Source organism: Trichomycterus rosablanca, chromosome 4 (genome assembly GCF_030014385.1).
Source record: "Trichomycterus rosablanca isolate fTriRos1 chromosome 4, fTriRos1.hap1, whole genome shotgun sequence".
Classification (NCBI taxonomy): domain Eukaryota; kingdom Metazoa; phylum Chordata; class Actinopteri; order Siluriformes; family Trichomycteridae; genus Trichomycterus; species Trichomycterus rosablanca.
In genome coordinates this window covers 37,005,579-37,115,734 of record NC_085991.1, presented here as the reverse complement: position 1 = coordinate 37,115,734, position 110,156 = coordinate 37,005,579, and the positions used below count along the sequence as shown (strand labels likewise).

The following is a 110,156-nucleotide window of genomic DNA, read 5'->3' as shown; positions in this document are numbered from 1 at the left end:
TTACCATCTCAATGGCAGTGGTACAAACACAGTTGGGAGGATCTGAAGTATCAATACAACAAAGCTTTAGTGGAAGAGATGTATATTACTATTGAAACTGTGTCTGTCTCTAAATGTATTACCAAATTGGCATATATAAAAAAAAAAAACACCCGATCACAACACCCGATTTGATCAAGAAGAACCAGATCACTACACGCCCCCTCCGACACTTGTCTAATCAGCTGCCACTTCTCATTACCCGCTATTGTTGGGTTCTCACACAGAGCTGTATCTCATACAGAGCCACGCTATGTTACATGTGACCACCCCTCCCCAACCGCCAATTCGGGTACACGCCCAGACAAGCAGCAGTGAGGAGAGACCCTGCCCAACCTCTCCTTCCTCAAACACGGCCAGTTTAGACACTCTGCAGTGATGTGCTGTCATGTCAGATCAGTAATACATGACTATGAAGTATTAGGAAATGTAAATGTGAAAAACAAGGCACAATGGAGACAACAGGATTTAAGAAAACTCAAACCTAATTTTATAGATTACATAAAGATACCAGGATTTAGAGACAAGCCACTTTTTAAAAAAAATCCTAAAATAAAATCAAACAAGTCTTGTGATAGATTTTCAACCCCAATTAATAAATACTCCATTAAACAAGAATTTACTAATATTTTAAATACCCAAACATGAATGTTCCACTATATTGGCATAAATACATCTATGCTAAGTCTATACAAATAACAGATTGTGCATATTGTATAAAATGGTAATGAGACTAAGATTAGACCTCTTGTAATCTCAGAATTTAATGCAAATACATAAAAGCTGAGCAGCATCGCACTTTATGATGTCTCAGGGCCCAATTCGCAAAGTAAACGCATACTGCTTTCTAAGCACTGCTACAAGCGGCATTGCTACAAGTAGCACTGTAGTAGCCGAATGTTTATTTAATTGTCTGTCATGGCAAAGCTGTTTCATTGTAATCTCGCTAAGCCAGAGCTAGTTTTGTGATACAATCATATTTGACACTTTACAGTTGACGAGTATATTGCCACCTAAAGAGCTGATATTTTTTAAAGGTGTGTTTAGTTTAACAGGGCACAGGCCTGAGTTGAGTTTGTTCCTAGCCTAATCCTCACAGTAAAACATTCAGTGGCACTGTGCTTAAGGGTGGCATTAAACTACAGAAAACATCCAAGCTTCCTACAGCATAGTGGTTTTAGAGAAGTGCAGTACATAGAATTGCCACATATACAAAATGAGAGAGCAGGAATTACTTGAAGCCACACCACAGACAGAGCCGGGACTATATATAGAAAGAGGGAAGGGAAGAAGAAGGAATGAAGATACAAACGCATGAAAAATATACATACGTGGACAGAAATGAATTAAGTTTCCATTAAAAGTGCACATCTGATTAAAAAAATATATACATATAATCATAACTGCCATACAGACACATTTATCTCTACACACCCACAATATCAATCATGTTAATGTGTTCACCTGCTTCAAAATCTGCAACATTGTTGTCCTGTGGGCAAAAGGATGAAGGCTTGTTTTATAGGATTGACCATCTGTGCATTATTATGTAAACAAGTACCATTCAGATTAGGCATTCATCTAGCGTTTGAGTTACCAGGTCACAACTACCCATACCGTACTGCTTAGGATACACTGCCACCTGCTGGACAAGTCAGAGCACTACATATACATCTTCCCATGCCCTCGTACTACAGAAATAAATAAGAGTCCTAGTTTTTAAAAGCAAAATGGTCCTGGTCTTTAACACATTCATTCACTCACTTGCTCACTCACTCACGTACTCAATCTACTGTTTCGACAATCTTAGATAATCTAACTGTTTTGGTAACAAACATTGATACTTTGGTTAAAAAAGAAAAAAAAAGATGCAGAATTTCAACCAAAGCACAAAATCTGTTCAAAAAGCAAACCTGAAATTCAGGCTTTGGAATCATAAGTGGAAAATAATTATACACCTTTCAGTAATACTAATCTATCACCATAATACAGCAAGAAAAATGGCAAAAGAAGAAAAACTGACATTAAAAGTAAAGGATTACATAAATCAGATGGGCGTGAGCTCAGACTCTGATGTGACAGGTGTGCTGGAGGACGAGGAGCTGCTGGGCGAGGCAGTGCTGTTGTCCATGCTCCAGCTGTGATTGGGTGAAGGGAAAGGTGGGGTGCTACAGTTAGACGGTGGCCCTGAGCCAGTGTTGTCGTTAGTGGGTGTTTGGCTGCAGAGGGCATCATAGTGCAGACCTTTGCTCTCCAGTTCACCCTGTAGGTAGCAGCAGATTTCTTCAGGTAAGCGCTCGAGCTCAGTGTCACAGTCACGTTCCAAATGTAGCATGTGCTGCAGAAAGAAACGCAGACAGATGTTGACAAAAAGAGCAAACCTAAGAGAAGAAAGACAGGTGTGTAATAATAAAAAGCAATATTGACAAACCAGAGACTGCTCCTCCTCAATTTTCTGAAGGATTTCTCTTTGCTGGGCCTTTAGCATTTCCTGACGCTTGTCCTGTGTTTCCTCCAGCTGCAGAGACATTAATAGAAAGATTGTAAGCTTTACTAGGGAACCTTTTCTCTCGTATACCCCCCCCCCCCCCTCTTTTCTCCCAGTTTCTGGCTGAGGAGTCTTGCACGCATCCCATATGACACAGAGCCATCTCCATCCCTTCCCACACAGAGCCGTATCTCATGCGAAGAGTCCAGTTATGCTACACATGATTGAGATCACATATAGCAACAGCAGCAAGCCGAAACCCTATTAGACCCTTCCTCCACTGCTGGGGATCCTTATTGCTTCTGAGGAGGGTATATCACGTGCGCGGTCCCTCGATTGCATCTTTATCGCCCGTGCCTTGGTGGATTCGCACATGGGTTTCCTCCAGACCCCATCCACTTTATTAGTCAAGTCTTTTTCCACCCAGCAGACTTGATGGCCAATTTTGTCTGCTGCAGGCACTGCCAATTGTGTCCGCTAGACAGCGGGAAGTTCAGAATCTTAGCACTGTTGTGCTAGTGGAATATCCTGCTGCACCACCTGGGTGCATAGACATCCAATTTTGTCTGTCGGACAGCCGACCAGGTTGGTAGCACTGCTGAGATTCGAACTCAAGAGCTCAAACACTCCATAGTGGTGAGTTAGCATCTCAGCCCACTGCACAACCTGAGAGCTTAAGAACTTCTTTAACTAACTCAAAAACACCCTATTTGAAATAACCATTAATTTTAATCTATAACAGGCTACATTTGGTTAAGATTATAGAGTGTGTATTGGAATTTGTGTCAGTTTAAACAAAAGAGCATTATGAAGTAAGGCACTGAAGAACGAAGTGATGTCCTTGCTCTGTAGGGGCTCTGTGGAGGTTACTGGAGTTTGTCCACAACAAACCACATCATTTTGTTCTTTGCTTTAGGTACAGTCATGCTAGAACATAAGCGGTGCTTCCCCAAACTACTGCCATGAAGTTGGAATTATATTACTGACTGTATACACCTTATAACCATTAATAACAGGTTAATGTGAAGAAATTTCATTTCCATAACCGCTTTATCCCGGTCAGGGTTGGAGTGGGTCTGGTTCTACTGGGAACACTGTGTGAAAAGCACAAATACTCTGGGCAGGGCATCAATTTATCGCACGGCTTCGGAAACCTCTTCCCCCACCCACTTCAAGACACAACCAATCATGTTTGTGCAGATGCCTGGCCCACATATCTGCTGTACCACCCAAGCATACATTAATATTTTTAACATTAACATTTTTATTTTTTATTTTAATAACAATGTGAGATGTTACAGGGATGATGGTGAATGTGCCAGTATCATAATTACGGCACAGTTCGCCAATGTTGAGTTTAACATGAAAAGACATTGTTCCTACATTTGGCAATTTGGTTAACCTGCTTTCATTTGTTGCAATTAAAAAATTAAAAGTGTAGCTGTAAAAAAGATTTAGATTGAGATTTGAACAACACTCACCCTGCGAATTAAGTTCACACTGTCTTGGATATGTTTCCTGTTGATCTCCCTGGAGACACACAAAGAAGGGATTCTGGGTTATGCTAGATAACACAATAATTCTTAGACTTCTTTTTTTATGTTTAGGGTAATGGTAGTATAATGGTTAAGGTATAGGACGAATGATCAGGGGTTTATTGGTTCAAGCTCCACTGCCAAGCCACCAGTGTCGGGCTCCTGAGCAAGGTCTGTAACCCTTAATTAGTTGCATTTTATTTTGTCACAATTGTAAGCTGCTTTGGATAAAAGTGCCTGCTAAATGCTGTAAAGTAGATATCTTTTCTTAATAAATTATTTATAGTTACTGTATAAAAACTGACACATTTTGACAATAAAACAGCTGTAACACAACATGCACACGCAGGAAGAAACTGTTATTCAAAGCCTGCACACCAACTACAGGAGGGCCATTATCAAGAAAACAGAAGCCACTATGAACGCAACTCTGTTAACGTTATTTTAGAGAATTTCATATTATTCCAGAATTATTTAGATTTTCTTTTATATATATATATATATATATATATATATATATATATATATATATATATATATATATATATATATATATACAGTATATATATATATATATATATATATATATATATATTCTTGTGCATTTTCTCCCTTCTTTCTCCCTTTCAGCGTGTCCAATTGCCCGATTGCGTCATGCTTCCTCTCCGATCTCCTCTCCGATCCCCGCTCTGATTGAAGAGAACAAAGCTAACCCACGCCCTCTACACTTTGACGAATACAATGCAGATCAGCACTGTGTACGGAGAGACACACCCTGACAGCACTCTTTTCCCATCTCTGTGCAGGCGCCATCAATCAGTCAGCAGAGGTCGTAAATGCATTAGTTATGAGAGAGGACCTATCCGGCTTTTTTAATATCCCACCCCTATCTGAACAACAGGCCAATCGTTGTTCAAGCAGGCAGAGCTGAGACTCGATACGTTCAGCTCTGGTTCCAGCGTGTGTTTTTACCACTGCGCCACCTGAGCGACCATGATTTAGATTTTAGATCTTAAACAGTAAAAATGGAAACTGCCATTTAATACTAATAGGATGTAGCCTTAAAAATCATATTAGGTTCTTTACAAGCTTGTATAAATCAGGGTTTAAATTGAAATAATTTATCATTTTAGAGATGTGACTTCATCTAATAAATATTTATTAACTATTAAAAACATTAAAAATTTACAAGTAAACAGTTAAAGATGGTTCTTTTCTTTTCTCTTTAACAATGAAGCAAAAACATGCATACTTAAAATATTTTCTTGCAATCATTTAGGCTAAATATTATAAAAAAATGCAGGCCTAACATTTACCATAAAATGCTAATGAAAGCATGTAAATGTAAAGAAAGATGTGTAACATGTCATATACATGGGAGTCTGTCAGTCCGACCTAAAGCAGTTCTTGAAGTTCATAGATATACGCATCACAGAAAAAAATCACTCAGGTGGCGCAGCGGTAAAACACTAGCACACTAGAGACAATTCAAACACATCGGTTCGAAACTCAGCTCTGCCATCCGGCTGGGCTGGGTGGCTACATAAACAACGATTGGCTTGTTGTTCATACAGAGTGGGAGCCGGAAGGGACCTCATAACTGATGCAATAACAACCTCTGCTGGCTGATTGATGGCACCTACACTGAGCCGAGGAAGAATGCATTGATCAGGGTGTGGCTCTAAGTACACAAAGCTGATCCGCATATGAACTCGCCTCGCGCAGGTGAAAAGATGCAGTCGGCTACTGCACACGTGTCGAAGGGGGCACGTGTTAGTCTCGCTCTCCTCAATCAGCAGTGGAGATCAGCATCAGTAGAGAGGAAGCGTAATGCAATCGGGTAATTGGATACGGCTAGATTGGGAGAAAAGTTGAGAAAAAATGCAAAAAAAAAAAAAGCCCCTAAATTTAAGGGCTTCCTATTAAGTGTGCACAATGCTAATGCTAAAACTTGTTTAAAAATTTCATTTTCCTTTCACTGACAGGTTGCATGTGAAACACCCTGTACATCCACTTCTCTAGTTATGAACGTATAGAAACGTGCTGTCAGCAGAAAACAGACAACATCTACTCACAGCTCTGTCTTGTCTTTGTCCCCCTTCCTGGCCTCACTGATGCTGTTCTGCCTTTTTCTATCCAGAATCTTGACCAACTCCTTCTTCTCTCTACAGAGCAATAAAGAACGGTTCCCAGTAAAACTTACATAAGTACACACACACACGCAAACATGGTAAAACAGCTTCAGAGTGAGATGCTTACTTTTCACGTATCTCCTTGAGTTTCTTGATTTGGGCTGTCTGGCATTCCTGTGCCACTTCTTTAAGTTTTGGATATAACTGCAATGGATCAGAACACACATAGTCAGTTTGATATTCACCTGCTTATATCAGTATGTGTCTGGGTGATTATGATAGCAGAGATGTTACAGTTTAATTACATGGATCACTTCATATATCCATACCCAAAAAAACTGCTCTTAACAAATTCTGCAAACATTATGCAGTCGACCCGTGACTTATGAATTTAATTGGTTCTGACGGGCTGTTAAGTCATAATGTTCGTTAGTTAAACCTATTTTTCCCATAAGAAATAATGTAAATAGAATTAATACGTGCCAGACCTCCCAAACCCATTACCCAACCTCTCTAATGTCTTAAATGGTCTTTTTTGTTATAAATACAAGTATATTTTCCCATAAATCTTAAATTATAGAATAGACATTCCTGTAATAAACAATAATAAACAACAATACACAGTAGTACTATACAGTACATAAAAACACACATCACATTTCAGTACAGTATGTGTGCTGTACCATACACCATAATAAATTTATTTTTTTAATTTTTTTTTAATTTCCTTCTTTATTTCAGTAGTGTTATATTTTGTAGGTGTAATTGCCCAAAAGAAAGAATACTTTACTAAGCCGACTTCCTTCTTCTTTCTCACTCACTGTCCCCTCTGTCTGATACACAGTGACAGCTACTGGCAGGAGTAATTATACAACACACTAAATAGTGATTTTTTCATTTTCTCGCCACTACGCTTTCTCTGCACCTGCTTTGGGGCCATTTTAATACTGAATTTTACAAAATATAAAGAAAACATATATATATATATATATATATATATACATACAGGGAGAGAGAGAGAGAGAGAGAGAGAGAGAGAGAGCGAGCGAGAGACGGTCGGAGTTAACTTGTGCGTGATGTCATGTGTTTTGCAAATTTCGGTTCATAATCTGAAATTTGTTTGTACATTAAGTTGAAAAAGATCGCTCGTAACCCAAAATGTTTGTATGGTAAACAGTTCGCAAGTCAAGGGTCTACTGTAGGTGTGACAGCAGCGACAGTCAAATTTGAAAGAGCATGTGAGAGAGAGAGAGAGAGAGAGAGAGAGAGAGACAGTGTATGTGTGTTTGGGGTACCTCATTTAGATGAGCAAACTGCTTCTCTCTCTCAAGCTGGTGTTGTCTTATTCGGAGCTCAAGGAGCTCTTGCATTTGCCACTTTTCCAGCTGTACCGTGTGTTCTGGTTCACTGTAACACACACACACACACATACAGAGTAAATGGTAAAATCAACATAATGCACTATAAAAAACGTCTCTTTCCTTTCTCTCGTACTTTTTCTTCATGCTGAGTCGGAGTTTTTTCTCCACCTGACTCCTGCGTCTTTGGTTGTCAGAGTTCAGCTGATTACACCTCGTCTTCTGCTCCTTACTGAGGGCCCACACCTAAAACACACACACACACACCACATTGTGGTTACATTTGTGGCACTGCAATGACTCAATAAAGTATTATATATACAACCCCTGGCAAAAATTATGGAATCACCACTCTTGGAAGATGTTCTTTCAATTGTTTAATTTTGTAGAAAAAAAAAAAATCACAGACATGCCACAAAACTATCATTTCTCAAACTGTCAACCCTCTGGCATTAAGAAACAATAAAAAAAGAAACAAATATAATAGTTGTGGTCAGTCACAATTGCTTTTTTTTTAGATCAAGTAGAGGAAAAAAATATGGAATCACTCAAATCTGAGGAAAAAATTATGGAATCATTAGAAAACACTGCACCATTATTACTTTGTTGCACCACCTCTGGCTTTTATAATGGTTTAAACTCTCTGAGGCATGGAGTTAACTAATGACAAACAGTATTCTTCATCAATCTGCCTTCAACTGTCTCTTGCTGTTGCCAGATCAGCTTTGCAGGTTGGAACCTTGTCATTGACCATTTTCTTCAATTTCCACCAGAGATTTTCAAATGGATTGAGATCCGGACTCTTTGCAGGCCATGCCATTGACATTATATGTTTTCTTGAAGGAAAGTTTTCACGTCCTTTGCCCTATGGCAAGATGCATTATCATCTTGAAAAATGAAGTCATCATCACCAAACATCCTTTCAACTGATGGAATAAGAAAAGCGTCCAAAATTTCAATGTGGACTTTGGCATTTATTGAAGACCATCTCCCCTGTGCCTTTACCCGACATGCAGGCCCATATCATCAACAACTGTGGAAATTAACATGTTTTCTTTAGGCAGTTATCTTCATAAATTTCATTGGACAGACACCAAACAAAAGTTCCAGCATCATCACCTTGCCCAATGCAGATTCGCGATTCATCACTGAAGATCACTTTTATCCAGTCACCCACAGTCCACGATTGCTTTTCTTTAGCCTACTTTAACCTTGTTCTTTTCTTTTTAGGTGTTAATGATGGCTTTTGTTTGGCTTTTCTGTATGTAAATCCCATTTCTTTTAGGTTATTTCTTACAGTTCAGTCACAGACATTGACTCCACTTTCCGGCCACTTGTTTCTCATTTGTTTTGTTGTGCATTTTCTGTTTTCAAGACATTGGTTTAAGTTTTCTATCTTGATGCTTTGATGTCTTACTTGGTCTACCAGTATGCTTCCCTTTTACAACCTTCCCATTTTGTTTGTACTTGGTCCAGATTTTAAACACAGCTTACTGGGAACAACCAACATCTTTTGCGACATTCCACAATGATCTATCTTCTTGAAGGAGTTTTATAATCCTCTCATTTGTTTCAACTGACATATCTTGTGTTGGAACCATGATTCATGACAATCTGCTTTGTGCAACAGCTCTCCGAGGTGTAAGCACTCTTTTTAAACTGAAGAATAATTAGCAAATCTAATCTGCTGCAGATGTTTTGTTTTTAAACTGCAACTACAGAGTGATTCCATAATTTTTTCCTCAGATTTGAGTGATTCCATATTTTTTTCCTCTACTTGATCTAAAAAAAGCAATTGTGACTGACCACAACTATTATATTTGTTTCTTTTTTTTATTGTTTCTTAATGCCAGAAGGTTGACATTTTGAAAAATGATAGTTTTGTGGCATGTCTGTGATTTATTTTTTTTGTACAAAATTAAACAATTGACAGAACATCTTCCAAGAGTGGTGATTCCATAATTTTTGCCAGGGGTTGTATTATACAGTATATATTCAATATAGTATCTATCTGTCTGTCTGTCCAGCTACCTACCTACCTACCTACTGGTCTGTCGGTCTGTCTTTCCAGTTACGTACCTACCTGTCTGTCTGTCCAGCTACCTACCTACCGTTCTGTCGGTCTGTCCAACTACCTACCTGTCTGTCTGTCTGTCTGTCTATCAATCATACATGACCTAAAACCCTACTTATCAAGCTGCAATTTGATACTTTAAAAGCCCTAGTACCTGGCGGAACACTGTTTTGCCTTGATAACCTGTAATATATAACATCTTAACAAGTAAGTGCTACATGCTTCTGACACCTCTCTTGTGGAATATTCACCCATTCCTCTCATCTAAAAGCTTTCCGATCATTAAGGTTTGATGGCTTTTTGCCACAACTGCTTTTCTTTAAATTCCACCAAATATTTTCTTTGGGATTTAAATCTGGAGAATGAAAAGGCCACTTTAGGTTATTCCAGGACTGATTCCTTAACCCAGCTTTGATTGACTTTGATTGAAGTTCAATTATCAAAATTAAATGGAAATATTATACATATGCATTTAAATGTAAATTCTAACCATTATAAGTAATTCTAATTGGAAGGCTTTTTTGAAGGAATTTAACAGCCTGTGTTTGTAGATGTTTGGATGTGCTTGTACCTTTTTCAGGTGCTTCTTGCGGAGCTCCTTCAGTTCTTTGCACTGTTTCTTTAACAACTTCTCATAGGACTTGTGCTGCTTGAGCTCCTCTATGGACTGGGGCTCTATCACTATTAGACACATTAATGTTGTATATATTAATGCAAAATCCAACCAGGCTTAGTGTTGCGAGTTGACTTTGGATGATGAAGATGAGAATGACGATGAGTGCAATGCCCTACCTGTTAGTATATTGAGGACCAGGTCTTCTTTCTGGGCTAAAATATTGCACACAATGACAAGCAGGTGAGACACATGGGACGACATATCAGACATGCACACACATACATATGCACAGAAGTATAGCATGCCTCATTCAGTGCAAAAGTAACACCGCATGAAGCATTACAAAAATACTGTAACGTTTCTGGAAAAAAAAATCTGTCACACAGCTCCTGTGGGCTACTATTAACACATGATTTCAACACATCTCAGCAGTGAGAGCAGAATGGAGAATTAACTCACAATAATATAAATGAAAATAAAAATCTCATTTTATAGAAGATTTTCTTTAATTATTTACAGGTTTGTGTAAATCAGGCTTTAAATTAATATAATTTATCTCTTTAACCATAAAGCATAAACATGAGTTCTTTAAATATGTTAATGCAAACATGAAAGCATACAGCAGCATCTTTAAAAAATGTAGGCTAAACATTTCCCCAAATGCAAGCCTAACATTTAACATAAAATGTTAATGAAAGCTGATGAGATGTGTAATATGTCACATAAATAGGGTTCTGTCAGTCCAGCCTAAAGCAGTTCCTTAACTTGATAGATATACATAACAGAAAACAAGCTAAACATGAACAGAACTGATTACTGTGTTTAGCTTTAATTAAATGTTAATTTCATAAACAAAAGTTAATTAAAAGTTCTAAGAAGCCACGTTTCTCAGTACAAGGGTGGAAAAACTGTCAGTAATCATCCCACAGATAGAAAGTTCCTGCTTAAAAATACATTTAACCCATAGTGAGTGCACAAACAAATTGAAATTCGACATGCACCTCAGTAATCTGGTCACAGAAAATATCACTCAGTGATCTGAATCCTGAGACAGGTAGTGCTACTCTGGTAAAGCTGTTTACCTGTCAGGAGTACCCTGCCAGAAGAGCCAGACTTGTGGCTCAGTGGTGCAAGGTACAGAACAGTTTAGCATGTGCTTTGAGGTAGGTGGTCTGTTTTTTTCTGCTCAGCATATTAGCATCACTGCTTTTTTTCAATCAGGTAATTTATAATTGAAACTTTTTTAGCCAGTATATGGGCCCAACTTTCGTATGTTCAATTCATGAATCACATACACGTCAGTAATCTAATGATAAAAAAACTCATGATTGAGTAACAATTACAAACTCAAGATTTATGAACAAGATTGTATCAAAGCTGTTAGTTTAACAAAATTATCCAAAGATAAGGTGGTATCATTACTACTTTTCAAATGATCAAGCTTTTAATGAACTAGTCATAAGCCACACTGATAAATGCTGCTCTGTTTCATTTTCCTAATAAACATTCATATATATTTAATGTATTTTGATGTGTTATTCTCGTTGTCTGTTTAAAAGAACAGTTTTGTCGAAGTTATGAACTTTTAATAAATTACTTATCAGTCACTGCTGTGGAAAAAATATATATATTTATATAATCTGGCCATCAAAAGCAGTTGACAGTTGTCAGTTAACAGGTAAAATAAAGGAAAAAGGAGTGAGTCTGCTTTTATCATTGTGTTTCTTTACCTGGTGCAGTTACAACTTCAGCCAAAAGAGGAGGCATTGGAGCAGGCAAAGCAAATGTGTCGACTGTGCTGAAAGAACTGGAGTCTGTTTTCTCTTTATCAAACTGCTGTGCTGGCTGCAAACATACACAACATGAAAAACATTTAAAACAGGATGCTTCTTTTCTCTTTTTCTCCAAATTGTTCCCTCAGATTTTCTCCCCTAATCTAGTCGTATCCAATGACCATGATTGCGTTACGCTCCACCTCTGCTGATACAACCCTCCACTAATAACTGAGGAATTTCCCAACTGACACACGTCCCCTCCGACACATGCTCAGTACCTACTGCATCTTTTCACCTTCATGAGGTGAGTTCATATGCAGATCAGCCTTGTGCACAAAGAGCCACACCCTGATCAGCATTACTCCCCAACTCTACGCAGGCGCCATCAATCAGCCAGCAGAGGTCGTAATTGCACCAGTTATGAGGAACCCTGGTCCGACTTCTCCCACCCAGAACAACAGCCAATCGTTGTTCATGTGGACGCCCAGCCCAGCCGGATGGAAGAGCTGAGATTCAGTACGATGTGTTCGAAATCCCAGCTCTGGTGTGCTAGCGTGTTTTAAACATGAAATAAAAAAGGGGGAGGACTCACAAATAAAGAAAACTTATCCAACAGAATCATAAAATTAAAATCCAAAGAAAATAATTCAATAAAGTGAAATGAAATAAAATAAACAATGCATCTAATCACAAAATCTAAAAATAAAGACTTTATTTTAGGAAACATGATTTTTATGTAATTTCAATACCGGGGTGTAAGAAAGCAAAAGCTTAATTTCAGAAGTTCATTTACCTAAACATGCTGTAAGCTGTAAGCTGTAACTATCCAATAAAGACTTTGTTGCACACATTTTACTGACCTCATTGTCTTCTATTAATGCAGCCAGCTGTGCTTCTCTCTGGTCCAGTACATGCTTAATTGGATTGGTCAGAGCCTCAGCATACTCTAATCGCACACAAACACATGCACATACAAAGGTTAAGGCACAGGTCCAGTCACAGTCAATTAGTAATGGTACAGTAGCTGTTTTTGTTGTTGTGCGCTGTAGTGTGATGATGTTTTGTGAAAACAATGGTCCTATTTATCATATTATATACATTATATTAATTACAGACAAAAAAATGCTAGTTGGAAGCCGCTCAGGTGGCGCAGCGGTAAAGTACGCTAGCGTACCAGAGTTGGGGTTTCGAATACATCGTATTGAATCTCAGCTCTGCCTTCCGACTGGGCGGCAGCATGAACAACGATTGGCTGTTGTTCAGGGTTAGGGGTAAAAAGTCGGATCATAGGTCCTCATAACTGGTGCAACTGCGGCCCCTGCTGGCTGACTGATGGCGCCTGCACAGAGCTGAGGAATAATGCTGATGGGGGTGTGGCCCTCCGTACACAGTGCCCGTCGGTGTATGAACTCGACTCGTGCAGGTGAAAAATGCACTGTCTGTACTGACTGTGCGTACCGGAGGGGGCATATGTCAGTTGAGAGGCGTCCTTAGTCAGCAGTTAGGGGTCGAGTCAGTATAGAGGACACGCTCATGGTAATTGGACATGACTAGATTATGGGAGAAAATTGGGGGAAAAAAGTGGGAAAAATTATAAAAAAAATAAAATGCTAGTTGGTGCTAGTGTACTAGTATCAGTGCAAGTGTTACTATATGTAAAAGGCTAACAACAGACAAAGCTAGAGGTTATTAGCAGAAGTAAAGTATTTTATTTCATTTTATTTTCATCAGCCGCTCTATCCTGGTCAGGGTTGCGGCAGGTCTGGTTCATCCAGAAAGACTTGGCGCAGGGCAGGAACACACTGGACAGAGTGCCAATCTATCACAGGGCTTCGGCCACACCCCCCATACATAGCCAATAATGTCTGTGTAGACATCCTGCTGGTTGATAGCAAGCGGGCAATAGGTGGGCTAGCAGAACAGACCGCTACGCCACCTGATCGCTGCTGGAGGTCCTTGACATATGCACAGGTTAACAGAAGCCTTCTCCAGTACAAGAGAAGCTGCTGACAGTATCTTTACACCAACTAGCGCTCCAAGTCATACATGCCAAGCAGATAACGAGTGGTGCCAATGCAGTGAGAAGACGGCACAGCTAATTCTGTATGTAAAAAACCTGATCAGGCTGGTGGTTCCAGACTCTTCAGACTAGCATATTAGACTGCTGTGTATATTTAAGGTTTCGGAAACACGGCAAGACATCATCTCATAACTGATGTGTGACATTAATCCATATATTATAGTAAGTATTTATAATAAAACTAGCTGAACAGTTGCTTACTACATTTATAAAACGTTTACCAGGTGCTTAGGGAATAAATGAGTAAGTATTGTGCTCTTACCTTGGTGTTCATTAGGAACGTAGTCCTGAACTTCAGTGTATACCAGTAGGGAAGCTAGCAACAATGGCTGATTCAACTCATTTTTAAGGTTAATGTAATGATAGCCTGTAACAAATAAATACACACGAGCTAGGTAAACAGTTCTCATCCCTGTTAAATGATACACAATTAAGCAGGAATCCAGTTCATTTCTGCAGTATAAAGTACCAGCACTCACCAGGACGTAACGCCGACACTGGTAAGATCCGATGGCCTATGAATTTTCCATTATCCTCAGACACAGCTACCCTAAGTGAGGCCAGAGTGGGCAACACTACCTAAAATGAAAATATATACCTGTTTATTACATACATATACAGTCACACCTTTAGTATAATATCCAATATCATGTCTTTATCTGGTCAGTGGGTTCTCTGTAGGTCCCTTTTAATTGATGAATGAGGTAGAAGGTGTGACAAAATGTTCAGAGCAACAGATATGCTACAGTCAGTATTTGTATTACTGTCATATACTGTGATACATATCTTCGCAGGCAGTGGTAGCTCAGTGATTAAGGTACTGGACTAGTAATGAAAGAGTCCCTGGTTCAAGCCCTAGCCTCGCCAGTTGCCACGGTTGGTCTCCTATACAAGGCCCTTAACCCATAATTGTAAGTCTCTTTGGATAAAAGCTAAATGTCATAATTGTAATGTAAATATACAGCCACATTTATATGGTAGGTATAGCTAATACAAAAAAAACAAAACCTCTTTTTAGAATTTGAAAATTCTACTGTTTGATACAATCAGAATCTAAGTAAGTCACACTAAGCAGGCGGATAGTTACCACATTGTCATGCACACCAATTTCACAATTAAGTATTGATAATTAATCAATGAATTAATCAATAAATCAATCCCAACTAAAACATGATATATTATGCAGCCGTCTCGGAAATCTCAGCCAAATAACCCTGACTTGGGGGTTACCTTGCTGAAGATGAAAGGCTCTTCCTCCCACACTGGGTCCATCGAGTTGCTGTTGTTGGAATTTTTGGTCCGGTATTTCCTCTTGGTGTCCGCAGGAAGTCCAAACATGTCCACCTCAACGTACACCCCTACCCTTTTATCAGTCAGAAACTGACCGGACACTATCTGGATGTGTAAAAGAGAAACATCCAAATCAATGTACATGCTTGCTTTTGACTGAGTAGAACTAAAGAATTATTCAACCCACACCGACTTAACATATGTCTCCTACCCTGATCTTGAACGTATTAGCCACAATTCCATCCACTATGTTGTTAGTGAAGGGGTCAAAGTGTTTATCTGTACGTCTCATGAACTCCGGCTTGAGCAGGTAGCCATTGCGGCCGTTATACTCAAACACACCCATGTTGAGCTGCATGGGTAGATCTTTTGAAAAACACACACACAATCATAATATGTTAATACAAAGCTAACTGTCTGAAATAAGATGAAAAACCATGAAATAAGAGAAAAGCATTTTAAAAAACAAAGAAGTACGAAGGATCTTCAAAAAGTTTGCACACTTTCGTTGGAAACGGTGAGGGCGGGAGAAGTAAAAATTGGTCATGTCTGAGAGACTGAGAGAGCTTATAGTTTGGATTTAGCGTCATCTGATTTCCACTTTGTTGAACCACTCAAAGAAACTTTAAGGGGAAGATTTTTATGTGAAGACGATGTGAAAGTGATTCTTTAGTGGTGCATCAGTGGCTATGTGCTTAACCAAAAACAGTTTTTGCTGATGGCATTAAAAAGTTGATACAATGCTGGGAAAATGACTATATAGAAAATGATGTCATTTGATTTAAAAATTCTTAATAAATAGAGTATAAAAAAGTACTGAAACTTTTTGAAGAACACTATTTATTTTAAAGTGTGTATTGAAAGTCACCTAAAAGAAGGCCCTACATTTTCTTTGTTCAGTAATACATTGATTAACATGGTTGTTTAACAAAGGTCATTAGACACCAGACTTGTACATTAGTCTAATTGGTATTTTTGTCTTTTATAGTAGGATCAGGCATTGGGTACAACATTAAAAGTCTAAACTGCCTTTGAATTTATCTATTCACACCTTGACTACTGTAACAGTTACGGTCATCTTGTATGTCTAGGAAGATTTTTATTATTTCCTCCATAATGGCATAATTTCACTGGTTGCCCATAAATTTAGACCTGATTTCAAAGTTATCATATTTATTTAAAAAAAAAATACAAGGAATAGTTCAGTCGAATCTAAGTGGTTAAGGTCCTGGACTAGTCATTAGAATGTCAGTAGTTCAAGCCACAGAGTACAACTGGATTTAATCTATTTATACTAGTCATTTTTAAATCTGATTATGAATCTGCTGCCCGCTTGCATGACAGCCTATTATATCAAGGAGAGTCAGATCACCACATCCCATCTGACACATGTCCAGTCTGAGGCTACTTCTCATCACTTACCAGTATTGAGTTTCAACGGAGAGCATATCGCGTACAAAGAGCCACGCTAAGCACCACACACACCCAGACCAGACGCAGTGATCACATTGCAGTGGAAAAACAGCCTGTCTGACCTTCCCTTTCTCATAGATGGCCAATTGTGTTTTTGTGGTTGCCTGGCCAGGTCGGTGGTTCGAACATTTTGCAGTGGTGTGCTGGCGTGTTAAACCATTGTGCCACCTGACAGCCCAACTGAATTTAATCACATTACACATTACAGAATGACCATAACCTGGCAAATGACTATATGCTGGAGGTTAACAAGATTAAGAGTTTTCTTGCTAGAAAACTTTAGCTTGATTAATGTAAGTTATGAAGCCTGATTCATGCTTATACAAAAGCTAGGAAAATACATTTAAGAAGGACCTACCAAGAGTCTGGAAGTTCAACGCCACCATCTGGCATCCTACGTTCCAGAAGAGCTGAGGCATGTAGTTGCTGGAGTCAACACGTGTGCCTTTGGGATAAATCCGACTCAACTGCTTTTTATTGTATCTGAATACACACTCAGTTCAGGAACACAACATGCAGTCACAGAGATGCACAGACAAACATTCACAAACAACTTTTTATCTGCTGGGCTGCAATGTGCTCCCAGGCTACATGGGGCATTAACTTTGATTGGATCATTTTACAGAAGTGTGTAAGAAACACAAAAAAAAAAAAACACTGATGTACAGCACATCAATTCAGACATAAGTGCACTCATGTGTGAAGGATACTCCACAAATTCAGTAGGTGAGTTCTTCAGTGCGTCCAAGCCTTTGGTTTCCACGAAGGATGACATTTCAAAATACTTGTTCCTCTCTTAGTACATAAAAGAACATTAAATACAGACCCGTTATATTCTGTCATGTAAAAGTATGTAATATGTGGTGAATTCAACTGGAAGATTTAAACTGGACAGAAATGTCTTTAAAGTACATAAACAGAAACACCGCCAGTTAGAGTGAACTGACACTCAATGAGGCACAGGTGACAGTTAAGAGAAACTGACCCAATACTATCCATATTTGGCATGGCACAAGGACATGACTCCATAACCGAGCCACTCATCCAATCTCAACAACAGATGGGCTTGTTACAATAAAAAGTATAAGGGCTGTTTTAGAGAATACATGCAGTATTTTGGTACCAGATATTCAGCTTTAATGTCTCAAATTAGCTGCATCAGACTGTACACGAGCAGAAAGAGGGGTGCGTCCTAAACAGCACTAAATTTAATATAATGTTTACTCAGCAGAACCCTTGATGTTGGTGGATAAGTAATTTAGTACAGTATTTAGTACTTTTTGTTCGTGAGCAGCCTGCTGGAGCGAGTTTAGGAAAACGTTGTGTGCTCATTAACACTACGACATATATTGAGAAACCTAAATAATGTATTGCTTATGTATTTAGAGAAATGAAATAATGCTTTTCCATGACTTCATCCCCAGCAATATACAACAATCACAGAAAAAACATCGATATGATTAACAATGCAGGGTACAGCAAGCTTCATGTAAATCATGCAGTTGCAACACAAGAAGAATTGTCAGGCTATACTTACTGCATGCCAGTTCAAAGGATTTAAATTTGACTGGTTCAATGTAGTTGACCAACGTGGACATTTCTTCTGTCGCATTGACCTCACTGTATGCTGTCCCCTGCAGGTCAACAACAAAAAAATGATGGGGTTTGGGTTTTGAAGAACAGTTTATTTTCCTGCCTAGTAAAGAATGATCATTTTCATTTACGATCAAAGCATGATTAAATTCCTGACTTGTTTTGAATGCTGGTTTAAACTCATTTTAATTAGTTTAGTGAACAGTCTCTTCCAGACTGATAGACCTCACAAAAAGATTGTCCATTTATTCCTGTGAGGTACTGGATAAATGGACCTCCATTAGACATACAACAAATTAAGTGAGCTAATGTTGTGCTCTTAAATTTAAAACCTTATTAAATCTTTATTTATTACTTTTCTAAATTGTTCTTTTTATTTGAGTAAACTGTCTTTTTAGTAAAAGTGTCCAACTGTCCTTTGATTTGACATAACGCACACTGTTTTACAGATCAATAGACAATCTGAGAAAATAACATACCTCATCAGAATTGTGTTTTTTAAGATCCACCATAGGCTCTTCTTCCTCCTCATCCTCACTCTCTCCATCTGGCCGATCTTCATTCACACAACCAAATCAAAATAAACATGGAAAAACTGTATTAAAGAATGGAAAACACTCTTTGCCATACATAAAGGCAATTCTGTGACATTAGTCTAAAACATTTTGCATGTAAACATAGCCAATATATCTTTTTCATGACCAAATAAAAAACATGACAGTGAATATTTTTACATGCAAAGATTTTCTCCAAGCTGATTTAATTCATTCAGATTATATATTACTGAGAAGATTGAGGTGTATATGTACACTCTACTCTGTTTACATGCACGCTACGTGTAATCCGAACCAAAATGATGCTCATGTGTAAAGTACCACTTAGTGTACTTTTTACCATGACAACAAGCATTATGTAAGTCCGGTCAGAGTAAGAGGAGCAGCAGTATTGTTACCTCGGTTTTCAGTTGGTCTGTTTGTTGCTTTAAAATTAAGGCAAACGTAAGAAAATGTTCTAAACATTCATTTATAAAAGAAGGGGCAAGAGGAAAGAGTCATGTCCTGCAACATTCCGAGGCACATGAGCTGGATGCCAGTCCCATTTATGGCATTCAGGAAACGCTTTTATCCAAAGCGACTTACAGCTGTGACTGATTACAATGCAAGCAATTGATGGTTAAGGGTCTTGCTTAGCAGTCCAACAGTGGCAACTGGTGGTGGTGGGGCTTGAACCAGCTACCTTCTCATCACTAGTCCAGTACCTTAGCCACTGCGGTGCCACTGCCCCATGGGCTGGATGAAATAGGTTTTAAAATGCTTTTATATGTTTTAATGTGGATGGAGAGTTAAAGAAGATAAAACATAAAAGCATTTATTTAGCCACCAACCCACCAATAGACCTTCGCTTTTCAACTTCTTTGACCATCCTCTCTGCCAGCTTCTCGCCTCCGTTAGACATAACATGACTGGTTTCCCCTTCAGGTAATGGAACATCTAATGAATATGAAATGGACATTAGACGGACACATGCACACAAAATGAAATCATAAATCATACAAAAATGGTAAATGAAATGTATTTAGACAATGCTGTGTGAAAACATGCCACAATGAAAGAATCATTTATTGAATTTTGTTAAATTGCATAGTAAAAAGTGGTGTGATGCCTTACGTTCAAAATATAAAAAATAACAAATGCAAATTGCAGGATTAATAGATGATCTGTGATGATGTAAGCAAAAAATAAAAGAAAAAATATTAACAAAAAAATACAAGACAATATGCCGCACTAACAACCCCTAATGATGAGTAGTTAATCAGTTCAAAACTACATGCTAAAAATATTAGCTATGCATGCAACTGGGGCTAACATTATCTATCTAGCTATACAGCTTTGAATAAAAATGACCTGCTATATATTTATTTATTTATTTATTAGGATTTTAACATCATGTTTTACACTTTGGTTACATTCATGACAGAAATGGTAGTTACTCAATACACAAAATTCATTAGTTCACAAGTTTTTATCTCAAACACAGTCATGGACAATTTTGTATCTCCAATTCACCTCACTTGCATGTCTTTGGACTGCGGGAAGAAACCAGGACCTTCTTGCTGTGAGGCGACAGTGCTACCCACTGAGTCACCGTGCCTGCTATATGTAATGTTTATAAAATGTATATAAAATGTAGATAAAAATTACAACTATATTATAATTATATTATCCCTTCTCATCTACAATTGCATACACTACTATTTACTGTGTACTGTATTACAATTGTATACAATTTAATGTAGTTGTATTTAATTGTACTACAATATAACTGTATATGGCCATAAAGAGCATTGAGAAAGGTAATGTTACAATACAATTTACAGTGATTTCTGTAGGTAATGAAATCTAAAAACCTGCTTTACCTACTTTACCTACCTTAAACTACTTTAAAACATGCTTATCATCGTTGATTTATCATCATTTCCTAAACTCTATCACTTCCTAAACATTTCCACTCTATTCATTTATTTATTTTTTAACAAAGTTAAATTTAGGCCCTGGGGTGATGCAGCCGTCTATTCCGCTAGCCTAGCATCACCTAAATCCGGGTTTGAATCTCAGCGGTGCTATTGGGTGGCTGGTCATCTACACAGACATGATTGACTATGTTTGTATTTGGGGGTGGGTGCCCAAAACCCTGCAATATATTGGTGCCCTATCTATTGTATTTTAATTTCCCGAAGGAGCTATTTCGTTATGACACTGTCCAAGATAAAGGGGTTAATGTAAGTTAAAAAATCATTACATTTTGTATGGCATAAAGTGTTGTCACTATTTCAGTAGGCACCATTGGCTGATCCTAAGTGTAGGTCCAACATTATGAGTTAACCTTAAAACTACAATGCAGAGGTTCTCAGCCTTGTATCAAGTGGGCCACAGAAAGCTGCAACAGTTACATTAATTTGGCCATAACGGCCACACCAGTTAATCAGTCTATACTAATAATAGGCCTAAAGTACAGAAGTGTGGGCCACACAAAGTGTGTTGCAGAACACTAATAGATAATGGGCTGCAGGTTGAGGACCAATGCTGTATTGACTGCTATAGTTTCTAATTATAATGTAGACATTCACTTGAAAAAGTGTAGTTGTGATGTAGTAGAGACCACACATCCCGTTTTATATTGTTTAGCTGTACAGTAGCTATAGTATCCCAAAAACTTGGGTTCAGACCTCTCTGTTGGTCAAAGTTTAATGTGTCCACATGGATTTTCTTTAGGTACACCAGTTTCCTACCACATCCCTGAACCTGACAGAAAGTAGATTTCATTCATTTAGTAGTAAATGAATAACTGGGTGAGTGTGAAGTGTACTGCAATTGATTAGTACCCTATCAACGGTGTGTGTGTGTGTGTCTGCCTTGATTCCCGTGTTTGTGAGTGGTGCTAAACCAACCGCAGCCCTGATCAGGATAAAGCCATTACAGGAAGTGTACATTGGTACATGCTTATGTGAGAGTGCTCACCGTTAACAGACGAGGCCTGCTCGTCTGCGCCTTCTTTTCGTCTGATGCTGCCAACGTAAGCCGTGCTGTGGTGGTGCTTCTTTTTGTTCTTTATTAGAATTTTGCCCAACAGCTCCTGTGGGCTGGGTAACTGCTGCCCTGGTAACAGCTGCAGCAAATCACATAACATTTAACTTTATTACAAAAAGTAAAACAATAAAAAATTTTACAAATGCTACAATTTTTTTAAGTAAACTGGCTGTTGGATGATATATTTCACTATGACCCAACAGTATAACATTATGAATAGATAAGCAGAGAACAGGAAACTAAGTTCAGTGTATGATACAACTCAAGGCAATGACAGACCTGTTGAGGCAAATGCTAAATGTTACAGCAAATATAGACAGATGTCAAGGCACTTAAGTCCCACCCTTCACTTTTTACTCACTGGGTATTTGTCCAATGGATCGATGAGCAATGCATCACCAAATATGGAGCGACAGTATTCTGCCATCTTCGCCTGCTGCTTTGCACTGATGGACACATAAGATTATAGAGTGTGTCAAAGATGGTATGAGCTTAAGCTTTTGAAAAGCAGAGATTCATGTGTCTACAAAAATATATGTAATATAGCAGTCTCAAGAGTTACTGGTTACACAAGATTCATCAGTTGAAGTCTTGTAGTGTCAAACACACAGTAATGGGCAATTTTATATCTCCAATTCATCTCACTTGAATGTCTTTAAAATGTGGGAGGGAACTGAAGCTCCTGGAGAAAACCCACACAGACACAGAGGGAACATGCAAACTCTACACAGAAAGGACACAGACCGCTCCACCTGGGAATCTAAACCAGGACCTTTTTGCGGTGAGGTGACAGCGCTACCCACCAAGCCACCGAGCCAACCAACTGGCTAATATAAGTCAGCCTCTTAGATGGAATTAGTTGTGACCGTGTGTGGCGGTCTTGGCCTGCTGTCCAGACTTAAATAGGTCATAGCAGAATAAAGAGATTTGAAAACTGCCCAGTGTGATGGGCACACCCATACACACACAGTGATGGGCACACTTACGAGTCGACATGGTTCTCAAAGGAGAGAATGACGGGATAGGGAGAGGTCTTGAAGGCACTCTCAGCGATGGCCTCGATCACCTCCTGCAGACAGACAGAAATAAGCACGGGGGAAATTTCCAGCTGCACGAAGGCAGATGAAGAAAGCAAAAACAGAATGAATTAGGCAGGTGTATGTACCTTGAAGGGGATTTCTGTCGTCATGGTGAATCCATGAGTAATAATGGGCTCTTCATCAGGTGGACGACCTTTCCAGCAGTCCAGCTCAATACAGCGGCAACCGGTGAGCAGAACCTGCCTGTACATCTCCACTGAAGATGACCCTGTTAACTGCCCAACTACACACAGAGGAATAGAGAACAAATAAAACGTATACGCCTGCATGTACGAGGTAGTGGAAGAAAAACTACAGCAGCTAGCTTGTAAACTTCAACCTTTTATTTACAGAAGACATAGATTCGACCACCAGACAATCACACTAAATGCAGTATTCTATATTCCCCAGGTAAGAAATACATCCCACCAAATTTTAGAACAGGGCTTTAATCAGATCAGGACTTTAACCTGTTCCATTACCTGTATTTGTGTTTTTATGCGGATTTAGCCCCATACACTAAAGTATCCCTTGTAAAACCCTATAGTTTTAGATGACCTGTATTAAAGTTATGATAGGGGATTTAACCCCATCCCCAAACTATCTTCGAAAGACCCTGTACTGTCACAGATATGTGAATTACGATGGGGGATTTAACCCCATTCCTAAAATACCTTGGGAGACCCTGTTTTCTCACAGATAATCTTTATACGGTCAGCCCACCTAAGTAGGAGAAAGATGACTACGACGTAATATGTAAATACTAGTTTAAATTCAAATAAAACAATAAAAGATACCATCATCATGAGAATGCTGATTTAAACGTGCGTAAAACTGAGTGGCTCTCAGCTCCTTGGGGAGTGAATTTCATGGCTTTGAGTCATGGTGGCTAAATCCAGGTACGCCACTCTTTAAGCGTGTTTTGGAACCACTAACGTATTGCTGTCGGATGATCCAAGATCCCTGGTTGGAACGCGTCTAGTAATTAGTCCATTAAGATCAGGATAATCAAGACCATGAAGACATTGAAAAACCAATAAAAATCTTAAAATCCCTTCTAAAAGAAACAGGTAGGTAATGGAGTGATTAAAGTTCTGGTGTAATATGATTCCACTTTCTTGTATGGGTCAGGACTCTAGCAGCAGCATCCTGAAGTTTCTGAGTAGATCGTTTGGGAAAATCAGACAACAAAGCATTACAATAATCAAGTCCTGAAAAGACGAAGGCATGCACTAGTTTCTCACTATCGCGGGAGTTAGAATCTCCCAAACCTTTGAGATATTCAGAAAATGGTAATATGCACATTTACAAATAATACTGAAGTATTTTAAACTGAGCTCACTCTCAAAAATGACAAAAATGATGATTCTTTACACACTGTTTGGCCTCCAAATTCATAGAATCCAGATAAGCCAGTATGTCCTTCATTTGTGTCTCACTACCCACAACTAAAATCTCTTCTCTCTCTGTTTAATTGCAGGAAATTGCAAAGCTTTTTGTAAGCATTAGATCTGACTTGTATGATTAATTTCTCTGCTGTAGGACGATCACCAAAAATCAGCGGGATCTTAGGAATAACATCACAAACACTTATGCATGGAAAGTTGATGCTCCTTCAATCTTTAATGATGGAGTCTCTGATGAGCAACGTTTTGGGGGGTGGGTACTGATTACCAGTCTGGGCAGTCGACTCTGCAACGTACGTTTACGCCTGATGACCCGACTGCCTAAATGCTAAGGCTGTGTTTGACGTGTAAATTTTAACTGCATGACTGTATACTTGCTTTTACTCAGTAGAATGGATGTCCACATAATTTTGACAATGTAGAATGAGCATAAAAAAAGAGAGAAGCCAGTGAGGCCAGTAGACACGAGTGATTTAAAGACCAAACATTCATGAGACAAACGATTCTATGCTTTTAAGACATGCGATCTCCATAGACAAATGTTAAAGTGTGTCTTTAAAGCCAACATTTAACAAGGCACTGCAGCGGGATGTCACCTTTCCTAAAGGTCAGTTCACTGAATTTCGCAAAAGCTGCTTCAATCATTTGTAAGTGCTAATACTCTAAAATGGAATGACTGCAAAGCTCATCGCAAATCTAAGATCACCAGCCCAAGTGTCAGTTAGAGGGGTATAAAGCACACTGCAATTGAGACTATGACATCTAGTAGAAAGATTTTTAGATAGGTGAAGGCTAATAGCAGCAAAGGGGGGGATGTGGCAACTCCACAATAACGTCCATGATCTTGGTTGCCATTTACAGGTATGTGCATAGATCTGGACATGATGTGTTTGTGGTGGCCAAATCAAGAAGATCCAGGACCAAGTAGAAGTACTCAAAACCTAAAGAATTGTGTATTACGTTCTTGGTTAATTAAAGCAGTCTGATATTGCGCAGTGTAATGTGACTGAAAGCACATCTGGATTGGCCAGTGCTAGAAGAGGAGAGCTTACTGGAAAACACTGGGTCTGTCTGAAAACCTAGTGAGCTGCCTTGCTGCATACTGCCTACCTAGACAGCTGCCTAATTAGAAAGGATTCTAATAAAACATCAAACTTATGAGGCAGGTTATTTAAACGCACTACGCAATTACGTCACTGCAGTTTTCGCTTACTGAGCTAACACAGTTAGCCTCAGGCCATTCAAACCAATGGGTTGAGGTGGCACAACCTGCTGGCATGCCAGCTAACATCTCCCTATGTGTACCAAAAACGTGGGGATCGCCTTCACCGCTAAGAGAGCATCGATTTCTCCTTCATTATTCAGTCAGTTTATCACTTCAAAATAAAGCATCTTAGGAGGCAGCATTTTAAGGCATCTAGGATGATGTAATATGCTGTCTATGTAAAGGGCTCTCTAGGTTTTCGACAGACCCTGTGTGTATATGTATATGTATATTTGAATATAAAGTGAGTTTACCTGTGAGGTAGGTGTTGTGTGAAGAGTTGATAAAATAATGAGACAGCGGTTGGTTCATGTCATCTATGATGTCAAACCTTTCAGAGGGAACCACAGCGTTTTCCTCTCCCCCCAGATATTTACTGAAACTCATGAGAGAGATCTGATCTACACAGAAAAAGAAAACACCCACATCATTCTACCATACAAATTCATCACTGTCCTAATCAATCTCTCTGTGTGTGTGAGTGTGTGTGTGCTTACCTCTCTCGAGCTGCCTAGCGTTGGTCTCATAGTTTTCCATGAGCTGTCGTACCTGCTCTCGTTTGAGGGGTGGGTAGAGCACCTCATTTAGTCGCGAGTCCCGTTGCTTGCGATTGATAAAATCCATCATCTGGTCCAGAGACAGGAAGGGCTTCCCTTTCGATCCACTAGGCGCACACACAAGCGGTTTTCACTTCACTGAAATGTTGCAATCCTGCTGCCGCACTCAGCTGTATGTACACCATATGGCCACAAGTATGTGAACACGTCTACTAATTATTAAGTTCAGATGTTTCAGCCACACCCATTGCTAATTGGTATATAAAAAAATCATTTATATAAAATAAATCGTGTGCTTTCGACTCAGTATGGGAACAGTCCTTATTCTGTTTCAGTATGACTGTGCCCCTGTGCACAGAACAAGGTCATGGTTTAGACATGGTTTGAAGTTTTTGAGGCAGTTGTGAAGGAACTCCAGTGGCCTGCACAGAGCCCTGACCTTAACCATTCTAAACATTTTGGGATGAATTGGAATGTTGATTGCAAGCCAGCCCTTTTTATCCAACATTTTACCTTATTTACCTCCCATTCTAGTAACTTCCAGTCCAAATTGTGAATCTTCCAATCTAAGCAAGGAAAGCTGGATCACCACATTCCCCCTCTGACATGCGTCCAATCTGCAGCCACTTCTTTTCACCTACCAGTGTTGGGTTACCACACAGAGCCGTATTACAAATGGAGAGCCATGCTAGGCTCCGTGTGACTCCCCTCACACTCGTGCAGGCACACAAAACAGTTCCAGAGATTGCATACCACATATCGCAGCAGCAGCTGGAAGAGACCCTGTCCGACCTTCTCTCCCTCAAACATGGCCACTTGTGTTTTGCTTGGATGCCTGGCCAGGTCGGTGGCTCGTGAGTTAGAACACCCCACAGTGGTGCAGCGCTACCTTAGCACCTTTTACAACCAACATTAGTGCTTAATCTGATAAATGTTCTTTTAAATTAATAAGCACAAATCCCCACAGCTGCGAAAGGGACAATCAACTCTGTAGTAATGCCCATGGCTTTAGAATCATATGTCCAGCAAGCTCAAGGTCAGTGTCCACATGCCTTTGGCCACATAGTGTACTTTGTTAGTATTTCTACTTTACAAACAGAAATCATGTTTATTAAACAGTGTATTTTCATCCAACACTCACGTCTCCATGATGATGCGGTCAATCTCCGGTCTCAGACACAGGTTGTTCATGAAGCTTTGAAATTTGTCCCAAGTGAACTCCTCCAGCCTGATTCCATCTGCCTAAGATAGACACGGAAACGCAAAGCCTATTTAAGCACATGTTTGCATGGCAGTCTTGTCATAGCATTTGAATGATTTTTCCACCTTATGGGCTTATCGCTGCCCATAAGATGGGAGATAGTAGAAGTGTTATTCGCAACATAGCAGAACTCTAACATGCCAAGTTATTGTTACTGTTTATTTGGGTTGTTGGGTTGCTTAAGTCCATGCGTGTGTGTCCACATCGTTTGAACCCTCTAATTAAAACATCTTCCTGTGTGTCAACTTACAAACCAGATTGAACATTTTAGTCATGCAAACACTGGTTCATTTCCACCAGCTGAGGGCAGTACGCTGCAGCAAAAAAGCTTTCCGTCACAACTAGTCTGCTTTACTAGTACAGGACTGGGATGTGTTTATTGCATTGGTTTTAGATGACAGTAGACATTGTGTATTCTGCTTTGTATTAAGAAAATGAAATCAAAAGTAAATGTGAGCACTTATTCATTCAGTCATTCATTGTCTGTTTTACTACCGCTTTTTAGTGTTGCAAAAGACAGGAAACACCCCAGACAGGCTACCGTACCTAGGGGGACTTTTAGTAACTCCAATTAACCTGACTGCATGTCTTTGGACTGTGTGAGGTAAACCAGAGGAAACCCACACAGACATGGGGAGAACATGCAAACTCCACATAGAAAGAACCCAGACCACTCCACATAAAAATTTAACCCAGGACCTTCTTGCTGTGAGGCGACAGTGCTACCCATGAGCCACCATGCCACCTGAGCATTGATTAAAGGATAAATAAATAATGACTCAATACCCTGTTAGCTATTAGGCCACATTTCTCCAGCGAGGTCTCCACTCGTCTCTTGTCAGAAAACATCTTCAGAATACTGAGAGAGAGAGAGAGAGAGAGAGAGAGAGAGAGAGAGAGAGAGAGAGAGAGAGAGAGAGAGAGAGGAAAATGTAAATACAATAAATGGCATTAACAGCATCATCAGTTTTTGCATAAATTTTACTGTTTTACTGTTACATCACATTAGGTTTCATTGAGCAGAACTGAAAACAAAAGTATATAGATGAAGGAAAATCAGCTTTACGCAGTGTGTACAGTGGATATAAAAATTCTACACACCCCTGTTAAAATGCCAGGTTTTTGTGATGTAACAAAAATCTGACAAAGATAAACCTTTTAAGATTTATTTCCATCTTTTATGTGACCTATAATCTGTGCAATTCCTTTAAAAAACAAACTGAAATCGTTTAAGAGGGAAAAACAAAAACATGTGGTTGCATAAATATGGACACTTTCTTCTAATTGGGGATGTGCCCGTGTTCAGAATGTACCAATCAAATTCAATCCCATGTTTGGCCATAATTGCAAAAGGTATTTTTGGTGCAAAAACAACATTGCGCATCATAGATCACCACACCCACAGTGAAGCATGGTGGTGGCAGCATTATGCTTTGGGGCCGTTTTTCTTCAGCTGGACCCGGGGCTTTAGTCAAGGTGACGTGAATTATTTATTTATTTTCATTTTAACGTCATGTGTTACACACTTTGGTTACATTCATGACAGGACAGGTAGTTACTGGTTACACAGGATTCATCAGTTTTTTCAATTCACCTCACTTGCATGTTTGTGGACTGTGCGATTAAGGGAATTATGAACAGTTCCAAGTATCAGTCTATTTTGGCACAAAACCTTTAGGCTTTTGCTAAAAAGTTGACGATTAAGAGGAATTTCACCTTTCAGCACAACAATGACCCAAAGCATACTCTATATAAACAAAAGAATGGCTTCACCAGAAGATCAAAGTTGTGTCCAGACCTAAATCTGATTAAAAATCTGAGAGACCTGATGAGGGCTGTGCACAGGAGATGCCTTCGCAATCTGACAGAGTTGGCGGTTTTGCAAGGAAGAGTGGACAAAGATTGCCAAGTCAATGTGCCATGCTGATAGACTCCTACCCAAAATGACTGAATGCTCTCATCAAATCAGAAGTATTATAGAAGAGAATGCCTTTAGTTGTCATATATACATATACAGGTGTACAGTACAACAAAATTCTTTCTATGCATATCCCAGTTTGTTTGGAAGTTGGGGTTAAGAGTGCAGAGAGGGTTAAGGGCCTTGCTCAAGGGCCCAACAGTGGTTGCATGGCAGAGCTGGGATTCGAACTCTCAACCTTTCAGTTGATAGCCAAAGCTCTACACACTAGGCTAGCACTGTCCCTTATTAGTTTAAGGATGTGCATTATTATAGTTTTTTATTTTTATTTCCCGCCTGAATGATTTCAGTTTGTTTTGTTTTTAATTATACAGATTATAGGTATATCAAAACCACATCAAAGGTAGAAAAACTTTATGATTTAGCTTGGTTCCTGGCATTGTAACAGGGGTGTGTAGACTTTTTATATCACTATATGTGTGCAACATCGATCATCCTTTTATGAGGACCATTGCTAGAATACCTGACATTTTGGCCTTGTGGAAACATCTGGTTGGTCACCATGACAGGAAAGAGATTTGCATAATGTTTTATGTATTTGCATATATAAAACTGTACTGTCACCATATATAAAACTGTACTGTCAGTGAAGAGCTGATGCCAATCTCATGTAAAACTTACACCAGGATCCCAAACTCTCAAGTTCGAATCTCAGCTCTGCTACTGGCTGGTCGGGAGCAAACACAGACATGATTGGCTATGTCTGAGGGAGATCGAACCAAGGGGTTCCTTATTCACTGCTTCTGCAATTTTATCCTCATGCTTTACAGTGTGTGCAGAATACAGTGTTAACAACAATGTAATATGGCTCAGCACTAATTAATTCTCTAATTTATTTATTTATTCATTTATTAGGACTTTAACATCATGTTTTACACTTTGGTAACATTCATGACAGGACGAGTAGTTACTTGTTACACAAGTTTCATCAGTTTACAAATTTAATGTCAAACACAGTCATGGACAATTTTGTATCTCCAATTCACCTCACTTGCATGTCTTTGGACTATGGGAGGAAACCGGAGCTCCCGGAGGAAACCGGAGCTCCCGGAGGAAACCCACACAAACACTGGGAGAACATGGACCGTCCCACCTAGGAATCGAACCCAGGACCTTCTTGCTGTGAGGCGACAGTGCTACCCACCGAGCCACCCCAATCCATTAATTAAAACAAGCCAACATTCAGTTAAATTATCCTCTAACACCACAGAAGCTCACTGTCTAAAGAGACTAAAGACAAATGCTGAGGGTGTGTACTGTACTCACTTCTTAACTGAAATTTTACTGTCTTGATTCGCTTGCAGTCTTAACTTGGTGTACCTGTGAGAGAGATTCAAAAATAGAAAATAATGCAGACTGTACAGAATTTTAAATATGTATGGCACTCAGATAGTGTGGGTGCCACATAACTTAGATTTAAGTTAATCTTCACTGCTTAGGCTAGCTAACTAGCAGGGCTGGGTGATATGACAAAAAAACTCATATCTCTATATGCTTTTGAGAAGTGGCGATATACGATACGATATGATATAATGTAACTTAACAAAAAGTACTAATAATAAAAATAATTAATATCTGTAAGTCAACATATCCCTTGCTGGTAAATATGGTACCATATGAAAGCTTAAATTGTCTTCTGATAAATTCTGACTAATTACAATGTTTATTCATATTGACAAAATTTATATCAAACAAACCAGCAGAATCTCACAATCACATTTATGTTGTCCGTTTTACTTCACATAAATGAGCATCAAAAAAATCCCGAAGAAGTTTAATATTTGATCGATTTACTATCATTGCAAAATGAAAACAGCAGCACCGCGACTCGGATCAACCACACCGTAGCATAAAATCATAACCGCTACTTACCTGAGCTTCTCTTCTTCAAATTGAAACGAAAAATACACCGTGTGTCGTTCCATTGGGGATAAAATCTGCTTTTCCTTCATGTTTCCAGAATATTTCCAGGATATTTACACAAAACTCGGAAGCCGAACCAGACAACTGTACCATGCACGGGTATTATTTTTGTATTAAATCTTCGCCACTTCATTTTTCTCCATAGTTGCCTGACTTTTTAGCTATTAATGAGGTAGACCTGAATGAGCTTAATGAACGTTCTCAAATGGTAACTTGTATCCTAGGCATAGTCGATATAATGAATATGGTCATTTTCAATATTGTGTAAAAAGTAATATAGAATATATCATTATTTGCGATATACCACCCAGCCCTACTTACTAGCAAACATTTTTACTTTGGAGAGGATTTTAAAGCATAGACAGATATTCCAAATGTATTAATATTACTGACATTAAACAAGTAATTTTTCTATTAATCAAACATTATTTTTTGCTAATGAAACAGGCCTGATGGCTTGCATTACATTATCCAGCCAAACTGATTTCTATTATGATTTTAAAGCATATTAACAAATATATATTTTTTGCTAATAATAAAAGCTTCAACCTTAAATGTTTGAGAAATATTTGACTTATTATGCTACATTGCTAGTTATCTAGAGTCATAACCAGACATGTTTCTGAGTACTCTACATTAATAGATATTTAGTAATATTAGTAAATGCAAACCCAGCTTGCATTAGCTAACCTGGCTGTTTTTTGAGATGTAATTAAGCATAATAGTCATAACTATTCAGAAACATTACTAACAATAAAACGCCTTTTAACAAACATGAACTGTACAGGAACATTTCTAAAATATAGAGTCCAAACCAGAGTCCAAATCTTTTTAATGCTCAGGTTCAGTGGTCTGTAACTCTTTTACTGTGACCTTGATCAGTCCAGAGTAGGAGTACAGTGGCGTGTAAAGCGCTGTGAGCTAAACAGTGTATAATTAAAGTTCTTATAAAAGGGTTGCACAAAAGTGCTTGCATACATATGCAGTCTACATTTAGTGCTTCAAGTCAACACACACACACACACACACACACACACACAAATGCATTACTTACGCTTTGACTAAGAAGGTGTTGCGTGAGGCATTTTGAGACAGTATGTTTGTAGCAAGTTTAAACAGCTCTTCGGTCCACACCTGAAAAAACAATCACACACACACACAAATGCAGAGTTAAAGAAATCATGAATGAGTAAAAGAAATAATGATGGAACTCCATTAATGTCACTTTTTAGGAGTATAACTAAGGGGGCAAAACGAGAAGTGGCAAAACTGCTTTTGCACCGGCTGTTCCTTTGTTTCATATTTTTTGGCTTGCTGCTGACCAATAAGACAAACTGTTTGATATGACAAAGTAAAAGCAACTCAGGCAGTACAAACAACACTTTTTAAAAATATTTTTATGCATTTTCTCCCCTTTTTCATAATTGCATTAGTTATGAGAGAGTCCCTATCCGGCTTTTTTAATATCCCACCCCTATCTAAACAACAGGCTAATCGTTGTTCATGTGGCTGCTCAGTCCAGCCGGCAGGCAGAGCTAAGATTCGATACGATGTATTCGAGATCCCAGCTCTGGTTCCAGCGAGCTCTGGTTTACTTAACGTGAACAATGCTTAACGTGACTTACTGTACTGAACAATGACCGAGGAATTCAATTAGTGGGGAGAACTTATGAGCAGTAATAATTAAGAGAGGTTAAGTGTTCATATGTTGTTCTTTTAGTAAATTAATTCCCGTTAAGCTTTCTTTTCATAATAAGAGTTTTAGACTCTCTCGGAAAAGCTGATTCTCACAATTTCTCAGCAGCCCGAGCTGTAACACAAGTTTAAAAGTGAAACAGTGAGCAACACACAGCTAAACGCAGATGTATGTTATTTTATACAAATGCAGATTCATGTTGTGGTGCTCTACGAGGTGTCATCTCATGCAAATGCACCCTAACCCAGAGTTGCTAACCTAGAGTCCAGATTTAGGGGAAGGGGGGAGGAGCATTGGAATGTATTTAGAAAAAAGCTAGATGAGATGACTATAATAGCCAATTTAATAAAAATGTGTTGCAATTAATTAAGTTTCACTGATGAAGCAAAAAGTAATGATCATGATTACAATACAATTCATACAGCAGCATTTGGGCAGTGTGAGAAGGTTGTAAAATACTGAGAGTAGGTATAGGGTGGCTGGTTGCTGTACATACCTTGGCAGAGTCCTCCTGAACAATCTGGAAATTGAGGAAGTTGATGTTGACCAGGTCGTTGCCGTAGACAACCGTGAACATCTTACTTTCCACGTTGGGGTCAGGGTTGGGGTCACCCTTTCCATAGCCCAACACTTCACGTATACGAGTGTCCTACACACACACACACACACACACACACACAGTCAGATTCACGTCCATAACTGAAAAAAAATGTAAAAGAAGACTTTTCATAATAATAAACTCAGACAGCAGCAGGAGGCTTTGGTGTGGGCAGCTGTGGCTCATCAGTTGGGACACAGTGGCTTAAGAACCCACTGTTCAGCCAAATTAGTCATATTCATTTACCTCTGCTGCCTGAACCACTGCCATGCTAACCAAAGAGGGTGGCAGGCTAGAACCAGTCCTCCTGCAAAAAACGTAAAGCCACAAACTGCTTCTTTAAACTGCCTTACAGCTTATGAAGTCTCGTTATCTTCTATGTGTTCCTCCATTACTAATGCCAGAACATCAAGCAAACAGCAGGGGTCGCTGTTACAGCGGCAATGAGGAGAAACCCTCTCCGACCTGTCATCCCTCAGACACAGCTAGTCTGCTGAGCACCTGGCCAGGCTGGTAAGCCCACCAAAGTTTAGGAGCTAAAACTCTCTCTGGTGTTGGAGTGGCAAAACACTGTGGTTGACTAAACACGTGATGCCATATGAAAATGTACACCAATCAGGCATAACATTATGACCACTTGACTAATATTGTGTTGGTCCCCCTTTTGCTGCCCCATATGCAACAAACTGTGATGCACTGTGTATCCTGACACCTTTCCATCAGAACCAGCATTAACTTCTTCAGCAATCTGAGCTACAGTAGCTCGTCTGTTGGATCGGACCACACAGGCCAGCCTTCGCTCCCCCATCAATGAGCCTTGGCCGCCCATGACCCTGTTGCCGGTTTACCACTGTTCCTTCCTTGGACGATTTTTAATAGATACTTACCACTGCAGACTGGGAACACCCCACCAGAGCTGCAGTTTTGGAGATGCTCTGACCCAGTCGTCTAGCCATCACAATTTGGCCCTTGTCAAACTTGCACAAATCCTTACGCTTGCCCATTTTTCCTGCTTCTAATACATCAACTCTGAGGATGAAATGTTCACTTACTGCCTAATATATCCCACCCACTAACAAGTGCCGTGATGAAGAGATAATCAGTGTTGTTCACTTTATCTGTCAGTGGGCATAATGTTATGTCTGGTCAGTGTATATGTGGCATTGAACTACTGCTGAATAAATGTATTTGTTTCTTAATTATTCACATTTAAGCCTTTTAACAGTGAACGAAACACACAGGAAGAAAACACAAAACACACACACACACACACACACACACACACACACACACACACACGCACATACAGTACCTTTGGTATCTTGGCATATTTCCCTGTTCTTGTGTCCCTGATGTGGCTGATGTCCACGATCTCAAACTCCTGGGGACAGTAAAAAATAGAATGTGTACTTATAAACATCTGCATCTTCAAATTATACAAAAAATTGAATGTCACTCACAAGAAATAAGCAATAAACATCCTTTCAGGACATCCTTCAAGTTTTTGGCAGTAAAATGCTATCCCACAAGCCACTAAGGACATCAAGTGGTGGATAATTAATCATTGCTTAAATACGCTTAGCACAATTTCGCACTAGATAAGATATCGTTCTATCATTTAAAACACATTCTTTAAGAAATAAGAGAAAATGTGTGAGAAAGATCTACAGATAGTGAGAGAGCTGTAAAGTAACAAATACATCCACTGATCAGTCACGTTTCTACACTCACTGTCCATTTTATCAGCTCCACTTACCATATAGAAGAACTTTGTAGTTCTATAATTATTGACTGTAGTCCATCTGTTTCTCTGCATACTTTGTTAGCCTGCTTTCACCCTGTTCTTCAATGGTCAGGACCCCCACAGGACCACCACAGAGCAAATATTATTTGGGTGGTGGATTATTCTCAGCACTGCAGTGACACTGACATGGTGGTGGTGTGTTAGTGTGTGTTGTGCCGGTATGAGTGGATCAGACACAGCAGCGCTGCTGGAGTTTTTAAATCCCGTGTCCACTCACTGTCCACTCTATTAGACACTCCTACCTAGTTGGTCCACCTTGTAGATGTAAAGTCAGAGACGATCGCTCATCTATTGCTGCTGTTTGAGTTGGTCATCTTCTAGACCTTCATCAGTGGTCATATGACGCTGCCCACGGGCCGCTGTTGGCTGGATATTTTTGGTTGGTGGACTATTCTCAGTCCAGCAGTGACAGTGAGGTGCTTAAAAACTCCAGCAGCATTTCTGTGTCTTATCCACTCATACCAGCACAACACACACTAACACACCACCACCATGTCAGTGTCACTGCAGTGCTGAGAATGATTCATCACCCAAATAATACTTTACTCTGTAGTGGTCCTGTGGGGGTCCTGACCATTGAAGAACAGCATGAAAGGGGGATAACAGCGCATGCAGAGAAACAGATGGACTACATTCAGTAATTGTAGAACAACAAAGTGCTTCTATATGGACATGTGCAAATGTGCAAACTAGCTTATTTGTCAAAAGCTAAAGATGATGAAAAAGAAAAGTAGAATAGTAAATAAACCAACAGCAAAACTGTAACCAAACAGCACAGAACAACAAATACCAAGAAAAACAAGTAATAAAACCCTTTCATTTATTTTTTCAAAAAAACCTAATTAATGGTGTTCAAAGAAAAGAATTGAGAACATCAAAGCATCAAAACAATACAAAAGATAAAACAGAAATAAAACACTTAAATTTATTAATATTATAGCCTAAAAAGTACTTATGAAATCTAAATTACTATATAGAATATTGCATGATTATACCCTATATGGCCAGAAGTATTTGGACATCTGACCATGAGCTTGTCGAACATCTCGTTTTAAAAACAAACACTATTAAACTAGAGTGACCTCTGTGTGATCTATTCAGCTATAACAACAGCCACTCTTCTAAGAAGGCTTTTTACAAGACTTTGAAGTATGTCTATGGAAACTGTGCCCATTCAGTCAAAAGAGCATTTGTATGGCTGGGCACTGATGTTGGTCAAGAAAGCCTCGATCGATGTTCCAATTTATTCTAAAGCTGTACAGTGGTGCAGATGTCAGAGCTCTGTACAGGCCACTGGAGTTTCTTCATGTCTTTATGGACCACATATGAAACACATGAATTCAATAATCAGAAGGGATGTCCCAGTACTTTAGTCTATATTGTGTATAATGAATATTGATGAGGTCAGTCGCCATCATGCTGGTTAATTTAATCACATCACATATAGAATGTACGTCTGGAATCTGTTAAATGTGAGAGAACCCCCCCCCCCAATTTAGCATAGCCAATTCACTGCTGGGGACCCCGATGGCATCCAAGGAGGGTGTATATTCTTATTCTTCTATACTTCGGTGAATTTGCACATAGGGTCGACTTCGCGTATGGAGAGCCACACCCTGATATCTGCGTTCCTCCCTTTTCTGTACAGGCGCCCTGGGACACCAAGGTCCTTACACAGCATTGATAATTCGGTCTTTCCCATCCAGCAGACTGGAGGCCAATTTTTGTCTGCTTCAGGCATTAGCCAATTGAGTCTGCATGTTGTGGCCTAGTGGGTAAGATAATGGACTAGTAATCAGAAGGTCACTGGTACAAGCCCCACCACTGCTAGGTTGCTGCTGTTGGGCCCTTGAGCAAGCTCATTAACCCTCAATTGCTCAGACTGTATACTGTCACGGTACTGTAAGTCGCTTTGGACAAAGGTGTCTGCTGAACGCTGAAATGTAAATGTAGAGGGTGCCCAGCCGAACGGTTTGACTAAAAGGAATCAAATTCCCACAGACACGTGCCAAAACCTTGTGAAAAACATTCCCAGAAGAGTGGAAGCTGCTATTGCCACAAAGTTGGGTACAGACGCTGTGTACGGTTTTTGGAATTAAGGTGCAATAAGCTCATGTTTAGGTTTCCATTGGCTAACTGAATGAAGGCACATGAGAAGGGTGCATGAGGGCATAGTAAAGGGCGGTGGTAAAAGTGAACTAGAGCGGGTACAGTCATAAAAGTGCACAGGTAAAGAAAGAAGAACAGGACTGTAAATACACTCTCTGCTCTTAGGTTTACAGCCCTCAGTCCTCGTCTTTTATCTAGCGCTGCTTTTATGTCTCTCCGTCGATCCTTTCTCTCTGATCGTTTTATCTTTCAGTGCTTTGGTGCGTTCTCTTTCACTGTCCAGGCTTTCTTCTGTCCTCTTTTTCTATTGTCTCTTTCACATGCTGTCCTTCTTTTCTGTCCTGTTTCCTCTTCATGATTTACATTCTTTGTAATGATCAAGTTGTTGACTTGAATGTTCTCGTTCCCTCGAGTGTGTGTGATGGGTCAAAGGTGACTAGTTTTCAGCTGGGGAAGCGTTCCAAACACAGCAGGCGCAGAGAGACATTAAGTGACACACACACACTCTTCCTGTTCTATTAGCAAGCATTCACTGACATTTGTTTCTTTGCAATTTGAAACTTGGAATTATGGATGACCACCTAAAAACCTGAAATAGGGTGGGTAGCACTGTCACCTCACAGCAAGAAGGTCCTAGGCAGTTGTAGCTTAGTGGTTAAAATACTGGACTGGTAATCAGAAGGTTGCTGGTTCAAGCCCCACCACTGCCAGGTTGCCAATGTTGAGCCCTTGAGCAAGGTCCTTAACCCTCAATTGCTGTACTGTACTGTAAGTCACTTTGGATAAAAGTGTCTACTAAATGTCAAAAATGTAAATGTAAGGTCCTGGGTTCGATTCCCAGGTGGGGCGGTCCGGGTCCTTTCTGTGTGGAGTTTGCATGTTCTCCCTGTGTCAGCATGGGTTTCCTCTGGGAGCTCCAGTTTCCTCCCAGGGTTCAAAGACATGCAAGTGAGGTAAACTGGAGATACTAAATTGTCCATGTTTGACATTAAACTTGAACTGATGAATCTTGGGTAACCAGTAATTAGGGCAGTTGTAGTCTAGCGGTTAATGTACTGGACTAGTAAACAAAAGGTTGCTGATTAAAGCCCCACCACTGCCAGGTTGCCACTGTTGGGCCCTTGAGCAAGGCCCTTAACCTTCAATTGCTTAGATTGGATTAAATTAGACTATTGGATTATTCAATTCGGATAAAAGCGTCCACTAAATGCCGAAAATGTAAATGTAAATGAAAAGTCCTGGGTTCGATTCCCAGGTGGGGCGGTCCGGGTCCTTTCTGTGTGGAGTTTGCATGTTCTCCTTGTGTCTGGGTGGGTTTCCTCCGAGAGCTCAGTTTTGCTCCCACAATCCAAAGACGTGCAAGTGATGTGAACTGGAGATACTAAATTGTCCATGACTGTGTTTGACATAAAACTTGAACTGATGAATCTTGGGTAACCAGTCATTAGGGCAGTTGTAGTCTAGCGGTTAAGGTACTCGACTAGTAAACAAAAGGTTGCTGGTTTAAGCCCCACTACTGCCAGGTTGCCACTGTTGGGCCCTTGAGCAAGGCCCTTAACCCTCAATTGCTTAGACAATATACTGTCACAGTACTGTAATATGCTTGGATAAAAGTGTCTGCCAAAACTGCCAAAAATGTCAAATGTCAATGTCAGTCTTGTCCTGTCCTGTCCTGAATGTAACCAAAGTGTAAAAAACATAACGTTAAAATCCTAATACATAATAAATAAATAAAACCTGAATTGCTAGCTACAATAATGAAGTAAGTCCTGGACGGGGTGTTATTCACTTCCTCACACCTAAGAGAAATTTAAAGTGCCCACTTCTGCTTCTGCATATTTCTGGGAAATGAAAACCTGAGCAGCCAGAGGAAAACCACAAGGGCACAGGAAAAACAGGGCAAACCCTACACAGTGACCAAAGGCGAGGTTTAAATCCTCACTGTTATTCAAGTTCTTTGTATGAAAGATGCACAGTTTCTGAGTTTAAGTGCTTACAAATTATTTTATCATGTTTAAATACAGTTTCCAGAAAACACAATAAAAAGCAAAACCTGTGATTTGTTAATTCTCTTGATTTTGTATTTAACTGATAAAAGTAGAAAACACTTTGTGTTTTACTGACCAACATAGTTACATTTTGTAAATTTGATGCTTGCAACACACTCAAAAAAGTTTGGACAGAAGCATGTTTATCATGGTGTTCTATCACCTGCATTTTAATGGTTTGGAAACTGGTTATATTAATTGTTGTAGTTTTGTTTTTACACTTTGGTTACATTCATGACAGGTGCGGTAGTTACTCATTACACAAGATTCATCAGTTCACAAGGTTATATCAAACAGTCATGGACAATTTTGTATCTACAATTCACCTGACTGCATGTCTTTGGACTGTGCGAGGAAACCGGAGCACCCGGAGGAAACCCACACAGACACGGGGTGAACATGCAAACTCTGCAAAGAAAGGGCCAGAACCGCCCCACCTAGGGATCGAACCCAGGACCTTCTTGCTGTGAGGCGACAGTGCTACCCACTTAGCCACTGTGCCGCCCTTGTAGTTTTGTAAGTGGATTTTTTGAGACTTCAGCTGCTCGGTGGTAGGGCTGGGTATCGCCACTAATTTCCTGGATCGATTCGATTCCGATTCACAAGGTCCCGATTCGATTTTCGATTCAATTTCGATTCAACACATTTAGGCATATTTGAGTTACATTAACAGGTTTTGTTTAAATATGTACAGATGTTCAGAGAACGAATGTGATAATTGTACAAAGAACATTTATTATTAAAAATATTTGTGTATTTTGTTTACATAAATAATTAATCCAAAACAGAAAACAGTAACATTCATTTTTTATTATTATTTTATATGTCTGACACGCTACAACATTGTAAATGTAATGTAAGCATACACCTGGCTGTTGAACAGCTTATGCCAAGTTCACACTACACGAATGATCGGCGATGGAGGGTTTTACACTACACCATCTATCACCAGGGGGAATCACAGGCGAGCTTCTCTGGTCTCCAAAACTACGTTTTGTCACGAAAACACATGTGAGAAGTGATGAAAGGTTTAATGATACCACGTCCAAACATGCACATCAACAAGTAGCGAGAGATCAAAGTTTGTGCACTGATGAAATAAATTAATCTGAGTGGATTTGGCAACACGAGCAGCATGGCTTGTTCTATAGTGAGTTGGAGGTTAATAAATATTTTGTTTTGTAGAGAACGATCTCGCGTGTGCTGATGTATTCTGATAGAAACTATATTATCCCCCTGTACCACCTGTTTCCAAGCTCTCCCCTGTGTTTCCCCTCGCTGTTTCTCACATTGATTGAGAGCCGAGTTTTGATCGCAGAGCGAACACCGAGTTCCTCCCGAATCCAGCACCGAGCCGAGCGAAAATCAGTGCAAAAAGTTGTGTAGTGGTCATAACTTGAGCTTCTGCCATGCTAAACTGATGTGCAGGTCAGATCTCGTTGCATGAAAAAACAGTGGCTGGTCACGCGAAATTAAAGGGGGTAACCATAGTAATAGATTTCCGTGTGCACCGTAAAAAGGGGCGTATTTAAAAAAATCGATCTCGCATTTATATGAATCGATATCGGATCGTTCAAATAAAGATCGATTCGAATCGAAAAATCGATTTTATAAACCCACCCCTACTCGGTGGTCCCTGATTTTCTTCTGATGCATCATGCATTTTCAATAGGAGACAGGTCAAGCGCATACACACTGTCTCTGTTGTAGCAAGTGCATGGCCTGGCATTGTCTTGCTGAAATAACCATGAACTTCTTGGAAAAGGTGTCACTTTGATGGTAGCAAAATCCCAATACAGTAGTACCTTGTAACTCAACACCCGCAAACTCAAAATCTTTGAAACTCAACGTCCTTTGTCGAGAAATTTGTACCCTTAAACTTAACATTTTCCTTAAACTCAACGTGTGCACAGCTGCTGCTTTGCTCAACAGTCTTGAGTGGTGTGGCAAAACGTCATGCAAACATGAGACAAATCTGCATTTGTGTGGAATAACCGTTTTTTTTTACTCTGAAAGCTCCACATGTATCTGTGTTTATCTGGATTTTTCTCCTGTTTCACTTTTAAACTTGTTTTATAGCTCGGGGTGCTGAGAAATTGTAAGAATCAGCTTTTCCGAGAGAGTCTAAAACACCTATCATTAAAGAAATAATGTACCTAATGTATTAAAAGAACGACATAGAAACACTAAACCTCTCTTAATTATTACTTCTTATTTGTTCTCTCCTTTCATTAAGAAGCATAAGGAAACAATAAAGAAGTAAAGTGCAGGTTTTATTGTACATTTTATTTATTTTTAACTGTTTTCAATTGTATTTCAGTGTTTTTATATTATATCGGTGTTATTTTTAGTGTATAAGTGTCAAAACCAACCCCAATATTGTACATTAGCCCAAATATATGCAGCTTCACGGGACCATGGAACGCATTAACAAGTTTTCCATACATCCTAATGGGAAAAAAAATACCTTAAAACTCAACGTCTTTAGCCACTGAGGTGGCGCCGCGGTTAAAACACACGCTGCAACCAGAGCTGGATCTCGAATACATCGTATCGAATCTCAGCTCTGCCTTGCCGGCTGAAGGCTGAGCGGCCATATGAACAACGATTGGCCTGTTGTTCAGATGGGTGGGACTAAGCCGGATATGGGTCTCTCTCTGTCAGACTGGTGCAATTACGACCTCTGCTGGCTGATTAGAGGCGCCTACACAGAGATGAGGAAAGAGTGCTCTTAGGGTGTGTCTCTCCGTACACAACGCTAGGTGGCACAACACTCGTCAATGTGTGGGTGATAAGATGCATGCGGCTTGCTACCCACAAGTCGGAGGGGGCGTGGGTTAGCTTCGATCTCCTCGGTCAGAGCAGGGATCGGCATAGGCAGAGAGGAAGCATGATGCAATTGGGCAATTGGAAACCTCAACGTCTTTTAAACTCAATGCCACTGCTAGAACCAATTGGCATTGAGTTTCAAGGTACCACTGTATACACCTCAATGTCAATGATACCACTATGATAATGAGCACTGATACAGATGATTCGTTTTGTCTTTGACACAGAGAATTCAACATCCATTTTTCCCCAAAACAAGCTGAACAGTGGACACATCTGACCACAGAACATCGTTCCACTGTCTTTTAGTCCATCTGAGATGAGACTGGGTTTAAAGAACTTAGCTGCATTTCTGTTTAGAATGAATAAACGACTTTCTTATTGTGTAACAGAGATTCAGATTGCATTTCCTGCTATAGTAAAATAAAAACGTACTCCTGCCTACTACTAAAGTACTCCGGAGACTATGTGGCTATATTTATCCCAGAAGCATGACGGTTTCTTGTGCAATGCTGTCATTTTGTCCATCTGAGGGCTCGATATTATGTACACCAGATGGTGTAAACCTAAATTATTTTCAATCTTGCCTTGAGAAATGTTCCTACTGAACTGATTAACATTTATTTCATAAAGTTCAGCACCCGGCGGTGAGACACAACCCCTCATTGCTTATACGCTGCTGTGTTTATATTTACAAAATACAATTAAGTTGATCAGCCAAACAGTAAAAAGCATTACCTTGTGCTTTTATAAGTAAATGATACAAGAGATTAACAAATCACAAAAGTTTGTTTTAGCTGCATTAACCACATGTCTCTATGGTCTAAGCTAGTTGGTTTGTTTATTTATTAGGATTTTAACGTCATGTTTTACACACTTTGGTTACAATCATGTCAGAACAGGTAGTTACTCATTACACAAGATTCATCACTTCACAAGTTAATGTCAAACACAGTCATGGACAATTTTGTATCTCCAGTTTACCTCACTTGCATGTCTTTGAACTATGGGAGGAAACAGGAGCTCCTGGAAGAAACCCAGACACAGGGAGAACATGCAAACTCCACACAGAAAGGACCCGGACCGCCCACCTGGGGATCGAACCCAGGACCTTCTTGCTGTGAGGCAACAGTGCTACCCAATGAGCCACTGTGCTGCCCCTATGGTCTAAGAAAGCCAATTCTGAATAAAAGATTTGTTAATATAAAGTAAATTAAAACATAAATCGACAGTTCAAGTCTTAAGGTTTTTTTTGTCAGTCCTTTTTCAGTGTAAATATGACTTTGATTGAATTCTAGGATTCTTGAAAAAACTGTTTATATATTATTTATTATTATTATATTCATTATTTATATTTCAGTTTCAGACTTTTGTCCCTAATCTGGTGTGGAGACATGGCATCATAATAAGGGAGGCATGGCATAATAAGTGACAGCAAGCATATAAGCTTGGGGACCTTCCTCAGTGTTACTAGTGTCAGTATTTTATTGAATACGGTGTATAGAAATGATGTATCAAATTTTTTCAGGCTATTTAAGACCGTTTGGCACCAACTGCTTTTTAAGAAAGATAAACTCTACCAGACTCTGCAGTTCAGCAGCCATAAAAGCTGACCATTAAGGTCAGTCACTGTCCAATTACACTCAACATTCTGGCAAACACAGATGTTAACCTGGACAATAAGGGCAGCACAGTAATGAATGTTCTGTAATGAATGTAACCAAAACATGACCTTAAAATTATAATAAATAAATAAGACAATACACATAAAAATCCAAAACTTGAGCTTAACACTGTAAGGAAGCGTAAAATTCACAAACCCTAGCTATTAGCATAGCTTATAGCTAGTTAGTGCTAGCCCTATGCTTAATTTCCAGCTTCTGATAGTTCCCCACCTAAAAACGTCTTTTCCTTTTATGGCTGCTGAACTGCAGAGTCTGGCAGAGTTAATCTCCCTTATACTGCGATTGGTGCCAAATGCCGAACACACTAAACACAACAATGTCACTAGCTAGCTTCAGTTTAATTTTTTTTTACTGTCCCTCATTATTTTTTTACTGTTCCTCATTATACAGCACCCCTCTCAGTCGATGCCACAGCCTTATATATATATATATATATATATATATATATATATACAGTGTATCACAAAAGTGAGTACACCCCTCACATTTCTGCAAATATGTCATTATATCTTTTCATGGGACAACACTATAGACATGAAACTTGGATATAACTTAGAGTAGTCAGTGTACAACTTGTATAGCAGTGTAGATTTACTGTCTTCTGAAAATAACTCAACATACAGCCATTAATGTCTAAATGGCTGGCAACATAAGTGAGTACACCCCACAGTGAACATGTCCAAATTGTGCCCAAAGTGTCAATATTTTGTGTGACCACCATTATTATCCAGCACTGCCTTAACCCTCCTGGGCATGGAATTCACCAGAGCTGCACAGGTTGCTACTGGAATCCTCTTCCACTCCTCCATGATGACATCACGGAGCTGGTGGATGTTAGACACCTTGAACTCCTCCACCTTCCACTTGAGGATGCGCCACAGGTGCTCAATTGGGTTTAGTCCATCACCTTTACCTTCAGCTTCCTCAGCAAGGCAGTTGTCATCTTGGAGGTTGTGTTTGGGGTCGTTATCTTGTTGGAAAACTGCCATGAGGCCCAGTTTTCGAAGGGAGGGGATCATGCTCTGTTTCAGAATGTCACAGTACATGTTGAAATTCATGTTTCCCTCAATGAACTGCAGCTCCCCAGTGCCAGCAACACTCATGCAGCCCAAGACCATGATGCTACCACCACCATGCTTGACTGTAGGCAAGATACAGTTGTCTTGGTACTTCTCACCAGGGCGCCGCCACACATGCTGGACACCATCTGAGCCAAACAAGTTTATCTTGGTCTCGTCAGACCACAGGGCATTCCAGTAATCCATGTTCTTGGACTGCTTGCCTTCAGCAAACTGTTTGTTGGCTTTCTTGTGCGTCAGCTTCCTTCTGGGATGACGACCATGCAGACCGAGTTGATGCAGTGTGCGGCGTATGGTCTGAGCACTGACAGGCTGACCTCCCACGTCTTCAACCTCTGCAGCAATGCTGGCAGCACTCATGTGTCTATTTTTTAAAGCCAACCTCTGGATATGACGCCGAACACGTGGACTCAACTTCTTTGGTCGACCCTGGCGAAGCCTGTTCCGAGTGGAACCTGTCCTGGAAAACCGCTGTATGACCTTGGCCACCATGCTGTAGCTCAGTTTCAGGGTGTTAGCAATCTTCTTATAGCCCAGGCCATCTTTGTGGAGAGCAACAATTCTATTTCTCACATCCTCAGAGAGTTCTTTGCCATGAGGTGCCATGTTGAATATCCAGTGGCCAGTATGAGAGAATTGTACCCAAAACACCAAATTTAACAGCCCTGCTCCCCATTTACACCTGGGACCTTGACACATGACACCAGGGAGGGACAACGACACATTTGGGCACAATTTGGACATGTTCACTGTGGGGTGTACTCACTTATGTTGCCAGCTATTTAGACATTAATGGCTGTGTGTTGAGTTATTTTCAGAAGACAGTAAATCTACACTGCTATACAAGTTGTACACTGACTACTCTAAGTTATATCCAAGTTTCATGTCTATAGTGTTGTCCCATGAAAAGATATAATGAAATATTTGCAGAAATGTGAGGGGTGTACTCACTTTTGTGATACACTGTATATATAGTATATATAGTCGACCAACTTCTGGCACCTCTGAACAGGTATCCAGTCCAGGATGATTAGACTACATTCCACAGTTCTTGCATTTTTGGGTTTTGCCTCAAAAAAACGCACTTCAGATATCAGAACACAAGTTCTCTGTGGGATTGAAGTCAGGGGATTGAGCTGACCACTCTATGTTTTTTCCCTCTACAATCAACTTTTTAATCAAAGTACACTGTTCATCAGAACAATGTCTGGAACAACCCATTTTACCCAGTATTTCAGAAGGAAATGCACTATGACCAAGCTGTGCAACATTTGCCACCCTCCTACATTAAATAAGGGCCAAAACTGACACCCGTTCTTCTGCAGAATGAATGACTTCACCAATTGAACTCCTCACTGCTATTATTTTGAACAACCCCCTTTCAATCAATGAGTGGCATGCATGTCCTAATTGTTGGGTTTGTTTTGTTTTTATTACTCTACTACACTTTCAAGTAATTTTTTTGCTATGGAGAAATAGCATTTCTACTAAAAACAGTGATTTTAGGTTTTAGTTTTTAGACTGATCAGGTCAATGGTGTTGGACTGCTATTTTTTTGAACACCACTATGTGTGTATATACTGTATATATATATATATATATATATATATATATATATGAAAGCAAAAAATGTAATAAAAATAATCAAAATTAAATTTTAACTTAAAACTTAACTTTTCATAATTATTTTTACTTTACAAACATATTGTGGCAACCGGCCAGTTCGCTGTTATAATAGGCAGGGGGTTCCCCTGAGTGCGTCATTGGCTGTGGAAGTCTGGCATCCCATGATGCCCTGCGGCCATGGCTGAAACATTTTAGGGGATAAAAAGTAGGTTTTGTGGTCAAGAATGGTGTTTTTACTTGTATGTACATAGTTATTATGTGTTGATGTGTTTGATGGTGTGTTGTGTCCTTTTGAGTTTACAAGTTACCGTTTTCAGGATATACTTTGCGTTTGACGTGGTGAACCCGTTCTGTGCTTGTTTTGATATAGCAGGAGGGGACTGTGTATTCGGATCTAGCCTCTACTTCGTGCTCTGTACCGATTCAGAAGTGACTGAATAAAGAGTGCTGCCTCTTACAGTTTGAAACAAGCAGAGATGTCTGGTTCTTCCTCGCCATCGTCACAATATTTTAGTATCAATACTTCAACTTTCTGTTTTAGTTGTTCCCTTCAAAAGAACAAAAGTTTTGTCCAGATTTAGACACCAGATTACCATTGATGGACAATACAATCATAGACCAGACACAAACTTGTGCCCGGCAAATATTGGTAGACCAATAATACACAGTATTGTATATTTAGACAGTTTCTGACTTGTTTGTGGCATGTGTGGTTCATCTGGAGACCGAGAGTTAGAGCCTTAAAGACTCGGACCAACCGCCACCTTCACAGCTTCTTTCCCCAGGCCATCACCATACTTAACAAGGACTATTCCCACATCCCTCTGCTTTAACAGAACAAACCTGGATTTATCATACATGCTGCATTTCACACGTGCCTCCCACATTTTCCCGTATGCAGTCAATTCACACATCATAGCTGTTCGATAAAAAGCATGTATCTCCACTTTTACCGGTTTTCACTTTGTTACATGTAATGATTGTGGGTATAAATCTCTGTCCGTCCATATCAGCAAATATCAAAATGACCAATGAAAAGATGAAAAATCATGCAATCTCTGATACGAGTATCTCCATTGGATGCTAGACCTGTCCATCAAAACCGCTTATCTCCTCCTTCTTCCCCTCCGGTACCGTTTGAGAAAAAAGCAAAACTGGTTGCTGCATAATGTTTCATCTCTACAGTTTATTCAGGTTATTCAATCACATGGTTGTACAACTGAACTTTTTTGTAGCTACAGTCAATAACTTGATTTACAAAGTAAAGATACTGTTTAAAGAGAATATTTCAGTTATTTATAGGTTTTTTAATGGTAATTTAGAACAGTGTCTTGTTTCTGCACAACACATTATTAAAAGGTTTTCTTAATAGATCAATGAAATAATCATATCTGTGTTTTGATGCTTTATTGATACATAATATTGGATCAAAATATTTTGAAAAGCATGATTTCTGAGTTAGTCAGATGAGTTAGCCAACTTATGAAACCGACGGACTGACGACCTGATAAAGACATATTTTTATTTCTGTGCTAAATTGCGCTATCTGCGGTTTGTTTGTACCAGTTTTTAACTTCTCCTGAAAAGTTGCGTTTTTGGAGATACGTGTTTTTCATCGGACAGATAAGGACAACCTTATCTACTTATAAGTAACCTCTATTGCACAATTTATTTTTTACTTGAAGTCTGTGAGTGCACTGTACATCTTCACTGCACACTTGGTCAAATACTACACTGTTTTTTGTTGCAGCTGTAATGTATATTCAATATTGTTTATATGTTTATATACAGTGTTTCTTTTACTATTATTTAAATAGATGTATTTATGTTGACACCTGCACCAAAAGGAATTCCTTGTACATCTGGTCCTTGGTGAATAATAAAGATTCTGATTCTGATCTGCATCATACTGCGGCATTGCAGGATAACTCGTTATGAACAGTACGAACGTCCATTAATTCAATTTCAGGTGACCTGATATAGGGTGTGTTTCTATATAAATATGCAAAGCAGAATGAACAGACTTGTTTTTTGACAAACACCTCACGTGGCTGTTGTGGCTTGTTGATTAAAATAGATGTCTGGACTACCTGTTCTGCAAGATGGTTGTGAATTAACCTTAATTATGGCTTTCATAAGTGACAACCTTCACACACCTGCTAATGACAGCTTCTCTAATCCAACATAAATGTTAACGTTTACAGCTTATTAAAGCTTAGTGTTGCCCTCAGCTTTGCATACAGGAAATACCGAGGGGAAGGAACAACAATTCAATAGATGTTGGGACAGTATGTAAACTGTAAATAAAAACAGAAAGCAGTGATTCATTTAACACTTTCACTTTCTTGTGAATATATACACTGATCAGCCATAACATTAAAACCACCTCCTTGTTTCTACACTCACTGTCCATTTCATCAGCTCCACTTACCATATAGAAGCACTTTGTAGTTCTACAATTACTGACTGTAGTCCATCTGTTTCTCTGCATGATTTGTTAGCCCTCTTTTATGCTGTTCTTCAATGGTCAGGACTCTCCCAGGACCACTACAGAGTAGGTATTATTTGGGTGGTGGATCATTCTCAGCACTGCGTGACACTGACATGTTGGTGGTATGTTAGTGTGTGTTGTGCTGGTATGAGTGGATCAGACACAGCAACGCTGATGGAGTTTTTAAACACCTCACTGTCACTGCTGGACTGAGAATAGTCCACCAACCAAAAATAGCCAGCCAACAGCGCCCCATGGGCAGCGTCCTGTGACCACTGATGAAAATCTCAAAGATGACCAACTCAAACAGCAGCAATAGATGAGCGATCGTCTCTGACTTTACATCTACAAGGTGGACCAGTTAGGTAGGAGTGTCTAATAGAGTGGACAGTGAGTGGACACGGTATTTAAAAACTCCAGCAGCGCTGCTGTGTCTGATCCACTCATACCAGTACAACACACACTAACACACCACCACCATGTCATTGTCACTGCAGTGCTGAGAATGATCCACCACCTAAATAATACCTACTCTGTGGTGGTCATGTGGGGGTCCTGACCATTGAAGAAGGGTGAAAGCAGGCTAAAAAGGTATGTAGAGAAAAAGATGGACTACAGTCAGTAATTGTAGAACTACAAAGTGCTTCCATATGGTAAGTGGAGCTGATAAAATGGACAGTGAGTGTAGAAACCAGGAGGTGGTTTTAATGTTATGGCTGATCGGTGTAAGCTCATTCAGAAAATGAAAGTGAACATGCTTGGCTATAAAAAAAAGTCCCAGTTCTTAATAGGCATCAAAAATTTAAAGCATCTTAACAAGCAACTGCAAGAAGTTGTCCAGCACTGACAGTGCATAATATTATTAAAAGATACAGACAATACGCAGCTTCTTTTCCCAGGTCATCACCATACTAAACAAGGACTATTTCCACATCGCTCTGCTTTAACAGAATGCACATGGATTTTATTATACATGCTGCACATCACTCGTGCCTCCCACATTTTTCCCTTATGCAGTCAATGCACATATGCACCTAATTTACTTATTTACCTTATTTACTTGAAATAATCTCCATTGCACAATTTGTACTTGTAGTTTGTCAGTGTACTGTTCTGTGCATCTTCATTGCACACTTCGTTTCATGCTGTACTGTTTATGTCACTGTTTTATTGCTTATTCTATGTTTATACTGTTCTTTTTTCTATTGGTTAATTAGATGTATATATGTTGACACCTGCATCAAGAAAAATTCCTTGTAGATCTGGTCCTTGGCGAATAATAAAGATTCTGATTCTGATAAATCTGTGTATGTAAAAGGCAAAAAACACTACTGAATAATTGTGAACTTTAATCCCTCAGACAATTCTGACAAGACAAAGACAAGCAACGTCACTGCATCTACTAAAGTTAAAACTGAGCAATGCGCCGCTCAAGTGGTGCAGGAGTAAAACACGGTAGCACACCAGAGCTGACATTTCAAACTCGTCGATTTAAAACTCAGCTCTGGGTTCCGGTAACATCTTTTACCTGAATGCCAGCCTAAAATATTAGCTCCTCCGGAAAACAAATAACTCGCCCCATTAAACCATCTAAATTGACTTAAGCTCGATAACACAGAGCAGGGCAAGAATGGAAAAAAAAAAAAGCACCACTGAAGAATCCGCACGCACATGATGGTGAATCTCAGCTCTGCCATCCGGCTTGTTGTTCATACAGGGTGGGAAGCCAGATAGGGTCCTCACAACTGATGCAATTACGACCTCTGGCTGATTGAGAGCGCCTGCACAGAGTGGCTCTCCGTAAACAAAGCTGATCCGCATATGAACTCACCTCGTGCGGGTGAAAAGATGCAGTCAGCTACTGCACACGTGTCGGAGGGGGCATTTGACAGTACCGCTCTTATTCTCCCTATTCGGCAATGGAGATCAGCATCAGTAGAGAGAAAGCATAATGCTTTTAAATGAGCAATGCACAACCATATGTCAACAATGTCCAAAAATGTCTTCACGTTTGACCTCACATGAAAAGGACTGACGGTAAATCAAATAATTGTGGTGCAACTATGATGAGTCAACCTTTCAGACTGGTTAGGCAGTATTGGCAGAATAATAGGCAGTATTGTCTAAAAGATAAAAAAGGACCATTTGAATTGTTGCCAGTAAAGTATGAACACCTGCTTGTCATGGTATGCAACTGGTAACCCAGCAAAGGGAACCATTAACACTTAAAATAACATATGTAGCCTTTAGCATGGTGTCTGCTTCAGAAATGTCTATGTTTATTAAAAGTTTTTGGGACTAAAGTTTGTAAAATCCAGAAGAAAAACAACAGGCAGGTAATACTGAGACACTCGTATAACAGGTTGTGCTTTGCAAAGAAAAGCTACAGGTCTAAACATGTGAAACATGTTCCTGAGAATTGAGCAATTCAATTCTCTCTCTGTGTGTGTTTGTTAAAGCATGTGTCTGCACGTCTAAACCACAAATGCATACTCCTAATTTTGGGCAGAAGACCTACAAACTCTGACTACAATACACAGCCTGCTATGCTGCTATAATATTACAATATAAACGTGAAGTATAGGAAAACATGGCTAGTACACACACACACACACACATTCCCATGGCATGCTTCTTCTCAGAGCTCTAATCTGTTTCCTGTACATGAGCTGTAGAAGAGCACAAATACCCCCCGTCCATACTGAAGACAGACACAGGCACACACAGACACACACAGAGTGTTTTCTTATATCACTAACACTGCCTTGACATCAAGTCAAACAATCTCGTAAGCTATTAATCATGCAGCTTGCTCCCACACTGGAGAGAACTTTTCAGCAGTAACGTGAACCATGCGAGGATAGACTGTTAGTGCTGAAAATTCTTACAGCTTTAAACAAAAAGCAGATAAATTACACTAAAAGATGTTAAACATGTTACAGTAAATTGAAACTCAATACTGAAAACACAGTCTCTCGTACAGGGAAAGTGGAGGTTAGTTGAGGTGACCTAAGCCCTGGAACGGATTGGTGTCCTGTCCAGGGTATCTCTGACTTGCGGCCAGTGCCACGTTCCTGACCAAGATAAAACGGCTGATGAAAATAAAATTTAAAGAAATTATAATAATAATAAGCTTCGACAGGTTGCCAAGTAATTGCAAAGCTTAACCTGATTCTCAGTGATGATGGGCTAACATAATACACTGTGTGCTGCACTACCTGAGTGCCACCGATCAGCCATAACATAAAAAAACCACCTCCTTGTTTCTACACTCACTGTCCATTTTATCAGCTCCACTTACCATATAGAACCACTTTGTAGTTCTACAATTACTGACTGTAGTCCATCTGTTTTTCTGCATGCTTTGTTAGCCCCCTTTCAAGCTGTTCTTCAATGGTCAGGACCCCCACAGGACCACTACAGAGCAGGTATTATTTAAATGGTGGTGGTGTGTTAGTGTGTGTTGTGCTGGTATGAGTGGATCAGACACAGCAATGCTGATGGAGTTTTTAAACACCTCACTGTCACTGCTGGACTTAAAATAGTCAACCAACCAAAAATATCCAGCCAACAGCACGCCGTGGGCAGCGTCCTGTGACCACTGATGAAGATCTCAAAGATGACCAACTCAAACAGCAGCAACAGATGAGCGATCATCTCTGACTTTACATCTACAAGGTGGACCAACTAGGTAAGAGTGTCTAATAGAGTGGACATTGAGTGGACACGGTACTAAAAAAAACTCCAGCAGTGTCTCCACTCATACCAGCACAACACACACTAACACACTAACACACCACCACCATGTCAGTGTCACTGCAGTGCTGAGAATCATCCACCACCCAAATAATACCTACTCTGTAGTGGTCCTGTGGGGGTCCTGACCATTAAAGAACAGGGTGAAAGCAGGCTAAAAAGTATGTAGAAAAATAGATGGCCTACAATCAGTAATTGTAAAGCTACAAAGTGCTTCTATATGGTAAGTGGAGCTGATAAAATGGACAGTGAGTGTAGAACAAGGAGGTGGTTTTAATGTTATGGCTGATCGGTGTATATCATCATATCACTCGGCCCTTTGACACGGTTTCATTAGTAAACCTGAACTTTATAATGCACCAGTGTAATACGTGCTGATTTTTGTCCTTTAAACCACAGAGTTACCCAAAGTCCAAAAGTCTTACATACAGGTGCTTTCTAAACAGTGGCGATATTCTCTAACTGGTAATGTGTATACTCTGTGGAGTGGTTTTCACCCAGCCTGTTCAGTCAAATGGGTTTGCTAAGCACTGTTTTGGCTCCTGTCAGTGCTGGGGAGTGAGCATGATAAAAAAAAGGAACTGTGAGAACCTCATGAAACCAGAGTACGGGAAACTCCAACCTACTGTACACAAAAGCCCAAACAACAGACTGCAAAACAGAAAAGCTGCTCAGTGAAACATACACTGCACTGGGAGCCGGTGTTGCACCCATTCAGAAACAAATGGACAGAAACGTTTTGTAGCATTGTTCACATACCCTCATTATTGTTAGACCCTAGGATCAGTGGTGCAACAAAGTCTCAATGTTAACGAAGCTCCTCTAACTAAATGGACAAAATTATTGGGACACCTTTTTTAATTTTTTACTTCTAACAAATGTAACACATCAATTATGTTTAAGAAAAATTTGCTTCCAACTTTCCAGCAACAGTTTAGGGAAGGCCCTTTCTTATTTCAGCATGACTGTGCCCCTGTGCACAAAGCAAGATCTATAAAGACATGAAGAAAAGTTTGGTTTAAAGAAACTCCAGGCGCCCAGGAGGTGCAGCGGGATATTCCACTAGCACACCAGCGCCGAGATTCTGAACTCATCTAGCGGGCATAATTGGTTTCTGCTAGGGCGGGATGACCGGACTATGTGGGTGGGGTCTTCAAACAGTGTGAGAGAACCTTGATTAGCAGATAGAGAGGTGCCTGTGCAGATTGCATGGGTGAAAAAGGGTTCCGCTAAGGGCTGCACACAAGTCGGAGGAGGCGTGAGCAGCAATATACCCACCTCGACTGCAATCAGGGATCCCTAAGCAGCGGAAGACAAATTGACTACACTAAATTGGAAGAAAATGCTAGGGTTAGGGTATTATGCATTAATAAAAATAGGAAAAAAAAGAAACTCCAGTGGTCTGCACAGAGCCCTGACATCAGCCTCACTAAACAGCTCGAGAATGAACTGGAACATTAATTGAGGCTTTCTTGACCAACATCAGTGTCCAGCCATACACACAGACAGACTTCAAAGAACGCATTTCAGAAGAGTGGCTGTTGTTATCGCAAAAAAAAAAAAAAATTCTCAATAAGGTCATGCTATTTTAATAGCATTTGTTTTTAAAATGGAACATCCAACAAGTCCAAATACTTTTGGCCATATTGTGCACGAATAATGTACCATTATGGGTACCTGCATTTGAACCTTAAAACCCCATTTGGGTGACATGGTGGGTAGCTCTGTCACCTCATAGCAGTAAGGTCCTGGGTTTGATTCCCAGGTGGGGCGGTCCGTGTCCTTTCTGTGTACAGTTTGCATATTCTCCCCATGTCTGTGTGGGTTTCCTCTGGGAGCTCCGGTTTCCTCCCACAGTCCAAAGACACGCAAGTGAGCTGAATTGGAGATACAAAAGTGTTCATGACTGTGATTGACATTAAAGACTTGAACTGATGAATCTTGTGCAATCATTAACTACCTGTCCTATCATGAATGTAACTAAAGTGTAAAACATGACGTTAAATATTTTTTGTACAGAGCGTATGGAGAAGCTATCTATGGGTGTAGAACAATGGGATGGTGCATGTATGGACAGAGGGTAAATGAGAAACAAGACAGCACTCTACACACACACCTGCCATCAGGTGGGGCACAGTGGGTGACCATGTTATATACACACACGCACACACAACTAATTTTTATTACTACCTCAGTATTGTGAATGTTACCTTTTATTATTGTTATTATTTGCACTGTTTATATTATTTTATTTTATTTTTTGCACCTGTAACTTAAATTGTCATTGTTCTTTTTCTCTGTAACTGAGCTTTGGCAATACGAATGTCCTTATTTGTCATGCCAATAAAGCTTTTTTTGAGTTTGAGTGAGTGTGTGTGTGTGTGTGTGTGTGTGTGTGTAAAACAGCGCAGTGTAATCCTGCAGAAAAACGTGACAAACATGACACCCCCCCTTTCTGAAGCACTAGGGCTCTTCTGAACTCTCACCTCTCAAACTCTGACTAGACCTTTTGTCCTAAAGTCACTGCAAGAGCTAAACACCACACACACACACACACACACACACACACACACACACACACACACACACACACACACAGGTTACATTCATGACAGGAACGGTAGTTACTCATTACACAAGACTCATCAGTTCACAAGGTTATATCGAACACAGTCATGGACAATTTTGTATCTCCAATTCACCTCACTTGCATGTCTTTGGACTGTGGGAGGAAACCAGAGCACCCGGAGGAAACCCACACAGACACAGGGAGAACATGCAAACTTCCCACCTGGGGATCAAACCCAAGACCTTCTTGCTGTGAGGCAACAGTGCTACCCACCTAGCCACCATGCCGCCCAGATATCAATATTGCAATAGAAACAGGTATTGTTTTTTTAAAGAGATATCCAGATGTAGTTTTTATTTGTTGAGCTGAATGTCATTACAGAACTTTCAGAATTATTGAATCCATAGAAAGAAAACAATGTGGATGTTTATTAGTAAGAGTTACTAGATAAAAATAAGTGTATTTTTGGGGGGCGGGGGTTGTTTTACATACAGGATCCAGTTTTATCTGATTGTTCAGAACCCTTTAAAGCTGGTTCGATAAAGTAAGCACCAGAGAAATAAAGGAGTCGTCATTATAAGAAGGCGGCTGAACCTATTTTTATACCACTTAACCAAGCTGCACAGCTGGTCAGGTAGGTCCACTTATAGAAATCAGCCAGTGTAAACAAAAAGTCATGTCATCATAATTGCTAAACATATTCTACAGTAACACTCCTAACACACACTTCTCCACTGTACAATATCTTAACTGAATGACGTGTACTTCTAATGGCTTTCCTTCCCTCTCTCATAAACGCAAACACAATGTCTCCTTTGGCACCGACTTCTAAGTGCCACACTCATAATGGAACTTAACTCTTGTAACCAGTAGCAGTAGCCTCATTGTGTTTTTACTGGAGCCAAGCTTTTGTACTGTGTGTGTGTTTTTGTGTGTGTGTCCTTCCATTGAGATGTCGGCTAAGAAAGCTGAGAGAGCTGTTGGATGTAATGTTCACTGTGTGGGTGGCATTATGGATATGTTATACTCCTGAGAACTGGGGACAGTTCCTCTAACATGTCTTATCTTTAAAAAAAAATGAACCAGGGCAGAAAAATTGTACAGTTATGACTTGTAAGACACACAGGTTGTGTCCAGAATCGCATACTTAAACAGTACGTACTAAATTTGAGGCAGCGTGCTCTGCTCAGCCGGTAAAGCAGTAAGCTCTTTTAGTATGCAAGTGTGCAGTATGCACGCAACCTCAGACATACTACGTCTGCCATCTTACCACCGTCACGTGATGCATGACGTCACATCGCCACAGCAACAATTTTAAAACCAGACAAAATTAATTCTGTCAAGTCTCCACAAAGCTACTCATAACGTTATTCAGGGTTTACATTTACATTTTACATTTACATTTTACATACGCTTTTATCCAAAGCGACTTACAGTAGTGTGACAGTATACAGTCTGAGTAACTGAGGGTTAAGGGCCTTGCTCAGGGGCCCAACAGCAGCAACCTAGCAGTGGTGGGGCTTGAACCAGCGACCTTTTGATTACTAGTCCAGTACCTTAACCACTGGGCCACAACTGCCCAGTGGTTAAGGATTAGGGTTGTACTTAATCATAACATTTTTAATGTTTGTCCTACTGTGCTTTCTGCCATCTTTCGTCTTCGCTACGAACTTCCTTGCAGCTCCAGTTGAATCATGGGATAGATTATCGGACCGTAAGTGTGCATTGTTTGCATACTCAAAAATGGCTGCCCAGGCAGTAGGTCAACCGGGTACTTTTTGCATACTGTTTAATGAATACTACGTATTCGGACACACTACCCGCTCTCGTGTACTGATTTAGTGTACTGTTTAATGAATACTACGTATTCGGACACACTACCCATTCTTGTGTACTGATTTAGTGTACTGTTTAATGAATACTACGTATTCGGACAAACTACCCACTCTCGCGTACTGATTTAGTGTACTGTTTAATTAATACTACGTATTCGGACACACTACCCACTCTCGCGTACTGATTTTGCGTTCTGAAACACTACCCGCTCTCGCGTACTGATTTTGCATACTGTTTGATGAATACTATGTATTCTGACACACTACCCGCTCTTGTGTACTGATTTATACTACGTATTCGGACACACTACCCGCTCTCGCGTACTGATTTTGCGTTCTGACACACTACCCGCTCTCGCGTACTGATTTTGCATACTGTTTGATGAATACTACGTATTCAGACACACTACCCGCTCTTGTGTACTGATTTATACTACGTATTCGGACACACTACCCGCTCTCGCGTACTGATTTTGCGTACTGTTTGATGAATACTACGTATTCGGACACACTACCCGCTCTTGTGTACTGATTTATACTACGTATTCGGACACACTACCCGCTCTCGCGTACTGATTTTGCGTTCTGACACACTACCCGCGCTCGCGTACTGTTTTTGCGTACTGTTTGATGAATACTATGTATTCTGACACACTACCCGCTCTCGCGTACTGATTTTGCGTACTGTTTGATGAATACTACGTATTCGGACACACAACCCGATCTCGCGTACTGATTTTGCGTACTGTTTGATGAATACTACGTATTCTGACACATTAGCCGCTCTTGCGTACTGATTTTGCGTACTGTTTGATGAATACTACGTATTCTGACACATTAGCCGCTCTTGCGTACTGATTTTGCGTACTGTTTGATGAATACTACGTATTCGGACACACTACCCGCTCTCGCGTACTGATTTCGCGTACTGATTTTGCGTACTGTTTGATGAATACTACGTATTCTGACACACTACCCGCTCTCGCGTACTGTTTGATGAATACTATGTATTCGGACACACTACCCGCTCTCGCGTACTGATTTAGTGTACTGTTCAGTATGGAAGTAAGCGAATTCAGACCCAGCCACAGATACATAGATCAGCTGTTAGAACATTAAAACCACCTGCTATAATATGCTAGAGATGTCAACAATTACCTGGTTAATGACAGTTTGTACAGCCTGTTTGTGTCAGTATAAAGTCTGTGAATCGCATCGCATCGTGGGTAGAGTGTATTGTTACATCCCTAAAATAAAGCATGTGTGACCTGTTGATATGTAGCTCGGTAATGTGTTTTATATTATGTTGGGATGCTATAGGCTTGGCGATTAACCATCGAATAATGATGATCGATTTGCTCCCTTAGTGAAAACAGCTCTGACCTGATGAGACATGGACTCCACAAGACAACTGAAGGAGTCTTGTGGTATCTGGAAACCCACAACAGCTTACAGAACAAGATGAGCTGAGATGTGTTATGCATAAAAAAGGAATAGACTTGATTTGCAACACTCCAAACTGGATTGGATTTAATAAGATAAGATAAGATAATCCTTTATTAGTCCCACAGTGGGGAAATTCACAGTGTTGCAGCAGCGAAGGGACAGTAAAGCACTCAGTACAAAAAATAGACAATAAAAAGTACAGTGTAATAACAATAATAACAATAAAAAGTCAGAAAAAACTCTGAAAAAAAACTAAATATTTACAAATAATTACAAATAATAATTGCACATGGGAAAAAATATTGCACATATTGCAAATTGTAATAATTACACGTGGGAAAAGTTGCACATTGTTCTGAATAATGAATGTTTTAGAGTGTGTGTGTGATCTATCTGGAGCAGTGCTGGTTATACAGTCTAACAGCAGCAGGAAGGAAGGACCTGCGATACCGCTCCTTCACACATTTGGGGTGAAGCAGTCTATCACTGAAGGAGCTACCCAGTGCTGCCAGAGTCTCATGCATGGGGTGGGAGTCGTTCTCCAGCATGGATGCCAGCTTGGCTAACATCCTTCTGTCTCCCACCACCTGCACTGGGTCTAAGGGGCTCCCCAGGACAGAGCCGGCCCTCTTAATAAGTTTGTTCAGTCTCTTCCTGTCCGCTGTAGATATGCTGCTGCCCCAACATACCACTCCATAAAAGATGGCTGATGCCACCACTGTATCAAAAAAAGTCCTCAAGAGTTCCCCCCGCACTCCAAATGACCGCAGTCTCCTGAGTAGGTAGAGTCTGCTCTGACCTTTTTTATAAAGTGCAGTAGTGTTAACTGACCAGTCCAGTTTGTTGTTGAGGTGAACACCCAGGTACTTGTAAGAGTCCACTCTCTCAATGTCCATTCCCTGGATGTTCACCGGTGGCAAGGTGGATCTGCACCTGCGGAAATCCACCACCAGTTCTTTGGTCTTCCCCACGTTTAACTGGAGGTGGTTCTGCAGACACCAGTCCACGAATATAATATATAATATATATATAATATAATATCTGTAATATCAGTATGAGAACTGTGTGCTATCAGCTATAAGGATCAGGATTCCATGTCAACGCAGAAAGGCAAGCCTACGGTCATAATTTGCAGTCAACCATGTCCTGGGGTGGTTTAACTCACACTGCCAGTGGACTCTGGAGCAGTACAACTGTGACTCTTGAGTGAATTATATCTCATCATCTGCTAGCCTTACACAGAGGAGGGATAATGATTCGAGCCAAGGGAGAATAAACAGGGAAAGAAGGAAAGAGGAGAGGAGGGGAGGAGGAACATAAGGAGAGCTGGATTACAGAAGAGAGATGTAACCACCGGGGCAAAGAGAACAGCTGAGAAGTGCCGACACAAACGTCAAACATGGTTAAAGAGAGAGAGAAGATTAAAATTGCAGATGGGCGAGAGGAAGGGATAGGAAATGTCTACCTAATCATAGAAGATGAACTTTAATGAGAGGAGGAGATAAATGATAATAAGAGCAGGGAGGAAGCTGAAAAAAGAAAAGACCAAGAGAAAGAAGCCAACATGTCCATGAGTTATATCGCTCATATTTTTCTTATTCTTTATCACTTATCACTAGGTTAGGTGTTACATTATACCAGATTAAGCGCTGATGATGATCGAGTCGCCTGTGTGTCTTTTTAGACTAACATCAAAACACACATGCAGCCAATCCCCCTGAAAATAAAATAACTGTTTTGAGTCAGAGAGTTTGTGATGCTTGTCATTCCTTTGCCAAAAAAGGGAGGAAAGTTCAGTGAGAATTTTTTTTGCTGCACATTTAAGATTAACACTCATTACACAAGTTTTAGAGTAGCAGAGCAACTGACCTTCAGAAAATCAGGGCTGTGCAGTAACTGCTAAAATGATGTTTGAATTAAAGCCTAGTTATTTGTATTCATTATGACTAGGGCCCTACTAAACTCACTGGAAATGTGTTTAATTTTAACATTTCACGGCAGTCATTAAATTACACTTCTCAATTAAATAACAAAGTAAATGAAAGCTACAATTCACAGCACAGCCTACCTTAACGATTGAATGTAAACCTAGAACATCCAGCAACAGTGCGAGGTAAATACTCGTTCATGTGTTGAGCCCCCCCCCCCCCAAACTCAGTTACCGGAGTCGTGTTTTTAGCTGCGTTTCACTTAAAATAACCCTAGTCATAATTAAGGCCCTACCTAATTTCTGGCCGTGGAAATCACGTCACGGATCGTTTCCCGTAGAATATGCAACTTGCTGTGAAATTTTGTGTTTAGCAATTTAACATTTCTCATTTGTGTAGCGTTTAAGTGTCTCACGTTTACTAGTGGTGGGCGGATCGATCCAAATATCGATATTATCGATACCAGCATTGGTTTTACTTTTTCTCCGCTACTCGCTCCTTTCACATCTTACGTGCACAGCTTGCTCCTCCCCTTCTGCTGTGTTTTGTTGTGGTACCGTCACGTTGTTAAAATCCTCACAGACATCAGCACGTTGGTAGGCATTGGAATATTGTAAGTTTTTAAATACTTTGCTTTGCAGATACAGAAATTGGGGCAATTTTATTGAAATAATAGTGTAAACTATACGTACATAAAGTACGAACGCACCTTACGCACTTTGCGCACCCTGCGCATATGAATCAGAGCATGTGGTGAGCCTCTTATTCTGTGTTTTGGTGGATGAGAGCTCTTATCTTTTGACATTGTGCTTATAAATGTAAACAAAATAGCATAGATTTTTTATTTTAAATGAACAAGGACACGTGTTCGTATTCACCCAGCAAACACAACTATGAGTTAGCCGCTTGGTGGTGATACGCCATGATGGTAACTTTGTGAGAAAGTAAAGCACAAGAAACAAGAAATCGGACCGCTTTAAACAACTGAATTTATTTACAACCCTACTGAGAGCAGCTACTTACAAAAAAATTATGTATCACAATAATACACTTAAAGGTCATGAAAATTCATTCAGATTTAGCAATTGGATGATGCATCTATCTTCATTATTAAAAAGTATCAGTATCGGCTCGATATCGGCGATACTAGCACTGTATTTACTTGGTATCGGATCGATACCAAATTCTGCAGTATCGCACACCACTAACGTTTACTGCTTAATTTTCACTATGAGGCGGTCCTAGCAATCCTACAGCAATTCAGTTAGCAATCGGTTAGTCAAAATGTCCAAGATGTCGAAGTGTAAAGCAGCTAAAACACTACTCCGGTAAGTGTCAAAATTTTTGTTGTGCAATGACAATAAATGACAATAAAGGCATTCTATTCTATTCTAAGTGAGTTTGGAAAACTCCCAACCAATTCTGTATATCAGACCTGGACATTGTACGGCCCGCATGAGCTCAGTGGCAATTAAAAATCAGATATAAATAAATGCACATCACACATGTAATACAGCAGGATTGATTTTATTCTGACGGGAGCACTATTTCTTTAAATTTCCGCGAGTTTCGGTTTAATTGTGTGAGAGACGAGTGCATCAAGCTTCACCGTAATGTGTCGGCGAACAGAACTGAGCACGACTGACAGAGACGATAGAGTTTTTAACGAGACGTGAACTTTAAAAGTCAGGTGTAAAGCTGTTTAAGGATCACAATTTAAATCTAGGGTTTATATCGCCGTTACGGTACTAAACACAGCGAAATACAAGAACTTGAACGATGCAGAGCGTCACATCTGAAGCTTCACTAACTAAACTGCAAACCAACGTGGACTTTTTATAAAGTTTTACACATCCAGTTAGGATCAGCTTTGTGATATCTAAATAGCAATAGCACTGTGTAAAGTAAATGCACATTATGTTCACATTTGTTTTCAAGAAAGTTGATTAAATAGTGAAATAATGTTGATGTTTTTACTCTGCCTGCTTTTTATTTTCTACTCTTAGCAGTAACAGCTTATCAGAACTGTAAAATTTAGGCAATAAAAATAAATCTTGTTAACATTGAGCAGAATATAGTTCCCCCTATTGGTCCGGTTTCTTATGTGGCCCCTTGGAAATTTAATTACCCACCCCTGCTGTAGAAGGAGAGGAGGGTGTATCAAAACATGGATGAGAATTTTCGTATAAGAGATGTTCCAGGTTTACAATCAACTATTAATGTTGATTAAGGCTGTGCTGTGTATTGTAGCTTCAATTTATTCTATCATTTAATTTATGAGTGTTTTTTAATGACTGCTGTGAAATGTGGCACGTTAAGCACAATTTAGTCAATTTAGTAGGACCCTAGTTATAATACAATATAAATGCTTGTGAGCAGACACACATGTACATGTCCTCATCAAAATTCATATAACACCAGGAATGAAAGTGTTTCTGGGGAAGAGAGAAAATGTGGCAGAGAGGCCAGAGAGGAAATGCTCACATTATCAATCCGAAAAGCACATTTCCTGTATTTAAGTGTGTGTGTGTGTGTGTGTGTGTGTGTGTGTGTGTGTGTGTGTGTGTGTGTGTGTGTGTGTGTGTGTGTTTGTATGGATGTATGTATAAAGCACACAGTGAATCCAGGAGGATTCCTTTATTTGTAGAAGTATTATCCATCTTAATTATCTCTTTATCCTGAATTGACTTTGGACAAAGTTAATCCCAGCCAGGGCTTTACGCTCTTCTGAATGACTGAACCAGCAGCTCAAGCTAACAGCCAACGCAGGGAGCTGCACAATGAACTGTATTTTAACCATGGTCACAATATTTACATTTCTTAATTCATTAATTCACTTTTTGTTCTGTTTATCTTTTGTTCTGTTAGTGCTTTATCTCTGCTGGTCTTTGCTGTGGCTGCCTACTCTGGAACACCAGGCATGAGATAAGAACACAGCCTCATCTTTATGTATTTGCTTTTTAGAGTCCCAAATACAAGCATCTGAGGCTGGGAATAAACCAGAGAACCTAGAAGAAACCAAATTGGACACAGAACTACAGTGAGACTCAAACCTAGGTCCTCAAAGCTGGGCCCATAAATACAAAAGGTCATAAGGGGGACACGTATAAGTGCACCTTTTGTGCCGGTTCCAAGCCCGGATAAACAGGAGGACTGCATCAGGAAGGGCATCCGGCATAAAAACTGTACCAAATCAAACATGCCAACAAATGATCCACTGTGCAAACACCTAACAGGAGCAGCCGAAATACATCATTCATTCATTATTTAAAAAGGGAGGTCCAATTTCTGTACAATTTTAAAAAGCCAGTTTTGCTGGATAAAGAAGATACAATGTTAGTAACGTTGCAACTAATCAAAAGTACTGGTGGAAATGAGCTTTATTTTATGTATATATGTCTTCTTCTTCTTCTTGTTCCTCAGCCTTTGTCCCGTTTTTCGATTACGGGGTTGGCATTTCCGGCTTCTTCCCGTTAGGGGTCGCCGGCGGGATTTGGCACAGTTTTTACGCCGGATGCCCTTCCTGACACAACCCTCCCTATTCATCCGGGCTTGGGACCGGCACTACAATGCACTAGGTATCTATAGGACAATTCAGTGTTTCCAATTAGCCTGGTGGCATGTTTTTGGACTGTGGGAGGAAACCGGAGCGCCCGGAGGAAACCCACACGGAAACGGGGAGAACATGCAAACTCCGCACAGAAAGGACCCGGACCGCCCCACCTGGGGATCGAACCCAGGACCTTCTTGCTGTGAGGCGACAGTGCCACCCACTAAGTCACCGTGTCGCCCTATTTTATGTATATATGTAATTCATATAAATACTTAATAAGTACAATATACATTTTTTTTTTTGTACAATGGATAATATGTTCACATTTTCAGCATTAAGTAGATGCTTTAATACAAAACGACTTACAGATGGGCAGGGCCTAACGGTGGCAACCTGGCAGATAAGGGGCTTGAACCAGCAACCTTTCAATTACTTGTCACAAAGCAGCAGCGGTAGCTCAGTGATTAAGAGACTGGACTAGTAATCAGAAGGTTGCCAGTTCAAGCCCCACCACCACCAAGTCGCCACTGTTGGGCCCCTGAACAAGGCCCTTGACCCTCAATTGCTCAAAAATCGTGTTCAGTCATAATTGTAAGTCCCTTTGGGTAAGAGCTTCGGCTAAATGTCGAAAAGATAAATGTAAATGTGTCCTGTACCTTAGCTGCTGAGCAACCACTGCACATATAATACAAAGATTTGATGCTTCTGTTTTAGAATTAATGTTTCAGTGTGCAAGCTGGAATTTGTACAACATAAAAAGAAAAGCCAGTTTACTGTTTTCTGAAAAACATATAAATCAAAACAGTTTGTTTATTAACTGCCTAAATAATTGTAATGATCATTAGGTCATAGGATGACTGTAGTTAGCAATTTAACAGACATTAGCTAAATGTTTTGAAACCCAAAATCCAAAAACGGCCCTAAAAACTGATTAAGACAGAACACCGTGTAAAACTTGTATAAACAGATCCTTTATTGAAGCTGAAGATCGTTTAAGAACGTCGTCTTTGTTCCATTAACCACTTTCTCTCATAAACTCACTAAATTTCTGACACTCATGATCATGAAAGTACACAATGTCTTCACCACCTGACTGATTCAGATCCTCCACATCAACTTTCAGATGTCTCTTTCAGTTTAGATTACTATGATTTAACATCCTAGCTCAAAGTTTGAACTAAGTCCTTTTTAAAAAGACATCCTGCCAAAATATCTCCTATCCCTTTCACCCTCTCCATCTTTGTCCCCTTCCTCTTAGACTTCCTGCCAGTCTTCTAAATAAAGAAAGTACAAAAAATAAGGAAGCAAAAATGTAACAGAAATGGATATTTGGTAACTATAACTGTCCTTGATTAAACTCGTATCTGCTGAATGAATAAGAGAGCGCGACACAAAGGCACAGATCAGTGTTGATATGGGGTGAGTTATGGGGAAGGGGCACAGCGCAGGTTATTGCGTGACTACCCGTCTCAACAATTTCCTGCAAGTTTTCCCACGCTCGCAGAAGAGAGACTGACAGACACAGAATGCTACCATCCATCCAGACAAAGCCACCATCCATTCATTTACACTAAAAGGACAACTTTGTTGCCTTTCTTTTCAGTAATGATGGCATCCAGCTGTCCACCACGGGGAAAAAAAAAAGCAAGAGAAGTGCTGGAGTAACAGAAAAAAATGAATACAGAATTTAATACAGTAAGGAAAAAAAGGAAAAAAATGTCTTACAAATATGAAACTCAGAAAAGCTAAAGAATCAGTTCTTCATAACACAGCTGCACTTTATTTGTTGACTTTGTTAGCAAGACCAGAGCTTGAAGTCATTCACATGCTGGTGTGTGTATCAGCCAGTATCAGCATATCAATAAATATTACATTTTGAATTAACTTTACTTAGAATAGCATTGTTGTTGGGGCACTCGGGTGGCACAGTGATTAGGTACACTAGTTCACTACCCCTGAAATCTTAGGATTTGGGGTTCAAACCTCATCAGTGCTTTCAGCTGTTTGAGAAGGTGGGCAACCAAAAAAGCCATTGGTTTTGGTGCACTTATCCGTGCAATCTTAAGTGTCTGTAAAAATAAGGGCATCCTGCGTTTAAACTGTGCCAACTCAGGTGCCCAAGATAATTTGCTAGCAGGTACTTCAGGGTTCGAATCTGGGCTCTGCTACCGGCAGGCACAATTGGCTAATGCCTGCAGCAGACAAAATTGGCCTCCAGTCTGCTTGGTGGGGACTAAGGGGTGGGGATATCAATGCTGTGTGAGGATCTTGGTTCCCCAGGGTGCCTGTACAGAAAGTGGATGTCGTCGGGGTGCCCAGCAGTGCATTGGCTATGCTAAATTGTGAGAAAAAGGGGGTAAAAAAGTGTGCCAAGTCTGGTATGCGCTGTAGTGACCCCTGAATACAGGAGCGGCCAAAAGAAAACAAAAATAACAAGACGAGCATTGATGTTACTGTGTTGTACTAGACTTGTCTAGAGATCAGGAACAGATGAGTGCCCCTTGGTTACTGCAGTTGATAACCTTGATGTGGCATGGGCAAAAAAGAATAATGACAGTTTGTGAAAGTGCTAATATGCAATAAAAAAAATCAGTATGCCAAAGAGTAAAAATGGTAGACTACACTAAACATTAATATTCATACAGCGTCATATTGTTTAATTTGGTCTTGCCACACCCCATTACAAACCACAAAGAAAAATGAGTAAACACATACAGTAATAACGGCTAATACAAACCACAGATGGCACACTAATGCAGCCCAGTCTACTGGTTACAATTAGCACACCACCAGTCCCTCCTAAACTCTACATTACTGCAAACCAATTTGGGTTAATTATAAAAAATGACCAGGACAGTGTGACACCATTATCCCTAAATACACAATGTACTTCCATTAGAGCAGCCAACCCAAAGCCACATCCTCCTCACCGCCGAGAGACCAGAGCAGAACCCAAACAGCACTTACAAATATTATGCTCATGCATTATACACAAGCTATACGAGACACACTAAATGTATTTATTTATTATATTAGGATTTTAATGTCATGTTTTACACTTTGGTTACATTCATGACAAAACAGTAGTTACTGGTTACACAAGATTCATCACTTCAAGTTTAATGTCAAACACAGTCATGGACCATTTTTAGGGCTGTCGCGTAAAAATTTTAATCGCGGTTAAAAAAATTAATTAATTAAAATCTAACTATTTTTATTTGGCTGTTTGTGCCACATACATATGTGTCTCTGTGGTAATGAACTGTATTTCAGATGAATTAGGATGTAAAGCGCATGAACTGTCCGATGATAAACTACTTTTAGCGGTTTTCACTATTTTTACAAGTTGATGAAAAGATGAATGAAACCACGCAAGCTTTGTAACGAGTATTTCCATTGGCTGCTAGAGCTGTCCATCAAAACCGTGTAGCTCCGCCTCCTCCCCCTCCGGTAAAAAGTGAAACTCTGCGTGATGTTTCATCTCTACAGTTTATTCAGGTTATTCTATCACATGGTTATAAACATGATTTATATTTGTGATGTTTGTAGTTTTCTAAAAACACATTCGTATCTGATATTTATATGGACTAAGCGTTTACATGGACTGTTTTAATTAACACTTTTTTATATAGCTACAGTCAATTACTTATAGATAATGTTTGCTAACTTGACCGTTTCAGGAATTTATAGGTGTTTAAATGGTAATGTAGAACAGTATTTCCCAAAATTCTTTCTGCACAAACACAGTATTAAAGGGTTTTCTAAATAGATATATGAAATAATCATATCTGTGTTTTGATGCTTTACTGATGCCTTATATTAGATCAAAACATTATGGTTGGTGCACCTGTTTTCAGTGTCAGGGTCATGAACAGGAAAAGATCCTCACTTTTGTCAGATAATGTGCTTTCTACAATGAATTTAGATTTAATAATTTTATCATATTTTATGAATGTTTTATTGGTAAACACGTTCTTGCAATAACAATGTGCATAACTGTTCAAATTTTGCTTAATTATTAGTTTGCGATTAATTGAGATGAAAAATCGATTAATCTCGATTAATTTTGTTCTTTAATCGCGATTAATCTCGATTAAAATTTTTAGTCGTGTGACAGCCCTAACAATTTTGTATCTCTAGTTTACCTCACTTGCATGTCTTTGGACTGTGGAAGGAAACCAGAGCTCCAGGAGAAAGCCCACACAGACACGAGGAGAACATGCAAACTCTACACAGAAAGGACCCGAATAGCTCCACCTGGAAATTGAACCCAGGACCTTCTTGTTGTGAGGAGACAGTGATACCCACTGACCCACTAAATAAAAGCCATCATAGGTTCATTGAAAATGCTCTATTAAAATTATGCCCATGACGCTCAAGTAGTGAAGCAATCTAACACACTAAGCTACATCCGGGTCTGAGGGAGATAAGGTGGGATGGGTTATCACCCTCTTGCCAGGGCAAAGCAACTCCCACTGTCTGGCCGAGGGACCCGCGTGAGTGTCAGAAAAATACAGAAAGAGTTGCCTCAAATATTGTCAAAGGTGCGTGCTTGCCAGCAGCACTCCTTGGTCAGAATGGATGGCGTGCAACTGGAAGAGATTTTGGATATCCAAATTGTGACAATGCAAAAAATCAGGTGACAGAAACCTGGGGTGGTGTGGAGTCTCATGGAGCTTAGCGTGGCTTTCCATGCACAATATGGCTCTGTGTGGGAACCCAACATTGGCAAGTGATAAGAAGTGGCCGCAGACTGGACACGTGTCAGAGAGGGTGTGTGGTGATCCGGCGCTCATTGATCAGATATGGGTTGTGCAAGAGGTTGTAGAGTCACAATCTGGATTTGAAATGAATAGACTGTTAGATAAAGGCAGATAGGGCAAAAAGTAAACTGCTTTACAACAAGTGGGCATACTGCCCTTCCCAAAATCAGATTACTAACTGACTAAAGGTGCATTCACGAGATTCATGAGATTCAGCGAGACTGGCACAAACCACCACTTTGCTCAGCGATTGGCTTAAGCAGTGCGAACTGCAAATCCACTTTGAGAGCATCCACATATATCTGTGTTTAGCTGGATTTTCCTCCTGTTTCACTTTTAAACTTGTGTTATAGCTCGGGGTGCTGAGAAACACTGATAATCAGCTTTTTCTTTTTTTTTTCTTTATTTAATGCATTTTCTCCCGATTTAGTGCACTCAATTTTGTCTTCCGCTGCTAAGAGATACCAGACTGCATCCAAGGAGAGCACGTCACTGTACACGCCTCCTCCGACATGTGTACAGCCCTCCTCTTCTCGCCCCTGCATTCTGCACAGATGTCTCTTCCGCCAATCAGGGTCCTTACACAGCGAATGAAGTCCCACCCACCCACACATAGCCCAGCCCCCACCCTGCAGATATGGTGGCCAATTAGTATCTGCTGCAGGCACTGCCAATTATGCCCAACAGATGGCGCCCAGCCGACCAGTGGCAACACCGGTGTGCTGGTGTGCTAGCGGAATATCCCGCTGCGCCACCTGGGCACTGAGAATCAGCTTTTTCAAGAGGGTCTGAAACACTTATCATGAAAAAAGCTTAACGTGGCTTATTGTACTTAAAGAACGACAGAGTAAAACTTAACTTCTTTTAGTTATTACTCGTCGTAAGTTCTGTCTATGATTAAAAAATTCGTTGTTTTAGTACAATTAATCACATTAAGCTTTGTTCATGTTAAGCGTTGTTCGTACTGCCTGAGTCACTTTTACCATGACATATCAAACAGTTCGTCTCATTGAAGGCACAAACTGGTCAAAGTTCATTCAGATAAACTTTGAGTGGCATGTCAAGTGGACAAATCACGAGCGCAACGCAACGCAGTAAAAAAATGCATGGGAAAGCGCAGCAGCAAGCTAAGAAGCGCCACCACACTCCATAGGAAACAATGGCACAGTCGGTACAAAAGCGGTTTTGACACTTCTCATGTAAATGCACCCAAAGGATTCTAATTATCAGCTTATCAAAGTCCCTTGTGGTTAGACTGAGGCCAAAATAAGGTTAAGACTACTCTAGTATTTCTCTGCTGAATTATGCCTTCTAATAAATGATAAAAAGTGTTATGATAAGTTTATGATGAATAGGCAATAGTGTATATATAACTTTTTTGGCTGATATAGGTCATCCATTTCTGGTTATTCACACCCGGGGTGAGGGATGGATTAGAAAAGAGGAAACATTTCATACACAACGTGTAATGAATTAAGTAAGCCAAAAAGTCAGAGTGGAGGAAGAACAGATACACACGGTGAGCGTCCTCTCTTCCTGTTTAATGACTTTGCACTGAAGAATACTGTAGATCACACCTAACAGCCTGAAGTCCTGCACTTCTATTTAAAATGGATTATACAACAGAGTAGAGAACACACACATAAAAACCTTGCACCGAAAGGGCAGTGGGTAAAAGATCCCAAGACCTTGAACTTTCCTAGAGACACCATTGGGATTACTGTCTGGAGGTTCCAAACTTATGGCACAACAGCAAACATGCCTGGCTGTGGGAGAAAGCCTATAATTTCACCCAGAAGCAATAACAATGCCATCAGGACAATTAAGAAAAACCCTCATGTTACTGCAAAAGACTGGGACAAATGTGTCAGTGGCAACCGTAAGATCGCTTAACAAGTAAGGATTTCATGGCCCGACTTGCACATCATAATTGACCAAGAAGAGCAGGAATGGTCGACTAAGATATGCCAGTAGGAATTTATATAGGTCAAAAGAATTATGGGACACTGTACATGCACATACATGACAAATAAAGGCACTCGGGTCATGAAGGTGGGTCAGTGACGTGGGAATGTGGTATCACAGGAATCATGGTATTACAGAAATACCAAGGCTTTTTGAGGAGGATCGTTTTGCCTTCTGTGGTAAAACTGAACCTCCAGCAAGACAATGATCCCAAGCACACTTCCAATTCAACCAAAGTGTGGTTAAATATTCAGTCCTGGAATATCCTGGAGTGGCCTTCTCAGGCTGCAGATTTAAATCCCTGAGGAAATCTTGCAATGAGCTGGATGCGTTTGCAGGAGAAAAATGGTCGAAGATTCCACAGGAGAGGAGTCAGAAATGTGTAGCACTTAGTGAAATCACTTATTAAAGGTTATCAAGGCAAAAAAGATGCTCCACCAAGTACTGAGGAAGGGGGATGAACATTTCTTTAAAATAAACAAAAGAAAGGTTTGAAATGTTTCTATTACAGGCTTGTCTTTATAAAACATAAACAAAAGCTTGTTCTAAATAAAACATGGCAAATTTGCATTGCTGTATCTGGTCCAAAAGCAAAGTGTACTACAACAGTAAATCTGAATATTTAACAAAAGATAATTAAGGCCGCTCAGGTGGCGCAGCGGTAAAAAGAAACGCGCTGCAACCAGGGCTGGATTCTAAGAGCGTGGTATCGAATCCAGCCTTGCTTTACCGGTTCGAAGCTGAGTGGCTATATGAGCAACGATTGGCCGGTTGCTCATGTGGGGGGTGGGACAAAGAACCGGATGTGGGTCTCTCTCTGTCAGAATGCGATTGCGTTCTCTGCCGGCTGATTGGAGGCGCTTACACAGAGATGGGAGAGGGTGCCCTTAGGGTGTGTCTCTCCGCATGCAACGCTGGGTGGCGCCAAACTCGTCAATGTGTGGGTGGCAAAGATGCATCTGGCTGCTGCTCGTGTTTCGGAGGGGATACGGGTTAGCTTCGATCACCTCCGTCAGGGCAGGGTTCAGCATAGACAGAGAGGAAGCACGATGCTAATTGAACAATTGGATGCGCTAGAAGGGGAGAAAAAGGGGTAAAAAAAAAAAAAAAAAAAAAAAAAAAAAAAAAAAAAAAAAAAAAAAAAAAAAAAAAATTTATTAAGTGCAGAGAGTAAAACACTAAACTTCTATTTTAAGCTTCTTGTTACAGTGGCAGATTGTTCTTAATGTAAATACATTTACATTTACGGCATTTAGCAGACGTTTTTATCCAAAGCGACTTACATTATATAGTCTGAGCAATTGAGGGTTGAAGAGGGCCCAACAGTGGCAACCTGGCAGTAGTGGGGCTTGAACCAGCAACCTTCTGCTTACTAGTCCGGTACCTTAACCGCTAGGCTACAATTGACCTACAGCCGGCCATAGATGTTATTAAAACGGCTGGCTAATCTACAGCGTTATATGTACTTATATACAGTGCTGTTTGTTGTTTATTAGGATTTTAATGTCATGTTTTACACTTTGGTTACATTCATGACAGGACAGGTAGTTACTCATTACACAAGATTCATCAGTTCACAAGGTTACATCAAACACAGTCATGAACAATTTAGTGTCTCCAATTTACCTCACTTGCATGTCATTGGACTGTGGGAGAAAACCGGAGCACCCGGAGGAAACCCACGTGGACACGGGGAGAACATGCAAACTCCACACAGAAAGGACCTGGACCGCCCCATCTGGGGATCAAACACAGGACCTTCTTGCTGTGAGGCGACAGTGCTACCCACTTAGTCACCATGCCGCCCATATACAGTGCTGTAAAAAATCATTCCCCTCCTTCCCAATTTATCCTATTTACTAATATTTAAATATTTATGTGAGATAAAGACAACATGACTAAACACAAAATCTCGTAATGTCACGGCCCCTGGTCAGGCACACGTGCCCCACCGGACAGGTACTCGCCACAGGTTGAAAACCCCTGCCATAGGCCACCTTCAGACGTCATGTGGCGTCCATGGCTTGACAGGTCAGAGCTGTTTTGACAATTTAAGCGGGGCCTGCTCAACGACTGATCGGCGTAAAAAAAAAAAAAAAAAAAAAAAAAGTCAAGCGATTTAGAAGCTTGTAAATCTGAATACAGAATAAAAGTAACTACATAGGAAAAGGTTTTAACAGGGTGTGTCTTTCCTTTTATTATAAAATCCATTCTTTTGTACAGGTTCACCCACACAACCACACCTTAGCGGCACTGTCAGACACAAAAAAAAGAAACTGTACGTGTACGCAACAAAGTAAGAAAAGTAGATTCATGGAAGTGTGACTGACTTTTAACTTTAATGCTACTTAGAAGGAGAAGCAAAAGAGGCTGCGTGAGATAATTGTACAATCATAATAATAGCTGCATTAAATCTTTATGCGTCTAAATCTGCGCAATTACTGAAGTGCCTAGATAAGGTGTCCTCTTTCTTCTAAAGGAGAGGCTGGCTTCCCTTGGGCATTTATTTCTACCGCCAAACAGGGTTATTGCTTTTCCTCGGGCAATGACTGCCCTAGTGTCCTAATACTACAACACACACACACACACACACACACACACACACGCACACACAATCTTCTGAAAAATTGACTTTCAGTTTTTGTTTGAAAGTATTCACTTACGATAACAAGTAGTCTTTCTGAATCCACTTCTCATTTCTCTGTATGTTTTGTTTACTAAGCAGGAAAAAGAACTTTCAAAATAAAAGAGAATCTGAGCAGGATCTATAGTTGGCTACCAGCTTGTTCCTCTCAAAATCTCAGAGCGCAGGTTCAGAAAAGAAGCAATTATAGGAACTCAAATTCTAATACAAGGCAACCTACAGTTAAATAAACCCTACGCTGAACATGCCTCACTGGTGGGATGGAAAAAAAGGAAGCAAAAAAGCAGACCGGAGAGCGGCAGGATGGGAGAGCACTTGATTTAATTTGACTAACTGAAATTTGATTTAATTTATGGGCGCTCACATGATGAGCACTAATTGCCAGAAGAATGAAACCGACAAAAAGACATTGATTGGGGAAGAGAAAAACAGGACTGAGAAAAGGACAGACGAGGTACGAGGAACAGAGAGTGAAATAGACAAAGAGAAGTTAGATTAGACTGGAAGAGAAAGGCAGAAGACAGATTTAACCTTTTGGATTGACTGTTAATCAGTCCGACCCCTGTGTGGTGCAAAATAGAATGCCTTTATTTGTCATATACACTGATCAGCCATAACATTAAAACCACCTCCTTGTTACTACACTCACTGTCCATTTTATCAGCTCCACTTATCACATAGAAGCACTTTGTAGTTCTACAATTACTGACTGTAGTCCATCTGTTTCTCTACATACTTTTTTAGCCTGCTTTTGCCCTGTTCCTCAGTGGTCAGGACCCCCACAGGACCACCACAGAGTGGGTATTATTTAGGTGGTGCATCATTCTCAGTGACAATGACATGGTGGTTGTGTGTTAGTGTATGTTGTGCTGGTAGGAAACCCACACAGACATAGGGAGAACATGCAAACTCCACACAGAAAAGACCTGGACCGCCCTACCTGGGGATTCTTCTTGCTGTGAGGCGACAGCACACATTAATATTATAATATTTTGTAGTGTAATATATGATGTTATTTGTTAAAAAGCATTGCTTCTTTCAGCTTCTGAGCATTTCTGTTTAACAGGTTTGTTCTAGAAACACAGGCCTGATTCTATACCAGTATGACAGGATGTTGATAATGAGATTCCAGCATGGTAATTTACAGGAAGTATGTCTACTTTAATGTGCTATCAGATGTATAAAACTAGCTACATATTTCAAACATACAAGAGAAAATAAAGGAAGACCTTTTACCACTGCTGTCATAAACTACTAAAGACAAAAGCAAATGTCTTATTAAGTCAGTAAAATGAATAAAACTGGTCTAGATTACAGCAATATGTCTGTACCAAAGTGCACTTTACCAGCATAGAGTTGAAAAGACTAAAAACTGACCATGATTGAGGAACCCGACCAGTAGAGGAAAAATCCTTCTGGGTCCACTTTCAGGTTGACCAGGGTATACTGGCCACCGTTGGCATCCTAAACACAAACACACAAAAAAAAACAGGTTGCTTTAAAACAAAGGCATGAAATGTGTGTAAGCAAACATTACAATATAGAAAGAAAACTGGTCTTGCTAGAAATGATCTAGACAAAAAAAACACTAATTCCAGTAAAATAAAGCACTAATGTAAAATCAGTAAAGAAACGATGCTCACTGAGAATGTCTTTATTGATCAGTCAGGCTGATGCATGGCTGGCTTCTAATATAGGAAAGCACTTTACATCAAAATATATTTACTATATATTTATTTATATATTTATTTAATATAAATACTATTCCAAGATAGTAAAAAAAACAAGTTGATGTAAAACTCACAAACATAACATAAAAGCACCTCTGATATATTGGAAAATTTACTAAAGAAGTAAAATAAAAATAAAAACATTAAGATTTTATTTAAGAAGGAGGTTTATGAATGTTAGCTTTTGTTGCAGCCACTGACTTCTGTAATTTAGTAATTCAGAGTAACAGTTGGTGTCAGAGTAACCATTCTAGCAAATGCCATTCTAGTTTGTTGATGGCCTGACCTACGCAGTTTGGCTGTAGTTTTATATTTAGATTTTTTTACTACTTTATTATAAACTGAAAAGAACTATAAAATTTGCTACATGGCTAAAAGCATTTGGACATCTGACCATGAGCTTGTTGGTCATACCATTTCAAAAGCAAACGGCATTAAAATACTTTTCAGCTATAACATCAGCCACTTTTCTGAGGAGGCTTCTAACAAGACTTTTATGTCTGTGGGAATTTATGCTTTGTATGGCTGGGCACTAATGTTGGTCAAAAAAGCCTCGATTGATGTTCCAGTTCATTCCAAAGCTGTTCAGTGGGTCTGAGGTCAGGGCTCTGGAGTTTCTTTATACCAAGCTTTTCATGTCTTTATAGACCTTGCTTTGTGAACAGGGACACAGTTATGCTGGAACAGGAAAGCCCCTTCCTTTATATAATAATTTCCTTTATATACAGTGTATCACAAAAGTGAGTACACCCCTCACATTTCTGCAGATATTTAAGTATATCTTTTCATGGGACAACACTGACAAAATGACACTTTGACACAATGAAAAGTAGTCTGTGTGCAGCTTATATAACAGTGTAAATTTATTCTTCCCTCAAAATAACTCAATATACAGCCATTAATGTCTAAACCACCGGCAACAAAAGTGAGTACACCCCTAAGAGACTACACCCCTAAATGTCCAAATTGAGCACTGCTTGTCATTTTCCCTCCAAAATGTCATGTGATTTGTTAGTTTTACTAGGTCTCAGGTGTGCATAGGGAGCAGGTGTGTTCAATTTAGTAGTACAGCTCTCACACTCTCTCATACTGGTCACTGAAAGTTCCAACATGGCACCTCATGGCAAAGAACTCTCTGAGGATCTTAAAAGACGAATTGTTGCGCTACATGAAGATGGCCAAGGCTACAAGAAGATTGCCAACACCCTGAAACTGAGCTGCAGCACAGTGGCCAAGATCATCCAGCGTTTTAAAAGAGCAGGGTCCACTCAGAACAGACCTCGCGTTGGTCGTCCAAAGAAGCTGAGTGCACGTGCTCAGCGTCACCTCCAACTGCTGTCTTTGAAAGATAGGCGCAGGAGTGCTGTCAGCATTGCTGCAGAGATTGAAAAGGTGGGGGGTCAGCCTGTCAGTGCTCAGACCATACGCCGCACACTACATCAAATTGGTCTGCATGGCTGTCACCCCAGAAGGAAGCCTCTTCTGAGGTCTCTACACAAGAAAGCCAGCAAACAGTTTGCTGAAGACATGTCAACAAAGGACATGGATTACTGGAACCATGTCCTATGGTCTGATGAGACCAAGATTAATTTGTTTGGTTCAGATGGTCTCAAGCATGTGTGGCGGCAATCAGGTGAGGAGTACAAAGATAAGTGTGTCATGCCTACAGTCAAGCATGGTGGTGGGAATGCCATGGTCTGGGGCTGCATGAGTGCAGCAGGTGTTGGGGAGTTACATTTCATTGAGGGACACATGAACTCCAATATGTACTGTGAAATACTGAAGCAGAGCATGATCCCCTCCCTCCGGAAACTGGGTCGCAGGGCAGTGTTCCAGCATGATAATGACCCCAAACACACCTCTAAGACGACCACTGCTTTGTTGAAGAGGCTGAGGGTAAAGGTGATGGACTGGCCAAGCATGTCTCCAGACCTAAACCCAATAGAACATCTTTGGGGCATCCTCAAGCGGAAGGTGGAGGAGCACAAAGTCTCGAATATCCGCCAGCTCCGTGATGTCGTCATGGAGGAGTGGAAAAGCATTCCAGTGGCAACCTGTGAAGCTCTGGTAAACTCCATGCCCAGGAGAGTTAAGGCAGTTCTGGGAAATAATGGTGGCCACACAAAATATTGACACTTCAGGAACTTTCACTAAGGGGTGTACTCACTTTTGTTGCCGGTGGTTTAGACATTAATGGCTGTATATTGAGTTATTTTGAGGGAAGAATAAATTTACACTGTTATATAAGCTGCACACAGACTACTTTTCATTGTGTCAAAGTGTCATTTTGTCAGTGTTGTCCCATGAAAAGATATACTTAAATATCTGCAGAAATGTGAGGGGTGTACTCACTTTTGTGATACACTGTAACTCATATAATTTATTACACTTGTTAGCAATTGTTGTGGCTGAAACACATGAATTCAAAATGTATAAAGGGTGTCCCAATACTTTTGTCCATACAGTGTATGATTAAAGCGTTTGGTGTGGTCTGGAATCATTTCCCTATTTCTGTGCTGCTGTCGGATTAGATTCCTGGTTTGTTTTGAATGCTTTGTTCACTTCGCTTTTATCATATTAATAAAAAGATGGGTTATTAATTCTTGTAAAGTAACTATGATCAAAGGCACCCAGGTGGCACAGCGGGATATTCCGCTAGCACACCAGCACCGAGTTTCTTGGCACATGGCGGGCATAATTGGCAGTGCCTGCAGCAGATACTAATTGGCCACCGTATCTTCAGGGTGAGGGCCGGACTATGTGTGGGTGGGTGGGTGGGTCTTCATACGCTGTTTGGCGAAAGAGACGCCTGTTTAGAATGCAGGGGCGAGAAGAGGAGGGCTGTACACGTGTTGGAAGAGGCGTGTACAGTGACGTGCTCTCCTTCGATGCAATCTGGTATCTCTCAGCAGCGGAAGACAAAATTGAGTGCACTAAATCAGGAGGAAAATGGGAGAAAATGCATAAAAAAAAAAAAAGGAACTACGATCAGTTGATTGACTCATTTTTACACATTTTTAGCTGTTAGCAAACTCAGTCAGATGACAAGATGATGTGTTGTATGGGATTTCATTTCATTTTCATGTTTTACCACCACCTTATATTGGTCACGGTCACAGTGGGTCCGGTTTTCCCAGAATCAGTGAGCTCAATGCAGTATCACACCACAAATGGGATGCCAGTCCATCCTCCCACCACTCCCTCCCAAAGATAGCCAATCATGTTTGTATATAGACTAATAGCGGCATTGGAAATTTGAACCCTGGATCCCTTGTTTGAGAGGACACTGGAGGCCACTTATTCCTCTGTGGTAATCCATGTGCTGGCCATGTGATTGCTAAATTGTTTAACTGAGAACCAGAGATCCTACAATGCTTTTAACCCAATGACAGGCTGACAAATACGCTTCCTGTGGAGCTTCTGCCACTAACCCAATGTCTTCCATTATTAAGCTCTTGTACTCTTGCAGTCTCCTGTGGGCCACGGACGGTTGAGGACTCGCCCCTGCACCGGAAGCAGTGCTTCCCCTCTGAGCCCAGTGCTAGTGGGTTAACGCTTATGAGCAGATGAGAACTAACAAGAGGAAGCAGATACGCCTGGGATTGGTGGATGGCTTTCAGATGAGAGACAAATGGAGGCCCCTTAGGGACATTTGGATTTAGAAATGAGTCTAATGGATAGAAGGTAAAGCACCAGCACCAAAGCCACAAGAGCCACAGAGTAACTCCATGCCTTCAGTTCATCTTAATGTGCACTGGTGGAGAAAGAGCCGGATAAGGAGAGATATCAAATGTTACGATGAGAAATGATAGACTGGAAATGTTTTCCATTCAACCTGATTTCTCAACTTAACAATTTAAGGTGGAAATCAAAGTGCCCTGCTTTTACAAAGCGTCATCATGTTCTGGAACAAGAGGGTACAGTTTAATTTTGGTAAGTGGCACATAATCAACATTGAAAAGACAGTAAAGGTTAAAATGACCATTCCTTGCCAACAGTGGGTCAAAAATGTCAAATTTACCAATAAATAACCAAAACTAAACATTATATGACCTGAGTCTGTTGATCATATGCATTAATATAGAGTCCCTCTTGAGGCTACGACAGCCTCCACTCTCCTGGGAAGACTTTCCACGAGATTACGCTGTGTATCTGTGGAAAATGGTGCCCATTCGGATCTTTGGGTAAGTCAGTCAGTGTTTGATGTGGCCTGGCTTTGGCAGAGATGTACCAATTTGTCCCACAGATGTTAAGCAGGGTTGAGACTGGAGTTCCACAACACCAAACCTTGTCTGTATGAATCTGTCTTTGTGCACATACACCGATCAGCCATAATATTAAAACCACCTCCTTGTTTCTACACTCACTGTCCATGTAATCAGCTCCACTTACCATATAGGAGCACTTTGTAGTTCTACAATTACTGACTGTAGTCCAACTGTTTCTCTGCATGCTTTGTTACCCTTACATGTTGTTCTTCAATGGTCAGGACCCCCACAGGACCACCACAGAGCAGGTATTATTTAGGTGGTGGATGATTCTCAGCACTGCAGTGACACTGACATGGTGGTGGTGTGTTAGTGTGTGTTGTGCTGGTATGAGTGGATCAGACACAGCAGCGCTGCTGGAGTTTTTAAATACCGTGTCCACTCTATTAGACACTCCTACCTAGTTGGTCCACCTTGTAGATGTAAAGTCAGAGACGATTGCTCATCTATTGCTGCTGTTTGAGTTGGTCATCTTCTAGACCTTCATCAGTGGTCACATGAAGCCACCTACAGGGAACTGTTGGCTGGAAATATTTTGGTTGGTGGACTGTTCTCAGTCCAGCAGTAACAGTGAGGTGTTTAAAAAGTCCATCAGCGCTGCTGTGTCTTATCCACTCATACCAGCACAACACACACTAACACACCACCACCATGTCATTGTCACTGCAGTGCTAAGGATGGACCACCACCCAAGTAATACCTGCTCTGTGGTGGTCCTGGGAGAGTCCTGACCATTGAAGAACAGCATGAAAAGGGGGCTAACAAAGCATGCAGAGAAACAGATCAGTAATTGTAGAACTACAAAGTGCTTCTATATGGTAAGTGGAGCTGATAAAGTGGACAGTGAGTGTAGAAACAAGGAGGTGGTTTTAATGTTATGGCTGAAATTCATGGGAAATGTGCTTAATTTCACAGGCCTTGTATTTCATTAAATAACACTCATAAACTGAATGACAGAATAAATGGAAGCTATAATACACAGCACAGCGTGCCTTAATTGTTTAATGTAAAGTGATGGTCTCAAAACCAAAAATACTCATCTGTGTCTTGACCCCCTCCCCTCTGTGTCCAAAGAATTGGTTGGGAGATTTCCAAACTCGGTTACTCCAAGTCGTGTTTGTAACTGCGTTTTACAACATCTTGGACATTTTGACCAACCGATTGCTAACTGAATTTCCGTAGGATTGCTAGGACCACCTTATAGTTCAAATTAACCAATAAACGTGAGGCACTTTAATGCTACATGAATTAAAAATGTTAAATCGATAAACACAAACCTTACATTTTGAATTTCACAGCAAATTGCATATCACACGGGAACCGGCTCATATTACGGTCTGTGATGTGATTTTCACGGCCATGAATTAGGTAGAACCTTAGTTAATTTATTATATAAAATATAAATAAATGTAAATATATGCTGCTTGTTTGCATTTGCATAAATCAAATATATTAGTGTTGTATTGTGAGGCCTGAATGACCTGTGTTCAGAGCAGCGTTTGCTAAACAAAGCCTCTCAGTGCTGAACGCCTTCAGGTGGGTGCATTACAATATGAAAGAGTGAAGAGTGAAGAGGAGCTTAAAGAGGAGATTGGGGGAGGATCTGGTGTAAGGAAGCAAATGACAAAAATGAGAGGCTTGAAAGGAGGAGGAAGGTGATACAGTTACTTCCCAGCAAACAGAAACATTTTCTGATTGTTCAGTGTGATTAACATGTTGTCTGAAAGCTGAGACGCTACACAACCTTACCCAGATCATCTCAGTGCTATCTAACAATGGCATGCTCACACAATGTTCTGAGTTAGACCTTACAGAAATGCACACCTAACTTAGTTCTAATGTTTTCTGTGCCCTAGTGTGTGCCAGCAGGTGTGCTGCCCTTAACCTTTCCTCAATCTATCGCTCTCATTAGAAACCGAATGTACACTGCAGTGTAATCGATCTTCACCAGACCCTCCACACCCCCTATAAGCACTGGCCTTCCGTTAATAAGTCTTAACAATCTTTGCCCTTATCTAGAACTCACACACACACACTCAGAAACGTCACTGCTGTCAGGATAGCAGTAACCACGCAGAAGCCCTCTGAGGAGTTGACAACCTCTGCACACATGCGCCATCGTTTATTGATTAGCTCCAGAAGTGAGAGCTAAGAATACGCGCAACGCAAGTCAGAACAAGCAGAAATTCAGCAATGATGTGCATCCACACACACACGCTTTCCATCCATCAAGCTCATGCTCGCTCATGTGCCAAAACACAGTTCAGGCTCCAGGTTCCAGGAATACTCTCTGACACCAGAGATTTATTTGAGAACCCAAGACCGTGTGTGTATAAGAACTGCAAGTATTAAAAGGCTCTGCGGGTTCCGTAAGTACACTCACTATTAAATTAGTCCTTTAAGTAATCTGTAAAATAAAATAAAAAACTTCAGCATGAGGCCTGGATAAGCCTAGAGCTAAACAATGCTGCAGTAGGGGTGTTTTTGCTCATATCTGAAGACACAATCTGACACACACACACACACACACACACACACAGTAATGCAGAAACTATGTCAAATATTTCAGTGGGTGAGTTTGTCGGCCTCCGGGCTCTGTTCATATTTGGCGTGTATTATTAACATTTTGTAAAAACTACAGATGGACCAAGCTTGCTTTGTTAAAGCCAAAACAGGCTGCAGATGTGATTCATTTTTATTTATTTACTTCTTTTGTTATTGGAGGAGGTTGCAAAACTTGGTCTGAGCTGGTTTATTTCCAACCAATTCGTAATAAGCAGCAGTGTCACTGTATTAAAGTTAAACGCTGCATGTCTTAAATCGCTTATTAATAAGGTCATTTCCTGTGAAATATGCAATTTCCTGTAAAAATTTAAACTTTAAGGTTTGTGTTTAGCGATTTAACATTTTTCATTCATGTAGCATTTAAATGCCCCATGTTTACTGGTTAATTTTAACTGTGAGGCTGTCATAGCAATCCTACTGCAATTCAGTTAGCAATAAGTTAGTCAAAATGTCCAAGATGTAGAAATGTAACCCAGCAAAAAGCAATACTCCGATAACTGTTTTGTAAAACTCCCAACCAACTGTGTAGACAGACAGGGAGGGTGTCAAAATACAGATGAGGGATGTTCTGGGTTTACATTCAGTCATTAAGGTAGCCTGTGCTGTGTACTGTAGCTTTGATTTTTGTCTGTCATTTAATTTATAAGTTTTTTAATGACTGCCAAGAAATGTGGCACTTTTCTTTTAAAATCTGTGGAACCTATAATAATTGTCCCGTAAATTTAGTAGGGCCCTAATTATAGAATATATTCAATCATTATTTATTTTTGCTTGAAAGGGTAATATGTAGGCATGTAACGATGCAGCACAAGACAGTTAAAAATCGGTGCACATGTGCCACGCTTCGAATCAGTTATTCATTTAAGATGAATCGATTTTCACTTTAATCAGCAGAGGGCACTGGCGCTATTCACCTCGCTTGGTTGACAGCACTTCACAAAGTTGCCAGGTGGGGGATTTTCCAGCCAAATGTATTTATGTGAGGATACTTTCTTTAGATAGATAGATAGATAGATAGATAGATAGATAGATAGATAGATAGATAGATAGATAGATAGATAGATAGATAGATAGATAGATAGATAGATGGTTAGATGGATAGATGGATAGATGGACAGACGGACAGACGGACAGACAGACAGACAGACAGACAGACAGACAGACAGACAGACAGATAGATAGATAGATAGATAGATAGATAGACAGACAGACAGACAGACAGACAGACAGATAGATAGATGGACAGATAGATAGATAGATGGAAAGGCAGATAGATGGACAGATAGATAGACAGATAGATGGACAGATAGATAGATAGATAGATAGATAGATAGATAGATAGAGATAGATAGATAGATAGATAGATAGATAGATAGATAGATAGATAGATAGATAGATAGATAGATAGATAGATAGATAGATAGATAGATAGAGATAGATAGATAGATAGATAGATAGATAGATAGATAGATAGATAGATAGATAGATAGATAGATAGATAGATAGATAGATAGATAGATACTTTATTTATCCCAAAGGAAATTATTGAAATTATTGAATAAAAATATTTATTTGTAGTATTCATTTATTTATATAATGTTGGATTTGTTTTTTAAATTTCATTTCAGTTTTTTTACACAATAAGCATTATTTGGCATAGTTTGTACCTACCTCAGAAATAAAAGGGCATTCATTATTTAGATAAATAAAAGATAAGCACAAATACAGTATTTTATTTTATTTTTTTAAAGAAAAATAATAAAAGGAAATTTCGTCATAATTCGTCTTCAATTTCATTTTGTTTCAAAAAAAAATTGGGAAAAAATCATATCGTGAACCCAGTACTGTGAATCATATTGCATCATGGGTAGAGTGTATCGTTACATCTGTAGTAATATGTCATACTGATAAGCACATGCACAGGGAACAAATCAAAGTTTCATTGTCTGAAGCTGGACGACCGGAGAAAGTAAACAGAATTGTGAGATGAATAAACCACAGTTAGGTTTCACATAGCAGAATCTTGTTTAAACCTGCTTAACGAAACACTGATGAAAAAGGTCCACAACTGGCAATGCAGATTACACTCATCAAGCACATGAAGTACTAACCACTGACGCTTTGAACACACACCCCACAAAGAAAGCAGCACATCCATGGTGGTTAATGGATTGGCACGCTTCGTTGCCAGTGGAAAAAGTAATCGCAAACAACGGCAAAAGCCTTTCATTTTCGGCATAAACAAAGCATAACAATGTGGAAGAGCAACCACAAACAGCACTGATTTTACAAGCTTTGATTAAATAAAAGCTAACTGTGTGTTCAACCACACAGCAAACAATACACAGCATTGATAAATAATGTGTAATGGTCAAGATGTTTTGGAAAAACCATAAAGTCACAAGTCAGAATAGGCATGACGGCATTTAATAATAATAGTAAGATGATGATTAAGAAGAATGTGCACCTACAGTGTATCACAAAAGTGAGTACACCCCTCACATTTCTGCAGATATTTAAGTATATCTTTTCATGGGACAACACTGACAAAATGACACTTTGACACAATGAAAAGTAGTCTGTGTGCAGCTTATATAACAGTGTAAATTTATTCTTCCCTCAAAATAACTCAATATACAGCCATTAATGTCTAAACCACCGGCAACAAAAGTGAGTACACCCCTAAGAGACTACACCCCTAAATGTCCAAATTGAGCACTGCTTGTCATTTTCCCTCCAAAATGTCATGTGACTCGTTAGTGTTACTAGGTCTCAGGTGTGCATAGGGAGCAGGTGTGTTCAATTTAGTAGTACAGCTCTCACACTCTCTCATACTGGTCACTGAAAGTTCCAACATGGCACCTCATGGCAAAGAACTCTCTGAGGATCTTAAAAGACGAATTGTTGCGCTACATGAAGATGGCCAAGGCTACAAGAAGATTGCCAACACCCTGAAACTGAGCTGCAGCACAGTGGCCAAGATCATCCAGCGTTTTAAAAGAGCAGGGTCCACTCAGAACAGACCTCGCGTTGGTCGTCCAAAGAAGCTGAGTGCACGTGCTCAGCGTCACATCCAACTGCTGTCTTTGAAAGATAGGCGCAGGAGTGCTGTCAGCATTGCTGCAGAGATTGAAAAGGTGGGGGGTCAGCCTGTCAGTGCTCAGACCATACGCCGCACACTACATCAAATTGGTCTGCATGGCTGTCACCCCAGAAGGAAGCCTCTTCTGAAGTCTCTACACAAGAAAGCCCGCAAACAGTTTGCTGAAGACATGTCAACAAAGGACATGGATTACTGGAACCATGTCCTATGGTCTGATGAGACCAAGATTAATTTGTTTGGTTCAGATGGTCTCAAGCATGTGTGGCGGCAATCAGGTGAGGAGTACAAAGATAAGTGTGTCATGCCTACAGTCAAGCATGGTGGTGGGAATGCCATGGTCTGGGGCTGCATGAGTGCAGCAGGTGTTGGGGAGTTACATTTCATTGAGGGACACATGAACTCCAATATGTACTGTGAAATACTGAAGCAGAGCATGATCCCCTCCCTCCGGAAACTGGGTCGCAGGGCAGTGTTCCAGCATGATAATGACCCCAAACACACCTCTAAGACGACCACTGCTTTATTGAAGAGGCTGAGGGTAAAGGTGATGGACTGGCCAAGCATGTCTCCAGACCTAAACCCAATAGAACATCTTTAAGGCATCCTCAAGCGGAAGATGGAGGAGCGCAAAGTCTCGAATATCCGCCAGCTCCGTGATGTCGTCATGGAGGAGTGGAAAAGCATTCCAGTGGCAACCTGTGAAGCTCTGGTAAACTCCATGCCCAGGAGAGTTAAGGCAGTTCTGGGAAATAATGGTGGCCACACAAAATATTGACACTTCAGGAACTTTCACCAAGGGGTGTACTCACTTTTGTTGCCGGTGGTTTAGACATTAATGGCTGTATATTGAGTTATTTTGAGGAAAGAATAAATTTACACTGTTATATAAGCTGCACACAGACTACTTTTCATTGTGTCAAAGTGTCATTTTGTCAGTGTTGTCCCATGAAAAGATATACTTAAATATCTGCAGAAATGTGAGGGGTGTACTCACTTTTGTGATACACTGTATATGTGTACTAGCAATGTTAATGATTCCTTTTTATTTCTTTGTTTATCAATCGCTTTATCGCGGTGGATCTGTTCCAATCTGAGTCACTGGGCACAAAGGATAAACAAACCCTAGACAGGGTGCCAATCAACCCCCCTTCTACTGTCAGAAAGAGCTTTAATATACCAGCTGCATCTCTATTATTTGATTAGCAAGTGTAGTTAGTGCTTATAATGTATTGTTTGCTACTGACTATGTACAATCTAAATTCTGATAAATGTTCACATTGTTTTACATTACAGCCACTTTCACTACATTACACTGTTTTTCATTAGATGAAGTATTAAGGCTTGTTGAGGTCAAATCATGTGGCCCAATGGTAAGAGCCATGATGCTGTTCTGGGGGTTCAAATTCCTGACTGGGCTCACAAATACAAAGGACGCATGGCATTTCATGAACCCCTTAGTGCTGGTCCCAAGTCCGGATACATAGGAGGGTTTTGTCAGGAAGGGCATCCAGCGTAAAAACTGTGCCCAAGCAAATATGCAGACAAATGATCCGCTGTGGCGACACCTTAATACAGGAGCAGCTCAAAGGAATCGAATTAGGGTTTGTTGATATGATACATTACCACAACATTTCTGTGGATTTTAGACCCTTTTCATCACTATATGTGTGTATATATATACACATACTGCAATAACTGTTACTACTCTGTACATATGTCTCTTTAATTTTACTTAACTGGTCACGGCTGCACTTTAATTATAATATAATAGATGTAAATAACCTGTATCTTGCATTTCTGGTAAGATGCTACTGCATTTCATGGGCTCTGTACTTGTACTCTGCACAATGACAATGAAGTTAAATCTAATCTAATCTTCAATAATGTGTGTTATATTTTGACAGGATGCTAAAAGCCTGAACCATAGTCTAATGACAGGACAGCTGGTTATTGGCTAAATTAACATCCCTTATTTGTATGTTTTTATTGTTGTCTACATATAACGTCTTGCTGTTATCTGATCATTTGCATATAAATGCACCAATTGTGGGGGCACAGGGTTAAGCATTCTCAATTCATATTGTACAATTCTTGGGTATGTGGAAAACAAATAACAACCCCTTAACAAGGCTTTCTTAATTGTGTGTGTTTAGGTTTTTGCTCTATCAAAGGGAGTGTAATTGCCTCCTGTGAAGTAAGATTTACTGCAGACATGTAAACGATGTGCCTGTACTTGACTACTAGACTCATTAGTGCTAGGCAGGTATAAATAAAAAGAAATAGGTAGGACACAGTGTAGCAATAGAGAGAGCAGGGGAGGAACAAAAAGAAAGACAGGAGACAGATGGAGACACGGAAAGACCTTTGAGCGGCTATTAAACGATATAACTGCTTTACTGAGGCCATCCTGTCAAAGACCTGCCCTTTCCAGCCTCGTAAAACAAACATATAGCCATACACAAACAGTGCCAGGTCTCCCTCCTGAACAACCCCACTAGCCTGATAGAGGGAGAGAGGAAGGCCTGGAGGGTGGTGCAAAGGTCAAACACACCCACATGTGAATTGCTGGAAGCTGAGCCTGACATAAGAAGTGGCATTTTATTGTATACTGCCCTTTAATCACCCACTCCCTCACCTCAGTGTCAGTGTACGTTAGCATGTTTCTCTAAGTGGTGAGACATCCATTGACACACAGGCAAGAATCAATGCCAGCCAGAAATCTGTTTCAGAGTTTGTTCTGGACAAACAGCACATAAATGAGTCCATATAACATAGCCACGTAATATTACCTACACATTAGTCACTAATAATGTTATAATTGTGTTAAATAATAGGCAGGATAGGCAGCATAAAAGAATCCACAAACAATTTAATTAGCAGGACTTTATCAACAAAGAACCAACGTTTTTAAACCAACCTTTGTTCCTGTCACACCGACTTTACGTCCATCACATCGTCTTTATAATGTTCAATTACCAAACGAAATACGTAATCCAACACCAACTGGCCCTGTGTTGAAAAAGTTATTGCCCACTTAGTAAATAATTGAGCACAATTACCAGGTACAATTACTGCCAGCCTGTTTTAATCTGAAACATCACTTAAATACTCCTGTACTTTTGAGTGTCACCGCAGTGGAACATTCTGGTCTGCACACCTGATTTAGCTCAGTTTTAACGCCGGATGCTTTTTCTGACGCAACTCTGACCAGCACTGAGAGCGCACTGACGCCCAACAGCTAGGCTGTTCGAGATATAAGTAGTGGTGGGTTGTGAAATAAAACTAAAGGTCTTAACAAGCAAGTCAAGCCACCGTTATATCTATAGTCAAGTCATGTGAAATTCATTGGTATAGCGCTTTTTACAGTGGACGTTTTCTCCATGCAACTTCCATCCAGGACCGCCAAACCAAAAAGCCCTGCTAATGCCAAGTTCACACTGCACGACTTTCTGATTTGTCGGGTCGCTGTACAGTTCACACTGAATCTTTTGCACTCGGGAGTCTTTCAGTCGGTGTATATTTCACACTACACGACTGATCGGCGATAGGGGGTTTCACACTACACGACCTATCACCAACTGGGATCGCAGACGAGCTTCTCTGGTCTCCCAAACTACGTTTTGTCACGAAAACAAACGCGAGAAGTGACGAGGGGTTTAATGATACCACGTCCAAAAATGCACGTCAACAAGTAGCGAGTGATCAAAGTGTTTGTGCGCTGATGTGCAGCGTAAAATCAAGGAGGAAAAATAAATGAATCTGAGTGGATTTGGCAACACGAACAGTATGGATTGTTCTATAGTAAGTTGGGTGTTAATAAATATTTTTGCAATGCAACGTTGGTGTTTTGTAGAAATACTGTAAAACGTGTGTGTGCCGGTGTATTCTGATATAAACTATATTATCCCCCTCTCCCACCTGTTTACACTCCTCTCTTGCGTTTCCCCTCACACCGTATCTTGTGTTCTCATTGGCTGTTCGACACAGCACTCATTGCCAGACGTGCAACTGAGATCAGATATCTGACATGCTAGAAATCTCAATCCGGTCGCCGAGCGCTCGGCGAGCCGGTCGGATGGAGTTGTTGAGTAGTTCACACATGGCGACTGAGTGCCGAGTTTTGATCGCCAAGCAAACGCCGAGTTGCTCCCGAGCCGGCAAATCTAGCGCCGACCAGTCGCCGAGCGAAATCTGGCCAAGAATCGTGTAGTGTGAACTTGACATAAGCAAGCCGAGGCCGACAGTGGCGAAGAAAAAACCCCTCTAAAATTACAGGAAGAAACAGAGAGGAACCAGACAATATAGCAACAAGTGTCTTTTAAATGTGCTATAGAAAATATATAATAAATAGGGCTGTCGTTAATTGTGCTAATTAACGCGTTAAAATTTTTATCACGATTAAAAAAATTAACCGCGATTAAAAATTTTAATCAAACTATTTTTATTGGGCTATGTTTGTGCCACGTAAATATGTGTCTCTGTGGTAATCTGCGCTGCTTTAACATAGCAATATTGTGTTTATACTGTATAGAGATAACACGGGCACGACAGGTGTCGTGAGTTACAAATTACTCAAGATGCTGCTGCATATTGTGAAATATCGGGTATTTTAAATAATCATTTTTAAAAAGCATGAGAAATCATCACTAGACAAAATTACCGTTATTAATTGACGCTTTAATATCATCTTTGGTCAGAGCACGCATGTGTCTCGTCGGGCGTCTGAGCGCACGGATAAGCGTTACTGGCTAAATGAGCTGAGACTCAGCCTGACGGTATTTCAGATGAATTTGGATGGAAAGCGCATGAACTGTACATGTCGTGGGAACATTACAAACACTGGTGTTAAATGGATCACAATCGACTGTGTAAACGCTTTAACATGAGTGTGGGCCCATGGCAGGAAGGGGGTCCTCCACGACATGAACTCAACCACTCACCTCACTGCCCCCCCATTGGCTGCACTCGCCAGGTCGTTATTATTATATCACAATATTTACAATATTAAAAATACCAGAGGCAGGAATTTGAACCTGTAGTGTAACTTCTGAGCGAGTACTTTTAATTCATTCTGATCAGCTATCAGCATATGCAATTTGTTGAGGTCCAAAATTTTTTTTTGCACTGGGGTCCATGAGCTCCTTGTTACACCACTGGTGTTGCATCTAGAAATGGTTCATTTTATGAGCACCTGTTTTCAGTGGCAGGGTTATGAACAGGAAAAGATCCTCACTTTTGCCAGATATTGTGAACAGACTTGAACATTTTGAATAACTGGATGAAAGATGGGTAGCTGTTAACAACTCTATATTTGGTTCTTTAATTGTGATTAATATTGATTAAAAATTTTAATCGCCTGACAGCCCTAATAATAAATAAATAAAACACAATGAAAGAGCTACTAAGAGCAAGACAGAACAAGCCAACACATAGTAGGTAATTGAAAACAGTATTTAAGCAGCGCACAGACGTTTCCCAGAAGTGGTTTGGCAACCAAAAGTTCTATATAATGGACTTTTATATGCTAGGGCTAAATTGTTAAGCTATGTTTGACAGTCCTCCCTTAATTAAAGCAATTCTCCAAATGAGTGTGAGCCAAAATTCCTCCACAACAAAATAAAAGACTGATTTTCAGTTATTATAATTGCTTGTTTGTGATTGCTCAGACAGTTTTTATTTTCAGCTTATTAAATAATTAAGAATTATGCTAATTAGCCGCTCAGGTGGCGCAGCGGTAAAAGACACGCGCTGCAACCAGAGCTGGATTTCGAAGGAGCGTCGTTTCGAATCCAGCTCTGCCTTCACGGTCGAGGCTGGGCGGCTATGGACAACGATTGGCCTGTTGTCCGGGTGGGGGGCGGGACTTGAGACTTGTTTTATCCAAAGTGACTTATAACTGGGACTGAACACCAAATACAATTCAAGCAATTGAGGGTTAAGAGTTTTGCTCAGGGGCCCAACAGTGGACACCTGTGGTGGGAGTTAAACCAGCAACCTTAACCACTGAGCTACCACTGTCTTTATTAATCTATAATCTACACTTCATGGACATCCCCCCTAATTGTGGAGTTTATGTGTTTTAGCCAGACCAGTACTAAAGATGTAGAAAATAACATAGTAAACTTCAATGCCTCCAATTGTGTGGCAACAGTTTGAGGAAGACCCTTTTCCTGTTCGAGCATGATGTGGTTTGAGGGGTATGGTGTAAAGAAACTGAAGTGGCCTGCACAGACCCATGACTTGCACCCAACTGAACACATTTCGGATTAATTAAAACTGTGAGCCAGAGCATCAGTGCCTGACCTCCCAAATGCTATTGACTGAATGGGAACAGACACAATCCAAAATTTAGTGAAAAGCCTGCCCAGAATAGTTGGGTCTATCATAACTGCAGGGATATTCCCATGGTTTTGGAATAGGGTGTCTAACAAGCTCATGGTGAAGTGTCTGCATACTTTTGGCCACGGTGTAGCTTCTCATAGAGCAGCCGAACAGGAGAAACCACAAGTTAGTCAACAACACTTCAACGTTTTAGCAGGCCTAACTGATGACCTGCACCAGAGTGCCCACAATTGTGTCATTACCCATAGCCCTATTTCTTACTGCCTCATAGATGACTAAAGCCCTACCTAATTCAAAGCCGTGAAGATCAAGTCACGGACCGTGAAATAAGCCATTTCCTGTGTAATTTAAAATTTAAGGTTTGTGTTTAGCAATTTAAGGATTTGTATTTGCGTAGCATTCAAGTGACTCACGTTTACTGTTTAATTTACACTATGAGGCGGTCCTAGTGTTACCGAGCGTCTTTAGAGTTTGCTGAGTTTATAAAGTAAGAAATAAACTGTACATAGACAAACTATCAGGAGCATAAAACTTTACTGGCTTGTTCTTTTGAGGTGCAGCACAGACTACACAGAGATGATCACGTGTGTACAGAAGCACACTTTTCCTTTGATTATGGAATCCTCAAAGTGACAAAAATGCACTCAATACCTAAACACATACATCAAAAGGTGCTGTGTGTTGTAGCTTCCATTTATTCAATCATTTAATCTGACCCTAGAAATGTGGCACTTTTCTTTTAAAATCTGTATAATCTGTGATTTTTGAAAATTAAGCACATTTTCCCAGAAATTTAATAGGGTCCTATACATGACATACCAAACCAGTTAGGACAGACTATATAGTACCGCTCTAGAGGTCCTCACAGACACAATGTTGTACAAAACACTACTTGGAAGGGCCCACAAAGAAGTCATTTAGCTGTGGAATTGCTGAAGAGAGCCTTGTGGATGGGCTGCAATAGATCACTCTCTAACAAGAAACCAGAAGCAAACCTTAAATAAACTTAATAAACACTAAGTGCATATTAGTCATGTGGTCATTTTCACTTTTACATAGCACAATTGAATAGACTTATCAGTGTTTTCGTTATCATAATACCATTATAAAATAAAACCATGTTTACACTGTATTTGGACAGCAAATAAACAATAAGCGGAATCTCGGCAGGCTTTTGATTTGACCACCCTTAGGCGTAGTCATTTACCATGTCTTTAAGCATGCCAGGCATGTGATTTTTTGTTGACTCACTCAGATGAAAATGCTTGAGTTGGTGCTTGTGAACGCTGCCTTTATCTGGGGTTTCATTACAAGACTCACAGTGGTAGCTCAGAGGTTTAAGGTACTGGCCAGGTTGCCATTATTGGGTCTCGATTGCTTAAAATTAGGGCTGAAACTATTCCTCGAGAAACTCGAGTAATTCGATTACTAAAAATCATCGATTCAAATTTTTCGCATCGAGGCATCGTTTAATCCATGCAACTATATACAGCTCACAGTGTTTCACATGGACGACTTTCATTTTTGCACAACGTGTTTACGATGTGCAGGTGACGTGAAGAAGCCGAGGGATGCGTCCGAAATCTCATACTTAAACAGAACTTAACAGGACTTAAACCGGGTACTTTTCGTGTACAGTTCAATGAATACTACGTATTTGTACACGCTCCTGCATGCTGTTCATTATTAAAGTGTGCGATTTGAAACACAGCCGAGATTTGACAATGTGGACAGCTGAATGGTGAGAGAGAGAAAATAACGAGGGGCGAACAGAGAACCGGACAGAGAAAACGACAAAGTTTTAGATCATTTTAAGCTGGAAAAAACGAAAACTCAGAACAACATCCACACCATCAGAGCGTTTTGTTGACATGCTGACTTTTCTTCATTGCAACCACCACAGGCTTTTTTGAAGGCTTAGGCAAACACACACGTACACGCACACAAACGCCAAATCTACCTCATCTAGGAGATACAATCCTGACAGAATTTTTTTTTGCCTCCTACAAATGCCACAAAGCCTCCCAACAAAATATTAAAGCTTTATGTTCTGTGTGAGCTGTAGCTGAAACTTTTAGTTCTGAAATTTGCACAAATTACAGGCGATGTTTATGTATTATTGTTTATTATTATTTATGCCTTAGTTTTAGGTTGCCTGTATACATTTTAAAAGTAATTAGATTTATTTTTGATGTATGTTTTTGCATTTGAAAATGTTTTTCTTTAAACTGTCCTGTATGCAAGGAATAAAAATGTGCAGTTTGTTTTAAGAGACACGTCTTATTTAATCTTATACGTATTTATTTTGCTCTTTATTAAAGCAAAAGTATTTCTTATCCGATTACTCGATTAATCGCTGGAATAATCGATACAATACTCGATTACAAAATTAATCGATAGTTGCAGCCCTACTTAAAATGTATAATATTACAGTTGTAGGTTGCTTTGGATAAAAGTGTCTGCTAAGTGCCGTAAACATAACTTTTCTTGTGTGCTAGTGAGTCTCTGTATAGATTTTTGGAGCAGTCAAAGTTGATATGTATTTATTTTTTTGGGTTTTAACACCATATTTAACACTTATGTGCCATTTAATGGCGAAATAGGTATTATGTCTGTTTATTTTATCTTGTCTTTATATTTTGGTCCCTTTTATATTTTGATTTTAATAGCTGTGAGGTAGATTAAAACTGTTCTTGTGTTGTCTTGAGTAAGAATTTATATTATGGTTTCAGGCTCATAGTTAATAACTGGCATAAACTCTACAAATCTGCTTAACTAACAGTGTTCTATTTGATGCCAGTTAAGATGCACTTAATGAAAACCTTAATGAAGTCTAGTAGTTCATGCTGGGAAATGTGTTTCTTTAAAAATGATTAAAAATCTGACTAAATATCTAACTGTGACCACTGCCTTTTCTGAATACTTCATCTAAGTGTGCATGTTTTCTTCTGTAGTCATGACTGCACTGCATTCATGTGACTAACTCCCGGCAGAGGAAAGAGACCTATTTCTTCCATGTTTATTATATTAGCATTAACTTAGAGGGTTGTGTTGTTAACAGAGTTAATCCATGTATTCAGTCACGCTCCTCCAATACTTTACAACTACATAAGAGAGGCGAATATGCAAAATAGTTTTCTTTATGGTAATCACAGAGATTGTACCCCATCTTTTTTTAAATGTAAAGGTAAATTCTTTAACACATTTGTGTCATTATATAGCATGATCTGTACTATAAACAAAGGCGCAGAGTTTGGGGGTTTTTGGTCATAGAAACTTGTGAGATCAGGGATGTCTGGTTGCTGTCGGTCTGCCTCTCTTGTCCGATCACTCAGGTTTGATGACATGGGGAAGGTGGGCGCTGATGTCCTGTAAAAACTTCATGACTTTGTTACCTGCTCGTCTCCCTTTTAGTTATGCTGTAATAATTAGGGGTGCTGGAGTCTCATGCTACGCTCTGCAAAACTGACATTTTACTCTTAATGATTTCACATTTTAACTACATCTTCTGAAGCCTGCAAGTCAAGACTGCTGTGCCAACAATGCTGCTCCTGCTAGATGTGACGGACACCTGACTTGTTTGCACCAAAAATGTCAAGAACTCACTATGGACTTTATCACAGACAAATATTAAATAACTCCAATTATTTCTGCTAGTTAAAACTTTTAGTGTAATTTAATTATGAGTATGTATGATTTGTGTAAATCCTATTTATTCAAATTATCCTCCAGGCCACCCAAGAGGGATGGGTCCCTGCTGAGTCTGGTTCCTCTCAAGGTTTCCTCCTGTAATTTTAAGGGAGTTTTTCTTTGCCACTGTCGCCCTCGGCTTGCTCAACAGGGGTTTTTGGTCTGTTGGTCCTGGATTCTGTAAAGTTGCTTTGAGACAATGTTCATTGTAAAAAGTGATATACAAATAAATGACTTGACTTGACTATTATGTTTGAGTCTGCCTTTTGTATATCATCTTTATATTGTGAGTCAATTTTATATTTTCATTTTTATTTTAATGGCTCCAAGGTAGGTTAAAACTGTTCTTGTGTTGTCTTGTGTAAGAATTTATTTTGTGATTTTAGGCATGTGTCATTACTTTGAGCTGTTGTAGGTGAAAAATTGGCTGAACAATGTACATCTTAAGAACCACAACTACCACAAAGATGTAGAAAAAAAAGCTTTTGGCTCATTTGTCTGTGTGTTTGTGGGCACTGACACAAACAACAAAGCTACATGGTACCTTCTAACTATCTTTAAAAAGTCACTTTGGTTTTTGTACTGAGGCTAATAGAAACTAGTTTAGCATCGAAAAAGCTCCAAGCCTCTGCCTAACATTTTCCCCATAGCTCCGGTACAAACTAACTGTGAAGCTAACTGTGCAACAAACACATCTTGACTGACAAACTACATTTGGGGACAAAAGAATGCTTGGCTAATTGCTTTTTTGCCAATTTATCTCTATAAGACTAAACAAAACAAGGCTATGTTTGTAATTACGTTAGCACAAGCCAGCAGTCCTAACTCTTTCACGCTTTATTCTTGGTACAGCCTAAGGCAGGTCAAGCCCCATACAATTCCACATCTTTGGGGCACATGTGCATGGTGTGTAATATGTCAGTGTGTTATGTAGTGCGTACGAGTGTTTTAACTGTAAACAGGATGTGTGTGAGGGTTTCGATGTGGGACGAGGTAAACACTTGAAGGCAGCAGGAAAAATGGGGACTGAGTGAGTGGGGAATTACCATAAAATGAGACACGAGGAAAGAAGAGTGAGGATGACTGACTCTATTACACGGGTCATTGTATTTTAGGATTTGTTCCTCTTATACTTCGCAGTGTATATACTTTATATTTGCTGTAAACATAGGCAATATAAGGTTCAATACTGACATCACTAAGCATTAAAACAATTGTTTCTTTTTCTATCTATTGTAAGAATGGTTAATGTTTTTTTTTTTTGTTTAGGTCTGTAACTTTTAAGGATATAAAGCCCTTGATTAAAAGCAACTTAAAGAAAAACTACCATCAATTACCACCACAATATTACATGTTGGTTCACAAGTTTTAATGTCAAACACAGTCATGGACAATTTTGTATCTCCAATTCACCTCATTTGCATGTCTTTGGACTGTGGGAGGAAACCGGAGCTCCCGGAGGAAACCCACGCAGACACGGGGAGAACATGCAAACTCAACACAGAAAGGACCCGGACTGCCCCACCTGGGGATCGAACCCAGGACCTTCTTTCTGTGAGGCGACAGTGCTAACCACAGAGCCACCGTGCCGCCCAAAAAACATTTTTTTCACTTCTGATTTTGAAGTTGACTTAAGTCAGCACATTTACATTTTTAGCATTTAGCAGACTCTTTTATCCAAAGCGACTTACAATTAATTATGACTGAACACGATTTTGAGCAATTGAGGGTTAAGGGCCTTGCTCAGAGACTCAACAGTGGCAACTTGGTGGTGGCGGGGCTTGAACCGGCAACCTTCTGATTACTAGTCCAGTACCTTAACCACTGAGCTACCACTGCCCACGACAACAACACCATGTTTTAAAATATGCATCTCTCACCTGACTTAAATGTCAAAAGTTACATTTTACATTGAATGCTTAATTGAGCTTTTCACAGTTGATCTTTAGTCCTGTTGGTAATTTGCTAGATTTAATGCTTTGTTTGGATTTAAGGAAACATTATTTCTTGTATAAATATAGGAACTAGGGATGCATCAATACCATTTTTTCCCAACCGAGTACGAGTACAAGTACATGTATTTTAGTACTCGCCGATACCGATACCTATTTAGAATGATGCAATCTGGAGAATTATGGAATAGTGTAGTTTTTAGTGTAAAATAGTGCAGTGGAACAGTTGCTTGGGTTGCCATCACTAATTGTAAAAAAAAAAAAAAAAAAAAAAAAAAAAAACACCGCACAGACATCATTGAGAAAGCTTCTGACAAGCTAACGTTAACGTTCATTAATAAACGCACGTAATTAACGTTGTGCACACCATACATGCGATGCGATTCTGCTGATTGAAATATTTACTTTAAAAGGATAATACAGTCCGATCCCATCTGAGCCGATTCTATCAGCACATACATTCGTGGTTCACCTCGGTAAATCGTAAACGACTCTGAGTCGGCTCCCGCTCTGTGGTAATAAGCAGTATAATTAAGCCTGAGCTTTATAATGTAAGCGAGTCACACAAAATGTTCTGTAGTAGTTGGTGTTTATTTACAACCGCATCATTCATTATAACAGTAAACACGGAGAGATGACTGAGAAAAGTGACTCCTGAATCAGACTCCTGAATCACTTGTATCGACACTGTGAACAGAGTATTGAACACAAACACGTCCTATAACAGCGGTCGCTGCTTTTGTAACCGGTTATCTTCACTGTGAGCTCTATTTTAAGGTTTTTTTTTTTCAAACGGAACTAAATAACATTAAACGTGCGTGTGAGCGTGGTCAGTGAGAATAATTCAATCTGTCTCCCGTGGGTGAAAAATGAATTGATTTAGTTTTAGAAGTAAAAAAATCTCGTAATGTCACGCCCCCCGGTCAGGCACTCGCGCCCCACAGGTTGAAAATCCCTGCGTTAACGCAGCAACGTGCACTAGGTACACGGTATCGGATGTTTAGTATCGGAGCCTCGTTTGCGAGTACGAGTACGAGTTAATGAGCGCGGTGTCGGGCTAATACCCGATACTAGTATCCGTACTCATGCATCTCTAATAGGAACTATTCTACTAAACCCTGTTAGAATTTAAAAGGTAAGGATAAAAATGCAGGTTAGCTTTAGATAAGTACTTAGCATAAAGACAGCAAGAATCTGGGTGCCAGTACAGATAAAAGCCTTGATGCTTATCTTCATCAAGTCCAAAGGTGGTCATTCCAGGTTAGTGAGTTAAACGTATTCAAAAAATGTCTTCAACTATAGCAACGAACTGTATGTTATGGTCAAAATAACCTACACCAATGTGTAATCATGAGATAATCTCAGACAGTACGCTTAATATAATCACTAGTGGAATCAGAACAAAAACATATTCTTCTACCACTGCTGGATCTGGTCCGCATACCAGACATGATACAGTTTTTACGCCGGACACCATTCCTGATGCAACCCCCTATCTTTATCTGGGCTTGGGACTGGCACTGAGATTCAAACTCCTGATTCTCAGATCTCAGTTGTTTGTTTGTTTACTAGAGGACAGGTAGCTAGGTTACACATGATACATCAGTTCAAGTTCAATGTCAAATGTCATCAGATCAGACTTCTTAATTCTTGTTGATTTGGTTTTGACTACAATGATGGTTCTAAATATGTACTATTAGTTTTGTGAGGGGTTTTCTTGTATTTCCCCCGTTTTTTTTTTTTTTGGCACATCCATTTTCTTTACCCAGTTGCGTTATGCTTCCTTTTTACTGGTGCTGACCCCCGTCCCTGATTGAGGAGAGCGAACTGACATGTCCCCTCCGACACGTGTGCAGTAGCCGACTGCATCTTTTCACCTGCACGAGGCGAGTTCATATGCGAATATGAATATATACGGAGAGAATATACGGAGAGCCACACCCTGATCAGCATTATTCCTCTACTCTGTGCAGACGCCATCAATCAGCCAGCGGAGGTCGTAATTGCATCGGTTATGAGGTCCCTATCCGGCTCCCTACCCTGTATGAACAACAGCCAAACATTGTTCATATAACCGCCCAGCCCAGCCGGATGGCAGAGCTGAGATTCGATATGATGTATTCAAAATCCCAGCTCTGGTGTGCTTGCGTATTTTACCGCTGCGCCACCTGAGCGGCAGTTTTGTGGGGGTTTTTTTAAAACTTAATAAGAGTATCATCACTCTCCCTTCACCGGATGTGCGTGTGTCAGACAAGAGTGATCTCAGTAGTAGTGGCAAGTGTACTTTACGGCGCCACCAAGGCGGCAGTATCAGAACAAACATGAGGGTGATTACACTAAGATCATTCAAACAGATACACAATATAGAACCAACCCAGAACCGACCACAAGCCACCTTCAAATACACAAAACCAAAAAGCAGCAATTCTAACTGAATTCAGCAGAGATTAATCTAATGCTAACCAAGCAAGCGAGCGAGTGAGAGTGAGAGAGGAACAGAGAAGGCGAAATAAATTTTGACTCGTAATCTAAATCAGGAAGTTATTTGGAAAAACATATACAAAGCCACATTGACATACAAAGCAAGCCGCAATCGTGCAAACAATGCAGAGCATTTCTCTTTTAGATCACAGAGACGTGTTAATTTTGTAACATGCTGAAGTTGAACTATAGTTTAAACTTTGTACTGCGGTATAAAACGGAGCATATTGACTCCAGATATGCGGAAAAATTCAATAACACAACATGACAGATGAGGGCAAATAAAGGTTTCTCAAACACACACACATATTTTCCATGGGTGTTTTACTTCATTGCGGTAACTTGCACACATAAACACAGACAAATGGTAAATAATGATGTAGCACTCGCACACCAAAATGATCCAAATCAGTTCCTCATTATTGTACACACATCTGCACACACCCACACATCAGTATTGCATTTTCCATTCACCAGCAAATAAAACGCAGGACCAAAAGACTTTTTTGTAGCATGTCAAGTGAGCAACAAAACATTAAAACCACCTCCTGGTTTCTACACTCACTGTCCATTTTATCAGCTCCACTTACCATACAGAAGCACTTTATAGTTCTACAATTATTGACTGAAGTCCAACTGTTTCTCTACATACTTTTTTAGCCTGCTTTCACCCTGTTCTTCAGTGGTCAGGACCCCCACAGGACCACCACAGAGCAGGTATTATTTAGGTGGTGGATCATTCTCAGCACTGCAGTGACAATGACATGGTGGTGGTGTGTTAGTGTGTGTTGTGCCGGTATGAGTGGATCAGACACAGCCGTGCTGCTGGAGTTTATAAATACTGTGTCCACTCACTGTCCACTCTATTAGACACTCCTACCTAGTTGGTCCACCTTGTAGATGTAAAGTCAGAGACTTGCTGCTGTTCGAGTTGATCATCTTCTAGACCTTCACTTCAGTGTCACTGGACGCTGCTCACGGTGCGCTGTTGGCTGGATAGTTTTGGTTGGTGGACTTTTCTCAGTCCAGCAGTGACAGTGAGGTGTTTAAAAACTTCATCGGCATTGCTGTGTCTTATCCACTCATACCAGCACAACACACACTAACACACCACCACCATGTCAGTGTCACTGCAGTGCTGAGTAGGGATGTCCCGATCAAGTTTTTTTGTTCCCGATCCCAATCCCGATCTTTAATTTTGATCCCGATCCGATACCGATTCTCAAACCGATACTTGTATTTTCTAGATATTGTCTAGATAAGAACTAGATAATACTGTTCACACAGTGCACACTTCAAGTACATTACAGTTATTTAAGGTAATCCAATGTACATGTTTAACAACTGAATAGCTCTGCAGTGCTGTAGGGAAAAAATTGCCTGCATCCAAGCTATTGCTTAATGTTCTTTTACAAAATCTAAGTAAACAAACCTAGTGCAGCATTGTAGTAAAAATGAAGTGAGATAATTACAGTTTCACTTTGAACTTTATATTCAAAGAACATAATTCTGTTTAATGCAGTGATACACTAAAAATGAACAAAAATCTCCACTCACAAGTGGTGTAGCAGCTTAACTTGAATATAAAAAAACAAATAAGTTACTTAACAGCATTACAGTAAAACCTGAATACCAAAATAAAATGGAAAGTCACTCTTTTGTTATGAAGGAAAGCCAGTTCTTAAAGTGCTTGTATTGTGACGATGGTTTGATGGACGGGTCTACGCAAAGTGAGTGTGTTTTGACCCTTTGGGGCTTCCATAGTGCATGGGATAGCGTGCTCGGCTCTAGCTGTCCGCTATTCGGAACAGAAGAAGTTAATAAAGTGTTATGCTCCCGACAATTTGTGAATATACCGTGTATTTATTTCTTTATTAAGCGAGTGCATCACTACGACGCTCGGTTACATAACTAAGCCAATCAGAGTGCTTGATACTGAGATGTCGTTCAGTCTTGTAACACGTAAACTCGTAAAAGCTGTATGTTATGGTCCTGAAGTTTTCATACTCGGATTAAAAGTTATTGTTTTGTAAACCGGAGTGATCCTCGACTCACACACCATATAAATAGTAAAATTCTACAGTAATGAACGCAGCTCTGCTCTTACTGCCTCGTGAAACGCTCGCAGTGCAGACATTACACCGCTGTTGGAATTGTTTCACTTTCCAGTTTAAAGTATTTCCACACAGCGGACATGCTGACGTAAAACAAAAGATCGGGTTATGATCGGCATTAGTAAAGCCGATTTCCGATCAGTTAAAAATGCCTTGATCGGCCCCGATCCCGATCTATGAGATCGGATCATCCCTAGTGCTGAGAATGACCCACCACCCAAATAATACCTGCTCTGTAGTGGTACTGGAAGAGTCCTGACCATTAAAGAACAGCATGAAAGGGGGATAACAAAGCATGCAGAGAAACAGATGGACTACAGTCAGTAATCTACAAAGTAACACACTAACACTCATTCACACAATCATACCTAAGGGCAATCAAAAGACAGGAAGAATCCAGAGTTACAAGAGGAAAATAATGTAGACCTAGAGGAAACATGCCAGACACAAGGTCAAAACCCAGGTCCCTGGGACCCTGGTGCTATGCAACACCTACACTATCACCTTTCTGCACCACTATGATCTAAAACAGAGTAAATTCACAATTAATGAAAGATAATAAGACTGTAGATATTTATCTGACACTTTCCACAATACACCAGTTTGATATAAAGTCCTCAGCTTTCTCTTTTACCCTCTTCAGATTTTCTCCTATTGTGTGAAAATTCCTGTTCTTTATGCACAACAGCTCTTCTTTTCCTGTCACATGCTACTCATTACAAATGCTATTACTATGTAAAGTAAATCACAACCGTGACTACTTCCTGGGAATTCCCTCTGCGAGTACGAGATTGATAAAGATTATGGAGTAGAGTCAAATATATTGTTCATGCCAGCTTCAACACATGTTTTGTTAGTAAAGCTAGAAAGCACGGATTTCTCTGCACACATGTTCTGGTGTATAGCATAAAAGCAAAAGCTTTTGTACGTTATACAGTCGACCCTTGAGTTACGAACGGTTTACCATACGAACATTTTGGGTTACGAACGATCTTTTTCAACTTAACGTACGAACACATTTCGGATTACAAACCGAAATTCGTGAAACACGTGACGTCACGAACAAGACTCCGACCGTCTCTCTCAATGCAATTCAATATTAAATATGTCCCCAAAGAAGCTGCAGAGAATGCCTAGTGTTGAAAAATTAAAAAATCTATTACATCTGTTGTGTTGTATAATTACTTCTGCCAGTAGCTGTCACTGTGCATCAGACAGCGGGGACAGTGAGTGAGAGAGAAGAAGGAAGTCGGCTGAGTAAAGTATTCTTTCTTTCATGCAATTACACCTACAAAATACAACACTATTGAAATAAAGAAGGAAATAATAGAGAAATATGAGAGATGTTGTTTCTGGTAGATACATTTTATAAAAAAAAGAAGGAAATTTATTATGGTGTATGGTACAGCACACGTACTGTACTGAAATGTGATGTGTGTGTTTTTATGTACAGTACTACTGTGTATTGTTGTTTATTATTGTTTATTACAGTAATGTCTATTCTATTTAAGATTTAAGATTGAATGGACAGTATACTTGTATTTATAATAAAAAAGACCTTTTAAGACATTAGAGAGGTTAGGTAAGGGGTGGTTTGGGAGGTCTGGCACGAATTAATTCTATTTACATTATTTCTTATGGGAAAAATAGGTTTAACTAACGAACATTTTGACTGAAGAACAGCCCTTCGGAACCAATTAAATTCGTAAGTCAAGGGTCCACTGTATCGTTAAATAATCATCAAATTATTTCCAAGGACAAATAAAAACAATATCAAGTCAATAACAGTGCATTTAGGTTGATCTTTTAAGGTGGTCAGCATTTAAAGGTAGTTTGTGCATTCTGAATGAAGGATGTTCAATTTGCAACATACCAAGGGGGGAAAAAATGGATACACAAGAGAAAAACCTGTATGAAAGTTTGTTGTAAAAATGTATAGACATCAAGGGATTGATATGTCACATTTGTGTTCCTTTTTAGTAATTCATTTATATTAAGCATTCTTCCTCTTTTTCCAACCAATCCAGCCTTGGCTAATTGGAGCTTATCTCTAACTTATCATCGCCTTCACCTCCACCCCTGATCGAGGAAGGTCAAGGTTGTCACTCGTCCCTTCCAGAGACAAGGACCCCTGTATCAGCCTCATCCCTCCCCCAATGGACACACTGCCAATCGTATGTCTGTGCAGACGCCCAATCAGCTGATAGCAGAACCACTGCGCCACCCAAACACTAAGAGTACTTTTTATGTTATTAAATGCCTGACAAAAAATTGTATGGTTAATTATTTTAGTCCTTGTTAGATGTAGAAACTTTACAGTTTGACAACTTCAATCTTACACAACTCTATCTACACATGGCCTTTCTTCATATTAACCGCACAGGGGCAGCAATTACAACATACAAAGCAGAAGGAACAAAATTTAAAAAGGCATTTCATCACCTGGAAACCTTCAGAACAATAAAACAAGCCTTTATCTCTATATCTCTCAACCTCATTAGAACATAATCAGTCCTGGATTACTGTCCTGAAATATTTCCATTGACTTCCATTCCTGGAATATTTCCATTTACTTATTTAATACAAAAGACAATTTATTATTAAACAAGTAACAGTTTTTCCACACCTTAGATTGGCTTCCTTTAGAGACTTTAGTTCACCGCCTTTATTGTAATGTTCTACTAACGATCCAGTCTGAAGCCAAATACAGTTAATAGGTGATAGCTCAGTGGTTAAGTTACTGGACTAGTAAACAAAAGGTTGCTGGTTCAAGCCCCGCCACCACCAAGTTGCCACTGTTGGGTCCCTGAGCCCTTAACCCTCAACTGCTCATCGTGTTCCACTCATTGTGTAAGTCGCTTTGGATAAAAGCGTCTGCTAAATGCTGAAAATGTAAATGTAAATGTAGGTGGCCCACATTACTAAACCTCCACAGTGCTACTGTAAACTAGCCTGTCAGGAGAACGCTCAGCTTATTTACAGCCATGTGTATTTGGAAACAGATGCATGTGGCTGTACTTTAAGTTCTGTTATGAACCTAAAGTACAGCTGTGGATCCAGAAAGACAGACCACCAACTATGTGACATCCCTGGAATTACATGTTATAAAACAGTTGAGGCAGAATGGTAATGCTATGCCAATATTTTAAAACGTTTAGCCCAGGGGTCTTAAACTCAATTTACCTGGGGGCCGCTGGAGGTAGAGTCTAGGAGCGGCTGGGCCGCATCAAGTATTCCACAAAAAAAGGGTTTCAGGTATTCCAAACAAAAGTACAACTGATCCAAACTTCTCAATCTTTATTAATAACAGTTCAGAACATGAACAATTCTTCAGAACATAGGCTTCTTTTACCTACTCTTTGCTGCCAGAAACCTAAAGATCCAGCTCCCTTCAAAGATCCATTACTCCCAGAATTGCCTTACATCTTGAAGGTTTTCTTTGGGTCATTTAGTGCAAGTCACAGCACCTGTAACCGTGACTTGTTTTGAGTTATGAGATCTGCAGTAGGATGTTGTTTGGTATTTGTTGGTGATGAAAAGAAGGCTGGTCTATAGAATCCACAATTAATGCCAACTTCAGTGGTTATACAGTTTGAAAATGTTTTATGGGATGGTCTGTACTAAAATAACACATTACATTCCTAAATGCTTTAAATGTTCTATCAACATGTTTTTTCTATTATATTTTAATTAAAAACAACTATTGTGAGATATATCCACTTGTCCTGTTTGCATTACACAGGAGAGAACCCCCCTGCTGTTAAGAATTTTTTTTTACTAACACAAGTAACGAAGTAACGTTTACTCTGAGTACGTTTTAAATTAGTTACTTTTTTACTTGAGTAGGTTTTTAGACTAGTAATTTTACTCGTATTTCAGTAAAAATTATTTAAAGTAGTAGTACTTTTACCTGAGTACAATATTTTAGTACTCTTTCCACCTCTGCCCAATACCTGAGTGTTTGGGATATTATTCAGAAAGCCCTTTCTATATATTCTCAGAGGAATTTGAAAATGTTATCATTGTTCATAGCTTTTTTGAGCACTTTTAGTTTTTTTTTTATCATTATTAAATTTATCTCGCAGGTGTTTATACATTTCACATTCATAAATAAAGTGATCTAGATTTTATTCTTTTTGTTTACATCCTACACATCTACCAAATTTCTCTGCCACTGAGCTAACTCTGGTGTCCATGTTACTTCACCTGTCTTAATTCTTAATATCAAGTGCATTGTCTGTTTTATATATTTTAAATTCTTGCTCTTTTTGATTAAATTGTTCTTGGTAAATTTGTTTTCTTTTGCGATCGCACCTTTCTGTCCTCTGTATCTTGCACTGGCTGACAGGATATATTTTCCTTCCACTTGGTGTCGCTCTGAATCACGTTTCAGCCAAGTGACGTTGCTAATACGTTGCTAAGTGAAAAAATAATGAGTTGCGCAACGACTCGGCAAAATAGGTGCATGTGAGAAAACCGCGCGGGCCGCACTAACAATGAACTTTGACGTTTAGTCGGGGGCCACAAAATACCGGCCTGCGGACCGCAATTGGCCCGCGGGCCGCGAGTTTGAGACCCCTGGTTTAGCCTAAAAGCTAAAACAAACCAGTTTTGCTGCTGTGTTTAATAGGAAATAAGATAATTTTTTTGTTTTTGTCTACAAACATTCTCTGATCACTTTACTAGGAGCACATGTACACCTGCTCATTCTCGTAATTGTCAAGAGCTTCAGTTAATGTTCAGCAGCAATCTAAGTGACATTCACACTGCCATGGTTTTATGGGCATAAACAGCTTGTTAAAAAGGTTAGAGGAAAATTGCTAGACTGGTTTAAACAGACAGGTAGTCAACACATATAACCACTCCCTAGAACCTGGTAAGCATCAAGCATCTCAAAATGGACAGCACATTGAACCGGAAGAGACCACACTTGGTTTTGCTCCAATAAGTCAAGAAAGAATCACCTTACTATACAGTTAAAGGCTAAAAGTGCCACCTGGTGTGATAAATCTCGATTTCTGCAGTGACATGCAGACGATACTGTCAGTGATTTGCGTGAACAACATGAATCCATCCATCCCAAGCTGCTTTGCATAAATAGTTTAGGTTGGAGGCGGTATAAGGGAATTGTTTTCTTGGCACCAGTCAAGCATGGTTCGAATGCCACAGCCTGTACATGTTGTTGCTGACCATTTGCATCCTTTAATAGCTGCAATTTATCTTCTTATTATAGCTACGTCCAGTATGATTCATTTGCCACGTAATTTCAACTTTGGGCTGTGAGAGATAACTTTAGGTGTCCAATATTTTAAAGAAAAAGACAAACCCTGTGGAATTCATGCCTTAAGTTGCTTCTGAATGGGTTCTATTTCAAAACTTTTTGTTGGAGGTCAACCATAACATTAAAACCACCTCCTTGTTTCTACACACACTGTCCATTTTATCAGCTCCACTTACCACATAGGAGCACTTTGTAGTTCTACAATTACTGACTGTAGTCCATCAGTTTCTCTGCATGCTTTGTTAGCCCCCTTTTCATGCTGTTCTTCAGTAGTCAGGAACACAGGACCTAAGTAACTAACGTTTATTTTGAGTACATTTTAAATAAGTTACTTTTTACTTGAGTAGATTTTTAGACTAGTCATTTAACTCGTACTTAAGTAAAAATTCATTAAAGTAATAGTACTTTTACTTGAGTACAATATTTTAGTACTCTTTCCACCTCTGCATATTAGTTCTACAATTACTGACTGTAGTCCATCTGTAGACGATCGCTCATCTATTGCTGCTGTTTGAGTTGGTCATCTTCTAGACCTTCATCAGTGGTCACAGGTGTTTAAAACCTCCAGCAGCACTGCTGTGTCTGATCCACTCATACCAGCACAACATCAGTTTCACTGCAGTGCTGAGAATGATCCACCACCCAAATAATACCTACTCTGTAGTGGTCCTGGGAGAGTCCTGACCATTAAAGAACAGGTTGAAAGCAGGCTAACAAACCATGTAGAGAAACACATTGACTACAGTTAGTAATTGTAGAACTACAAAGTGCTTCTATATGGTAAGTGGAGCTGATAAACTGAACAGTGAGTGTAGAAACAAGGAGGTGGGTTTTAATGTTATGGCTCCACAAAATGTAGGGTGTTTTTCAAGAATGTAGGACTGCTTACCATTACTTACATTAAATACCACTGTTTTGACCTCAGGGAAACATTAAGAAGCCATTGCTTCTGAGTTCAGAAAAGATTAATAAAGCTAAAAAGCTTTTAGGAGTGTATGTGGAAGAAACAGACTCGAGAAAACCTGTTGGACAAGAATGTGTGTATGTTTGTGTGTAGTGCAGAGTTCAGTGGGAACTGTCAGTCAGGCGCTCCCAATCACTGTCTGAATCACGCCAACACAGTAAAGTCCTGACAAGCCCTTAAATGTGAAGCAATATGGTGTCGTTTAAACTGTGAGAACTTTTGTGGTGCACTGCGGGTAAATAAATGATATAAAATATAGCATTAATGGTCGCTTACCTCGTCCCATTTGATAAACTTGCTCCCTCGTTTGAGGCTTTCGTGCACGGAGACCGGTTTAAGCTGGAGCGCGTGTACTCCCGGTTTGGCCCCGGCCATGGTTACAAGCACGGCTGAAACTACAGCCTGAACTCAGACCTCTCACAGATCCACTCAGGGTTTATTATCGTGTGTTGCAGTTCTCCAGAAGCGACCTGACCAGTTCTGCCCGGTGAGAGCTCAAATTCTAGCGAAAAGCACACAGTGACCTAGAGAGGTTCAGCCCCGAGTCACACATTAACAAGCGTGCGAGCTGGTTACAGTTTCCACTCCTCCGAATGTCCGTATATTCTCCTCTCTTATCGGAGCTCTATTGAGCTCTTCCTTCCCGTTCCACACTCCTCCAACTCCTTCCTCTCCCAGAAACTTTCACTCGACTCCGGCGCGCGCGGCCAACTGTCCTTCCTTCTCCTTCATGGTGCTAGTTCGGAATAAGCGGGTAGGAATGAGGGCAGGTTAGAGAAAGTCTGAGAGAGAAGAGAAATGGTGGTAATAGTGAGAAAGTAGAGCTAACAGACGGGGGAGTGCTCACTGCTTTTCTTTCTCTTCTCCCTCTGTCTTTTTGTATCGTGTAGCTCTTGTCTGTCACTACCTTTCTCTCTCTCTCTCTCTCTCTCTCTCTCTCTCAGTCTCAGAGGCGGGTTCTGTTTTCATGGCGGAGCATTAAAGGCTAAACAGTAAACTCAACACCTTACCTACTTCTGACGTGTAGAGTTCAGCTCTAAAGTTTACATGTACTTGTACACGACATTTTCAGTCTTTTTTGTGAATAAATGATAAGTTTAGTTCTTTTACCTTCTAAACATATGACCAAATCTGCTGTCAGTGCAGGATAAACCGTTGAGGGACATGTTTTCAGTACAATATCCACTTCAAATTTACACTCAATGTCAATTGTCTTCATACTTAGAAAAATGAACTAAGAATGTATTCAAAATTATAAACCAATACTTGTTAAATATACAATAAAAGAAAAGAAATCAAACATAAAAAATGAGTAACCTGGTTGCAAAGCACTTGTTGGCCGATACAGCATAATTTATTTATTTATTAGGATTTTTTAACATCATGTTTTACACACTTTGGTTACATTCATGACAGAAACAGTAGTGGACATTGACATTTTTGTATCTCCAATTTACCTCAATTGCATGTCTTTGGACTGTTGGAGGAAACCGGAGCTCCCAGAGGAAACCCACGCAGACACAAGGAGAACATGCAAACTCCACACAGAAAGGACCCAGACTGCTCTATTTGGGGGTTGAACCCAGGGCCTTCTTGCTGTGAAGCAATAGTGCTAAAGGATAAATCGTTGGGGGACATGTTTTCAGTACAATATCCACTTCATTACAATTTACACTCAGTGTCAGCTGACTTCATACTTAGAGAAACGAACTAAGAAAGTATTCATAATTATAA

At 40.0% G+C, this 110,156-nt stretch overlaps 1 protein-coding gene across 1 annotated transcript; it reads right to left on the bottom strand.

Annotated features, from left to right (window-relative positions):
- Positions 1-1,986: 1,986 nt before the first annotated feature.
- plcb3 (phospholipase C, beta 3 (phosphatidylinositol-specific)) lies at positions 1,987-109,280 on the bottom strand. Its single transcript, XM_062993283.1, has 34 exons — positions 108,699-109,280; positions 75,310-75,396; positions 35,115-35,183; positions 33,701-33,853; positions 32,563-32,642; positions 30,852-30,905; positions 28,394-28,466; positions 27,488-27,588; positions 26,287-26,453; positions 26,044-26,190; positions 23,206-23,363; positions 23,027-23,109; positions 22,402-22,486; positions 21,972-22,119; positions 19,842-19,943; positions 18,933-19,009; positions 18,398-18,494; positions 17,571-17,655; positions 17,219-17,343; positions 15,599-15,753; positions 15,328-15,492; positions 14,577-14,676; positions 14,360-14,464; positions 12,878-12,963; positions 11,973-12,087; positions 10,419-10,454; positions 10,198-10,307; positions 7,689-7,798; positions 7,490-7,601; positions 6,322-6,398; positions 6,138-6,227; positions 4,009-4,057; positions 2,471-2,557; positions 1,987-2,377 (listed from the first exon to the last, which is right to left on the bottom strand). The coding sequence occupies exons 1-34, from the start codon at positions 108,795-108,797 to the stop codon at positions 2,087-2,089; spliced, it is 3,678 nt and encodes a 1,225-aa protein (XP_062849353.1). The 5' UTR covers positions 108,798-109,280; the 3' UTR covers positions 1,987-2,086.
- Between the last annotated feature and the right edge of the window lie 876 nt (positions 109,281-110,156).

What these genes read in the sequence shown, in the direction of transcription:
- plcb3 (XM_062993283.1), bottom strand. Translation starts at nt 108,797, where the DNA reads ATGGCCGGGGCCAAACCGGGAGTACACGCGCTCCAGCTTAAACCGGTC. An exon ending in AAAAACACAATTCTGATGAG is followed by an intron (nt 18,495 to 18,932) that starts GTATGTTATTTT and finishes GTTGACCTGCAG; the next exon opens with GGGACAGCATACAGTGAGGT. An exon ending in GGTCCTCAATATACTAACAG is followed by an intron (nt 10,308 to 10,418) that starts GTAGGGCATTGC and finishes TGTGTCTAATAG; the next exon opens with TGATAGAGCCCCAGTCCATA.